Here is a 142,518-nt window from a genome sequence, read left to right on the forward strand (position 1 = left end):
GTTTGTTATGTCCTAAAACTAAATGACTACAAACATCTCACATTTCTCACTGACCTTAATATAAACACATCAGTCAGAAAAGAAGCACAATTTTGTGGCCAACTGGCTGGTGATACCCAGATGCACAGGCCTGAGCAAGCCTGTTCACCTCGACTGCATGGCAGTGTGCCTATCAGCAGGGTGCATCCTGTGAGTGTCCATGGGGGGCTGCAGGCATGAGTCATTCCCCTCTGTGAGCTGTGTTCTGTTCAGGGGCACACAGGGACAACGTGTACATAGAGCTCCTCTCATGGCATGCAGGAGACAGGTGTGGGTGGTCTGTGTCATTATGTCATTGGTGACACATTTACAATGCACTGGCCTGTCATGACCTTAAATGCATTGTTATGACTTTAAGTCTGGGTGCTGCAGGCTGAGTCACTGGAGAAATAACCAGCTCACACATTCATGACGTGCACTCTGGGTACGCCAGGAAGAAGAAAGCACTACCTTCCCCACTCGCTCTTCATTCATGAAGGCCAAGGCAGGTCTCTGTAGGTCAGGAATCTAACATAGGCACACGCACAGCACACGCGCAGCACACACAGACTCACTACAGTCTTTAAGGGCCACAGGGGAAAAGAAAGCATTTGCCTTGACAACTTACAACAAGATCTTTTCCAGGGAGATCTAGAATTATCTATGGGGTTAAGCTGGACTAACAGCCCCATCCCCCTCATGGTGAAGAACCAGCACTTGACAGCCATGGCAGGAGGGAGCCAGGAGGGACAATGGGCTGGCCATACAAGCCCCAGAGATGTCCCTCAGTGGAGGGGCACTTTCCACATCGTAACCTGAGGGGCTCTGCAGAGACAAGAGACCTTACAAAGAGAAGCAAGCAAGGGCCTCCCTTCATCTGAATACCACCGAGCAGCTAATGGCTGAGCCTGGCTGTTCTGGATCCTGAGACACCAAAAGAAAGCTCGTTACTAATATAGTGATCCTCTTCAGAAGAACAGAGGAGACGTCGTCACAGCAAGTGCAGTTTATCAATTGTGACATGCAGAAGCCACAGTCCTTACTCTAACTAAATTCAAATAGGACATTTATAGGATCGGAAGTTCCTTGGAATTTCCTCAACTCATTTGAAAGCTGTTGACTCAGAGAACCTCACAGGCATAAAATCTCTGAACAGTAATCTTCCTTTGCCTGAGAATCTACCTATTTGGAAGGGGATTTGGAGATGGAGCGCACCCAGGGGCTGCGGGTGGAGGCGTTGCAGTGTGGAATTCATACCACCAGAGGGCGCTAGGCGACTGTGGGAAGCTCAGGTGGCAGCCGCTGGGGCCAGGATGACCAGGAAAGAACAGTTGCGCTTATTTTCACAAGCACCCTGATTGCTAGAGATGCTGAACATTTTTTTTTCATATATTTGTTGTCCAATTGTTTTTCTTCTTTTAAGAAATGTCTGTTTCGTTCTTTTGCCCATTTACTGATCGGGTTATTTGATTTTTGTTGTTGTTGTTGCTGCTGTCAGGCTTGTTTAGTTCTTCATGTATTCTAGATATCAATGCCCTATCCGAGGAGCAGGTGGCAAAGATCTTCTCCCATAATGTTGGCTCTCTCTTCAAGCTCTTACTTGATTCTTTTTCTGTTTGAAAGCTTTTTAATTTGATGCCTTCCCACTTACTGATTTCTAATTTTATTCCTTGTACTTTTGGAATCTTGTTAAGGAAGTCAATTCCTGCGCCAACCTGATGCAGTATTGGGCCTAAGTTTTCTTCTAGCAGGTACAGATTTTCTAGTCTAATTCTGAGGTCTTTGATCCGCTTTGAGTTGACTTTTGTGCAGGGTCAGAGGTAGAAGTCAACTTCCATTCTTCTTCTTGTGGATTTCCAGTTTTCCCAGCACCTTTTGTTTAAGGCTATCTTTTCTCCAGTGTCTGACATCAGGTGATTGTATTTATGTGGGCTTTTCTCTGCGTCACAGCACCTCTGGAGTCACATGTACAACACAGCAGGGAGGGATGAGAGACACGGTGTGACCAGCCTGGACACTGGCAGTCATGATCGGTCAGCTTTGCAGAGGAGCCCACAGCAGGAGGGATGCTCAGTACAGAGAGAAGCTTGTGTATAGAATAAAAATTCTGACCACACACAAAAAACAAAAAACTTGTGACCCTCTTTGTTCTTCCCAAAACAGGACCCCAGCAGAACCTGCGACTTTCTCCCTTCCTTTCTGTAACAAAGGAGCCCATTCTTCCCAGACCCAGTGAGGTGCGGAACAGGAGTAGAAGGTCAAATGTCAAGTCATTTTTTTTCTTGAATAAGAAGTTAAAGAATACCAATAAAGATATAAGAACCCCCAAATAATAAATTAGTTTTCACAGTGCAATATCTTAATTTGTGTAGAGAAACAGAATGCATTTCATCTCAAATAAAATGTGGCCACAACCTTGAGACATTGAAGAGTAATTAATATGTTTCTTCAAAAAAACCCATCAAAAATCTGATCTGTACTTTTTGAGTGTGAATATTACCACAAAAACTTGGCATAATATGTTTAAAACAAATCAGAAGCAAAATAATTAATTATGCCTCTATCACCTCTTTCAAGAGTCTGGAACCTTAAGATATTCGGATGCGGCAACAGGGGCACCTAATAGTAGAGCACTTGCCTACCAGGCATGAGACCCTGGGTTCCATCCCCAGTAGGACTGGCAAATAATTAATAAATAAAATAATAAATAAATAAACCCACAATGATTAGGTTACTGGATATTTTTAAACCTTCACCCAAATTTGACATTTTTAGGTGAAATCTTCCCAAGTCAAACATGGCAGACCAATGGCATCTCCCTCCTCTCCCAAGAACCACGCCATGTGGTCTGGCTATCAGCAGGTGGGAGAGTGGCAAGCAGGGCTGGAAGGTGGCTTGTAACTAATGCTGCAGAGGAAGGGGCCTCCCTGGCACAGGGATGCAAGGGCCAGCAGTGCAGGAGCACTTGAACCCAAGTGGGCATTCCTGCCTGCCTCACCTGTCCCCATTAGCCACCCCAGCCTGCCGTGGAGTTCCACACTCACAGTCAAGTCCCCTCCTCCCCTGAGGAGGAAAGCCCTGCTCCACAGGAGCGAGCCATCCAGGACAAATACATCACTCACTGTATCTGGGAATCAACCCCCAGACAGAACCTTGAGAGAAGCTTTGAACTCACAGGCAGACTCTCTCCTCTATTACTATATCACTGCCAACTCAGTCACCAAGAGGACGCCAAATGTTCAAGAGAACAAGGCTAAGATGGACCCACTGGGAGAACCAACAGCCTCAGAAATAAGCATGCTTTGCATGACAGTTCACTTGTGGACACAAGTGCACCATTTTGATATGTTTTAATTGCTAGGATGAAGTATTCTGAGAGCCAAAGATCAGCAATGGATTCAAAATCAGCAGGTCCACATGTTCAAGAGTTTTTGAAAAATGAAAAAAAACAGAATTGACTCAAAATCTGGTAGCAACCAAGGAAGAAGCAAGCAGTGGGAGATTTTGTAATTATATAACAATGGCAGGCCATTCTGCATTCATCACAGTAGCAAAATATTGGGTTTTATTTTAATAGCAAGACATTGTGCATTTATTGGGCTTTAGGGGGTTGCCAGACACATCGAGATTCCTTATTTTGTTTGATTTTTAAGCAATTCTATAATTATAAATCTGAAAAATAAAATTGTTAAGAAATCTAAGACCTGGATGTGAGGGCAATCTGGCTGCAACATCTGTCACCCCATTGATCGCCAGGGTTGATTCGGCTGATCTGGCTGGCTAGGCGGGTGTCCCCTTCCTCCCTCACCGCTCCATGTGCGTCCCTCCCGAAGCTGCGCTGCGTGCTCGGTCGAAGAGGACAACCTTCCCGATAGAGGACCATTCTTGGGTCAAGGGTATACGAGCAGCTGCGCTCCCCTGCTGGAACCTCCAAACAAGCTCTCAAGAAATCTAAGACCAATAAGTGAAACTACTTGCTTGAACTCTACTTTGGATGCCTGGTGGAGAAAGAGCCAGGACCACATCACCTGGACCCAGAGCTCAGCTTCAGTTACTCCAGAGCCAAGGGGACACAGCCACGGGGGTCCTGAGGCAGAGGCAGCAGGAAGAGAGTGGCTGAAAGGGTGGCAGGTAGGTAGAGGTGAAGGAGGCAACAGCGTAAATACAAGGTTTATCCACGTGGGGAGAAGTCCTGGAGCCATGGAACTGCAGAACACCACATAGACAATCTCCAGCGGGCCCGAGGAACATCTCAGCACTGATTCCAAGAAAGAAAAACTTGAAATCTTCCAGATGTGAAGGAAAGTCATGAAGGTGAGGCCTGAAGACCATGCGGGTTCATGCTCAGAAGCCGAAATTAGTTTACACCACACATAGCCACATACCTCACACACAGCCAGGGAAAGGCCTGCTTCTGAGGACGCTTCTGGAGACCAGTAAGTGGACCACACACACACACACACACACACACACACACACACAGACTCTCCACACTCTCACATGAACACACACCCACATGCACACTTGCACACACATTCACACTCTCACATAAACATACACTCACATGCACATATATGCATGTAATAACTTGTGCATGCCTTCACACTGTCTCACATGACACACTCATACACTCATACACACATACACACATACCCTTGAATGAATGTGCACACACTCATACACACATGCATGTGCGCTCACACAAGCCAAGGGTATACAGGTAGCCTGGCACTGGTGGTGTGTGCCTGGCTTCTGCTGGGGCCTTAATGTCTTGCCTGGGGCTGCATGCCACTGCATGCTAGCGACCCAGTGCTGCTGAGCCCAGCCAAGCCCTATAGGACGCCTATGGCCCGTGCACAAATGATCTCTGTTTTAGTCAGCTTCTCCCCTCTTGGGACTAAAGGATCTGACCAGAACAACTATAGAAAAGGAAGAGTTTATTTGAGGGCTCACAGTTTCAGAGGTCTTAGTCTGTGGAAGGCCAGCTCCATTTCTCAGGGCTCGAGATGAGGCTGAATGTTACGGAGGAGTGTGTGGCAGAGGGAAGCAGCTCACAATCCAGTGATCAGGAAGCAGAGAGACTCCACTCTCCAGATGCAAATATATACCCAAAGCCACTCCCTAATTCCCACCTCCTCCAGCCACACCCCACCACTTCAGTCACCACTCAGTTAATCTCATCAGGGGATTGAGTCGCTGATTTGGCCAAGACTTTTACGATCCAATCATTTCTTCCCTGAACTTTCTTGCATTGTCTCACATATGAGCTTTTGGGGGACACTTCACATCCAAACCATAATAATTTCCCTTTCCTTTCTGCGTGTAGCTCCAGGAAGTGAGAGAACAGCTTCAGGAGAGAAAGAAAGAAAGTGTGCAGTGCGCAGATGGAGTAGGTGCCTGGGAATGGCTTCCCTACACTTGTCCCTGAATGCCCGAATATTAATGTCTTGAGGACAGAGTAATGGCTCCCCTCAGCAAGCTCAGAGACAGTGAGCATGGCCTCCTGTCTGTGCATCCCCCTGAGGCGGGTGCTAAGCCCACTGAGAACCTCCTGCTTAGACTGTGCCCCTCGTGTCAGAGAGGACATGGGTCCTTGCACAGTGCCCTCCAGCAGCTGCCAGGCTGGACTCACACTGGCAGAGGATTTTCCATGCCTGGCGCCTCCTGCATCCAAACATATTAAGGTCTCCTGGCAGTGAAGGGGGAATCGCCCCTGAGGTGGGATCTGCTTCAGCATGTAGAGCTCTGCTGTTTTTTTCTCTGGACCTGGTGCTTGTCACCATGCTTCCCCGGGCACCCTTCAGAGCTGTGCTCAGACATCCCACCATTGTCCCACTGTTGTGAGTTCTTCACTGAATGGGACAAAGACCCCTTGATCTTTAAGATGATCTGCTTGGGAAATGTGTAAAAATAAAACAAGTTGAAATTCTAGCAGAGTGTCCAGGGCAGGTTGGGTTATCAAAGTCTGTGGTTCCGAATATATGTGCACTTATCAAGTCCCAGCTGGTAAGAATGAGGTGGAGGCTCCCTGACTCCTCTGAAGACCAGATCAGCACCCTCAGCCTCTGGCTGCCTGTTGCTCCCATGGGTAAAAGTAAGAGATTCAGAAAGAACGTCTGGAGCCCATGCTCCAGACAAAAGGTCCACGCCAAGGCCGAGGAGTGGAGCCACCAGCTTCGATTCTGGCTGAGTTTAGATGCACAAGCAGGGCCTTGTTGACACCGAGCCCTAGCAGATGCCCTGGCCACCTTCCAGGGCAGCACAGCTTTGCAAGTTCTCCGAACTGTCCTGAGGCAGCCCGAGGCGAGGCTGCAGCCTGTGTGCCGGCATCGCTGCCCTGGGAGCCGAGTGCCGGCTCTGGCACGATCGTTGCTCTCAGAACTGTGTTTAGGTTTTACAGACTTTGGCGAGATCTTGTTATATAAGCTCTATGTACTGAAAGCTCTTATTTAAAGATTTTTAAATGTTGAGTAAAGTGTTCTCTGGTCAGTTTGTAATACATATAATAATCCTGTCATGTAATTTATTTTCTTTAAAAACAAGCCTCTTATACAAATTGCCTGTGGGACTTTTATTAAGAATTTAAGGTCATTTGGGGCTTAGAGTCATGTGAATAGCTTCTCCAGAACACTGGGGTCTTGGGGGTGCACATTTTGTCGAACCACAGTGGAGTTGGGACTCACGGCTGTTGGGCCAGCAAGCCTCTGGCCTGACTTTGTGAGGGCCAGCACGCCCCTTGCTGGGCCATCAGCTGTGAGCACACAGGGGTGGAGAACACAGATGTGTCTTCACCTTGATGTTGGAGCTGATGGAGGCCTCGGACACCCCAGTGAAGGAGAGGGCTCAGACTCTCCTGCAGGGTTCTGGTTCAGGGAGGAGGATGGGGGAGAAGTTGTGTCCTTCCAGTGCCCTCAGCTTGCCCATGTTTGGAAAAAGAATCTCACGGCGGAGGCTGGACTCCCTGTGCAAAGTGGACAGAGGAAAGACCTGAGGAGCCCTCACCAGGCCCCAGACCCCAGGAGCCTGAACGTCAGTCTCCTTTTAGTAGAATAAACATCACAGTATCCATCCCTCATATGCTGTGTGGCACTGTGCCCAGAAGGAAGCTCAATGTCCAATGCACGTCTGCTCAGGCCCAGCAGGGCCACAGCGGGCTGACCCTAAGGGTCACACACTGCTCCACAAAGCTGAGGGGAACACACCACGGGAATCAGGAGCTCTAGATGCAGAAGCAGGCAGGTCAGGGTGGGTCTTGTGGCCCAGGGGGCTGCGCCTGTCAGCAAGTGCCAGTGCCCTCTGTCCAAATCATCTAGCACCGTGTTGTCCTTGCTGCCTGGTCACCTGCAGGAGTGCTGCTTATAGAATCAGAGTGCATGGAACAAACCAGGAAGCGCAGAGTAATATACAACAAAATGGTGAGGAAGAAGCCCAGGCCCTGCTCAGAGTGACCCCATGGTATACAGAACAGCAGTTCCAGGCTGAGTCTACTCTGAGTGACCCCATGGTGTGTAGAACAGCAGTTCCCAGGCTGTGTCTGCCCTAGTGACCCCATGGTGTGTAGAACAGCAGTTCCCAGGCTGTGCCTGCCCTAGTGACTCCATGGTGTGCAGAACAGCAGTTCTCAGGGTGTGCCTGCCCTAGTGACTCCATGGTGTGTAGAACAGCAGTCCTCAGGCTGTGCCTGCCCTGGTGACTCCATGGTGTGTAGAACAGCAGTCCTCAGGCTGTGCCTGCCCTGGTGACTCCATGGTGTGTAGAACAGCAGTCCTCAGGCTGTGCCTGCCCTGGTGACTCCATGGTGTGTAGAACAGCAGTTCCCAGGCTATGCCTGCCCTGGTGACTCCATGGTGTGTAGAACAGCAGTCCTCAGGCTGTGCCTGCCCTGGTGACTCCATGGTGTGTAGAACAGCAGTTCTCAGGGTGTGCCTGCCCTGGTGACTCCATGGTGTGTAGAACAGCAGTCCTCAGGCTGTGCCTGCCCTGGTGACTCCATGGTGTGTAGAACAGCAGCTCTCAGGCTGTGCCTGCCCTAGTGACTCCATGGTGTGTAGAACAGCAGTTCCCAGGCTGTGCCTGCCCTGGTGACTCCATGGTGTGTAGAACAGCAGTCCTCAGGGTGTGCCTGCCCTAGTGACTCCATGGTGTGAACAGCAGCTCCCAGCCTGTGCCTGCCCTAGTGACTCCATGGTGTGCAGAACAGCAGTCCTCAGGCTGTGCCTGCCCTGGTGACTCCATGGTGTGTAGAACAGCAGTCCTCAGGCTGTGCTTGCCCTGGTGACTCCATGGTGTGTAGGACAGCAGTCCTCAGGCTGTGCCTGCCCTGAGTGACTCCATGGTGTGTAGAACAACAGTCCTCAGGCTGTGCCTGCCCTAGTGACTCCATGGTGTGTAGAACAGCAGTCCTCAGGCTGCACCTGCCCTAGTGACTCCATGGTGTGTAGAACAGTAGCTCTCAGGCTGTGCCTGTCCTAGTGACTCCATGGTGTATAGAACAGCAGTCCTCAGGCTGTGCCTGCCCTGGTGACTCCATGGTGTGTAGAACAGTAGCTCTCAGGCTGTGCCTGCCCTAGTGACTCCATGGTATGTAGAACAGTAGCTCTCAGGCTGTGCCTGTCCTAGTGACTCCATGGTGTATAGAACAGCAGTCCTCAGGCTGTGCCTGCCCTGGTGACTCCATGGTGTGTAGAACAGTAGCTCTCAGGCTGTGCCTGTCCTAGTGACTCCATGGTGTGCAGAACAGCAGTCCTCAGGCTGTGCCTGACCTGAGTGACTCCATGGTGTGTAGAACAGCAGTTCCCAGGCTGTGCCTGCCCTGGTGACTCCATGGTGTGTAGAACAGCAGTCCTCAGGCTGTGCCTACCCTGAGTGACTCCATGGTGTGTGGAACAGCAGTCCTCAGGCTGTGCCTGCCCTGGTGACTCCATGGTGTGTAGAACAGCAGTCCTCAGGCTGTGCCTGCCCTGGTGACTCCATGGTGTGTAGAACAGCAGTCCTCAGGCTGTGCCTACTCTGAGTGACTCCATGGTGTGCTCAGTCTGTGCCTGCCCTGAGTAACCCCATGGTGTGTAGAACAGCAGTTCCCAAGCTGTGCCTGCCTTGGTGACTCCATGATATGAAGAAGAATAGTTCCCAGGCTATCCTGCCCTGAGTGATTCCATGATATGAAGAAGAGCAGTTCCTAGGTTGTGTCTATTCTGAATGTCTCCATGGTCCGTAGCTCTCAGGCTGTACGTGCTCTGAGTGACTCTATCATATATAGAACAACAGTTTTCAAACTATGCCTAAATCTGAGTTATTCCATTTTATTAAACAAAAATTTGCCACAAGCTATTCCATTTTGAGTACATGTGCCAAGGTGGGATGATTCCACACCTGTTTATATAATTAAACAACCACCATCTGCCTAGCACCACCATAAGGCACAAATTGATAAAAAAAAAAAAAAAAAAAAAAAAAAAAAAACTTAAACCCATGAATTTATCAAATTAAATTAAGAAGTATCTGGACATGTGGACATCCCAAATCATACAGGAACAGCAGACACCACAGCTGATCAACCTTACCAGATGCAACCCCCTCACCTAACAGCCACACAAGGAGGAGCCTTCCCAGACTGGACATGGTGGGACCCTGACCTCATCAGTTACCTGGTGTTTCATCTCAAGGTGTGCCCAGGGAAACTGACACAGTGAAGAATCTCCAGATTCCTGGCCCATCGGGCTTCAGCAGAGAGGTTTCTCCTGCCCATGAACACCAAGCACAGCCACTCTAAGCTGACATCTGAAGCTGAAACTGGACCATCTAGACTCTCTGCAGAGCTGACCACCTACAGCCACTCTGACTCTGCTCGTCTCTCCCTCTGCCTGAGCTCTTGGCTCAGCATCCTGTGACCATGTGGTTGTTTCAGTCCTTCCCGAGTCTTTCTGTGATTCATTTATAGATGATACATAAAGTGTGGGTGTGACTTGAGAATTAGAGATACTGGACATTGAAATTGGATTAAAGAACCTGTAATTGCCCACTTTACAACTACCAGGTTTTGGCAAGTATTTGGAAAACTGCCACCACTGGAAGTTGTGCAGCTCATGAATTCCCTGTTATTCAGTGAGTTCTGTGTTCATGTGGACAGACGTGAATGTGTTTGGTCTGTTAGTGGCACAGCTCACACTCTCAACACAGTGAGTCCTGGGCAGGATGGGGCTGTGGTGAGCCCCCACCCTCACGCAGACACGGGCTGCTCTGCAAATACATCAAGCTGTTCAATCTGGGGAAGCGGCAGGGAAGCCCAAGCTGCAGAGCATCAGCTTCTCTTGCACACTGGCAGGAAAGTGTGAGGGATGATGCACACTTTGTGCAAGTCATTCCACTCTTCCAAAGACTCCTGGGCCCTGTCAAGGAAGGGGAGCCACAATGTACCCCAGGTCTGCCAGGACTGGGCCTCAGCATGGAGATGAGCATTCCAATTAATAACACAGGAATAGAAATGTGCCTTCATCACAAGTATTTAAATTATTATTAGTTTTTGTTGTTTTTCATAACATAAAAGCTCAAATCATCTAATTCTGCAGGATGTGTTGTGGCAAAAAAAAAAAAAAAATGTTATTTGGCTTTTATTGTGAGCCCTGTGGGGAGTGGGCAGACTGGGCCTTGGAACTGCCAGGTACTTCAGTTGTGGCTGGGGCAGAACCCTGGAGTCCAGGCTTCTGAGAGACTCTCCTTGCACACTGCACCACAACTACTTCCAGTGGAGTGTCATGAGAGAGCTGGATTGTCTTCCCTGGAGAAGACATAATTCTCTGGGCATAAGTTGGGTTCTTTCTATGATGGCCGACTGAGCATCCGAGAGCCTGGGGCCAAACTCAGACAGATCTGCCAGGTCCTCAGAGGGGCCATAGTCCCCATGCAGCTGTATGGCAGGCTGGTGCAGGACCCTGATTCCCAGAGCACAGGAAAGTGTCCAATACACTAATCACTTGGGGTGATTTGTCATGTTTCCTTAGGGAAAAACACACCCCTCCACTCTAAATTCTTACTTTTAAGAAATGTCCATTTAGGGTTCTGGGGATAAAGACACCTGTGTCCCCAGCTGTCTCTCCAATGGCTCAAAAGAAGTGGAACTGGAAAAAAAAAGGACTGGAAGAGGGGAAAGGGTGGAAGAGAGTTACAGGCACAATGGCTCACACCTGAAAACCCAGAAGCTTGGGAGGCTGAGGCAGGAGGATTACAAGTTCAAGGCCAGCCTTAGCAATTTTAATAAGGCCCTAAACAACTTAGTGAGACCTTGTCTCAAAATAAAAATATAAATGATCTGGGGATGTGACTCAGTGGTTAAGCACCCCTGGATTCAATCCCTGGTACCCCTCCCCCTAAAAAAATGGAAAATGAAAATTACCCAGATGGTAAAAGAAAAAAAGCCAGTTAAACTGGGAGTGAGCTACAACAGGGAGACTGGAGATCAGCAATGTGTGTGCACAAGAGAGCCAGGGCCTCCACTCCTGGAGTGGAGGGAGTAGTTTGTCCCATGGAGTCACAGGCCGACTGACCAAGACACGGGGTCCTGGAAATACTGAGGCATCTTCTATTCCAGACCCGCAAGGTGCATTGAGAAAGAAACCCAATTTCATAAAATTGTGAAATAAAATTAATCTAAGACAGAAGCCACGGGTATTATTTTGTGAATAGTTACTAGTTTGGGTTTGGGAATCTGAAAGAGCCTTGGGAACCTGTGGTGGGGGCTGTTCCACCTGCTGTGAACGGCCGCAGCCACAGCCACAACCACACCAGCTGCACAGCGCAGGTGTCCACCCAGGTCAACCAACAGTGGATCCAAAATGCTGTGAAGACCTGCGTCTGCACTGAGTGTGCATGTGTGTTTCTTGCCATTGTCCCTGACAGTGCAGGGTGACCACTGTCTCCATGATACCTATGCAATGCCAGGTGTTGTGGGCAAGCAAGAGACAGCAGTGTGCAGTACCCACAGAGGTCACATGTGACACTGGCCACTTCACACAGGGACCTGAGCAGCAAGGGCTGGGAGGTGCCCTGGGCAGTCACTGTGGCTTCTGAGGGATGGCTGAAACCCAAGGCCAGCATCCCATGATGCTCACTGGGGATATTTGCTTCTACTGGTGTTGAACAAATCTGTACAACTTGTTTAAAGAAACAATTTGGTCAGGTATGTGTGTGTGTGTGTGTGTGTGTATGTGTACAAAGCTTTATGATAGTCTGACAGTATTTAGAGACTTCTCTTGGCAAGTGGGATGCTACAGGAAGACTCTAAGCACAAAGATACGTATGTCAGTGTCTCATGTAGTAGCAAAAAATGGAAATAAGTCATTTGCACATTAATTAAAAAATGGTTCAGCACAAGGAGGAATTTGTAATATTACTTGATAATATTTATGAAGATTTTTAAATGTGGGGGAAAGATAGCTTTAAAACGTTACTTAAAGATTATAATATACAGCATAATCTCACATTTTAATTCATAAGACTTGAAGGAAGTGCCATTTTTCTTTATGCTCACATGTATTTCCAAATCAACTGGAAAGTACTGTGGTCCTATACATAGGAAGATTATGCAGTGATGTTTGACACTCCATCGTCTTTCTGATGAATTAATATGGCTTTCCTGATACTTTCTTTAATAATTAAGGCAATTAACAAGACACGTCAGTTGTGCTAAAATAATTGGTGAATTATAAGTTTATAGTTTCCTAAAGTAGGCACCAGGGAAAAAGAGTTTTATGGTCATTTTAAAACAACATGTGTTCATGCCAAAATCCAAGAGCAATTACATGAAGTTTATTTTTTTTAAGAATATTTATAAGTGGTCTACAGAGAGATGTTTTATTTTTATATTCTTAGAGTACAGTACACATGTCAAATATAATGGAAATAACAGTAAGCTAGCTGTTTTGCAAATAAATTGTATCTGCATGTGGGCTTCATGTCACTACCTTGTAAGATATTAAAGCAAAAACAAAAGTTTAAATTTCTCTAAAATATCCACATTTCCCCTTGGAGTCATTTGTATCACAAGAGTTAACTACTGTGGAATCTTATGGAATTAGGAGCTCTCTTTCTCTTGACTATCCCACAAATACTCACAAGGCATAAAACCCACCTTCACTCCAGTGCACAGTATTTTGGTGCTGAGAAAGAAAAAGCCTTAAGAAACCCAGGTGGTCAACATCATGGACAGTACCTGCAAGGATTCCTGAGTAGCATCCCCAGGTTCCTGTGCAACACTGCAGGTCATGGCTTCTGCCCAGGCGATTTGCCTAGAGAGGGTGACCTCTGGAGCAGTGGCTGAGGGCGGAGCACAGCCGGGCCTCACACTGACCTTCCAGTTGGATACGTGGGAGCCGTGGAGAAGCCTGAGCCAGGTGGGTCTCAAAGATGACCTTTCTTTTTTGTGCGACTTCTCCTACTCCCATCAGACCCCAGATCCCACGCCTATGTGCCACTTACGGGGGAAAATCACCAAATCTTCACTGACCCAGTTACCTGCATGAATCCACAGCACAGATATCTGCAGAGCACGAAGAATCACATCACAAGATGGCAGGGTCTTGAGCAGGTGACTGACCAAAGAAGACACAAAAGGGCCACCAAGCACACGACAGTGCTGGGCCTCACTAACAGTGGACACACGCAGGGCGGAGCCACAAGTCTACCACCTCACACAGCAGACTAGCTACCAGGACAGAAAAGCCAGCAGGAGGCTGCAGTGAACAGGCCCCTCAACAGTTTGGCAGGAGGGTCAGGGGTGCAGGGCCCCAGGGGGAACAGGCTGCAGAAAGCCGTGTTTTGCACGTTTGTTTTCACCACAGCCAAGTGGAAGCAATCCCAGAGGAAAGGTGAACAGGAAAAGAAACTGCTATTCACAGGAATATTACCCAGCTTTGAAAGGAAGGAAGCCCTGCTGCCCACCACAACACATGTGGTGAGCTGCAGGGGCGTCAAGCCGAATGAAGTAAGCAGCCACGAAGGAATCCACCGTGGGAGGTCATTCATACAGAGTGTCTCAAGAAGTCAAAGTCGCAGAAGCAGAAGCAGAAACCAGTGGATGCAGGGGGCTGGGAGCAGGGAGGAGGGAATTAGTATTGATGGGCATCAAGTTCTAGCTCTGTGTGCAACAATGCCAAAATCCTTAGCACTGGTGACATGGTTGTAACTACAGTCAAAAATCAGATTAAAATAAAATGAAAGTGTCAACAGCACATATGTGTGCCTAACCTTAGGGCATGAGTTCCAAGACTAGCAGGAGCTTTCTGATGTTGGTTTGAACAAATCTCAGCGAAACCCAGGGTTCTCTGATTCCTGACTTGGACCCATGTCAGTCTTCTTTCTGTTCTGTCTGCACCTGTTTCTATCAGCCTCCTCCCCAGTCCCCTTCCCATTCCTGGTCACCCTGTAAACCTGCATCACTGCAGCAGCTGTTCTCCCAGAAACAGGGTGGACAGGCTTGAGGGTGCCAGGTCTAGCTGCAGCCAGCACACTTAAGGTTGATAAAACATCAGGGAACTAATATGGGGAGAATTTGAGTGTCATTGCAACTGTAATGGAGGAAAAGCACACATGGCCTTGCTTCTTCAACAAGGGCATTAGCCAGAAAAGAAGACATCCACAGAACAACCGTCCATTCCCTGCAATGCTTTCCCTAATTCCTGGGAAGAACCCAGGCATCTTCCAGGTAGAGATTTTTTTGTGCTGGTGACTGCTGGGGCACTGGTGACATGGTTGTAATTACACCAGTGGCTCCAGCAGTTTGAACACCTCTGAGAGGCTAACAGCCTCTTGCTCACACCACGGAGCAACCTGGAGATGTGTATTTCCAGGGGCAGTCACTGTGGGTGTCTGTTCATCCAGAGGGCTGGACTTTGCTCTTGTGCCTTAGGAAGTCCTGGGGTTTTCTACTCACTCCTGGGCACTCAGGAGGGGAGGCCACAGGCCTCCTTGTAAGCGATACTCAGATGACTCTGCACCTCCTGCGCCTTCCAGCATGGTGGGCACCAGTGTGTTCAGCCCCCACACAGTCAGTGCCCTGCAGAAGTCCCTGTCACCCTGGGGCTCTCCCCGGCACATGTGCCAGCAGAGGTGCGTGGAGAGCTGGCCTGGGGTGTGCACACAGAGCCTGAGCCCTCCCGGAGCCCCAGCAGCCTCTCTCATTTCACCAGTGCTCAGGGCACTGAGGGCATGCTGATGCTCAGTCACGTCCTCCTTCCCAGATCTTACTTTCCTTCCAGAAACATCTGACTCTCGGTGTTTTCTAGTTCTGGAGGAAAGAGAGAGAGAGAGACAGTTATTTCAGAGTTTTTTTGTTTTTTTTTAACTTTCTAGTTTCAGTGGCCTCCACCCTCTGTGGCCTGTGCTTGTGCCCATAGCCAATAAGGGACCTTGAGCCCAAGATGAAGGTCAGTTTACAGCAAGGTCACCAAGCCTCAAGACACTGCTCGCCAGCTGTGCTGAGCAACAGTGCACCTTCAAGGACTGGGAGGGGGCTGCAGGGCTGCAGCTGTGTGAGAACGGTTCCACACCCGGTTCTACACCCGGGCCTCCCAGCTCCAGGCCCTGGTTCCGTGTCCTGTGGGCCTCCCTCAGGCAGTGCCCCTCTCCACACTAGGTCCCTCTTGGAGGTGCCCTGCTGCTCCGGTCCTCATTTCCCCTGCCTGAAGAACGACCCTATGAAGCCTGGTGTCCAAACAGATCCCGGAAAGTGCCCTCCGCCTTTACTCCACTCTGGCCTCAGTGGGTCTGGCTGACCCTCCCCTGTAACTGACTCTCTGGGTCCATTTCACTAAACTTCAGTGTGCCCCAGCCTTTCTGCTCCACATGTCCAGAGCTGGCCCCAGGATTCCATCTCCTCCTCTCTCTGGGTGCTGCAGTTCCTGGGCACACACCTGTCCCCAGAGGCTTGCAGACCCTCTCTGCTTCTGAGCTACCCCAGGGCGTCCACAGTGCTGGAGAGGCCCCACAACCAGAGGAGCACTGCAGCAGTCCCAGAGGAGGCTCCCAACCTGGGGAGCGGCCCTGCCCTTCTTTCCCTAGCAGCTTAGCTCCCCCTCCCTCGGGATGGTACAGATCTCTGGGGTGATCTCTCCCCAGAAGATCTTCATTCTTCCACCAAGAACCCTGTAAAAATCCCACTCTCCTCCCTTCTTCTCTCCTTCCTCCCTCCTCCCGCCCACCTCTTCCCTCCCTCCTTCCTTCCATCTCTATTCCCTCCTCCCTTTCTTCTTCCCTCCTTCCTGTGCTAGGCACTGAACCCTGGGCCTCTGGTATGTGAGGTGAGTTCCTTCACTAAGTTGCACCAGTTCTGCTTTTGGCATGTGCACAGGTCCCATATCCTGTGTGGAGATCTGCCTTAGTCTGCAGGAGGGCACCTGGCCAGAGGGAACATCAGTGTTTGGTTAGCTGGGGGGAGGGAGAGGTGTTATGGCAAAAGTGAGAATTCTTCCAGATTTTCAGACCTCTCAAGGTCAGGCTAGAAAGGGCACTTGCGTTGTGGGGAGGGGCCCAGGAGAGAAAGAACCAGGTGAGAAGTAGGTGGGCAGTGGGTGGGTAGTGAGCACATAGATGGTGGGGCAGAGAAGCACAGCAGGGGGCAGGATGGAGAGATCAGTGAGCCCCAGGCTTCAGGAGATGTCCATATCTCACCTTCACAACAGCAATGGCTATTTTTTCTCCATGTTTTCACGTAGCCTGAAATTAGTTATATGTAGTAGAATGAGCTCATTCACCTTCCTTCCAAGTCCTTAGCTTCTACCATGGACACCAACTCTTTATCACATGTGGGTCCTGCTGGGCTGGCACAGTGAGTCAGGGATTCTGAGCTCACTCTTTCCCCAGACTGGTCCCCTGCATTCCCACAGTTTAAAGTCTATTTTAGGTTGTATAGTTTCCCACGTTCTTTGTTTCTTTTAGATAACGTGCATGTAATTATGAAAATATATTTGGACCAAGGCTGCGTTTCTGGAGGTTGGTGCAGGGCAGAACGGCCGAGGTCTGGAGTGGGTGGCATGCCACCTCTGTCAGTACATATTCTGTGGGAACAGGGCAAAGTGATTCTTTTAGAATAATGAGGGGAGATGTGCAAAGCTGCCAGTGGTGGCTGGTTCTGTCCTCAAATGTGCACCCATGCATACTTGCCTTGTGCACTGAGACTTCTCCCAAAGGATTAAGCAGCATGAGCTCTCCTGGTGCAGCAGTGTGGAGGCCTAGAGGACAGCCACCCCCCCTGCCCACCAAAGTACACAGTCCCAAGGAGAGACAGAGAGTAGGGTTAGTATCTTTAAAGCAAAGCTGAGTTGGCACACAAGTGAGGGATGCAGAGATAAAAAAAAAAAAAAAAGAAAAGAAAAAAAAAACAGGAAAGATGATGCCTAAGCCCATTAAATGTTGCTATTGTTGGAGGTGAGGTGTCCCCCAAGTCCCTTATTAATGCAGAAATGCTATGGTTGGAAGTGAGGTGTCCTCCAAGATCCCCTGTTAATGCAGAGATACTCTGGTTGGAGATGAGGTATCCTCCACGGTCGGTCCCTTGTTAATAAAGGGATGCTATGGTTGGAGGTGAGGTGTTTCCCAAGCTCCCATATTAATGCAGAGGTGCTCAGACATGAGTGATTGGTTTGTGGACCTGTAACCATCCTTGTGTGGATGCACTGACCAGGTGGTGACCACGCACAGGGCAGGAGCATGTGCATGGATACACTTTCCCTGTGATCCTGTCGTCTCCCCTCTGCTTCCTGACCCAGCCATCTCCTGAAGAGCTGTCTTCCCTGGACTCTTCTACCATAATGTGCTGCCTCACCTGGGGCACAGAGCAGTGGAGTTGTCTATTTATGAACTGAGGTCTCTGAAATCATGAAACCTCAGTAAACTTTTTTTCTCTAAGTGGTTCTTGTTTAGCATTTTGGTGATAGCAACACAGAAGTTGACTAGAACAGATGTAGATGTGCTCTGCCTGGAAGGCTGCACTAGACTTGAAACGTAGGAGAGAAAGACTAGTAGGAGAGCCCCCAATGAAGCTGGGGCTCAGCATGGGAATACACAAGAAACCAAGTCCATGCAATGAGAAATAAAGGAAGTTGTCCTGAGAGCTATGCTCTGAATCACATTTTCATCCCTAGGCCCCAGATGCCTCTGAGATGTTCCAAGATGAAGCATTTCTGGGCTGCTGAGCCCCCAGGAGATGGGCAGAAATGACTATTCCCTGGATTTCTGAAACTTTAAGCCAAGACACAAATACAGGGCCTGGGAAATTTATTCATTTCCCATAAAAAAGTCAGGAGCAAATAAGCCTGTTCCATGAGCAGGAGAAAACAAAGGAAGAGCAGAGATTCAGACTGAATGGGCTCCGGGACTGAGGTGTTTGACACCCTACCGGTGGAGGAGAACCTGAGAGCACAGCAGGAACAGAGACCCCGGGGAAGCCCCTGAGAAGAGACAGGAAGCACATGTACAAATGAAGAAAGTCATACTGCAGCTGGGATTTAAGCTGTGATGAAGTGTTCCACAGCGTGTTCCACACTCGGGAATGAATTAGAAAGCTAGAAAGATCTCTAAAAATTATCCAAAACACAGTCCAGTAAGACAAAGAGAAAACAGTGAAGTGTGAGAAATGGGAGGTCCACTGAGCTGTGGCTGAGGGTCAGAGGTCCTAGGAGATGAAAGACAGAGGAGTGGCCACACTGACCGAAGCTTGCTTATACTGTTTTCAGGACGGCAGAAGAGGCACCTCTGGGTCCAGGAAGCCCACAGCCATGGGAGCTCTCACTGCCGAACGCTGGTCTACGTGAGATCTCTGTCAGCCATCCCCAAGAGCATGCTATGCAGACTCCTGCAGTCTGAGTGTGGCATCCTCTCTCACTGCCACAGACATAAGGTCACTTTCTCTGACCATGGGACCACATGCACCTTGTGGCTCATCCCTGCCATCCAAACATCAGCTATGCAACTTTTATGTAGTCAGTCTTCTCTCTGCTTGCTTTCAGGGTCTGTCTTTGGTGATCTGTGCTTCATTGTTCATTTCCTTTTGTGGTACCTTAGTCCTTCTATAGGCTTCCTGTGTGTCTGTGGACTGGGGAGGTGCCTCACCCCTGCAGGATAGCATGTCCAACTGATGGCCCCTCTTATCAAGCTTTCCCTCTCCCTCTCCTGCTGGAACAGTAAACAGACTGTACATGGTCAGTCCAATGTTTATACCTCTAAGCATCTCTTTCATATTTGCCATCTTTATTCATATGCAATAATTTATTGAATTATACATTTTAGTTAAATGATATTTTCCTCATCTAAGTCTGACCTGATGTTGAACCAACACTTCAATTTAGAGTTTGATTATTATGATAGTATTCACTATGCTATCTCTAATTTCTTGCTCTTTTCTCACATTTTAATCCTCTTAAACTTCTTTCGACTTATTGAGCATGCCGAGTCTACTCTGCATCTCTGTGCTCCTATGTCTGAGGAATGTGCAGCCTGATTCTGATTTCTACTCCTTCTTGGCTCCTACCAGGAAGCCTTGCTTACTGCAGTGCCCAGTGTGGGATGCTTCAGGATCCCATTTGCAGCAATATCTTCAAGAGAAATTGTGGGTCTGCTTCTCCCCCACCCTTGAGGCCTCACTCACAGTGGAGCACTCTGAAATCAATCATTCTGGGGCATGGTGGTGCAGACCTGGAACCCTAGCTACCAGGAGGCTGAGGCCACAGGATTGCAAGTTGGAGGTCAGCATGGGCAACTTAGCAAGACCGTGGCTCAAAATAAAAAGTAAAAACTTCTGGGGATTTTGTTTAGTGGTAAACTGCTCCTGAATTCAACCCCCAGTACCACAAAAATAAATAGATATATAAAATCAACTTAGTTTGAAATCCCTTTTGGACTCACAAGCAGCAGCACTGTGACATAAAAGGGCGTGTGCAATGGCTGGTTGAGCCTCACTGTCAGAGAAGGGTTCCCTCATTAAATTGAACACACATCCAGAAAGAACCTCAAGGTGGGCACAGACCCCCACCCCCCAACAGGCTGCATCGCATGCTGTTGGCTGCTTGGCCAACTGTAGCTGCTCAGAAGCACAGCAGGGCTTCTTATCCTCTAGCACCTGGCTTTGGCAACAATTTGGAAACAGAATATCCTCTGGGTTTCCCACTTTATTTTTTGACTGTGAGAATTTCTTATTTTCTTGAGACCATATAATTCATTTTAAATGATTTTTGAAATCAGTTTTACTCTTATTTACCTCTGCTTTTTAGCAAGAGGATCAGGAGGGCTGCGTGCACCCACAGTGCAGAGACAAAGTGAGCCCTGGAGGGCTCAACCATGCAGGCTGCAAGCTGATCTTGCCTGAGCACCGGGGCCTGTCTCAGGCTTGCGTCCTCTCCAAGGACCTAGGCTTACTGTGCTGGCTGCACCCATTTCCCTGCAGGCCCCCTCCTCTCCTCACCAGGGACCCCAGGCAATTCTAGGCCTTCTCTCTCTGTCCTCATGGAATACTCATGCCTCATCCACTCTCGTGGCTTCAAACAGCGCATGAATACGACAAGTTCCAATTTTTTTTTTAAAGAGAGAGAGAGAGAGAGAGAGAGAGAGAGAGAGAATTTTTCTTAATATTTATTTTTTAGTTCTTGGCGGACACAACATCTTTGTTTGTATGTGGTGCTGAGGATTGAACCCGGGCCGCACGCATGGCAGGCGAGCGCGCTACCACTTGAGCCACATCCCCAGCCCCAACAAGTTCCAAATTTGAATCTTAAGCCTCCAAACTCCAGCTCTTATATCAAAATGCCTGTCCCACATTAGTCTTCACACCAGAACCTCCTAGTGGACAGTCCAAAGTTACATTTTTGATGTGCAGTTCTGTAGCTTGGCCTCCCTCCCTCTCCCCCTCACTGGATGGCAAATATCCGCAGACAACAGCCTTGTTATGGCCTGTCTCCCTCGCTCTCCCACCACGAACACAGTATTTTGTTTACATTCATAGTAGGCTCAGAACTCAACCGATTCTCACCAACTCCATCCTTCCATTCTTACAGTTCATTTTCAAAGATGCAACCAGGAAAATCCTCCTTAAAGATAAATCAGGTGACAGCACAACTCTGCTCAAAACCTCAATGGTCATCTTACTCCAGTAAAACTCAAGATCCTCCCATGGCCTCAAAGGTGGCCCACATGCTGCCTCCCCTGACCTACCCTCCACACAGGGGCTTCTGTCCGATTCTGGATTTGAGTTGATTCCAAGCCAGGATGCGTGTCACCGAGGACTCTGTCAGAGCAGCAGACCCCCCTGGAGCAACACCTTCTTCCCATAATTTAAGTTTCTCCATGAAATTTGATGTGCTGCAATTGTGCTATTATATTTGCTTATGTTATTACCTTTTCCCAGAAATCTTAAGCTTTATGGATGAATTTGTCTCCTTTGTTCAATTTTATATTCCTAGTACTGAAAATAATGCTTCACACAAAGTACATTATATTAATATATTAATGATGAGGGTAGATGGATGGGTGCAGATGGACTGTGGGTGGATGATGAATGGGTGGATGGATGGTGGATGAATAGTCGTTGGATAGATGGGTGGGTGGATGGTAGGTGGGTAGATAGATGAATGATGCAGGGTAGATGAATGATGAGGGGTAGATGGATGGGTACAGAGATGGTTGGTGGGTGGGTGGATGATGTGAGTGGGTGGTAGGTGGATAGTGGGTAGACGAATGGTAGGTGGGTGGATGGTGGATGGGTAGATGGATGGTAGGTGAATAGTGGATGGATGGATGGGTGGGTAGATGGTGGGTGGACAAATAGATGAATGATGGGTGAGTAGATGAATGATGGGGGTAGATAAATGATGGGTAGATGGATGGGTGCAGAGATGGCTAGTGGGTGGCTGAATGGGTGAATGGATGGTAGGTGGGGGGCAGAGTGTGGGTGGGTAGATGGTGGGTGTATGGATGCATGGATAGGTGAGTGGGTAGACAAATGAATGATGGGTGGGTAGGTGAATTATGGGTGGTAGATGGATGAGTACAGAGATGGATGGTGGGTGGCTGATGGGTGGATTGATGGTGGGTGGGTGGGTGGATGAGGAAAATGCCACATGCCAGCTCTAGATCAGTGGTTCAGGACTATAAAATGTACCTTGATTCCTAGGGCCACCAGCGACTGGTATCCCTGGTTTTCTCATCTCTGAACTTCTTCTCTGTCTCCCTACTTACTATTATTTAAGAAGAGGAAATTCTGATAAGCTTAGTGCAGTGTTTTCTTGTCTGCACCTTGCTGCTATTTCAGTAGCAAAATTGCTTAAACATGGATTTTCACCATTTTAGGAGGAGCCTTCCATCAGAAGTGTGCCTGCGAAGGTGAGCAAGACCCAGCAGCACAAGGTGAGGAAGGGTGAGACAGGTGGGATAACAGCCATGCCTTCCCACCCTGGGTGCACACCAGCCGCAGGAGGCCATACAGGCACCCTTGTGTCTCCCTACACACCATCTTCTGGCATGAGATGTGACATTTGATATTAGAGCCCATTGATGAAATCAGTGCTTACATTGTCTTCAATTTGTTTTTTATGTTGTTCTTATTTTCTAACAGGCATTTTTCTCTTTCCTGAATCTCCTCAGCAGAATAGCCAAGTTTTCATGGCCTCTTCCAAAGCTCAACCCTAGAGCATTTTGCAGATTGCTGGGCTGTGGGGACAGAAAGCTGAACTCTTTCCCTAAAAGCTGAAAGCCCCACCCCCAGAGCCCTGACTTCCTCCCAGCAACCCCTAGCCCATCTGACCCTCTGACCCTGTGCATGCAGGGACCACCAGTGGGTGTTTACATCCTCTGCTGGAAGGCAGCTCTATTCAGGCAGACTCCGAGGCAGGGCTGGCTCAGCCTGCAGCTGCACTGCCTTAGAGAATTGCCCACAGTGGGACACTTGGTCATCCATGACCCCCAGGTGACCCCTAAGCACTGAGGAGGCAGTCTGGGGTTCTATCTATGGCCTCTGCTTCCTCCTGTGTGAAGGCAGGTAGCCTCTGAGTAGAGGGCAAGGCATTGCTGGTCTGGTGGTCTTCAAGGCTGCACAGGGACCTGGAAGGCTGCAGGCCTGCTGGAGGGAGCATGTGTGTCTTCAGAGTACAGCCTCTGGCCTGCCCTGTGGTGAGGCAGATCTGGTAAAGGGGCTGCTGAGCCTGACCACTGCCTTCCTCCCCCACTGAAGCCTGTGGGGTCCCCACTGTGGCCCCAGGACCACAGGCCTGCCTCCTCCCTCACAAGGGCACAGTGCGGGAGACCTGGCTCACTGGGGCTCACACAGATTCCTATTTATCTTTAATAACTGTTCTCGTTCATAAATGTGCCCATCATTTACACTGCTTAGACCTCAGTTTTAACCAGCTATCAGTTTGAAACTACGCTTTCTTTTCTTTCCCTCCCATCTTCTCCATTTTTTAAATAAAATGAAAGTGCACTGACTTACAGTTTTGTACTTTGGTTTTTAAATTCAGCAAAATATAACATCTTTTCAAACTAGAAATTACTCTTCATCTTTAACAGGTCAGCTTTACTGTGGCCATCCTGTGTGAGAACTGTGCCAGGACACCTGGCAGCTCTAGCACCTCTGATCTGAGACTGATCACTGGTCGGCTACAGCTATCAGCTAATTGTCAGCAGAAACAGGGTTTACGTTTGAACTGTCCAAACTAAAGCCAGTAGTTTCCAAAGTGAGGCAGGTTATTTGTTACATACAAATGGGTAACAAATATCTTTGGCACTAAAGTGGGTAATCTGTGCAATTCCTAGAGAGCTTTGCATCTTTCAGAGTTCTCATAAGTTCTTCAAGTACTGAACACAAAATCAAACAAGCTTTCTTGAGATTGCAGAGAAAACTTTAAAACTTTAAAAACTTTAAAAGCATGGGTTCACATACTGATGCTACCAGTAGATTTACCCCCAGGATGTGTTCCTTCCTGCTTGTTTTTTTCCTCTTTCAGAAATCTGTTGTGCTTTCCCTCCATCAGGACAGCTTCATTCAGTTTGCCTTGAATAAAAAGGTGCTCCAAAAGTACCTGTGGACCAATGACCCGGGTCACCCCTGGGTATCTCCATTTGATCAGTGACAGAGGGAAACTCTCACAGAGCAGTCACCCGTTCTGAAGCCTGGAGGGCCACCCTCTGTGGCCCAGGGAGGTCTCAGAGCCTTCCAGCCAGGTTTGGGACCAGTGGGCTGTAAGCCTCCCCTTCAGGGAGGACAGTCTGCCTCATCCCAGGTCAAGAAAGAGAAGCTCAGAGCAGATCCCAGCAGGACTGCAGGCTTAGTGCAATCCGGTTGCAGGGAGGTATTCTGAACTTCATGTTGAGGGGAAGCAGACCTTTCTGCAGCTAGTGAGCTGCTCAGCGCCACACACAGGCAGCAAACTGTGGAGCAAAGGAAAGAGCTTCTTAGTTCAGCCTGACTTGTCCCTAGGGGCCACACAAGCTCACTTGGAAAAACTGCCTAAGCCATTATATCAGTTAGGGCTCTTTCTGATGCAAAGAAAGGTAGTACTTGCTAATTTATTGGTCTCATATGCTCAGCAGTATTCAAGGTGCTTTGGTCAGTCACCAAAGGTGGGGAAACCAAGGCACGGAGCAGCTAGGTCACAGTTCTTCAGGTCACAGTTGTGAAGGCAGCTCATGCTTGCAATCTTCACCCCCATGCTGTGCACTGGGCACAGGACAGGTATTTACTGACTGCCATACCCATGCTCTGCCTGGGGCAGATACTTACTGCACCACTCAAGAAGCCTCGGTCCTGCCCAGAAGCAGAAGGCTCCCCTTTCTGAGTGTTAGAGGGCTAACTGCTGAGAGCCATAGCCAAGTAGGAATGACGCATGGCATTTTGGGGTTGAAAGATGACCCTGCTCAGGGATTAGGGTGGCTCCAGGTTTAGGGCGGATCCTACTGGGATTAGGGTGTATCCTGCTGCCTCAGGCACCCGCTCCTTGAGTTCCCGTTGAGTTCTCATGGGGTTCTGAGAGAATTGGTACGCAGAGCCCGGTGGAGGGAGTGTATTTTTCCCAGAACGTGGGTGTAGAGTGTGGGTGAGAGTTAGGGAATAAAGAGTTGCTGTTTGAATCTACAAGGCTTTGTGGTGGCTCGGTTATTTTGTGCCCAGCCAGACTGCGGCATTTGGCGGCCCGTGCAGGGAACGTCTGAAACTTGGAGGTAAGTGAAATTGCTTGCCCCTGAGGGAAGGCTAGAGAATGGGTGACCATTTCAAAAAACAATGTGTTCTTGTTTTGATTTATTTTGTTTTTATTTCAAGTTGCTTATTCCTAGAACTTTCTCAGGCAAACTGGGGAAAATGGTTGACTCAAGGTTTGAAGTTGTTCGCCCCCGAGGAAGAGAAATTGTTAGAGGAAGGAGGCACCCCAGTAAGACCAAGAACAGTTAGGACATATGTTGATACAATACAAAAATGTAGCCCATGGCTTTTTAAAGACGAGTTATTAAGTAAATCAATGGGACCATCATGGTATCCTGTAGAAGGATTTTTCTTCAACAAGAAAGAGATGGTTAGTTCTGTTTACTACATTTGTCTAAGATCTTGGTTTTTACAGACATCTGATTAATTTACAAAGCTAAAGTGTTGAAACATCAACCACTAAATATAAATCAAGTACTCTTTACTTATTAAGTTCCATAAGGTAATATATTTAAACATTATGTGTGTTTTCATAAATTGGTAAATGGAAAAAAGTTTAATATTGCTTTGTTTCTGTGTCTTTGCTAAAACAAGGTTACTAAGAGTTAAGATTCTATCATGTGTAATTTATATACAAAGAGTATAAGAAGTTTCAGTTGGGTTTCAATTATAGTATTATAGTACCATAAAAAACATGAAAGTATTTCATCTTATTAAAGTGGAGTAATTTGTCTAAATTCAGAAATTTTATAAGGGTTATTTCAGAATGTGAATTTATAAAAAGGGTTAATGGCTAGAAAAGAGATATAAAAAGATTCAAGATGTGGAAATATATTTTAATATGGAAGGTTGAAGAAAAAAATGTTTCTAGATGAGATAATCTTTGTGTGGTAAAGTAAAAAGTTGTAAAATGTCTAAGTAAGTTACAAAAGGCTTTAAAAGGTTAAATTGAAGGTGGTTAAGATGCCTTCATGGCGGAGGAAAGATTGCATCATTCGAAGCCTAGTTAATCTTAAAAACGTTCCTTAAAAAAAAAAAACCATGAAAATGGAAAGATAATAGGATAAAAGCAATTTGGATAAAGAAGATTAAAAATTTAAAGTGGAAAACTTTAAAGATAAAAGTACAGAAAGGTTAAAAAAAGATAGAGAAGATGTAGGAAGATAAAAAAGTTGTAGGAAGACAAGAATTTTAAACCTACAAAATAGGAAGAAAAAAAACTAGGAGGAAAAAAAGCAACTAAAAATATGCAAACCTTAGAAGATAGAAACAAGACAAAAAATGGTTAAAAATGTCAAATGAAGGTATTTCAGATAAAAAATACAAAAAGCTAAGACAACTATTAGATACAGACATTCAAGATAGAAAAAGGTAGAAGAGAGAAGTTTAAAGTCAAATATTGGATAAAATAAAAGAACAAGGAGATTATTAGTAATTTTTTTTCAAAAAGCTTATCAACTTTAATTTATGGTGGTGCAGAAATTAGAAGTCTCAGATGAGGGTGTTAAAATTTATAGACAAGAGCCAACTTAGAAAACATTAAACTAGAAGGAAATTGGTTTAAAACCACATCAAAAAATTAAAAGGACTAAAGTAATTGTAAAAACTAAGGCAAAATTCTTTTGGAAGACTTGAATTTAAAAGGATATTTAAATTTCCAAAGGATGCATATAGGATATTTTGGAACATCATCCCTGAAGAAAAATCAGTTAATGTTTTACTTAACAGGAATCCCATACGATCCACAGGGACAAGGCATAGTTGAAAGAGCTCATCAAACTATTAAAATGTATTTATTAAAGCAAAAAGAGGGAATTGGAAAGGGGTATATATCCCCCAAAGATAAACTTAAAATAACGCTTTTTACTCTAAACTTTTTAAATTTGGATTCACCAGGGCTTAGTGCTGCGGAAAGGCATATGTATCCAAAAAATGTACATAAGCCTAAGGTACTTTGGAAGGATATTCTAACAGGACAATGGAAAGGTCCTGACCCAGTGATTGTCTGGAGTCGGGGTTCTGTTTGTGTGTTTCCACAGGGAGAACAGCAGCCGATTTGGATTCCAGAGAGACTAACCAAAGAAATTTCTACAGACCAAAAAGAAGATGATTTGACTCAAATCCATAACAGCTGATATCCAGAGCTCCAGCTTGGCTATTCTTACATCTGCGACAGTGGTTAACCAGGATGCTTTTTTCAATATCTATTTTATTATTGCCTTTCCCCACATCATAAAGTTCTATTTTATTTTTTGAGCTCATACAGACCTAGGTTAATGTTTTTCTGAGCAGTTTTATTTTTTGACTGTGGAGTTTTTAAACATTGCAATGGAGATTTCACCTGTGTAAAGCTACAAGGCCTTTACTATTGTCTTATGTGTTGTATGTTTGTGTGCACACTTGTGTTTTGTGTTGTATGTCTGTATGTGCGTATGTCCATATATCATATATGAGGAGTGCTCATGAAAAATGGATCCGAATTTTTTTTTATATCATGTGATTTTAATGGTTTAATTTAAATTGGGTAAACAGCTGTTGAGGATTGTTTTAATATGTGTACAAATAAGGAGTTTAACAAATCTGTTTACTTTCACCTTTCCTTTTCATTATATTTAATAATTCTGTTCAGGATAATGTAAATTGTTCAGAAAATTGTTTTCTTAGTACCTGTTGGAATGTTACATAATTTCTTTTTAGCATCATTGCCAGAATTCCTATCTTCATCCCAGTGCCGGTGAAGACAAAGATAAAACCAAACTACAGCTTCTATGATAGCTATCACAGTAAACTGTATAAACTGATGCATCAATGAATAATAACTCAACAAGTAATGCTCAATCAAGGAGTCGATTTACTTTGGGAGGAAATGGACATATTGACAGATTCCTCTGCTTTGAACTGCTTGCAGAACTTTCCTGGACTATGTATCACTTGTATGCATTGTGAACTATCTGTTGGTGCAGCGAATTGTGGTAGTGCTGGCGTATCTTTGCTGATGGTGTCACCGGTGATACAATTTTTCAAAGGAGCCCTCAATTGTCTTGGTGTCGTGGCATTTCTGTATCCTCCTCCCTTCTGCTAGTGATGGTCTAAAATTTGGGGGCCAACAGAGGTGAGGCAAAGAACCTCACCCCCCACTGGCACCAAGGACAAATTTGGGGGCCAACAGAGGTGAGGCAAAGAACCTCACCCCCCACTGGCACCAAGGACAAATTTTGGGGCCAACAGAGGTGAGGCAAAGAACCTCACCCCCCACTGGCACCAAGGCCAAATTTGGGGGCCAACAGAGGTGAGGCAAAGAACCTTACCCCCCCACTGGTGCATAGGCCTATCCACAAGTATGGCTGTATGCTGGACCGGTAGTCAGTGACGGGTATGATCCAATTGCAGTGGTACCAACCTAAGACAGGAGGCTGACGCCTAGAGGTCAGCTCATCCGATGACGGGTAAGGACCATATGTTGAATTGGACAACCTAACAGGCACGGTCCCTAAGCCACATTGCTTGTTGTTTAATTAATCAGAAGAGGGGAGATGCTGAGAGCCATAGCCAAGTAGGAATGACGCATGGCATTTTGGGGTTGAAAGGTGACCCTGCTCAGGGATTAGGGTGGCTCTGGGCTTGGGGTGGATCCTGCTGGAATAGGGCGGCTCCAGGATTAGGATGGATCCTGCTGGAATAGGGTGGCTCCAGGTTTAGGGCGGATCCTGCTGGGATTAGGGCATATCCTGCTGCCTCAGGTGCCCGCTCCTTGAGTTCCCGTTGAGTTCTCTCGGGGTTCTGAGAGAATTGGTACGCAGAGCCCGGTGGAGGGAGTGTATTTTCCCCAGAACGTGGGTGTAGAGTGTGGGTGAGAGTTAGGGAATAAAGAGTTGCTATTTGAATCTACAAGGCTTTGTGGTGGCTCGGTTATTTTGTGCCCAGCCAGACTGCGGCAGCTAACTATCCTTGCCCAAAAGAAAAGTTAACAAGAGAAGCATAACAAATTGATTCAATTGTTCTACACAGGAGTCCTCAGAATAAAGACTCAAAGACCCACCCAAAACCCCAGTTTCATGCTCAGGTTCAGTGAAGAGTGGACAACCGTGCAGAAAGGTGACTGCACAAAAGGTTGCTCTCTGATAGTGGGAGCTGAGGGAACACAGCCAGCCCATCTCCTCAGGTTCTGTTTGGCTTCTGATGCAGCATCCCTTCTCCAGATCCAGGGCAGGAATGGGGACTCGTGATCTATCACTTTCTGATATAAAAACAATTTCTTTATGGCCAGTTCCAAGACAGAAAGTCAGAGAACAGGTAAAGATCAGAGTAACACTTTGAGGCTTAATGGCTGGATTTGGAGGAAAATGGTTTTAGTTTCTATGACCTGCCTCAGGGAAGAAATTCTAGTCTCTGTGCCTGCGGAGAGTGGGAAGCAGGAGGATGGGAGTCAGCAGAGTGCTTCTGAGGCCTTCATCTGGGCTGTTGCTTTCTGAGCCGCAACACCACCCATGATCCCCATGATTCCTGGGAATGACCACAGTCATCCCCCATTGCAACCAGTTTCCTGCAAAAACACTTCAGTGGGGATTGACAGTTGACAACTTTGTACCTGGTATACCAGACCTCTCCATCTTTCCAGTGCTTGTGAAAAGCAGCCTTTCCAAGTGGGCAGCCCCTCTCCCTTGGGGCCAGCATTGTGTCTGGGGCAAACATGGGTGAGCATGTGGCCCAGGTGTCCACAGGAAAGAACAGGTGCCTCTGCTTTGGCCACGCAGCCCCAAGGGGGGCTGCTGCTCTTCATTTTCACCAGCTCGTTTAACCCTCCAAACTGCAGTCAACCCTGATCAAACTTGACCGAGGCTCAGAAGTTCATTGATTGACCCAGTGTTCACGTGACTTGAGCACTGCTATCAGTCCACATGCAGCACTGAGTGCTCCAGGAAGTCACCACCTGCTCTGAGACAGTTTTGCTAAAGCTGTCTGGCTAGACTAGATGTTTGCTGATGTCTGAGAGTGAATACAAAAGAACATGACCACACAGACGGCAGAGTGTTCAATGTTCAGTGGTGCACACAATGAAATCAGCACAAAGAGTTTGAGGTCTCTCAGGTCAGCTGTTATTTTATAGAAAGAAATATCTTGTGTTTTGGATTAACATTTTTTAGGAAAGAAGTATTTTAAAACCTATATTGAACACTGCTTAACTGGACAGTAGACCCTGTCATTTACATGTATATATGTAATTGTAATTACACACACACACACACACACACACACACACACATATATGTAATTGTAATTATCAAGGGAGAAAATAACAAAACTTTAATTCATGGTTACATAGTTGGCTGGAAAAATGCCAGTTTGGCCACGAAGATTTCCTTCCCACCAATCAAAATGTGAATCAGTTTTTGATGTAACTATGATTTTGTCTCCAGCTTGGAAATTCAAGTCTCCCGGCTGCTGTCCTTCAAAAGAATACAGCGCTGTCACTTCTATTGGCTGATTTGAACCGCCTGAAATAAGAAAAGGCATTCTGATCATTCTTGCTTTTGAGGGGGAAGTAGCATGTGCAGGTGGGACAGAAGATAATCACTTGAGGGTTAGGGTCTGTGGACTGGCACACAGTCTGTGGAAGATGCGCACCATGAAACTTGAGTTTTTTTCTTTTGAAAAGAGCAAGTGTGTGGCAGTAACATTTCCCAAATTCACATACAAGTCACAACTACACACTATTACATATATAATGAAATGTTCAGCAAATGTATACGGCTATAATTGTTTGAATTTTGACCCATAAAATAACATTATTCATACTTTGCCCATTTTAAAGGAATAGTCATTGCCATGGTCTGAATGTTCCCCCAAATTCCTATGTTTAAGTCCTGCCCCGCCAGATGGTGATCATGAATGGGATCACTGCCTCATAATGGGCTCCTGCCAGCAACAGGGCATGGTGAGGAGTGTGCCTGAGAGCTGGGGTGGAGCTGGCACCACACATGTCTCTACACACCTTGGTCTTGGATTCCCCTGAAGAACTACGAGGAGGGAGACTGTCCAGGGTGGCCTTCTGGGGTGCTGTGACAGCCAAGGGGCCTGCTGGGAGGGTCCCCGCTGGGGTGCTCTGTGGCCACCCAGTGGGGGCCTGCCGGGAGGGCAGTCCAGTGTCCATCAAGAGGCGAATGGATAAAGAGAATGTGGTGTATGTATACCATGGAGTTTGGTTCAGCCATAAAGAAGAATGACATTGTGTTGGTTGTGGGGAGTAGAAGGACCTGGAGAGCAGCACCGTTTTAAGTGAAGCAAGCCAGATTCAGAATGCCAAGTGTCACATGTTTTCTCTCCTATGTGGAAGCTAGAAGGAAATAGGGGAAAAAGGTACCTCATGAGAACAGAAGGAGAGCAGGAGGGCCATGGAAGGGGCTGGGAGGGAGGAGGGAGGAGGGAGGAGGGAGGAGAGGAGAGGTCCTGAGGGTAGCATTGATGAAGTCACTTCATGTTTGTGTGCAGATGAATCACATGAAACCCAGGCCCACCAGGATAGAGAGTCTGCCACTGTGCCTGCATGATAACAATTCTGGGTACCTGATTCCTTGACGCTGCATTTACAAGAAATGGCTAATTCCTCACCGGCATTAGTTCTGTGGTGTATGGCTTTGTGACCTTATTTACCTTAGTTATTATAGATTAATAGGGCTCTTTAGACCTCGGTGACCATTTGTGAGCCACTCACTTTTATAAGTAACTGCTTAATTCTTTCAAGGAAAATTTCTAAAGATTATTTTAAGTAAGTCAGGTTGAAGGGTTATTTTTTTACTATGGAAAAGCTTAATAAGTTTTATTAAATAGTTCCCCCAAACAGCAAAATATTTGAAAGGAAAACAATTCTTAAAAATATAAAACTCATGGGGCCCAAACTTTCAAGAGACTGCAATAGTGATTGTTGGAATGCAAAATTACCAAATGTGCACTCTTCTCACTAGGCACCCAAAGCCCTCTGTGGGCAGCAGCTGGCCCTGTGCAGGTGTGACTGCAGGTGGTGGGCAGTGGTGCTCAAGAGCTCAGGTACCCTCATCTTCTCAGATCAGAAGCCAGTGAGAGCACACAAGCACTATGTTTTACAAGAAGCACTTTTGAAACGAATATGGACATCCTATAAACCACAGGAATAAAATATGCTCTCAAGATTTTCCCCAGTCTACCAGATTGATTAGAAAGTTTGATTATAAGATGGATATGAGTCACTCTTTTTAAAATTATATATATACATACATTTTATATATATAGTTGTAGATGAAAACAATATCTTTATTTTCTTTATTTATTTTTATGTAGGGCTGGGGATCGAACCCAGTGCCTCACATATGCTAGGCAAGCATTCTATCACTGAGCTACAATCTCAGCCCATGAGTCACTCTTAATAATTTTTTCTTACTTACCAACTGTCTCATGATAGCTGGAAAGCTCAGGATACAGTTTATATTCATTTCTGTTACCTGCAAAAATGGGGGGAGGATTTAGAAAGGTAATTAGTGTGTACTGTATCATAAAGCACACAGAAAGGCCAAATCCTGCTCTTGTCCCTCCGTCACCTTAAGATTCTGTACACAGAAGGAAAACAATATTCAGTCGTGCTGTAAGTCAAAAGGTATACCTGAACAAACCCACCAGATACACCAAGTTCAGGAACCCGGTACCTATGACACAAAATATCTGTTTCCAGAAGCAGCCATGAAAAAGCTAAGTGAACAAGACTATCAGCCCAAGCCAGGAACTTCTGAACATCCCCCCTGACTTACCCTAGCACTCACTTCAACCTTCAAATCATATTTCAACCTTGATGCCATTTGTCTCAAAATGTTATAGTAATGTGTTAAATTGTATTTTTATGTAGCATTTCCTACAACAGAAATCAGTATGTAAATTTACTTTTTAAATTTAAGCAAGCACAGCTTCTATTAAATAAATTCTTATAATAGATTGAGTCATCGTTATAATCACTATTTATAGATGACTGATCAAAATTTAAGCATATTCTGAACTCTGTTAGCTTACTAAACATAAAAGTAAAACTGTATTTGAAAAGCAACTGAATAGATGAATGAGGCTTTAAGATTCATTCATTTGCACAGGGTCACTTCTTCTCATTGTTGGAATGACATCGGCTCAACATCCATTCATGGTTTAGTGCACTTTTCTATAGATATAGGTGCTCAGAGAGGTTCTTTTTGTTTTTGAAGATGGGCCTCACTATGTTGTCCTCCTGGGCTCTATGATCCTCTTGCCTCAGCCTCCCAGGTGCTTCGGACCACAGGTGCCACCCACCCCACCCCCGCCCCCGCCCCAATAGGAAAAGAGGAAAAGTGGTTTTTATAAAAACTAGAGAAGACTAGAAGGAGGGAATTTATAGCAATGTAACTGAATTATTTTATAGCCCTTCTTAGAAGCCAAAAAATAATTTAAAAAGCTCACATTTATCATTCATCAAAACAACATATTTGTAAGATAATGAAACATTATATAACTTTTGTTTAGGTGATGAATAGCTTTTTGATTTTTTAAAAAATAATCACTGTATAATGAGACTATGAACTACTATTTTCATTATAAAAGTAGATGAATTTCAGTGAGGTTCTTCCTCAGTCTTGTTGAATATAAAGAAACAGAGATCACTCCCTGGAGGCTCTGTGTCCCTAGAGCCATTCGCTCAGGACACTGGGGTCACACCCATGTTTCAAACTGGCCTGCTTTTAGGGCTGCAGGCAATTTCACCTGGTGAGAATCAGCATGCTTGAGAGTTTGCTTTTCCTCTTCACATACAGAAAACAGGGCAGAAGATGCAGACGGAGCCTGTACACAATGCTCAGTGGCTGGCTTGGAGGAGGAATCCCAGGACCTGGGATCTGGAAACTGCCCTGAGAGATGCCTGAGCCCACAGGTCCTGGATGGCATCTCTGTGAACCCTGAGGACGGGAGGAGCTCAGGCAGTAAGACACAGTTGCAAATGCTGGTGGGCAGGACAGATACTCCAAGGGATGTGCTTTAAGAAACTGACTAGAAATAATTTGGGGTGAATGACCAAATTTCAGACCAGCAAAATGTGTGCCCCTTGTGATTTCCTGCACCCTGGTCTGGAAATGGAAAAGTGTATTCCAGTCACAGGAAGGGCACAGATCCAGGAAGGCCCACTGGGAGACACGGCACCGCAGCCAGGCAGAAGGGACCCAGGTCTCCAGGTGATTAATTACAGTACTGTGGCATGAACATGAGTTCATAGTATGATTTCAACTAGAACTGAAAGATGGCAGAGGAGGAAATGCTTGGTAAACGATCTTAACATACAGGAAGAACAAGTATCCAGGAATCAGAAATAAAAATAGCACAAGGAATCCTGGAGAATGCAATTGTTTATCTGACATAGGAAGACCTTTGTAACCATGATTAAAACACATAAATTCATAAAAACACATAAATTCATAAAAACTAGATGGTTAGGCAAATTTTTACATAAAAATTAAAGCTCTCAATTAGTAAAACATGAAAAATAAAATAAAAAACACATAATAAATGTAAAAAAACTGCCACCCAATGACAAAGCCACTAAAACATAGATCATTTTCAAAAATTGAGAAGGCAACAAACATTCCATTAGGAAAAAAGGAACCAAGGAAATAAAAAGACTGCTCATTCAAGAGAAATTCTAAACACTGGCAATTTGAGATGGGTGACTTCGCAATGATGGGGATGAAAACTTCCAGTCTTGACGTTCAAAGACTTGAGAATGCTCCAGAGCCAAAAGCTGTGGGAAGGGATGTGAACATTTTGAAGGTAATGTTATTCTGGGTGGCGGGTGTGTATATGGTGGTGAATGCGTGGGGGAGAGCGAGGTAGGGGGAGAGAGTGGGAAGAATGCAGGTGGGCAGCATGTGGGGCGAGCACCCATATATCCTGGGGATGTCTGGGAAGGGGAATGTGTCTGGTAGAATGCTCATAGTGGAGCGAGTTTCAGGTGGACTGTGTGTGTGACAGGGAAGGTATATGAGCGTGATCAGGTGTGGTTGTGGTGAGGGAGCTGAATTGAAAACTGGAGAAAATAGATGTGAAACAGGACTGAGGAATCTGAGAAGGAGCTTTCTACTCTCTGAAGAGCTTCAGTACATTTTCTAATCCTATTCCCTTAGTAAAAAAGTTACACAATCATATGCAATCTCTCCTTCTATATGGAAATCCACTAACAGCAGAATCTTTGAGTTGTGCTCCAAAACACTGCAGCATAGTGCCTCTTATATAATAATTGTCCACTACATGAAAGAGCACCAACTTTAGTATATTTCTATTTACAGCTAACTTGTATATATGAAAAACAGAAGTCTCAGAGTTACTATCATACTGATAGATAGTAAAGACCCAAATTGGGTGTTTTATAAACTTCACCTAGTTTAACAAGCACCTGAGAATGTCCTGAGATCCCAGGAATAGGTGGTAAAAATAATACTCAGAAACATAGGTGTGAGGGCTGGGGTTGTGTGTGGCTCAGCGGTAGAGTGCTTGCCTAGCATGTGCGAGACACTGGGTTCGATTCTCAGCACCACATATAAATAAGTAAATAAATAAAAGTCCATCAACAACTAAAAAACTTTTTACAAAGAAAAGAAACATAGGTGTGAGAACATACCCCAGAATAGGTTTATGTGTTCAAACTGGTAAACCTCAGTGTGACAAAGTACAGGTGGGTGGGCTCCTGTGCTTGGATCAGTAGCATAGCCATTTCAGAAGACAAAGTAAATGGTAATACTTCAAAGATATATCTCTTCATAGCTTTAAGAAAGCATCTCATGAGTGAGAACAGAAGTTTTCAAAATCACATGGCTGAGAACTCAGGATACAGAAGAGACCCATCATTTTCTTTTTTCTTAATATGCCATTACTTCTTGGATTTGAAAAGTATAACAATATTGCTTGAAGTCTTAACAAACTACTTATTAATTACTTAATTATAATGTACTTAAATTGCAACAAGAGTATGTACTTTGAGAGCTGGAGCTCGGCTGGGCTGCTGCAGATGACCCCTGTGGTCTCGAGGACGGCTTTGAAGGTAATTCCTTAGCCTGCGAGGAATGACAATATGACATAATTCTTCCGTCCAGTTCACACTTAGCAACATAGGATGCTTTTGCGTCTAACGAGTCTAAGTGCAACGTTTGCCCCATGCACTTACTGAGGTGGCACACTAGGAGCTGACAGGGACCTCTGGCACTGGGAACGCCGAGTAGGCCTGGGTGGGAGGGGGGCTGGGCGTGACTGGGCAGCCCAGGGGAGGGCAGTGACCTAACGCACTGTGCGGCAAGGGCCAGGCTGTACAAAAGGCTGTCGTGGGACGTGGTGAAACACCCACAGAGTTTGGGGATGTGGGCTTGGCACGGGGTTAGTGTGGCCGTCCTCCCCTACAGGAAGTCTGGCCCTGAGATGGCACATCAGGGTCACGTGACACCTTCACACTCACTGCCACGCAACTGAAGTCACATGGGAAGTGGAGGGGTCGTGGGGCCTGACACCAGGGACAGAAGACAGAGGGCTCTACGGAGGGGATTCCTGGGACGTGAGGAGACCAAGGGCGAAAACTCAGAACCTTGTGTAGCTCCCTGGCTGCTCTCCTGGCGTTGGTGCGCTGCGCCTCACTCTCATACTTCTGGGTGAAGGAATCAAGAATCTCATAAAGATCTTCGGCTTGTGCAGGTCGTGGCACGTTTCCAAATAAGATGTCACAGGCTCGAATGTCCTGGCAGTAGAATCTGAGAAGAACAGGCCATTAAGAAAGTTGTTTCCTCAGGCACAGGAATGTCTCTTCTGTAGCCATGCGCTGTGGCTCCCGTGGGCCGGCGCCGGCCTCCCCAGCCGTCCTGTCCCGCTCTGCAGTCCCCTCAGATTGCCTCCAGAGGCAACTGCCCTGAGTATTCTGACGCGCACCCTTCCTCCACAGGCACAGAGAGCACACAGACACATTCTTATGCATCTACCACACACATCTACATGGAAAGGGTTACAGAAATAACAAAATCGTGCAGTTTTATAGGTTTTTCCCTTTAAGTTAGTTTCTTCAAAAATGGTACCTATACACATGGCTGTGTGATTTCTTCAAAATGTTTAAAATTTTCATTTTGTTAAAATTAAATAAAGATTTGTCTTATATGTTTGGAAGTCCTGCAGTTCATTAAGGAGTATATTTGTCTTAGTAGAACTTTAGTGGAAATGTCAGCCAAAGACCTGGAATCAGAAGTTGATGAAGCATTCTTAAGTCCTATTTCTCAGACCACTAAATCCAGCAATGAGAACTCTGGTTCCACAACATAAATGGCCCTCTGTCCTCACTCTCCCCAGCAACACTGCTTTCGAGTGGCTCCCAGACGTTTAATGTGAGGTGTGCTACTAAGTTCTCTTGTCCCCCGTGGTGGTAGGTCTGTTCCTGGCCCTGGGGAAGCTCTGCCAAGCAGCACTGCCTGGGTCACAGGCAGGCGGTCTGGGCCTTCCTGAGGTTCTGGAAGTAGCCTGCCCTCAGTCTCAGCCACAATCCTAACTGGACTAAAGTGGGGCAACATCTAGGAGCGGCTGGGAAAACTCTCCAGAGGTCAGTTAGAGAGCAGCCTTCACCCATAAGTACTTCCAAATGCTTTTTAAAAACCAAACTGTATTTCTAATTAATATTGGTCTCCATTTGATAAGGAGGGAAGGCAAAGGCAGAGTGTAATAGCAGAACATCCCTCACAGTGAGGCCCATTTCATCTGACCTGCAAGTTTAACGCGAAGCCCTCCCTGGACCTTTATAAACATGTTGAAGTGGGGTCTCTGGCCAGCAGAGTGCTATGTGGCAACCAGTGAGTGCTCACCGTCTTTAGGGTGGTAGTGAAAAGATAACATGCTGCAACCTTCCTTGATGGGACAAAGGACAAGCATGCCTAGGAGACTTTTGGAGGCAGAAGGTATATGTAAACAATGATAGTGTTGAAAAGCGATGCAATTTTCTTCTGTTTTTTTTTTTCTTCTAAGTTTTCTATAAGTATATATTACTTTTATCTTGTATGTTTCAATATTAAATATATGTTTAGAGTCACATCTCATTATATTTAAGAAAACATACATAGATACTCTGTAAACTAAAGAGCTGTATCAGTTTTGAACTATCATCTTCTTGTCACCTTCTAAGTCATTTACAATCTGCAGCATGAACTTACTTCCGGTTAGTTTCTTTCCTTTCAATTAGACAGCTCCCTTCTAGAGAGATGCCTGCGAAGAGTCCCCTGGACTTGCAGTATGTGAAGACAGCTGCAGAGCTCCTCAGGGCCACATTTCCTTCCAGGTTCCTGAAAAGCATGGAGGCCTGAGATGACAGAGAGCACTGTTCAAGCATGTGAGGAACTCCCCCTGCACTCACTCCAGGGGGTCTGGCAGGGTCACTTCCTGATGGCTGTAAGATAGCTTTGAGGTGCCTATAGGGAAAGCAAGGTCACCAGAACAGACAGAGGGTGCCTGACTGAAGCCCTGCTCTGCAGAGGATGCATGGAAAGCTGACATCTTTTAGACATGGAAACAGCTCCAGAGAGCTGAAGAACTGGGTGCAGTATGCACACCTGTAAGCCCAGTGGCTTCTGAGGCTGAGACAGGAGGACTGCAATTTCAAGGCCAGTCTCAACAACTTAGTAAGGTGAGACTTTGCCTCAAAATAATAATAATAATAATAATAATAATAATAATAACAATAATAATAATAATAATACATTGAAAAAAAGGAGAGTGCTGAAGAGCTTGATTTCAACTAACATCATATCACTTTCATTAAAATACATGCCTTTTGATGATTTTTCTGTGTGACTTTCTTAAATGTGAAATTTTCCTACACTGCTTAATTAACCCAAGAAGAGCACTTCATCAACAGAGAAGGAAAATATGCAACTTCAGTGTTGTGAATATCCCCCACTTCAGCACTCAGGACTCAGAAAGAGGCTTCCTCTTCTGGCCCTGCCATCCTTTACCACCCACCGACCTTCCTCAGAGCTCATGGTGGGTGTTATTCTGTGTTCTGTGCTGGATGTTTCGTGTCTTTCTTTTTTTTTGCATTGGCTTTTTGCATCTCTGGCAGATGCAGAAATCATAAGTTTGTCTATTTTAATTAAAATTTCATCTCAATGCAAAAAAAAAAAAAAGGAGTTTTTAAGTCTTTACCGCCTTTGATATCTATTCTAAAACCACTTTATAAACCTTACCTTCCCAAGGGCCCAACAGCCACAGTACAGTTCCCTCCAAGCGTTAGATTCCCACCTTTCGCAAAAGCTTCAACAGCTCTATCATAGTTCAGAATTATCACCAGATCCGATACCTAAAAGGTAAAACTAATTTATTTTAAAAGTTACAACTAAATATCATTTAAAATAAGGTCGATTAAAACTCAAACAAATCCTAATGTAATGTAGTAAAATTTCGTGCAAATAGAGAACAGGAAGCCAATGTTCTGAGCTAAGATACCAAGAGTGCACAGGTAGCACCCCAACCCCTTAGGCCCTAAGCTCTAGATCTGTGCTCCAGGGGCACCTGGCTCTATTCCTTGCTCCAGCCACCACCCAGGTGTAGGAGGCTACAAGCTGCCACTCCTGTTGCCAGGACCGTCCAGTGGGGCAGGAGGGAGGTATCTACATGCTCTGTGATATCCTCCACTACTCTCTCCAGGAGAGCCAGATGGAATGGTATGTGTATGAAGTGTGTCCCAAGAGCTCATGTTTGAGCTGGTGCAGGAGTGCTCAGAAGTGAGATGATTAGATCTTGAGAACTCTCTCCTAATGAGCACACCGATTCACAGCTGGATTAACTGGTAACTGTAGGGAGGCTAGTTGGGGCTCGAGGAGGTAGGTCACTGGCATATCTTTGGGGTTTATATTTGTTCCTGGTGAGTGGAGCTCTCCTCTCTGCTTCCTGGTGGTCATGTTCTGAGCTGTTTTCTTCCCATGATATCCTTCCTCACATGAGCCCAGAGCTATGAAGTTGGTGTTTATGGACTGAGATCTCTGAAACAGTGAGCCCAAATAAAGTTTTCTTCCTTTAATTGTTTTTGTCAGGTTTTTTGTCACAGTAGTGAAAAAGCTGACTAAAATACAAACCCAGGAACCTAGGAAGCTACAGTGGCAGATCCAGGCAGCACCCACATAGTGCTCTGGGGGAAGCTGCCTGCACACCCCCAGGGAAGTGCAGCCAGGCACTTGGCCATGGATGTTCACAGTGCAGGAGTAACCTGGTTTCCATTAGCAATGCCCACTACTGGGAGTTTGTTTTCCTCTAAGTAGAAGGAAAACCTGGGATAAGAGCCAGCTGACTGCTCACTGCAGGTCCTGCTATGTCAGAGCCCAAGGTTAGAAAAGTTAATACCCCCTTAAAGCTTCTCACAGGGCCAGGCAGCAACCCAATGGCCTTGTGCACCAGGCAGCTGGAGGCAGTGTGATCATGGGAGGACTACTGAGCCACTTGAATCCCTGGTTTCCTCTATATAACATGGGCATAATCACAGTAGCTGCATCTGTAAGGCCTTTTGAGGATGAGTGGGAATCATGGTGAAGCCTGGAGTAGTCCCCACATCTCAAAAAGCGCAGAGGCCAAGCCAACCTTGACAGATGCTTTGACTTGCCCATTCTTTACTCTCTGAATGCTGACCTACGGAAAGATCATGTTATTACCAAAGGAGATTGTACTTGAAAGGACCAGATGGAGTTCCTGGTACAAGAGGCTGCTGACCCATATGAAAGGCTTCCCTGTGGCACCTGCCGAGCACTACTTTCACTTCACATACAGGCGATCTCTAAGAAATGGGGTTGAATGACTTGGAGCGACTTGCATTCTCTCTCAAAGCTAAACCCTTTGGCAGTGATCACAGCCTGTGCCTCACAGGCACTTGCAGATGACAAGATGGCCTGGGTCTTGCGCTGTGTTCAGCATCCACACCTGGAACATGTACACCTGCCCAGGACCTTGCAGCTGCTCTAGTTGTCCTGTCCTGCTCGGGATGTCTCAGTTAAGCATGGAAAAGCTCTAAGAGGTAGTTAAGGAAAAACACCCATCTCTAATCTTCTATCCGTCTCTGTTCGGTTCCTTTGAAATGGGAGTAAAATGATCCCGTGTTCTTTCGTAATACCACTAATGAAGCAGAGAACCAGGTCACAGCTCCACAGATAGCTTGAGCAGCACGTGAGTACCAGCAGCCCCAGGCTTATTTCTGGGGAGAGAAATAAGCACAGAATGAGGAGCATTCTGGTTCCTGCAGGGGCACCGGCAGGGGGAACACTGCCATAGGGTGAGAAGCCATGAGAAAATTTAATAGGTGCTTCCTTGGTATTAATCAATAAGATGCCCGTTTGTCAATTAAACAAATCTGTAACTCTAAGGACTAAACATAACCACCACCAGCAGGAAAACCTGGAGGGATGTCTTCTGAAGCCAACTCCTCTCTGCAGCTGCGGCTCGGAAGCCTGCTGGGGACTAGCACCACCTCTCTCTGCCCCTGCTGCCATTTCCAGCTGAGAGTCTGGCTTGTATGTGAATTGGGGCTGCCAACTTGGGCACCAGATAAGGCCTGGGGTTTCTGTGGGAAGCTTCCTGCCCACCTGCACAGCTAAGCTGCCCTCCCCTCCCCACTCTTTGAGCTCTTCTTGGACAGGTGAGAGCTCCGGTGTGGGCCCCAAGATTGCCCTGCTCCCAGCATGTGGCCAGTTTTACTGCAGAACAAACCTGGGACCTCTCCCAACACATTCCACTCCTTACACAACAGGTCCTTCACACACTGGCCTCTAACAACATCACTTTTCAGCTAGAGCCCAGCGGCCTTCCTCCTTAGGAAGGCAGAAGATAAGCTCTCCTTGGAAGAAGTTGAATCGTTTCTTCAAACTCCAGTGAAAGCAAGATTTCCCAGAGTTACTAATGCAATGTGAACTCTGAATTTGGTACAAAGACAACTGGATAGATTCCTATCCAGTACTATCCAGCAGTCCCCCCATAACAGGTCCCACAACGGGCCTCTCTGGGCCTCTCTGACGTTGTTTCCTTCACTTCTCTCAACCATCTCTCTTTACCAATCTCTCCTACCAAAAGAACTTTCCCCACCCAAACTACCCCTTATTCCAGATGTAGGCAGCCATTTATTCATTTAGAGGGCTACTCAGTACACTCAATATCCAAAGGAACAGGGAGTCAGTACCCAACTCCCACCTTGCAGAATCTGAAGTCCAAACATGTCGACTGTGCCTGTGGCTCTGGCAAAGTGCAGGGTTCCTGGTGTGTACAGGCCAGGATGAAGCTGTGGGTGGTGAAGGTTCCACAGTTACTGCTCAGGAGCATCAGGCAAGCTGCCTTTGCTGAAGCCACACCCTGTCCATAGCCCTAGTTGTCAGTTATACACTCGGACAGCAAGGCGTGAAAAGAACCACATTAAGATTTCAGTCTTTCTCCACTAGGACTCTCTCAGCATCAAGCCCTGGTGCTCTCAGGGTTGGTTCAGGAAGATGCAATACTTGCCCAGTGTTCTAGGGCTAAAAGAAGAGCTAAAACGGAACTTCTTAGGTGGACTCTCTACCCTGTCTATGGTACATCTGCCAATCAAATGCCCTCTGAAGATGGAGGGTCTTGGAGCAGCGGGAAGTTGGCTCAACACACACTTAAAGGGGGAATGCTTCCAGAGCAGTGCAAAGAGTCTCTGCAAACCAACAATAACTTGAAAAATAATTAGAAAAAGCACTTCCCATCTGTGGAAACTGCCCACAGGCAAGCAAAGTCAACAAAGTGATACACACTCAGGAACTGGGTAGAACTCGTGACTGCAGGTAAGCCAGACCAAGGAGGATGGGCCCTGCTACTCCTGGGTAGGCTTCTGCTGCTGGTGACACTGGTGCTACATACGCAGCCCAGGTTCCGCTGTTGGGCCACCCTACAGGATAGTGGCACAACGACACAGCCCCTGGCCCCAGCTTGTTGTTGCAGGAGCTGCAGTCCAGGTCAGTGTCTGCAGCCCCTCCTCAGACCCTCTACCTGTTATGGTTGGATGTGAGGTGTCCACCAAAAGCTCACGTGTGAGACAATTCAAGAAGCATCAGAGGAAAAATGATTGGGTTGTGAGAGTCTTAACCTAATCAGTGAACTAACCCCCTGATAGGACTAACTGAGTGGAACTGAAATGGTGGGGTGTGGCTGGAGGAGGTAGGAATTGGGGACATGGATTTGGGGTATATATTTGTATCTGGCAAGTGGAGACCTTTCTCTCTGCTTTCTGATCATCAAGTGAGCTGCTTCCCTCTGCTACACTCTTCTGCCATGATGCCTTGTCTCACCTTGATCCCCAAGGAATGGAGCTAACTGTCTATGTACTGTGACCTCTGAAACTGTAAGTCCCCAAATAAGCTTTTCTTCCTCTACAGTTGTGCTGGTCAGGTCCTTTACGTGGCAGTGGAAGAGCTAACCAAAACACAACCTGTGTGGCAGAAGCCTACCCAGGAGTCGCAGGGCCCATCCTCCTTGGTCTGGCTCACCTGCAGTCACGAGGTCTACCCAGAAGACAAAAGGCTGTGACTGCCCAGAGATGCTTGAGTCACGCTAGTGAAGCAGGCCACTGTCCCAGCCTCCAGCTCTGGAGGAATGGCATGGAGATTTTGGCCAGAGAGAAGTGCAGACTTCAATCACAGTTCCAAAGTTCCCTGGGGAAGCAAGCTGAGCTGAAGCAGAGTGGGCAAAGCTCAGGGTGCTGTGGCAAGACAAGGTTTCTGAAGACACAGCAAGAAGCAGCTGGAGCTCCATGAGAACAGTGGAGCAATATGTTGAGGATGAAGCCATCAGCAAGCTAACACCTGAGGGACATCAACCGTCAGTCAGATAGCTCCACAGAGACCAAGGAAGAGCCCTGCTGTCTGGCACCCACGCCTGCACCTTTCCAGGAGCAGCTGACGGATGCACTGAGACAGCCCAGCAGAATCACTAACTGAACAAGTCCTCAGAATCAGCTGCGCTCACTCTTACTGTAAAGAGACTGACAGGGGCCGGACATCCTGAGGTGACCAAGCGACTTCCAGGCAGATCCTTATCATAGAGTGTACACAGGACTAGGATGGCCACAGACAAGAACTAGGTAAGCACCAGATAACACAACCCCAAATGCCATCCCATGTGTGGCTCCTTGACAAAGTGTCATTAAGTGACAAGGATGTGTGACCCAAATCATGGGTTTTCAATAAAAATTATGAGACAAGCAAAGAAGCAGGAGAACATGACCCAAACACAAGAAAAGAGAAAAGCAAACATGAGTAACTGCCTTTCCCATTTAGCAGACAGAAATTGTTCAAATTATGTTCAGAGAATTATATGATTAAGAGGCAAACTCTGGAAAAGGAGAACATTGCCTCAAAGATAGAGCACTTCATCATTGCTCAACTGGTGCAGACAGAGGCCACGTGAAGAGCAAGGAGAAGTCCTGGGATTGGAAGAAGGTGACAGACATGAAGAATCCCCTAGAGGGGTCAACCACAGAGCTGAGCAGGCAAAACAGAGTCAGCGATATAAGGACAGATCCATAGAGAACCTTAAGACTAAGAGAAGAAGGATGAGCAGATGCCATCACCATCAGGTACAAGGTGCCAATGGGGATGTCAGCACCATAGGGAAGAAACAGAGGATACTCTCCAAGAGGCCATGACTGGAAACATCCCCAGCTGATGATAGGAGCAGACAGTGATCCCAAGCAGAACAGCGAGCCCTGAGCAGGCTGGATGTGTGGAGATCCACCCCCACACACAACTGCAAAGTGCTGGAACATGGAGAAAAATCTCAAAGGCAGCAAGAGAAGGAGGACTCACCATGTGCAAGGAACCTCAGCAAGATGCATGCAGGTTTTCCACCAGGGACAGCGGAGACTGGGAAGCCCTAAGATGGCAGATCAGAGTCCTGAAGGGAAGACTGTCAGCCCAGAATCCAATACCAGCAAAATCGCCTCTGGAAATGGAGGTGAAACTAAGACGTCCCTAGACCAAAGGAAAAAGAACTGGGGGATTCTGTTGCTAGTAGACCCATTTTACAAGTGCTGCCAGTGACAGCTCCTTAGGTTGAAGCTAGGGGCCCTAGATGGCAATCAAAACCATATAAAGCAGAGCACTGACAAAGACAAGCATGGAAACAGGAGCAGGAGTGCACATGCCTCTCTCCTTGGTCCCTGACCTGAGTATAATGCACAGTTTGAAATGCCTCCTGTGAACTGTGTTGCTATGCCTGCAACTGAGAAATGCAATGTATCTGCCACCAGCATATCAAAGGAGTGGGCAGGGGCAGGGCTGAGTTGCAGAATGGACACCACACCTTTTGTCCCCTGGAATCCACAGGAGCAGCCATGCAGGACCACAGGTGGCAAGTTAGAAGGCCCATAGTGGGATCAGAAAATAAGCACCTGCTCTCAATTCTTCACTTGATTTCTTTAAAAACATGACATATTATAACTGCCAACTGTAAAATGTATAATTGGGCTTATAATTATAGATGTAATAACACATTCATAGCAAAAAAAAGGAGAAAAGGGAATATGACTAAATAAAACAACAATTCTGTGTCTTACCGAATAATGCTAACATAAATTTGAAATTGTTTTTACTAAGATGTGTTGTAAACTCTACAGCAACCACTAAAAATATGACTCAAAAATAATAAAAAATCAGAAGAAAGATACAACTTTAGATAGAGAAAACATGTAATGTCAGACACCCATCAAATCATACTGATAATACCAGTACACATAAATGGATTAAACCACCCAACTGAAAGGCAGAGACTCAGGCTACAGTAAAAAAAAAAAAAAAAAAAAAAAATCCAACCACATGCTGCTATACACACTTCAGATCCAAAACTCCTGGCAGACAGCATAAGGGCAGCCTCAGGGAAGTGGCAGGCTGTGCTCTTTCTAGCCTCCTTGCCCATTCTGACCCAAGCAGTCAGAAATGCTGGGCTGGGGCTGGTCTGAGACCAGAAGGTGAATGCTGTCACATCTGTACTGAAAGCTACACATCCTTCCTGCTGATGCTGGAGAGTGACTGACAGCTCTAGCATCACTTCCCCTTATCCTCTCCAAGGGTTGGGCTCAGAGCAGCAGTCTGACCACATTCAGAAAGCTTAAAGTAAGTTTCCAAATGTTGGGAATGCTTTTTATTATCTCTACTGAAATTGATACCTTAAAAAAGCTAGTAATTATCGTTTATGCCTGTTGTTTAAGTAAAATTTCAGAGTTGATTCCCATTCTATCATGAGGATAAGCTTTGCAATCAAAAGTTCTATATATGACAAGCTGAGTAACAATACAACCATTCCAAGTGCTTTTCGTGTGTAAACCCATTTATTCACTCATCAGTTTAAAGCCAGAGGAAGGCTATTTTCACCTGTTTCACAGAGGGAAAAATCAGGCCAAATCATGAAAGACAGCTCAGGAAGAACTGACTGAAATGTGAAAAGAAATGATTTCAGCACATCAGGAGATCTGATTTACCAAAAACTTAGCAGTAAAGCAACAGATGAAACTCTAACAGCGTGGAGGAGTCGACGCCACACCTTTGTTGTTGTTGTTGTTGTTGTTGAGCAGACAGACTTGTAAACAGGGAGACCCCAGTGTGTGACTCCTAGTCATTTGATAATCTCCATAATTATGAGGAGATAAGTCATACACAGAAATAACATGTGCTAGCATGCACTTCCAGAATTTGAAGGAAACCGTGTTTAACCACAGATGGTGACGCCCTGTGTGGAGCCCGCCCACCTAGGGAGTAAGCAGTTTTGCAGTCAGTGACCCACAACTGCCAATGCCAACAACCATTTGTCAGATCCTCCTTCCAGGGAAAGGAACAAAAGCTTCCTGGGGGAGTCAGAAGAAGGTGGTTGTGGTCAGGGTCTGTACACACAGGTATGCCTCAGGTGAGATCTCTAGCACAGAAAAAAAAAAAAAAAAGAAAAAAGAAAGAAAAGAAAAGAACAAAAGGGAGGCAGGGGAGGGGGAGCAGAATGAGAATAAGGGGGAACCATTCCCCAAGGCATTAGACTAGAAGCCAAGGGAAACCTATGGCTTTCACATGTTGAGACTCAAGGGCCTCAGGGACACACACGCTACCCACTCACCTCGATTCCTATTTCAAATCCCCCGCCAAGCCCAGCTATCCCAATGGCTGAAGGTGCAGACCACGCTGATAAAACAAAAACAAAAGCATACGGTGACATTAAACACCCCTGACATATGAATGACTGTGGAAATATAATAAAATGTAAAAGATGGCTTTTTAAAGTTACTTAGGTATTTCTCTATGCATTTAAAAATATTCTTTAAAAAGCATATGCAGTCTTCTAAAAGCTGAAGATACTTCAAAGGTGTTAGATGCTTACTATGGGTTTGAGATTCACAGACTCACGTCCTCAAGCTCCCTGCCAACATGCATAACTCCAAATTATTGTGCTGTCTGCTACCTTCAGCTGCCAACATTTGTATCACTGAACCTCAACTCTAGTCTTTGGATACAATTTCATCATAGACAAAAGGTATCAGAGGATTCAAGAGTTTATTTTCACTCCTGGGGTGAACTAATACTGAATTCTTTTCATTGTCAATTCTCAGGGCAGGCTCTTGTTCCTAGTAGAGCACAAGTTATAGACAACAAGTTCAAGATCTTTAGAATTCTAACAAGGGAAGTTTCTTTACATTTGGAAACCAAGTGCAATAATTCCATGTGCCATGATATGGTATATTTTAGGATTTTTGTGTATTTTCCTCAATATAAAAAGTTACGTTAAGCGAGTCCAGAAAGTTGGTGGGGGTGGGAAAGCATGAGAAAGGCCTTCTCAGGCTCATTCTCTGCCTCAGCAGGCTGATTAAGGAAGTCAGTCTGATAATGCCAAAGCTACTTTTCACTTATGCTGGAGCTGCCCTGGCTCACAGGCCCCTGGGAGGAAAACTCATTCTGTCTCGCTGCAGTTTTTAAATCCCCCCCCCCCCGACCCCACCTGGTATGCAGCCACTGCTCAGGATGGAGAGAAACTGAGGTTCTGGATGGTAGAAAGGTGAGTTGGAGCTAATAGGTCCCCGGGGCTGGGTGTGGGTGGGTCCTGCACCAGCTCAGCCCAGGGGGGCCTTCCAGCTGGAAGAACTTCCTGCAGATACCAGTCCCACCTGGCAGGTGATCCTCAGAGAAGCTACATTGCTCAGCTTTACTGTTGAAAAGTCTTCCCATGAACAGTGGGCAATGCTTTTTGTTTTCAATTTTTGAAGATTAGGCTTTTTAAGATTATTTTGACGTTTGTGAAAATAAACTTTTTAATTAACAATTAAACAGTTTTGATCTACATGTTTCTTTGAACTTTCACATGAAGGGTCTGAAGAGGAAAGATGCTTGATGGATACGATACAGTGGCTTGCAGACTAGGTCTTGTGGTGCAGCCCCAAATCACAGCCACACATAGAGCTGTGATGCTGAGCCACACTTCAAGAGAGCCTCAGTTTCCCAGGGGGCGGTGTGGAGGAAACAGTGAATCCAACCATCTGAAATTTAAAGAATGTGTGTTCCATGAACACTCCTATTTATTGTAAGTGTAAATTACTATGTTATAAAATATCTATTAGCAGAGCAGTGTGTTCCTATATGATGGACAGCAAATGTCAAAGCACAGTAGAGGCACTTTGGTGGTCACAACACCTGCATATGTTATAAACACTGCTACAAGTGTTGGTTCTTGGGATTCATGGCAAATACACTTTGACTTCATCTCTGAGAGGTAAAGTAGATTTCACCCCAGAAAGTAATAGCCAGTTAGACTGCCTGGGTAGGTTCTCCCCTGGTGGTTCTTCAAACACTGCAGATATTACCGTGTCTCACAGAACCACAGGTGCTTGCAAATGGTCCTTGTTTCCACAGCAACTTCAAAAAAAATGAGAGAACAATACCAATAAAGATGGGGAAGAGCATTCACAGTCAGTGACAGACAGCAGACACTGCCCCGTTATGGGCTGTGTGGAAGACCCACAGAACGAGTATGAAGCAGGCCTGCCCTTGAGTCCTATCCATCATCTCCCAGGCTTCCTTCCCAACAGGCAGGATGTCATGTCCAGCTCCTGCCATGCCCTCCATGGAAGCATCCTTATGGAAAGAAGACAAAAAGGAATTGAGGTACTGTACAAAGGTTGACTTACTTCCGTCTGGAAGGCGGGCCAGGACGATCCCACTGCCTCCCCTGGCAGTCACCAGGAACCCAGCTTTGATCACAGACAGAATGGCAAGGCCTTTGGCTTTGGCAATCACATGGGCTACAAGAAGAAAAGCAAACAGAAAACCAAAGCGTGAGCAAAGGCAGTGTGGGGCAGAACTTACCCTAACACAATGTAGAAAAGTTCACCTTTTGTTGATGTGAAAACTGTGATTCAAGAATACCAGTCAAGTGATTTTGCTCCTTTAAGAAGTTGTTTAGCATTATAAATGATCTGCTATAGTATTCAATTGTACTACTACTTTACTAGTACACTGAAACTATAAGTCAATTTCTAACATACTGGTTTATTCACATTTCAGAGAATTCTGTATAAATGAGGGTGACTAATGTTGGAATCCACTGAACACAGAACCTCAGTGTTCTGAGAATCTACACAATGGCACAGCTTCCAAACCAATGATGAGGCCCAAAGATACCCATGAAATAGCTCCAAAGCTCCTGGAGTCATTATATATCACCTCTGCTTTGAAGCAGCAAATACAACAGTATACTCTTTAATGAACAGAGTTCATATGCCAACTATGTCTTTCCAGATTGTCCATCCAAATCCAGGAACATCAAGTGCCAGCACAGGGAACTTCTGAATAATGAGCCTTTTAGCTTTTCATTTACAGCCTGGGATGTACAGTAAGACGGAATTGTGCTGTACAACATCCAGGGGCATGAACCACACTGGCATCTTAGGCTGGGAAACACTGTCCACCCAAGCTCACGTGTGTGGACCTCTGGGCCAAGAGGCTTCCTGTCCCCTGCTGCAGCACACTGCTGGGGCACTTGGGGTTTCCTGCTTGAATTTCCTATAAGCCCAAAATTAGTGTTTTTTCCCACATGCCTGTGTGTGTGGCTCCCTGAGGACCTTCTGGGAAACGCAGGTCCCTGAGGCCTGGGAGACACCTCATGAATGCCGGGGGGGCCCAGCAGCTCAGCCATTTGCACCTAGCAAGCAGCAGAGCTCCATTCGCTCCAACTTTTCAGGGTGGGAGAACCAGCCAGGCTAAAGTAAGAAGAAACGATATTACTATTAATGTTATTATACCAACAAGTATTTTAAAGCTCCTTGAAAGCTGTTAAATAACTTCAGAAAGTCTAAGAAAAAACTATTCAACACATGACACAGTCATGTACTGGCATTAATAATTAGTCTGCCACAGACCCAAACCAACTACCTGTGGAGCTTCTCCATAGGAGAGGAGTATTCCATGCAACACCTTGGAAGTAACTGATGACCCACAGATAGGAGCTCCAAGCACTCACCTGAGCACACAACAGTCTCATGAATATGTTATAAATACACATTTTGCTGGCCCCACTGCTCAGAGTCTGGTCCAGTGGGTCGGAACAGGGTTCAGGGCCTGAGTTTTAATGACAAAGGCATAGTGATACACAGCTGTGTTGGAAATTATTGATAAATGTCTCTGTACACCACTATAGAATCTGATATCTCAAATGGAAGAGAAAAGCACAAAATTAAAACTTGTTTTTGAGGTTGTTAACTTTCTTACTAGCTAGTAAGTTTGCAAGATTTGCTTATGCAGCACTTAGAGCGGGACAAGTATAGGAGAACCAAGAAGGCTCCGTGAAGGCTCTGGCCCAGCATATCCTTTGTAGCTGGGGGAAGACCCTGCCCCTGGCTCAGGCCGCTGCTGTCTTGCCCAGGAGACCCAGGACACCGCAGGGATCATCCCTGAGAAAAAACGGTGGCCTAAATGTTTACTAGTCTCTGTGGGATCAGCAGAGCGATGCTGGAGGAATGCTGAGGAATGCAGAAGGGCAATGTAGAAAAACACATTCAGAGATTCACCCACCAGGAATGATCTTATCAGGTCCATTTCTAGAAGTTATTTCCGTGAATTCTCTTAGGATTCTAGCAGCCTTCTTTGCTTCTGATTTCAGATTGGAAGGTATAGGGTTATTCACTGAAAACAATTTTTTAAAAACATATTTTAATGAAAGAAATCTACATTAAGCTTTAACAAATCATATCCCCCCAAGGAAATGGCTTGGTGTTCTTCAATTATTGACTACTTTGTCTTTTTTCCTAAGACATCAAATCTACTCTGATTAGAAAATCCTAAGCTCTCAAAATCTCAGAAATCATAACATTGTGGGATTCTAAGGATGAGAGAATCTGGTCCACCGTCCCACTTTGGGTCTCCTTCACATCATCAATGCACCTTATGACTATCAAAAAGATTCAGAATTTAAAAATTAGGAAAAGGTGCATTTCACAACTAGTGGTGTCCTAGTAAAGTGTAAAGTTAACATATTTGGCCATTCTCATCAGAACACTGAACAGGCTGTCTGCAGACTTTCCCAGAGCTGAATCCTGGGGGCCTGGGAACTGGCTCCGCTGCGCTCACCTAGGCCTCCCTGGGCTGTGGGCACACACGTGCCCCTGGGTGTGCTTCTCTAACAGCACTCGTGGCCCTGGGGTTCTGCAGTGTGGGAGGTGGCCCCTCACTTGTCACTGGACCACAGGTCACAGGAGCCCATGAAGTCCAGCAGCTCTGATGTGCACCACGTGAGTGTGGCAGCTAGGATCCCTCACTTAACTGTCTACAAGGTGCACACCTGGCAAGGTGAAGGCACCCCTGCACATCTTGTCTCTGGTACAACTTGCATGCCAAAGGACGCTCAGACAGACAGGACGATCCAATGGCCCAGGGAAAGAGTCCTTTGATCCAGCAAAACACTGGTATTTCTCCTGACGTAATATGATGTGTTTGGGCATCTGGCGTGCTTACTGTATGCAGTACATTTTAAAACTGGAAACTGAGCTGGGTCATATTGGAGCTTCGTTCTGTTGAGAAGTCAGTTTGGTTTTCTGGGTCAACACAGGAGCATCAACAAGACTCCAGCAGTGCAGCGTCACGTCTGTGGATCATCAGTGAGACTAGTTTGGGAAGAGGAATTACTTTGAGGGGGAGGGTACCAGCGACTGAACTTAGGGGCACTCAACCACTCAGTCACATCCCGGTCCTACTTTGAATTTTATTTAGAGACAGGGTCTCACTGAGTTGCTTAGTGCCTCACATTTGCTGAGGCTGGCTTTGAACTCATGCTCCTCCTGCCTCAGCCTTCCAAGCTGCTACAATTACAGGTGTGCCCCATGGCATCTGGCTTAGAGGAATGTTTTCAGAGTTTGTGCAAGCAGGATAAAATGCATATGGTGTGATGTGTCCTTTTCCCCCTTCGGCATCATGCCACCCGTATGTAGTGGCACCTTTCACTTTCTCCCAACTTTTACTTCAGAATGGCTGATACACTGGCTATTGCTGCAGGTTCTTCCAATTACCTCTGAGATGCATCCTCAAGAATGGAATTCACCTATGTTTTCAGGGCAGCATAAGTGTATCACACTTCTCTCCTACAGCCAAATCCTTCCTGAGTTTTGCAGTCAGACAGCCTCTCCCAGCCACAGGTAAGAGCCACTCCAATCTCTGTCACATATGGCAGTTTTTGTCTGTACTCAGATGGAGTGGAGCGCGTCTCCTTCTCCACTGCTGATCTCACTCACTGCAGGATTGACGCTACCTGTGATGTCATCATGTGGATCAGAAGTTCACCCTCCTCCTGGTCAGAGGGCACCTGACCTGTGGGAACTTTTCCTCCTGCCCTCCCTTTGCCGGGGCCTTCCCAATTTTGGGCTATTCCAAATGAAACTGGTAGATATTCCCATGAAAGTTTGTGCACAGATGTTGTGTTTCTCTTGGACAAATTCCTAGACACAGGATCCCTGTTTATAGGGCAAGCACATGCTAGCTGCCAAGGTGGCTTTCCGAGATCCTCTCACATGCCTACTAGAAATTTGGGAGAGTTCTAGAACTCTACATCCTCACCAAGCCTTGGCATGGCCAGTCTTGTAAATGAGTTATTTCCATGAATTTCACTGTGCATTGTTTTTATTTCCCACAATTGATGGTGTTGAACACTTCCTTATGCTTATTTTTGTATCTTGTAGCAAGTGCTAAAATATTTGCTCATTTTAAAAAGTGGATTGTTTTCTATTTTATTTAGTTGTAAAAGATCTTTGCATCATGGATTTTGTGTATTCCAGCTTCTTTGCCCTGGCGAGAGCTCAGTGTGCACTTCCTGGGTCCTCACAGTGAGCAGTCAAGGCCACCTCTCCATTGCTGTTGAGTGCTTTCATACTTCATGTCCACCCACAGGGGATACAGTCCTGTGACACAGTTTCTTACTGACTTCTACACTAAGGGGACTCACCTTTCTCTGGAGTCTGTTTCCCATCTATCTTTTGTGATGGTCTTCTCCACTTTTTTCTTTAATTAAGTCAAATCTATCTTTTAAGTACCACAAGTTTCTTTTAACTAAACATACTAATTCTCAGATTCACATGGAAAGATAAAGAAGCAAGAGGAGCTGGGGAAAACTGTACAAGGAGAACAGTGAGGGCCAGCTCCACCCAAAGCTGGAGCATATGAAGAGGTCTCATCTCAGTGCCCTGCAGGGGACACAAGCCCAGGCAGAACCAGCTTCACCAGGCAGAAAACCCAGAAGTGACCCAGATACATGCAAGAACATGTATGACAAAGACAGAGCCTCAGTCAATGTCAAAGTGACAGGAGACAAAGGTCTTTGGGGAAAAAACCTGAAGTTATGGTCCAAGTACATCATAAAGCTAAAAGTCCAAAAAATGTGAGGAGAGATGCCCCTGCTGCTAATCTCACCAATGCTCAGTCCCCTTCCCAGGTGCACCTGGAAGGTTCCTGCACTACACATGCAGGCCATTACTGCCTTAGCTGTCACAGACACCTGCGCTGGGTAGTCATCATCTTGGCACACACTCTTAAGTTAGAACTGCTAAGGAAAATGTCCAACAATCTCAAGGTGCTCTACCACCGAGCCACATGCCCATTCCTTAAAGTTTTATGTTGTCCATATGCTTTCCAAAAATACTGGCCATGTTTAGAGCTGCTGGGCATTGCCATCAAAGTGTCTTCTGCTTAGAGCAGGCATGTTGGGAGGGTAGCAATAGGATGAGGCATCTGTATTTGAAATCATCGAAATTATCTGAACATCAAGGCACACCACACAACAAGGCATTCTGAGATAACCAGTCCTCTGTATTAAGATGAAATAAAACCAGTTCACAATGTCACGACTTACAAACAAAAAAATGCCAAAATAAAAAAAAGTATCTTTTTAAAGGAACTCCACAAACAAGGTATAAAAACAAAGAACTACAGATAAAAAGCTAAAAAGATTTGCCCACAGACACTTCAAAGATGAAAATGTAAGCCACAAACTGGAAGACACTCTTACACACACACGCTACACAGATCTAGGATCTGGACATAGAGAGACTTCTGAGACTCAATGAGAGACAGACAGCATGGAAGCTGGGCAAGGCATCTAGGCAGCTTATTTGCAGGAGAGGAAGACTCTGTGGTCAGTAAGTGGATGAAACCTGATCAGATGGACCAGGAAGCAGGAGAAAGCAAAGTGAGGTGGCTGAGCCTCCATTTCTCACCCATCAGAGAGAAAAGCTACAGGTCTGCTAGGAAGTGAGTGCAGGGGCAGTTGGCCATGGTGAGAGAGCCAGCCTCCAGGACAGGAGACCTGAGCTCCTGAGGCAGTGCCTCTAACAGGGCATATCTGAGGGAGCTTGCATGGGGGAGGGCAGTCCCAGATACAGGTCTACCTGGACCCTGAAAATGAGACCTACTTGTAGAATGGACCTTGATCACCTGAGTGGGATCACAGGAGACAGATGGTGCAGAGAGAACTGGAGAGGGCTGCTTGCTTGCAGGGAGCTCCAGGAGTCACTAGCAGCAGGAAGCAGGAGGATGCTTCCTGCAGCCTTCCGTGGGTCCTGGAAGACCTGTCCTGTTTAGGTGGTGACCTTGAGATAGGGAAAGCCTGAAACGCTTGATGCCACAGCTTTTACCTGCAATGGTGAAAATGAGGGTAACACACACACAGGAAGATGCTCAGAAGCACCCAAGTGTCATTGGACAGGGGGCAAGGAGGTCCCTCCAAGGCGGTAGCATGACCTCAACCCAGTCCAGGTAGGTTCCTGATTTACGCCCCTAAAAATTCCAGGACCTGATGAAAACAATCACAAGCCAATATTCAAGGACAGCAGAGGTGTACACATTCAAGGACAGGGTGCAGTGCCCTCACCTCCCAGAGATGAGAGGACAGAGGGGCCAAGTGGAGCTCTGACTACATACAGGATTATCCTGGGAAGAAAAGTGCAGGTTCCCAGGAGAGCTTCTAGAAGTCAAGTTCCAGAACAACCACCTGACGCCTGGGTTCAGAATTTCTCCCTGGTTAAGCAGTCCAGCCATAAGCCAGCCTTAGTCACATTTGAAGTCTGAATGCAGACTTCAAATCAGTTTAAATCAACTGTTAAGGTTGATCTGGTTCTGTCCCTCTCCCAGAATCCATACAGCACAGGAGGAGTCTTAAGGAAGCCATTCAAAACCCACATCTATTTGCTGGTGCCCACTAACATTTTCCTCTTATTAATGCTCTTGTTATGCAGTCTGGATTCAGAAAGTCTTAAGAAACTAAGAAGGAGGAAAACTCCAGGTAAACACTTGGGCCTACAGAGCACAACTGATGGAGGCAGATTTCAGTCGTGATTTGAGGTAACTTACTAGAGATGGAAAACTGTTTATTTGGTATTCCACAAATGACTAAGAAAAAAAAAATACAGGAAAGGGCATTTCCAGTTTCCACCTATACTTGTTCAGCACACAGACTTTGAACTCTCTGGTATGTACATACTGACTTCCTGACATTTTGATTGTAGGAGGGAAGGTATCAAGCTGTGGTGAATCAGCAAGACAAGCAAGCATATGAGTAGAAAACTGCTGAGGTTGACGGATCTGTTCACCAGGTGCATGCTCTGGCTGCGACACACCTGTTTCCTGACTTGGCTCATAAGGAAGGCAAGGACATACAGCCTTGGTTTTCACAGAATGAGGGTTCCACCAGAGGGTTTGCCATGCTGGTTGAAGGCAGTGCAGCTGTGTGTTCATCCACGTTTCCTGCCATAGGATGGGCCATCCCCAGAGATGGTAGTGTGTGCGTTCCACACCAGGATGGTCAAGAAAGCTGTGTCTACCACTTGCTGGATGAGGAAGGAAGGGTTGAGACCTCAACCACTACTGCAAGACCAGCCCACCCACAACACCCGACTTGAGGGAGAGGGGATTCCTGCTGCACTGAGCAGTGGGAACCAGAGGCTTATTTATTATGCAGCTAACCATACCCTAATACCATTGAAGAATATTCCTGATCTCTCCATGGTATTTGCTGGAGAATTATTTTGAACTTCAATTTTCTGCTATGGGACTAGATTTGACTGGTCTTTATCTACATTCTAGTCACTCAGAAAATGGAAAAATGGGTAGAATACATAAACAATTAACCTATATGTCAATGTTTTTATCTCCAATTACTCAGTACTCACAATACATTTTTTTTGGAAGTTCTTCTGGAAAAAAAAAAAAGTATAACCATGGTTTTCCTTTTCATTAAATGCGAAATGTATGGTATGTTACCTTGGATCTACCAAGTTCTTCTATTAACATACACACCTGTAAACAGCTCAACACAGTACGTTTTACCCTGCACTCCCTCTCTGGAATCCTACTCTTCTGCCTGGCCCTTCATGGCACTTGGGTGTAACTTGAGGGGGATATTTTCATAGGGGATCTGGGAACATAACCATGCATAAGAGCATTTGGTAGAGGTGGAGGGAGAAACTGGGCACTGTGGAGGCAAGTTGAATTCAGAGGAGCCCCAGACTTTAAGTCACATGGACCAGGAAAATCCTGTTCTGTTAAGGACCATTTAAGTCAGATTTTCTGATAAGTGTAACTAAAGCACAGCAAATTATACATAAATTGTATCCACAAGGACTTTTTACTTTGAAATCTCTCAACTGAACTGTATTAGACCAGTCAAACAAGAAAATTTTTACAATCAACGGTTGCTGTGCAATGTCCTGCTGCGGGGAAGGTCAGGCCAGTGCTGTGACCTTGGCAGGAGAGCTCTGTGATCAGATGGGCCCAGGAGTTGCTGTCCATGCAGTGCTTCCCCACAGGCCACACAGCTATGGATGGACAGGCTGCTGACAAGCTCAGCCACAGTGAGGACTCCTGGCATGTCTGAACTTCAGAAAATACTATGGGTTCTATCAAACTTCTAATAAAATCACTTTGCCTGATCCTAATTATGCACAGTGAATTTCTGTCATAACTAAAATACATAAATGAAAAATTAAGATATAAAACCTCACTTTCTGTCCTCAGTTTTTAACCTACTTTCCCTTCTTCTCTGCTATGAGGAATAGAGTACATCTGACCAGGAGGTTGATTTTATTCTCTCACACTGCCAGAGTCAGGATGCATCTGAACAGTCATGAAGTCTGAAGCTTTTGAATTCCAAAGTCAAGCAAATTGTCTACTAATGCCTGAGTTTTCTCCTAAGGGTTGCCACCAAACCTCAAGCCAAGAAACTCTTAGATGTGCAGCATTCTATAAAAAAGCAATTAAAATGTTTGAAATTTTCTGTACAAAGACTTTTTTTTTTAATTTAATAGGAATTTATGAAGTGCTGGGAAGAAATTTTTACTGTGAAAACCTCAACAGCCTAAATGAGCTTAAGATATATAAATAATTTTACATGTTGACCAGAGGTCAATAACTCAGGACTATGGCCCCTGGGGGCCAATAGCAATATCTGAATCCTAGTTGTAATAAACTGCTACTGGGTGAGAAAGCTGGCCACCAATTCCAACCTAGACCTCTTCCCAGGGTCAGGAACAACAGCCAGCAACCAAAGGGTTCTCCCCCCGACCATCAACCAGAGTCGGGGATCCCAAACTTTCATTCCATCAGTAAGCATCAATTTGGGGATTTTCTTCAACAGACCCTAAATTATGAAGGGAAACCTATAGGAAAAGTGAGCTTATAAATGGTTTTCTAAATTTCCATTAATTATATACTAATCAAATTATTAAATTTATAATTTACATGAATTGAGAGTTAACTTGCTAAACTGATAAAACTGCGAAACCAAGATCAAAGAAACTAGAATGTGTCTAAGGATATACAGAATTTAGAACAAACTGATTAAATCTTAGCCAAAATAAACTTTATCTGTGTAATCTCCCAAGAGGCTTTTAAAATGTTGCCTCTCTCAGTAAATCCAACTCTGAACACTGCTGCCTGACAATTACTGCCTTTGTGTCTTAGAAGCATGCCTATCTTTCTGGGGCCTTGGTTAAACTACTTTCTTTGTCTTAAAGGAGACAAAGCTTGTCAGTTCTAGAAATCAGAATCTGCATCCCTGGTCAGATTACCAACCTCTTTAATTCAAACTTCCAGCCAACCAACGACGTGAACACCAGATCTTCCTGTGCCCTGTGCCTCTTTCTCATCCCTCTGACTGAAGGCTGTGGATGGAGGACAAGAGCCAGGAATGATGGGTGGGAAAATGCTTGGCTTTCACCAGCTCCACTTCTCCTTAGCTTAGGCAAGACCTTGAAGGACCAGACAGGTCATTCTTGTCTGACTGTCTTGTATAAAAAATGGACTCTTTCCAGAGAAAATAAAAATATTCAACATGCTTAAGTCTTAAATGGCAGAGAAGTATGTCTTGTCATGATACCATCTGAAAATAAGCTGGTGAGCACAAGGGAGTCAGGACTAGCCCTCAGTGTTCACATCACACAATAGTTCCCTTTGACCCCTATCAACTTTATTGTTAAACACCAAAAGCTTATTTCTGAATATTGGGATATCTCCTGAAAATAAAGTTTTCCTAAAGAGAATAAAGGTACCAAAGCACTTAAAAATTACTTTTAATCTTAAAAAACAACTAGTATTGACTTGTTTTACAGAAATTTTGCTTAAACTGAACAGTAATAAACCTATAACCAATTGTTAATTTAAATAGGATGACAGGATGGAGATCATTCCCCTTATTATTTTAACCTCCAACATAGCAATTTGGAAGCAATCAGACTGCTCAGGTATTTCAATAATAGGCCAGCACAGCAGGCTAAACAGCACCTTAAACCAGAGACCTACTATTCTCTGAATGGTGTGTGCAAACTTTCTGACTAACTCATGTTTAATCCAAACACTTCCTCATATCTTAATAAAACACCGAGGTGAACAAGAATGCAGGACGGGCACACCCTGTAAGAAGAGCCAAGCCAAGCCTTCTCTGCTGGGGCGGAAACCTCTGGCCTTTGTGCCATTATTTAGTTTGGCTGCAGCAAGGCAGCGGCAACAATGGAATATCTGCTGGAGTGAAAATGATCTCCAGTCAACAGTGAAATCCTGTTTCCTCAAGGTTATCAACCAACTCAGAGTAGTGCCATAATTTAAAAAAGAAAAGCCATCACCATAGGGAGATGCCCCCGCGGCGCCAGGCTCAGCGCTGGGGACTTCCCCACCTCAGTGAGGCGCACCTGTTCCTGGTCCCAGGGCCAGGTGAGCCTAGCACTCGCCCCTGCCTCCCGCAGAACCCCGCAACAGGACCGTCCGGGGTTTGGCAGGAAGGAGCTCCGGCCCGGTCGAGCGCACCGGAAGCCTTTCACAGAAACAGGTCAGGAGGAGAAAACCGGTAACTGACGAGACATCGAGAAACAACAGTGCATTTCTGTCGTCAAAATTCGGAAAGTGACAAGAGTCTTCCTACGAACTGGAGTGAACGTAGCTAAATCTGAATGAAAACCGCGGTGGCCGAGAGTGGCGGCAACCGTTGACCCCAGCCTGGGGGGACTCGCGGGACCACCGGTGTGAACTACTCGACCTGGTCTTTCACCAGCGACGACCGCGGCCGGCAAGGCCTTCTTACAAGTGCCAGGGGGTCGCCACCAACCAAGGTCCCGTGCCCGCCCCAGGGGCGGCCCGTCTGCGCCCAGACACCGTACTCACTCATGCCGGAGCCCTCCGCGGCGCGCCCCTCGAGCTCCGCACACCTGCCCAGGAAGAGGAAGGGCGGCCACCTCGCGGCTCCGCCTCCCGGGGCGGGACGGCGCCAGAGAGGGGCACACCTGACACGCGCCAGGAGCCAGCGTGGGCCGCCCCACCTTTGCCCAGAGCCTAAACATTTTCGCGGGGCACAACAATACAGCTGCGCTCGACCTCCTCACCCCACGGAGTTTCGGAGACACTCCATTATTTTAAAGAGGGAAAACCCCACCGACGCGGGCTGAGCCTCTCGGACACAGCTCAGATGGCTGCCCGGCGGACGCTCCTCCACCAGGACCGAGGGCGGCCCGGAGGATGCCGGAGGCCTCACTCTCCGCAGGGCCCTGCTTACCCCTCCGCCAGCCGCCCGCCAGCGGGTATCTCGGCGCCCCGGCAGCGCGCTCAGGTGAGCAGCCCGGCGGCGCTAGACACTGCAGGAGACTGTCCAATCAGGCTTCGCCTACCCGTCCCCGCCCCGACGGGAGGTGCAGCGAGAGGCGGCTCACCACGGCCCCGCCCCTCCAGCTCGGCCCCTGCCCAAGGTTGGGAGGCCCTCACCCTACCAAGCCCCAACCCTTGATTCCGGCTCTTCCCCTCCAGAAAGGGACTCTTCCGCTAGGCCCCACCCGCGCCCGGGAGGCAGACCGCCCCACCTGCGGCCCCTCTGGAGCGCCGGGCGGCGGACTGCGCAGGCGCGCGGCCCCGGGCTCGCGGTCCAGGGCTTGCGACGCGCATGCGCTGCGTCAGGACGTACGCCGACGCGGCCGCTGGGCGCGAGTGTCTGCGTTTGAAGATGGCGGAGAATGGTCCTAAGTCCGTGCTGTTCGTGTGTTTGGGTAAGGGTTTTCCTTCCTGGAGCGGCGGGTTGTGCCGTGTGGCTCTGGGCTGCGTCGCTAACCATGAACAGTGGGCCGGAGGGGCCTGGCGGGTGGCCGAGCCCGGTACCCTCGCTTCTGATCCCCTGATCCTGTGTCCTCTCACGTGCCGTCTGCCTCCCAGCCGAGTCCTGGCTCTGTAGCAGGCTTTCTAAGCCGGATGCTTTTCATTGCACCTGCTAGAATCTTTGGTTGTCCTCCATTGTGCCCAGGTGGACCCAAAGCTGCAAGTGTTCTCTGTGGGGCTTTGCACCAGTAACTACACTGGTTCGCTTGCTGGTGCCCTTGGCTTTCACTCACAGTGGATCTCAACTAATGAGAGGTGCATCCCTATCATTCCAAGTTCTGGGTTCTTCAGGTTCAGTCTGTCTCTAACTTTGGTGTCCAGCCTGTCAGTGTACCAGTTTCACATGAAAGTGAAGTTTTACAATTTATTACTCCAAGTACCTTCCAGATCAGAATTGTTCTCATTCCTAGAGTATCAGCACGTAGTCTCCCTTACTTGAAATATAATTCACTTTCATATTAGTTTGCAGTATTCTTCCTTGGTGCCTCCACACTAAGGGGGATAGTCCCAAATTATGCTTTCTACCTGGTGTTTTCTACCTGGTTTGCTTTGCTTCTGCTCCTCTTTAGGATAGAATTCTGTCAGGTCCATCCCCCTGGCTTCCCTTACATTTTCCCACCTAATATGGGAGGGCTTGACTTTCCAGCACCATTGCTACTCACACTGGAAACACTACTGTGCCTCGACTGATGAGTCTTTTACTGGACACTATGTTGTATTTTGTATGGAACCCCTTATAGTTTTGTGAAGTCAAACCTAAATTCTACCTTCTTTGGTTTCTCAGACTGTTAGTTGCTTCCTTTGATTCCTTATAGAGATATTGTATTCCACAAATAATTATTTGACAGCCTTTTGAGATCCCAGGCAGAGCTAACATTCTTGTGGGCAATAACTGTGGCTTTTTTTCTTTTTTCCCCCCCAGTTTCAGGACAATACAGTATAACATTTTCTATGGGGGGAGGTAAAAAGCTCCATTACACATTGATAGTGAACACCATTTGATTTTTAAGGAAATCAACGAATTAAACAGTAGTTTATTTCAAGTTGGGTACCTATGGTGTCCCCTTGCCAGGCTAATCTTTCCTTAATATTATTGCTTTTTATGGGCGTGATGTACAACGGTAACTGAAAATGGGGAGGTATATGCTCACATGCATTTGTCTTCGATATAGTTCAGCAATTTTTTTAGTGCTTCCTATGTGCTAGGCACTGGGGATGCATAGAGTAGTGACCCACAGACAGGCCCCATGCTTTTTGGAGCTCACGCTATCTCATCATCAGTCAGGCATTGTGAATGGACTCGTTCTTTGATATGAGATGTTAAGAAAAATAAAACAGGAACATTCAGGTGTGTGGTCAGAAAGCCTTCACCTGAAGGTGAGCTCTGAGCAGAGACTTGAAGGAGTCAGGAGACATGCCCATCTTGGGCCCACAGGACACCTGGTGTGGTTTCTAGGTGAGAGTGCTAGCCATATTCCAGAACAGGGAAGCCACAGTGGCTGGGCTTGGAGACCTGGTGTTCTTCTCAGCCAGGAGTCCTCTTGTGTGTGAGACACAGTACATCACTTGAGTGACTATTTACTTGGCTCCACGGATACCTAAGTAGTGCCATTCTAGATGCATGGGAAGTTTATTCCTTACGTGTATCAGATGCTTTAGAGCAGGCTCTGTAAACTCTGTAAAGTGCCACGGTGAATACTTCAGCTTCATGGGCCCTGCCAGATAGCACATAGATGAAGCTTGGCTGTGTAGTAGAACTGTTCATAGATACCAGTGTTGGAACCCTACATGTAAATTTTCACATATCACAAAATTTTCTGTTTTGCATTTTTTTTTTCATCTGTTCAAGTTTGTAAAAATCATTCTTAGCCTATGAGCCCTCATCCTTAGTCCCTGTGTTGATGGGGAGATCATGGGCGGCTCTGTGAGGAGATGATCTCTGTGAATGAGACAAACGTTGAGAACTTTCTAGCAGACGTGGGAGGGACAAGACTAGTTCCAGCTGTAGTGCTGAGATAGCCTGGAGGAGGAGCTGAACTGGGAGGAGGACACCCCTGTGGGTGGCCAGAGACTGTGCTGGCATTACAGTTTCCAGAACTTGTCCTAGAGGCAGCACCTGGGATTCTGTGCTTTAGTGATAACTTTTCTGTGCTGCATTTTCTGGTTTATTTTTATTTATTTATATTTTGGTGTTGATGGGGTAACCCAAAGCCTCACAATGTTAGGCAAGTGCTCTACCACTGAGCAATACCTCCAGCCGTACATTTGTTTAATAACATTAGCACAGTGATAGGTGATGTCAACTTTTGAAATCTAGAGGGCAAGTTACTAGCATTTCGATTTCTTTTCTGTTGATATTGTAGACAGTATGACTTCACTTCTGGTCTCTTAGTTTTTATTAATTATAGTCTTTACATGTCTCCTTTAAATAGAGCTATCAGGGGAAAACATAAGTGTGGATGGGTATGTTTTAAGTCATTAAATAGTCTAAGTTTTTGTATTGTGGGAAAATTAATCTGTTATTTTACAGTTAATGAAAATTATGAGTAAAGGGGTGGTCCCAGTCTTTTTATTGTGTCATTAGATGCTGAGATACTGGGCATCTGTTATCATTTGTAGAGTTTGAAAATAACAACAGTTGTCCTAGTTTGGTGAGAGGGTTTGCTATTAAAGTATTGCCAGGTCGGTGGTAACAAGGGACGTGATACCACACCCTGAGGAAGCTTTTCAGAAATTAAATAATGCTGATGGCAATACTTGTCTTAAAAATCAAACCAGAATTTGGAGTGTGGAAGGGAAGAGCTTCACAGCACAGACTAGCACATGGATGCTATCCACGATGAACTCCGTCTTCTCTCCTTCCTTGCCTTACAGAAAAGCTTTTTAACTACTATGCACAACCACGTGTGTGGAAGAGCACGAGTCTTATAAAAGAGAGGCTGACGGTTTTGTCCTCAGGGTGGTGAGCCGGCCCATGGACCAGGGGGCATCTGTGTGTTTCACCACACTTTGGAAGATTCCAATTCAACATGTTTAATAGAAGCCAGAGTGAAGTGTGTCCTCTAGCTTCGTCTCTTCTGAGATTTCTGTTTCCTCCCTTCATTTTCTATTAGCACCTCCTTAAATCAGTTACTAATGTCAGGGCTCACACAATACCCCACAATATGGTACTTTGTCTTGATGAGTAGTTTTGAAAAAAGTCTCTCTGATCATCTCTTGCTTTTCTGTGTCTTGCTTCCTGAAGTGAAGCAAGTCATGGAAACCAGAATTTCTGTAAGACAGGTTATTGAGAAGAGAATTCTTTTCCCCAAAGAAGCCTTCAGACCTAGAGTCTCTCTCCCTTCTCACTTGAAGACATTCCTTCCAGTGAGTCCTGTCCCAGACCTGGGAGGAAAGAGTGCTGCATCAGAGACCAGGAAGGGCCTGAACAGATGGCATGACTGAGTTCCCTGTCTCTTACCATTAGATAGTAGCCCTTTGTTCAGTCATTCTTCTGTACAGCTGTCAGTCTTCATCTAACCTAAGCATAAAACTAGACAGTTTCCACAGTCTTGCTATTGTGAATTGTGCTGCTATGAACATCGATGTAGCAGTGTCCCTGTAGTATGCTCTTTTTAGGTCTTTAGGGAATAGACCGAGAAGGGGAATAGCTGGGTCAAATGGTGGTTCCATTCCCAGCTTTCCAAGAAATCTCCATACTGCTTTCCAAATTGGTCGCCACAATTTGCAGTCCCACCAGCAATGTACAAGTGTACCCTTTCCCCCACATCCTCGCCAGCACTTGTTGTTGTTTGACTTCCTAATGGCTGCCAATTTTACTGGAGTGAGATGGTATCTTAGGGTGGTTTTGATTTGCATTTCTCTGACTGCTAGAGATGGTGAGCATTTTTTCATGTACTTGTTTATTGATTGTATGTCCTCCTCTGAGAAGTGTCTGTTCAGGTCCTTGGCCCATTTGTTGATTGGGTTATTTGTTTTCTTATTGTTTAATTTTTTGAGTTCTTTGTATACTCTGGATATTAGGGCTCTATCTGACGTATGAGGAGTAAAGATTTGTTGCCAGGATGTAGGCTCCCTATTTACCTCTCTTATTGTTTCTTTTGCTGAGAAAAAACTTTTTAGTTTGAGTAAGTCCCATTTGTTGATTCTAGTTATTAACTCTTGTGCTATGGGTGTCCTATTGAGGAATTTGGAGCCCGACCCCACAGTATGTAGATCATAGCCAACTTTTTCTTCTATCAGACGCCATGTCTCTGATTTGATATCAAGCTCCTTGATCCATTTTGAGTTAACTTTTGTGCATGGCGAGAGAAAGGGATTCAGTTTCATTTTGTTGCATATGGATTTCCAGGTTTCCCAGCACCATTTGTTGAAGATGCTATCCTTCCTCCATTGCATGCTTTTAGCCCCTTTATCAAATATAAGATAGTTGTAATATTGTGGATTGGTTTCTGTGTCCTCTATTCTGTACCATTGGTCTACCCGCCTGTTTTGGTACCAGTACCATGCTGTTTTTGTTATTGCTCTGTAGTATAGTTTGAAGTATGGTGTCGCTATACCGCCTGATTCACACTTCCTGCTTAGAGTTGTTTTTGCTATTCTGGGTCTTTTATTTTTCCATATGAATTTCATGATTGCTTTATCTATTTCTACAAGAAATGCCGTTGGGATTTTGATTGGCATTGCATTAAACCTATAGAGAACTTTTGGTAACTTATGGTAATATCGCCATTTTGATGATGTTAGTTCTGCCTATCCATGAACAGGGTATATTTTTCCATCTTCTAAGATCTTCTTCTATTTCTCTCTTTAGGGTTCTGTAGTTTTCATTGTATAAGTCTTTCACCTCTTTTGTTAGGTTGATTCCCAAGTATTTTATTTTTGGGGGGGATATTGTGAATGGAGTGGTTGTCCTCATTTCGATTTCAGAGAATTTGTCGCTGATATACAGGAATGCCTTTGATTTATGCGTGTTGATTTTATATCCTGCCACTTTGCTGAATTCGTTTATTAGCTCTAATAGTTTCTTTGTAGACCCTTTTGGGTTTGCTAGGTATAGAATCATGTCATCTGCAAATAGTGATAATTTAAGTTCTTCTTTTCCTATTTTTATGCCTTTAATTTGTTTCGTCTAATTGCTCTGGCCAGTGTTTCAAGAACCAACCTAGAATCAACCTAGGAACCAACCTAGAAGCCCTTCAGTAGATGAATGGATAAAAAAAATGTGGCATTTATACACAATGGAGTATTACTCTGCATTAAAAAATGACAAAATCATAAAATTTGCAGGGAAATGGATGGCATTAGAGCAGATTATGCTAAGTGAAGCTAGCCAATCCCTAAAAAACAAATGCCAAATGTCTTCTTTGATATGAGGAGAGTAACTAAGAACAGAGTAGGGACGAAGAGCATGAGAAGAAGATTAACATTAAACAGGGATGAGAGGTGGGAGGGAAAGGGAGAGAGAAGGGAAATTGCATGGAAATGGAAGGAGACCCTCAGGGTTTTACAAAATTACATACAAGAGGAAGTGAGGGAAAAGGGAAAAAAAGGGCGGGGGAGAAATGAATTACAGTAGATGGGGTAGAGAGAGAAGAGGGGAGGGGAGGGGGGATAGTAAAGGATAGGAAAGGCAGCAGAATACAACAGACACTAGTATGGCAATAGGTAAATCAGAGGATGTGTAACCCATGTGATTCTGCAATCTGTATATGGGGTAAAAATGGGAGTTCATAACCCACTTGAATCAAAGTGTGAAATATGATATATCAAGAACTATGTAATATTTTGAACAACCAACAATAAAAATTAAAAAAAAAAAACTAGACAGTTTCCCCTTTGGGTCTTCCTTTTAAAGGCTCCATTGTCACATAAAACTTTAAATCAATCTGTTATGCTTTTCTCTTTTTTGACCTATGTTATAGAAGTGCAGGCTGCAGTCTTTAGGATAAGTGAGGAAAGGAGTCACACCTTCCTGCCTCACTGTCTTTCCTGTGCTTTCTCATATTCACCTCATAGATGGTCTTTTTGCCTTCAGTCCTGTGGTTGTCCAGCATTTTCTTAACCCTGCCAACTGCTTTTCTAACTTGTAGGAATAGTCTGTTGTCTTAAATATCTCTGTCTGCAGGCCCTGTCTCAGTGCTTGGCTGGCAGCCACTGCTTCCTGTACCTAAAGTACCATAGTCACGTCTTCTAATCCTGCAGCCCTGACTTAAATGTCTCTCCTGCCCTACTTATGGGACTCTCTTCCCATAAACATCAGCTGTCTAGTTTTCTTATGTCTCTTCTGTGCTTTATAGCATTTTTATTTTCTGTGCTTTGGTAGTATAATCCTTGTTTATTAGCATAACTTTTATATTTTTGTTATACTGTGTCTCCTCTAAATTGTGACTTTGTACATGATCTGTTTGGAGTTGAGAGCTGCTGCCTTTTGTCATTTTCTCCGTGCAGTTAAGGAATTTATTCCTTGTCCTGGCTCCTGGGTGGTAACCTGTAATCATCTTGGGATTTTCTGTGAGTGGTAGTGTCTGTTACTACTCATAGTGGCCCCACATTTTATGCTGAACTCAGAGTCATGTGCTCTCTGAACCACATGTGTCAGGGGTGGGCCTGGAGGTTCAGTCTGTCATCCCTACATAATTAAACCCCAATAACAATTCTGAGCACCGTGCTCAGGCAAGCATCCTAGATTGGCCGTATTAGCACTCTTTATTAATGTACTGGCACTTATCATGGGCAGGCGGGTAAGGGTTTCTGAAGAGATGGAAGCTTCCTGTTTAGAACCATTCTAGAATAGCCCTAAGTATTTCTTCCTCTGGCTGGTTCTAATCTGTATTCTCTTATAATGAAGCTGTCATCATTGTAGCACTTCCTGAGTTTCATGATCTTCCTAGAGAATCATTACACCTAAGGGGGCCCCAGACTTTGTAGCCAGCTAGCCTGGAGTGAGGATGACCCAGGCGTCCCTAACCTGGCTGCTGATGTCAGTTGAATGGCTGGGAGTGTTGCACCCTAAACCTCAAGCTAGCTAACTTCTGATGGCACAGTCCTTTTGGCACAGGGCTTTGCAGCAATCGCTGAGTAAAAGTTTGTGTTCACTCACTGTTTATGACTTAATACAGTTGTTTATTTGCATATTTTATGAAACATTTTTATGTTATCTATATTTGAAAATACGTTCTTTCAATTTTGTTGTATTTTGTTTTAAATTAAGCTGATTACAACCTACTTCATTGATTTCTTAACCTATTTCGGGTCATTAGTTGCAACCTGTAAAACTAATATTGGTTAAAATTGCTTTCTGTTGTTTTTGTATCTGGGCAGTTAGTGTCAGATCACTGAACCAGGTGATCAGCATTCTCTGCCAGGGTTCCTCTGCACTGCAGTTTTGTTTTTTGTTCTTCTGTAGAGAAGATGCAGATACCTCCCACCTGGCATATGGGTCTTTGCATCGCAACTAACACACTCTTTATGTCCTCTCCCTTCTTTTTAAGGTAACATTTGCCGGTCACCCATCGCAGAAGCAGTTTTCAGAAAACTTGTAACTGATCAAAACGATTTAGACAACGTAAGTACTGTTCAATACATTAAAGAGGCCAACCTGAACACCTCTGGGCAAGAAAGTGCCGAAAACATTCTCTTTCTTCTCATGCAGTGGAGGATAGACAGTGCAGCCACATCTACCTATGAAGTGGGGAACCCCCCTGACTACCGTGGGCAGAGTTGCATGAGGAAGCATGGCATCCCCATGAACCACGTTGCCCGGCAGGTACCGTACTAGAACTTGATTGTGTTCTGTGTTACAGTGGACCATTGACAGCGGTGCTGTTTCCAACTGGAACGTGGGCCGGGCCCCGGACCCGAGAGCCGTGAACTGCCTAAGAAATCATGGCATTAGCACAGCCCATAAGGCAAGACAGGTAGAAGAGATCTTGTTTAATTTCTGCACAGAGATGGAGAGGCCTGTGTGTTCACAGCTGTGTGTATTTGGGGTGACCAACCTGCTACGTGTGGAGTTCTGAAAAACTTGCATGACCTTGGGATTGCTTACTAAAATGCACATAAAATTACGTCAGTCACTGAGAGTAGTGGCTGCTAGATGGCTGCCAGCTAGAGCTGTGGTCTCCGTTCTCTTTCCACCTCTTGAGTTTTAGTTAGACATTTAAGGCCTTTGTGACTGTTTGCTTACATTACCAAGTTTGTTGCTAGAACACAGTCACGTAGTATATACAAAAGCATATTTTAACTATAAGTACCTTAAACAAATATAAGGTAATACTGATATTATTATGGGTCCCTAATTAAGGATGTCATGCCGGTCATGCTGGACTTAAGTTTGAAGTCTACTGAGGTTTAACAAACTTCAAATGAAGGTAGCTTTGTATTTATATTATAAATCAGAAAATACAGTTGTGTTTCTGAGAGTTCTTTATTTAAGCTTGTTATTTTCACTGGGCAGAAGATGAAACATTTTATATCATGTGTTCATTGTGATCTTTCCAGGCTTTTGCATACTTTGCCAGGTTCTACTTGTATTTTTTAAGGTTATATATTTATTTTAATAGTCCTTCAGCATTATGAGCAGTCTGTTTTCAGATCAGATGTCTTTTCATGCACTAAGTATACAACAAAAGTGGATGTTGATGGGTTATTTCAAATACACATGCCCTAAAAAGCAAAGCTGAAAACTTTAGGAGCAGTTTTGATTACCAGCTTTGGAACTAGCATTTCTGGAGTCTAATTCTGCTTTTCTTCCTGTTGCTCTCAGGGATGTTTTGTGGCTGGCTGTGGTGATGCATGCCTGTAAGCAGTGTCACACCAGGTCTTTTGTGTTCACATGTTCCTTACCAGTTGTCACAGTTTGTGTAGTGACTGTTCCAGTACGCTTCTTATTTCCCTTGTACTTTCAACCTAGGTGTAATAGATGATACATTTTTACAGTTCTCACTTCTTTTCAACTCAATCAGGCTCTGGAGAAGTATGCTCTCAGTCCATTTGGTTGCATGGAGATTTCTCTTTGTTATACAAGCTTTCCTCTTTTCAGTAAACTTGTCATTGACAAATGCACAGAGTGAGTGTAGCCCTAAAGCCCTTTGGAAACCAGTGCCCATTCCTGCAAAGGTCACTCCCAAAATATTGCCTGCCTTTCAGCCTTGTAGAAGTAGGGTCTTGGGCCTCTGCATTCTTGTGCCAGCTATTTCTGTTGTGCTGCTGCTGGTTCCAAAAGCTCTTCCTCGTCCTTGCTGGATGCTGTGTGTTCCACAGCTTGTTTGCCCCTGTGCCCTGCTGGGTGTGGGCTATTGCTAGTTTGGGCTGCACAGGTGGTGGAGGGTGGTGAGCACACAGCTGAGCCCAGCCTGGTATTCCACATGTCAGGGAATCCAGACTCAGAGCACACTGAGATGTTCCCACTTCTATTCTTTGAAACAGTTTGAAGAAGATTGATGTTATTTCTGCTTAAAACTACTTTGCTTTTTCTCTGGCTAAGTTTTCCTTTGGTATTTAGATTCAGCAGTTTTGTTGTAGGAGGCCAAAGTGTTCTTCCTTACCTGTGGAAAATTCCGGGATGTTATCGTTTTATATTTTACTTCTCCTGTTTCTCTTTTCTTCTGAGAGTCAGTTTATATTGAACATAAATTTCTTATGATCTTTTCTCCATTTTCCATCCTTTTTACTTTTCTTCATTCTGAGATTTCCTACTGACCTGTTTTCTGATATACTAACGCTTCTGTATTTTAAAGTCTGTGGAATTGTTCATTCTGAGTTCTTAGTGACTTTTGCTTTATTGACGGACTGCGTTTATTTGTTTTTTATTTAAATAGATTAATTCTCTGAAATCCTTTTCCAAATGCACATTTGTTTATTTTGTTTGTTTTTTGTTGTAAGGTATTGGGGCTTGAACCTGGGTCTTTGTACATGTGAGGTAAATGTTCTGCCACTGAGCTACATCTCCCAGCCCATCTGAGTTACTTCAAACAGTTTGAATTCAAGCCTAGATCATTTGTGACCCTGCTGTCTTTGTTTCTTCTGTTTGTATGCTTGCTAACTTCCCATTAAATTCTGAACGTGGTATGTGGTGCATGGTAGAACCTGTGGGTAATTGTGTTTTGCCCCATATCGTTGGCTGTTGCAGGGAAGAAGGTAGGTGGTCACCTCAGTATGATCCGGTGGAGCTGACTTGAGGCTGGCAACAGCCTTTATTCAGGAGACTTAATCCACCTTTGAGCTTCCCAGTCTTTCCTCTGGGAGTATCAGGCACAGAGTTGGCAGAATGTCTCCAACGTGGCAGCTTCTACAGTAGAGTGCTCATTTCTTACTGAGTCTGTGCAGCCTCCAGGTGCCCTCTGGAGCTTCTTGCCCTGGGTTGGTGGAAGACTTGTCAAATTCTTAGAAAAAAAGCATGTGCCAGGCCCTCGTCTTCCAGGACCTGTGTTCCTCCGGGGATGGCTGTCCCACCACCCCTAATTTCAGTTTTCTCCTCAGCCTCTGAACTTCTGACAGCTCAGCGGTGCCCTGCTTTCCTTGGTCTCTTACCTCTTAAGCAGATTCTTGCAACCCAGTTCTTAATGGAGAGCTGTCATGTGCCTTGAAGAACATCTGGCAGCACCCTGCCTGGCATCAGCGCCCCATGTCATGAACATCTGGCATTGCTCACTGTCCCCTCTTATGAGAACCCCAGACCCCTGGCTAAAATACAGTTTTTTAAGTGTGGTCCAGTGGCCATCAGTCTCCTTTGAAGATGTGTTAAAAGATTCATACTGAGCAGTGGGCCTGAATAGACAGGTGTGAAATGATTGTTGACTGGACCTCCAATTCTGCATTGTAGCTGACCACTGAGAAGCTGTCTATCACATTTCAGTTTTTGTAGTGACCTGTAGGGTTGCTGAAACACTCCTTTAAACTGCATGTTTGGGTGGGGTTGAATTTACTTCATGTAGTGCAACTCCAGCAGCATTTTGCAACAGAATGCAATGCAGATAGACATAGGAAGATCCATCCTAACCAGTGGCACTCTTTTAACCAAGAGCTGGTTTGGAGAGTATAGTTGTTTTTCATTAAAAATAAAAAAGTTTTAAATTGTAACAATTAATTTATTTAAAAATTATTAGTAATGGTGACAAATATTGGTAGATATAACCCCTGTAAACAAGTTGCTTTAAGGCAAGGCTGAATAGTTTCTGAGAATTCCTAGACTCTTCTGCTGACCATGAGCTACGATCAGTGTTGGTGCGTTAGCAGGTGAGACTCTGCTGTCTTGTGTGAGCAGCCTGTGAGATCAACCAGCTTGTTGAGTGCCATCTGGTGGCATTGCTGCCACAGCTGCAGAGTTGAGCACATTCAGGAGTTCTTGGGGCCACAAAACCAAGTGGTTGCAGGAGCACTCATGACTTCAAGAGCCGTCTGGGTGGGTGAGGGTCTTCTAGTTGTTTTTGGTAGTAGAGTTAATTTGACCCAAGCCATACATGTCTGTCTGCAAACAGAAATCCTCTTCTAGACATTTCCTGTGAAGCATTAAGTTATAGCTGTTGCTGTTATTTCTCAGTTATTTTAACATCTAAAAATCATGTGTGACTTCACTTAGCAAGTTGCTAAGCATTTCTTTTTTTAGGGCAAATTAATTACAATCCAAATTGTTCATCCAAAATTAACAATTTTTAAACAGTAAATCTTTGGACATTTCTCACATGTGATTTGAAAAAATAATGTAGTGTGCTTAGTATAATTTTTGTTCTAATATCTTAAAGTAGATAAATTATTTTTTTAATAGGTTAATTAGTTAGCGTCTTGGGAGTATTAATACAATCCAGTCCTTTGTAATTATTGATCTGCTACACTAAAAATTGATGGAAGTGCATATGAAGTCATTTTTAACAGAATAATGAAGAATAAGCATATTTATTGTTCTTTTGCTGTATTCATTATCTATTAGATTATTACTATTCCTTCAACCAGGTTTTCATTGTCTCCTATATTAAATGACATTTTAGAGGATTTTTTTTCAATAAGGAAGATTATTATTGAAGTTATATTCTAGGGTTTATTTTCACTTTTATTCTGCAGCATGTTGATGATCTTTTGTTGTTTTATTTTCTTAATAATCACAATTTATAAAATAAGCTTTCACTTGCATCATAAGTGGTTTACATTTGTAATTGATGATGTTGGGTTAGACTCAGGAGATCCTGAGTGATAGTCTGCTTGTCAGGGTAAAGTCCACAATTCGATTGCTTTTGGTGAACCTCCTCTGACCTCCCTGCTGGAAATTTATCCTCCTCCCTCTCCCAGAACCCCGTCCTTGGTGTTTTCTGAGTTATCTATGCCTCCTGCCTGGTTGGGTGGTTTCACGAGGACAAGGCCTGTGGCTTCAGCTGGGATCTGTAACGGGGCCTGGGACAGTCAGTGCCCATGAATGAGAAACAGTGATGGAGGGTTGTGTGCCCACAGACTGCATCTGGTTTCTAGGGGACGAAGCTGACTGTTTAGTGATCACCACAAGGAGTCTTAGGAGATAAAATTTTCTTGTAAGCGTTAATACAATTTGGGAAGTAGATTAACTGTGTTTTAACTTAAAAGTGTCCTGAATTGTTTAATTGCATTGTTAATTAGCAAGTTTAAGAAACATAGTGTTTGGTTCTGTTTTATTTTTTCTTCTCTATTTTTGAGAGGTATAAATATAAATAACTATATTTTGACTTCTTGCTCAATTTTAGGTGACCAAAGAAGATTTGGCCACATTCGACTATATATTGTGTATGGATGAAAGCAACCTGAGGTAATCATTTTTTTTTTTTTTTTTTTTTTGAGGGGAGATACCAGGGATTGAATCTGTTTTCAAAACGTAATCGTATCCCATTCTCAGTGTGGTAATAGGCCAAGTAGTTTGCTGTCCAAAGTGACTTTTATTATGTTACAGTTTCTTGTACACAGTGCTGTTACAATGTGCATAATTATTTACTTAAATAACATAAATGGAAATTCAGAGAATAAGCTGGTATTTCTCCTGGGTCTCTTTACAAAGAGAAACAGACAGGAAAATCCGTTTGGCATGATGGAGCTGGACAGTAGGGCTGGGGTCTGTGATTGTAGGAGATGTGTTGATTCCTATGATTGGTTTCCTTACTGCAGCAATTCACGAGCTAGGAGTGTTTGTTCCTCCATTAAATGAGACTGGAAAGGCAGAAGACCTTTTACTGGATTTAAGATTGAGCTAAAACTAATGGGCTGAGGTATTATATAGCAGCGACTATAAAACCTCAAGCTTACATGCCTGTAGGTCCCAGCACTTCTGCAGGAAGTTTCTGTTGTTGTCAGAGAGGAAACTGAGGAATGGCGAGCTTCAGTTACTACCTCAGGTGCACAGCAAAGGTGGTGGATGTGGGAGGCCTAGGCTGCAGCCTCCACCACCACAGCTTCCTCGCACATTATCATGCCCTCATCTTGTCCACCCCCAACCCCCTGGTGTTTATTATTGCTGCTGTCAGTGTAACCATAAGCATTTATTGACTTGCATCACTACTTATTTAAAAATATTCCATGTTTTTGATGAAGAAATATTATCTGTGCTTTTAATTACTTATAGGAATGAACCAGTAACCATCGTAACAATTTTGCTTATGTTTTTGTATTAATTAGGCCCTTCATTAAAATTCAGATTTTTTTTTTTTTTCATTTTTATTGTTCAGTTGTTAATTTGTTTTGTCCTTACTTATAGGTATTATAGAAGGTATCCTATCAGGAGACTAGATACTCTTGATTGTTGTTGAGTGTACAGTGTTCCCTGTGGGATGTCAGTCGGGTCAGTTCTGGGTGAAGCTCCCCTGGTGCTCTGGCCTTTGTGTCCCAGCCTAATTTCACTTCTTCTTGGATCTTCTGTTGCCCTGCAGCCTGGATCAGATTGTCCACTGACTGTGAGGCCCTGCAGGTCCAGGGACTGCGCCTGATTCAGCTCTGAGACTTCGGACAGGGATGTTCTTGTCTGTCCCGCTCCTAGACTCATCATAGGGGCTCAGTTGGAATCTGTCAGCTGTGTAGAAGAATGATAAAAATGTAGCAGTGTGAAAGTTAGAAGTGAAGACACCAGGAGAGTGGTGTGGGCATAAGTAGTGAGGCAAGAGCCATGGACATGCATGTTTGGCCACCACGGGAAGAAACTGTGGCTCTTGGAGTTCCCTCGTGTCACCTTGTTTCTCTCTGAAATATCTTTCTGACTTGATGGTTTCAGTGTATTTCACCAGAGAACACGGAGCTGCTGTCTGATGGTGAGGTGTACTTCTTGTGTGCAGGAAGTAGTGGGACGTGCTGTTGCTGCTCACTCCCTGCCCAGGAGACAGAGCTGTGGCACACAGCTGCACAGAGGGCTTGTGTCCCAGTGCAGGATTTGGTTTCACTGAAAATCAGGTCACTTTTGCTGGATTTTGATATGGGTATTTCATAAACCCCTAGCAGATGTCCCTGTTTAACTTGAAACCATAGGTCAGAAAACTAAGTTCATGTTTCGATTTTGCAGAGATTTGAATAGAAAAAGTAATCAAGTTAAAAACTGCAAAGCTAAAATTGAACTGCTTGGAAGCTATGATCCACAGAAACAACTCATTATTGAAGATCCCTATTACGTAAGTACAGTGCCCATGGTAGGGCCAATGTAAAGATCTGCAAGTCCAGGCCTGCCGTGTTAAGTGACAGGCTGAGGTTCCCTCAAGGACACTTTGGGTGCTGGTATTGCCAGCTGTCCTCCTTCCTGTCTTCCAGGGGAACGATGCTGACTTTGAAGTGGTGTACCAGCAGTGTCTCAGGTGCTGCAAAGCCTTCCTGGAGAAGGCCCACTAGGACCACCTGCCTGCTACCAGCTGGGGACGCTCCCTATCCACGTTCTGTATCCTCATCCTGTGCTCCGGTGTACTGCCACTCCTTTGCCCCAGGCCCCGCCTGCCCCTTCAGCTGACTGTTTTCTCTGACCTGACCTGACAGATCATTGTAGGTGGAAACCAGCTGTGTCTACAGAAGAATCAATAAAAATGTTGGACTCAAAGACAGTTTGTAGGGTGCAGTGAGAGTTCTTAGACTAGTGGAGCCTTCGCTTTGCCCTGATTATGCTAGTGGAGTGAGCAGAGAGAAAAACAGCCCCAACCACTAAGTACAAACACCCGAAGGCACAGGTTAGTCTCTGTGCCCAGTAAGGTTGGATGGCTGGGTCTCCCTGCAGTGATTGTGTGTGGCTGGCCAGTGGCTCCAGGGCACCTGTGCTCATCTGTGTATCCAGAGTCACAGTGACCCTGTCCATAGCGGCTCTCCATGGCTGCAGCAGGTATTTCAGCTCACACACACACAGTGCACATGATAGGAGACAGACCGATGGGATTGATCTTTAGCACCTTAGTATTTGTTGGGTTTTGTCTGATTTATTTCACAAAGTCAGCTTATTTGCTCTCATTTGAGCCACTTTATATCCAAAAATTTAATTATATCTGGAAAGGACACTTGTATGCTATGTATCCTATGGTTGGTTGAGGAGTATATTTGTTTTATATGCACAAGTAACTCAAATGTAAATTGGCTTAGGTATGAAAAAATAATTTAAGCAGTCAGTTATGTTGGTGACCTTAAGTATTGATATGTTAATAAATGTTTCATGAGTATTTAAAAGCTATAGGCAAATACAGGTAATTTCACTATAATCTCAAATTCACATGGATATGTCAGAAAAGATTGTTTTCAAAATAAACTTGGGAGTTATAAAAATGCAACAGATAAATCTGATGTCTCGCCTGCTTTTTTATTTACCAATGAGGAACGACTGAGAAACCGTCTGTCTTGTCACTTTCAGATGGTCTGTGGTGTGTATGTGCATATTTACCCTTGGTACTGGGAAGTAAAATGATGAAAATAATAAGCTGTTCCACTTACACTGGCATCTAGGTATGGAAGACATCGGGGCCCTGGGATGGAGGCACTCTCAACTCTCCTTGTGGAGGTGGTGCCTGGGCTGGCCTGCCACTCAGCGGGTGAGTGGCAGTTTTGCTTTATCCTCTCCTGGTCCTGCATTCAAAGCTGGTGACCTCTAACCTGTAGAGGACTTTTAGTCAAAAAATCAGTCCTTGTTGAAAGGCTGAGTGGAACACCAACCTAAGAACAGGGAGAGTTGGGGGACGGACACCCTGAGTGAGGGTCCTGGTAGAATTACTGTGTCTACAGAAAACTCCAGAGATTAGGTTAGGGATATAATGGTGTCCCCAAGCTAAAGAACTGGAAAGAAAAGGTCAAATGATCAGCTACAGTAGGGAAGTAGGATTGAGTAAGCAGTCAGGGCTGTTCCCTGTCATTAATTGCTTTGTAATCCCATTGTCAGGAGTATTTCTTAATCCTTTCCATCCCTGTAAATTAAAAAAATGCTGTAGTTCTCTCTGATATGCATCTTAAATGCAGACTCTCGAACTGTAGAATGATGCTGTGTCCCTACAGCTGCCCTAGGTGTCATCTGCTCACATTGTGGCCAGGGACTCTCTGCTTTGTGAGTTCAATGTAACTTTTTAAGGAGATCCCAGGTCTTTTCAAGATATATCTAACCCTGACTGTTCACAAGTCTTAAAGTTCCTTTACCTGGGAAACAGTGGATACAACTTATTTGGAGTACTTAACTAGCAAAGAGACCAAGCTACCTCAGGAGATTATGTCATTGATGCATAGTAACCTCTGCTATTAGAAAGTGCTAATTGCCCTTTACAGGGATCCTTAGCTGTTGAGTTCCATTCACTTATGTCTTTTAAGTTTTATGGACTTCTGCCAGTGTATGGATCTCTTGACAGGTGAGTAAGCCACAAATGCCCAGTGATGAACCCAAGAGAAGTAAAGGACCACTCCAAAAACTGTTCATTATAACAATATTTGTTCATTTATTATTTATTTACAATATTTACATATTGCACAATAGCAGGAGTGCTGTTTTTCATTTACCATATAAGAACAAACGGAACTGGCCTGGATATATTCACAAATTTATACTCCACTGTCTTCAAAACATGACTGAAGTTTTTATTTACCTCTTTTTTTTTTAATTTTTCATGCAGGTCCAAATAATATTCTGGGAATTTAATTGTAAAAGTAATACAAAATATCGAATCATACTATATGCTCTATGAAAATATAGTTTAAGATTCTGCCTATGTTTCTAAAGTAATTTTTTTATGATTTCTTTTTCATCTAATCTGGAAAATGAAATAGTCTCTCATAACACTGCACATCAAATGTGAAGTGTTCTCTTGTTTTTTAAGATATAGTGGCAAGGATCTCTGTCAGGTACACTGATTTACTGAATACATATCTGAAACAGTGTCAACAGCTTACAAAATGCAAAGGAATTTTGGAAGAGTCTGTCTGTAAAAATAAACCTCTGTCCACATGGAGTGGGTGTGGAGAGCTGTCCGGCTGGTCTCCAAGGCACTGCTCAGGGTCCTGCTGTGTGGCTCCTTCCAGCTGAAAACAAATGCATCTGGTGTCATGTGGCTGCACACACTTTGTTATCAGTGCTAGAGGACCTGTGGCTTTAGCTGTTTAAGAGCACACTTAGAAACATGGAGTCTCTATGTGTGTGCATATAGCTGTGCATTCCAAAAAGCAGTCTCATTTATTCTGGAAAATAACTCAGTTTTGCAGTTACCATATGCCCACTGCACCAAAGGATGAAAACCATCCACTCATGGGAACTCTGATTAGCATTAGCACAAAAATGTTGAGCTGCCTGGCCCTCTGTGTGTGGTCACAGCCTCAGGCTCATTCCATGGGGTCTGCAGCTGGTGGCTACTCTGCGAGATGGCTGGCCAGCTTTCTATCTCTGTTACAGGTGAACAAAAGGAGTGCTGTGGTTTCTGGTACTCCTAGAATAATGATTACCCTTCATTCTTTTTTTAACATTTATTTTTTAGTTGTAGTTGGACACAATACCTTTATTTTATTTTATGCATTTTTATGTGGTGCTGAGGATCGAACCCAGGGCCTCCCATGTGCTAGGTGAGTGCTCTAACGCTGAGCCACAACCTCAGCCCCTACCCATCATTTTTAAAAGTGGGGGACACCTGCAAGTTTAAGAGGCTGTAGCCTGTAGGATAAAGCAGATATTTACATATACTGCTCAGAACTACACTTTTTTGAACATATCCCTGAACTCAGGCATTTCATCCAACTACCTGTAAAGGAATGTTTGATGTAGGGAATGTAGTTTCTCTTTGGTCTGAGGTCAGTGAGCTCCAGAGAAGGGGCCCAAAGTTTGACCCTTGCTCATGGCCAATAGAGAGACCTGCCCTCCTGGACTCTGGGCAGGTGCTGAGAGTGGGATCTTACCCTGCAGCCTGTGTGTGGGGATGGAGAAGAGGCCACTGGGCACCGCAGAGGGACATGGCATGGCCACTTGGCAGAACATTTGCTTAGGGTTCCCAGCCTATCATCCCCACCATGGGTGTCATGGGACATGTGCTCTGCCTCTGAGGGTCTCACTGATGGTCCAAGCCAAGCTGTGAAGCACAGAGAAACTGACCTGTGTCTACACTGGTGACCCAGCCAGTTAGGAGTTAGCTATTACAATTTAAGACTTTTGGAAGAATTTAATCTTTAAAACATAAAAGTCATGACAACATCACAGTAGAAATCCCACTGTTTTAAATTTACCCATTTCCTGGCCAAAATGAACCTGGCTACATTTGTGACAACCGTGACTGCAGCAAGCAGGTGGCCCTGGGCCTGGAAGCATGCAAGCACATGCCTTCATCCTACAACTGGCAGTGCACATGTGGAAGTGACCAAGGGACAGCAGGCCATGCCAGGGCCTTGTGGCTCAGCACACAGGATGCCTTCCCCTGGCTACTTTCCTGATCTTATCCCTCTGCAGGCCAGAGCTGAGCCACACAAGCCCAGTGTCCCTGATGGTCTGCCAAATGTCCACCTGTGGTCTGCCAAGAAGATAGCAACCTGTAGCTGGAGTTCTGTAGATGGGCAAGGGCACCTTTGCCCTCCCCACTTGTAAGTGAATGGCAACTTCCAAGGGTGTGTGGCTAACCTCTAAACAGTGACGGCAGGCTAAAGGCCCTGTCTTCCCCACACCTTCCCATGGGAGACTTGTAGGCTATATGTCTGTTCTTGGCTTGAAAGAAAGTAGGCTATATGTCTGTTCTTGGCTTGAAAGAGTATTCTGCCTGCCTGCCACAAGGCAGCTGATGGGCTTAGGATGTGGAGGGAAGTAGGAAGCTGCACTTTCTGACTTTGACTGGCTTCAGAACACCTCTACCAAATAGCGAGCCAGGGAACCTCTGCAACCCTCTGCACCCATACACCCTGTCCTCAGTGCTGCTCTTCTTTCCAGGGGTACTTGCTCCTGATGGGGATAAGAGGATGTGAAGATGGTGAGGATAGCGCCATGAAGCCCCCGGGAACCAGCTCAGCACACAGCAGAATCCAAATCGGCCTCTGCTGCTTTTGCACACTAGGCATGTGTGAAAGCACCACACTCATACACTGCTGAGACGAGCTGGTGCACCATGCTACTTACTACCTACAGCCACCTACTGCTGGTGCAGGATTAGTGATGGTCCTGAGGCATCTGTCAGGAAAGTAAAGCTGTACCTCCTAGCCATTGCTGGCTTCCTGGACAATAGCTGATACTATTTGTTACACAGCACACCTTGAGAGGCCAATGTAAAATTAAACTCTTGAGAATTCATTTACATGTCTGCCACTACAGCTTATGAAAACCATTGATGAGAACATTTAAAGAGGATGACTATTCTATTGAAGCCTCTTGGTACAAAAAGATTACCAACCTTTACCAGATACAGCATAAAATTCACATGGACACCTAGTCACATATGGACAGGCCCCTACTTGGGATGGTTTGACTCACAATGTCTTAACTTTACCCTGGTGTAACAACGAAGGTACAGATCGTACTTCAGATTTTGATTTCTGATTTTTTCCTGGGCTGATGTGTCCTACAATTTCCTTGGGAGGCAGCAGCAGCCTCTAGCCACATCCTCCAGCCAGCACACTGTCTAGGTTACGGGTACTAAATGCGTGTTTGACTGATGATGGATTTGCTGGGACGTAGCCCATTGTAAACTGAGTAGCACTGGTACTCACTTTTCAGTGGCAGTGAATGAATGAAAGCCTGAAAGGAAATGGGCATGGTTCTAAGTGAGTGCCCTAGTTCAGGCACACATCTACACAAAGTCAGCCACCAGCCTGCTCCTTGCTGTTTAAGTTCCGGCTGGACGACTGAGGGCTGCTTGGACCGCCAGTAGGGGGCACCTGCTCCTCATGGTTAGCCTTCTGAGCTATTCTGGGTGTTAAGTTCTCTCAGGAAGGCTAACTCCGCTGCCAAAGGATGAGTGTTCTAACTCTGAGCTCCTCATGTCCCCAACCAGATTCTGACCCTCAGGGAGTGGCCAACACAGCTGTGGGGAGCTTACCTTATCCTTCCATGCACATTGGGCTGACGGCCAGCCGAGTGAGAAGCCTGGCACATCTTTTATAGTCTACAGCAAAAATAGACCACAGACCCTTTCAGTTATCTGAACAACATTAAAAGAAACAGTAGGTTTTTCAATTTTTGGAAGTATATAAACTGGTACAGTCATTTAAAAAAACATCTTGAATTTCCTGGAAACGACACAGACTCTGTCTCTACATTCATGGCTTCTAAGTTGTTGACTTAATGATTTATGGTTCTTCAAGGATGTAGCATCACAGGCAGATGTCAGAGCTCATGGAAATGCCTGTAGTGTTGCTTACAAGAACACAGAATCTTAGGATGCCCTTGCGTGACTAAACTTTTAGGTCATGTGTAAACTGAGCTGACCATGCTGCAAAAAGTTGTGTGTTAATGTCCTAAAGAAAGTGGGTCACATTAGCGGAACACAGACCTGGATTGGACAGCAAAAAAACCCAATAAGCTAATTTTTCTTTTTCTTTTTCTTTTTCTTTTTTTTTTTTTTTGAGGAGGAGGGGTGCTGGAGATAGAATTAAATGAGTTTCTGAGTGCAGACTGGTGTTCCCCATTACTCTACTCCACCAGGTGTTACCTCAGAGGACCCATGGAAAGGTTCTGTGACCACAGCCATAGGGAATTTCCTCAGGATAGATTCTGTGGAAAGCTACAGTTGTTTATAAATTACTAACACTTCTTTCTCAGAAGCAACAAAACCCAACTTAAAAAGGGAAGTGCTCATACTGAATTAAGAATCTGAATGAATGGGTAAATTGACAATAATAGGTATGCACAGTATGTCAGACAAGGAACTTACTCCACCTCTAAATACAAGTACACCTTCTAAATATTTAGAGTTCATACTCTTTGTGTTCCAAGCAGGGAAACTATCCATCTACCCACTGGCAGCTGGTCACCTCAAGGAGGGTCTAATTGGCAAACTGTAAATACTTCCATTTGTAATTTGTCTAGAGATCCCAGTTGGTGCCCATGCTGTTTAATCCAGATGTGTCTAATCTTGCCCCTCAGACCCTAATGCACAGAGCTCATCTAGGGATCTAGTTAAATGTCGATTCCATTCCTTAGGTCTGGGAGGGATTTTGTTCTGCATTCTAGCAGGCTCCCACGGACCACAGAGTAAGAAGGTTCTGAGACCCCTTTCACTTCCAGCATGTCAGGATTCCAGGGATATGCTTTTATGCAGCCTAAAGCAACCTAGAAGTGGTCGACTTAGCTCTCCAGCTCTTTGTAGGCTGAGAAGAGGAGAAGGCAGCCACACATCTAAGTGCACACACATCTTGCCTTCCACCTTTGGGGACTCAGGGTGAACCGTGACTAGGAGTTTTGGTATTTTGCAACCAAATGGAGGTGGCCAACATTGGCATAACATGGCATCCTGGAAAAGACACTGCAGAGAGTGACACACGATACTTGAATCCTGCCTTGCTGACTCCTATTGACTGAAAATGAGCAATTTAAAATTGTCTCCATCTGTAAATGAAAGGATTACCAGTTTCTTTAGGGTCACTTCCACATGTAAAATTCATGGTCCTACTCTTATAAGATAATACTGAACTTAAAATATATGCACATTAAACAATAAAAAGCTTCTTTGGCCCCAGGAAGCATGTGAGTGATTTTGAAACAAAAAGAAAGCAGGGCTGGAGTGGGAATAAAGGTGCTCCAGTCAATGTGCCATGAGCTGAGATGGAGCTGTGTGGTGCTCAAGAAATGCTCCCTGTGAACCTAGGAACTTTACTTACAGTGAAAGATGCTAGACAAGCTACCTGACTGGCTGAGACCCACAGGTGTGATATGAATAGCCCTAGCAAAGTTCTTGGTGTATGACACAGCTCTTAAACAATGCACATTACCACCAGGGCAGCTATGCTGCCCCACAAGGAAAACAACCTCTTGTGACCTGGCTCTGTTTGGAAGGCAGGACAGATGCCTAGTCTCTGGCAGGCTGCTGGCCTTGGTGGTCTCTGAAAGCAGTCTTCGTGGTTTTTCTCCTGTCAGCCTTGAATGAAGTGGAAGTTGTCCCAATTAAAAAATAGCTTTATGAAGAGCACAAAGAGCCACTTTTGGGGAAATAAAATGTTTTGTTATGGCCAAACAGCTGGAAGCATGCCAAGGAGAAAGGAAAGAAGCCCTAGGGAACAGCCATGACTGAGAACTGGACATGAGAGCAAATGACATTTCTCTGCTAGAAAATAAGGCAGTCCCAAGTGCAGAATTCTGAAACAACTGAAAGATTCTTGGGTGATGAGGTTATCACTAATGTAAAAAAAGGTCACAGCCCTGGACAAGATCAAGAATGTGACCTGAAGGTTCCAGGCCAACTTAAATGTAAACCCCAGGCCTCTGCACAGGCAGCTGGTACTTTAAAGACTCATGCTTCACCTGTCTGATTGTCACATTTAAGCAGAACAAATATACACACCACACCAGAATTCATAAACAAAATGAGAAAGTGAATCAAAGCATTCAGCCTACTCCAAGCATGGACTAATTCCAGTGAATTATTAATTCCAGAGACTACGAAAATTTTGTTTAGTGTGGCACTGCCTGATGCAGAGGTTAGCTATCTCTTCCGATCTCTGGGGATGGTGGCCCAACTCTTAGCTAGTGAAGACTCGGCCCCAGTGCATTTCAGAAGGCAGGCTGCTCACTTACATGCCGGGATGGTGCAGTCTCGGGTGTTGTGGTAAAGTCTGTGGAAGTGCTTACTGCACTTAGGACTGAAATAAAGAGGACCTGGAACAGGAAGAAGAAGGCCATGAAGACACAGAGAACAGAGGAGCAGGGAGGGCAGTGTGGGGGGGGGGGGCTCACCTGTGAGATGCTTCAGAAACTTGTCCTTCATCCTCAGGTCTCGAGGGACAATTTCTGTAGGGGGAGAAAATGTTACACTGGCTGAAGAAACCATGTTTAATGTGATCCCCAGTTAAAGTTGAGAAACCCACGAATGTGAATTAGCCACAGCATCATGCATGGGAGCCCCCTGGATCCTCACATACAATGGAATGAAGACTACATCAGGGGACATGTTTTTCTTCAAATAGTGTTACCTACTCAAAAAGTTCCAGTGATATCTGTCTACTCTCTATGACTAGGATAGAAACAGGGGCCACAGAGCTGCAGGATGAAGAAGACTTCTTGTTTCTTAAATGGTTAGCTGCTAGGAACAAATCACTTTTAGACACTTCATTTTAAATCAAATCCCATGACATTTCAAAGTGCTAGAAAGAAAACTTGACCCTTCAAACAAAAGCTGAGTGATAGAACATTACATTTTTCTGGACATATATTTAGAAAAAAGGGTTTAATGCCTAAACCACCTGCCAGGAAGGTGTGAATGGAAGGGCACAATGGCCTGGCCTGTAAGATAGCTAGGACTTCCCAGGAGAAGGCTCCCAAGCCAGCTCCACACCCCTGCTCTGCACTGGCACCTGCTTCCAGCACTGTTGCCCTGCCATTCTTTGATTCCAGCCTTTGCTTTCTAACAGTCCTCTGGTCACTCTCTGTCCCCTGATGTGGGTTAGGAACTTTGCTGCGATGTACGTGATGCTGCACTTCGGAAGCATGCTTTGCTCTTGCACAGGGACAGATGCACTGGAGCCTTCTTCGGGCCAGGGGGGAACTAGTGTCAGTCTTCATTTACTCCTCACCTGAGTCAATCCAGATAAACTGACCTTATCATATTTGACCTAATTGTGTCATGAAAGCATTAAAAGCTTGCATGCTTTCCTGGGAAATTCCCTGTGGGGCAGCTGCTCTGAGAAGGCCAATGCATAGGGGAAAGCTCTGGACCATTTCTTCTCAGCTGAAATTCTGTGCTTAGAATACTACACTTCCAAAATAACAGACGCCAGTTCGGGGCACATTCCTGACCTAGGCAACAGCTCCACATCTTATAAGCAAACTAGGGGCAATTATCTGCAAGCCTCAGGCACAGAATTCCCATTTCCTTTAAAAAAAAAAAAATACCCCTTGGTTTTTAAAAAAAATCAACTTGATTTATCTTTTAAAATGTGCTTCTCATTTCCATTTCCAAGCAAATATGAATCGAGTGTGTCAGACATGGAAGCTAGACCCCAGTTCACACTGCTCCTCTGTGCACACTGCCTGCCCAGAGCACTCACTGTCCCTCAGATCCACACAGCCAGGACCCTCTCCTCTCTCTGCTCCCTAGGGTCCACACTGGCGGGACACTTACCCACTCTCTGCTCCTCTGAGTCTGTCCCATAGTCTGAGGCCTCCCTGCGGCCCAGGGCAAAGTCCGGTTCGCTGAGGACCTGCAGCCTCTTGGACTCCCCAGAGTGGTATTTCTTCAGCTCCTGGACCAGCTCCACCAGGAGCCGCAGCAACGTCTGCCGGTCCGTGGGTCCCTGGGGCTGCACGCGCCCCCGGCCGGGCCCTGCTGCGCCCAGCACCAGCAGCAGCCCCAGGAGCAGGGGCCGCCCGGGCGCGCGCATCGTCCCGGGTCGCAGGGCTGTGGGGCCGCGAGGACCGAGGGAGAGCGTGGGAGGCAGGGTCTGTGGATCACCGGGACCGGTGCAGGGGGCGGCCGCGGTGACGCCGGCGCCTCGGGGCCGCGCGCCCTCAACTTTCCGCGCACGCGGTGACCGCAAGGGCCCGGCGTCCACACAACTTTCTTCAGCCTCCGGGCGCCTCGCCACCTCCGCGAGGAAGCCGCCGCCCGCAGCCGCAGCCCGGCCTCGGGTCCGCCGGCGTCCCACGCCCCAGGGACCGCGCCCGGGAGCCCTCAGCCACGCGAGGCCCGGCCCGCACCTGCCCGCGTCGCCCGCCACCACCTGCGCCCGGCTGTGTGCCCTGCGCCCAGCGTCCCCGCGTCGTGGGCGTCTGTCCCGCGTCCACCCGCGTCGTCCGCCCGGCCGCGACGCTACTCCATGGCCCGCGGCGCCCGAGCGCAGGGACGCGAACCGCCGCTCCGAGGGGATCGCGGTCGCCTGGTGCCCGCGCCGAGCCCTTGGGCGGCCGCGCTTCTTATCCCCCCGGCCGCCGACGTCAGGCGGGTCCCCAGGGCCGAGCGCGGCTTTCATCAGGGCCGCGCGGATCTCCGTCAGACCCCCCCGGCCCGCTCGCCCCCGCCCCCGCCCCTCCCCGTCTCCCCGCCCCTTCCTCCAGTCTCCGGCGTCCTCTCCCCGGCTCCGCGCTCCCGCCCCCCGGTCCCCTCTCCGCAGCCTGCTTCCCCGCTCCGTCACTCGTGACAGGATGGGAAGAAACGCCTTTACCAGGAACTCGGTCTGTTTTTGTCTAAATGCAGATCTGGGCTCTGGAAAGGAGATGCTGCCTGCCTCGCCATTTCATAAGTCGATTAGCGTCCGTCCGGTGGGAAGGAATCTGCTGGCGAGGCCAGAGCCGCTTTCGGGACCCGAGCCGTCTTCACCGCCCGAGTCGGTCCCCGGCTGAAGAAGGCGACGCTCGGGTCCCCGTGGGCCGCCCTGAACGGCAGGACCCCGCGCCCTTCTCGGGCCTCGGAGCGGGGCCCTCCGCCTGCGCCCCGAATCTGGACCCTCGGCCGCGGGTCGTTTGCTCCTGGACACTTCCTCCAGGGCTTCGTCTTTAGGAAAGTTTGATTCTTTGGATGTAGCCAAGCACTTTTGTGAGGGTTCGGTTCCATAGTTTACTTGATTTTTTTTTTCTTGTAAAATGTATTATCAATCAATTGCGCACTTTCCCATTTTATTGGTGCTTTCTGGGCAAGAGCTGGACGTCTTCCAAGTCGGCGATCTGATCTGATTGGGAAAGGTGTTCTAACACAGTCCCAGAAAGGGAGAGAGTGGGCGAGGATTAAAAGCCTCCACCATTAACCGGCAGCTGCACGGGCGGTGGCACGAAGATGCTGCCAAGGTGCAGGTGCGCTCGCGCGCGCAGACCCGCGCCTCCACAGGAGGCTAAAGTCACTGTCCCCCAGCGATCGCGGAGGATGGCTCAGTTCTGTCTATCATCAGCGTGCTCTCTTCCCTAGGTCTGTTGGGGGAGAAAAAAATGTGTCAGGGTAGAGGTGGGGTAGAGGTGGGAGATACTAAAGCGGGACCCTTGGGCATGTCTATATCAGCGTGCTCTCTAAAAACAAATGGTTTGACTTCCCAGGAAGGCTCTTGTTTTGTTTGGGGTTTGCAAGCAAAATTACTAACATGCTAACGTTTCTGCTGAAATACACTCAGGAAAAAGTAAAGTTTCACTAAGCATATGAAATGAGATATTTTTCCTTTTTCCCTTTCCCCTTTTCATGAATAGGGAGAAATTTAAGTTCTCTAAGTTCCTCTAGCAAGAGCGACGCCTGCCGCCCAATGCTTTCTGGTACTGGCTGGGTGAGCGGTCAGGGTAGCCTGGCGGCTTCGGGGTGTGCACACAGCTGGTGAGCAAGGTAGTGGGAGCTGATGAAGCTTCTGTCTGTCGTTGCTGCTGTTGCTCCAGCCTAAGCATGGGTTATTTTAGACTTACCTAAATAGTATTTTTAAATAGCATTTCACAGAATGAAAAACTACACTTTTATAAAGGACATCAGTGGGATCTACTTCCCACAAATACTACTAACAAGGAAGTTTCGACAAGCGTTACCCTTCTTCTTTTGCACTTTTTAATGGGACAAGTGGATTCCTTGAATGGCTGCTTCCTGCTGCCCACTGTGTGAATGCTGCTTCAGCCTCACTCACTAACTAGTTACCTACACAGCACAGAGCCAGCACCTGGTTGGAATTTGAATCCATGAAACCTGACAGTTAAGGGTTAGAAACTCCAGGTGTCCTTTCATTCCCTTGTGTCAAGTTCTGTGTTAAAGTCACTCCCAGTGCCCCAGTGCGGCTCATGTTATATACACAGATTTGTAGAGTTTAAATAGAAGACTATACTGGTTTACTAGTCTTTCCTAGACTTTTCAATTTGCAGTGTTGCTGGGATGAACTCTGTGAAGTTCTCCAGCTTCCAGAAATATGTGTCTTGTGCTCAATGTAAGCGCAGTCTGATCTGCTGAACTCCCTGCTTTGAGGCCTGAGAAGGCAGGTATGCACCAGCTCACGGAGTTGTGAGGAAGTTGTGTCATAAGTCACTTGGTCTCTCCACTTCTTTTTGTGTAAAACAGGGAGGCTGGAGTTGTCCCTAGTGTAAAACTACATGATCTTCTGATTGTTACAAAAATACGTGAAAAAATGCAGTGTTTCCTGCAAAAATCTCAAGGTAATTCACTTGAAGTCATCATTATGAGCTTATCAATCTATTTTCAGGCACGAAGAGGTAATGCATTTATATTAAATAATATAATTCTTCCCTTTAGTAACTGAACAAATGTCTACTGTCAAGGATCCAAAAAGCTGGAAAATTAGCAACAAACTGTTTTGAAATTATTGGAAAAAATTGTTTGCTGGAATTGAGTTAGTTGTTGTGAGCACCTCAACCTTTATTCAAGATGTTCAGCTCATGAGAGGAACATCATTTGCTCAGTTTTAAGCAGTGTAAGGAAAGCTGCAGCACCCCAGCCACAATCATTCTTGTCTTGTCAAAAGAGGTATTAATTTAATTTTAGATGAATATTAACTCTCTACAAAGACTTCTGACAAAGGTATGTATTAACAGGTTTTAAACTATTATATCACTCATTTAACAACCTAATATCTCATTAGAAAGAAAACAATCACCTTTCATAAAAGATAGTCTCATGTGCTATAATGAATATTGCTTCATGTTTAGCCTTTACTGGTCAGTAGCTATCAGTCTGCTAGGAATGACCAAAGCTTTTAGGAAGCCAAGATTGCTCATAGGACGGTCTCCCAGAGAAGGTGCAGGAGCAGAGCCTCACAAGTAGCAGGTTTGCCTGTGTCCATGAGGGGCCTCCTGCCTGATTCTTTCCCTCCTATGCTAAGGACACCCAGGTCGTGGGCCTCTCACATTCTTTGGTTTAACTTTTGCTTCTGCACCACCACATGATGCAGCTCAGAAGAGGCATGAGTTACACATTTTGCAGGAAGGGCTGGAATACCAGTCGGCATGACGGACTTTATTCAGATTTTTCCTCCTGTAGCAGCGATGAAAAGGACTTTCACATGGACTTCTGTTTAAGTTACAAGTTCCAGCTGGAGACGTCTTGAGACGTTGGTGCTTTGGACTTTTGGAAGTCCCAGTCTGGCATGTTTTTGTTTGTTGGTTATTGATACCAGGGATTGAACCCAGGGGTTCTTGACCACCTCAGCTACATCTCCAGCTTTTTTTTTTTTTTTTTTAATTTGAAGACAGGGTCTCACTAAATTTTTGAGGCTGGCCTCAAACTTGCTATCCCCATGCCTCAGGCTCCCAAGCCACTGGAATTACAGGTATGAGCCCCCACACCTGACCCTGGCATGTCTTGATGGCCACAGTGAGAATAAATTTGAACATACACACCCATTCTCAATAGTTAAAAAAAAAGACCCTCCCCACTTAGTAAAAGGGCTGTCGACTGCCAAACTGGTTCATGGGAATATCTGAACAAAGTAGAATCTTCATGTAGGCAGGTGTGACCCGCAAATACTGCATTCCTAATGTTTCTGCAGGAGATGAAATGACAGAAACTGAGGCCCAGGTGTGGCTCTGCCCTTTGGCCTGGCTGTCTCATTTCAGGGTCCTCCCTTTCTGGGACCTGGACATGCGCCTGATTGGAAGTGAGGAGGACTGAGTGGCGTTTGGGGAGAGGGGCAGGCATGACATCTGCAGCCCCCTCTGGCTGGCTTTGCTCACAGCCTGCGCTTGCCTCATTGGGTTTGCTTTCCTGGCATCTCCAACTTCCTGAGGTCTAATTACACTCTCACAGCTCCACATACCACCCTCGCAGGGACTGATTGCAGGCTGACCCTGCTGTACACTCTCTGGCTCCTAGGTTTCCCTGTGAGATCTTGTGGAAGCGTCCATGGCCTCAGAACTCCGGCATTCTGCACATCTGCAAACCAAGCATCAAGTGGATGGTGCCAAGGTCTTCAGCCAGGAGGGCTGGACCTGGGCCCACTCAGGACAGTGCAGCTGTCCTCAAGTGCCTGTATGGCAGTACATGGGGAAGCCAGATTCCTAGGCACATGTTTTTGTAGGGGCAGCATACTCTGGGCTCTCTTCTCAAAACACTCTGTCCTGGAAATAATTCTGCATTTTTACATCTCTGAGCTGTGGTGGTGGGGTCTGGCCTCCTCCTGAGATGCACTTGGGCATCTTTCCTCTTGTCCTGGTGCGAAGCACTTGGCCTATTGTTCTTGGCAGTAATGACAAACCCTCCTTGGCCATACCTGTAAAACTCCTTTTCTCCCCAGACTGTGTTTTTTTTCCCCAAATATTTCTTCTCTGCTTTTCTTTCTATCATTGTAATTTTGGCTAAAAGTAGCCAGTAATACCCATGCCACAGTCCAAGTGCTGTGCTGCCCTAAAATATCCTCTGCCAGACAAACTAATTCATAACCTTTAAGCCTGACCTCCTACAAAGTCCCAGGTCAGAGAAAAAAATGCAACCAGATTCTTTGCCAAGGCCTAACAAGGGTGGCCTCTAGTCCAGTCTCCAATTTCCTTTCCATCAGAAACCTTGGCAGTATCACCTTTGCTGTCCACATGGCTACTGGTACTGGTCTTCAAAGACTCCACCAGATCGGCTTGTTAGGCTCCACTATGGCATTCCAAGTTTTCCCAGATTCCAAAGTCCTGTCCACATCAGAGCTGCAGGCGCAGCAATCACCCACTTCTTGGTACCAATTTTCTAGGCATCCTTTAACTCAGTCAAGCTGATGCCAAAATCAGTCATCACAGAGACCTATGCTGTGAAAACCAGTGTGGACATCTCTTTAGAAGGATCTTAGCACTCAGGAAGGATCTGACTGTCAATCTACTGTCAGTCACATGATGATGCCTTCCTGGAGCTACCTTGGAAGACCTTACAGAAAGGGGCATTTGAAATGCCCTAGTCGATGGGTGGGAATTGCTTATGTTGGTCTAGGTACTTTGCATGCTGGACAGAGAGAAGTGAATGGGCAAGCTCCCAAGGGGGACTGGGACCTGGGAGTCCAGCTGCAATGATAGGCTGAGGGGGGCACAGCTGGGCAGCTCTCCAGAGTACAGTGTGGATGAGGGGAGAAGCCCAGAGCCACTACTTCCCACCCCTTGCCCCAGATGGGTGGCATTTCCTCTGGAGCCCCTTTCTGCACATCTGTCAGGGAAACAACATACTGCTGTTTGTTGGAAACATACCTACTGCTCTTGGGACAATGAACTGGTTTTGTGAACATTGAGATTTATTAAGTTCATAGTGCAGTGTGCAAAAGTTTTACAAGCCAGCTAATTGACAGTAACAATGGCCAAGTCTTTTGGTATGTGCTGTCTCATGGTGTATCTCTCCCTTCCCCTGATGTCATTTCTAACAATGCATCTTGAAAGACAGCATCTTTCAAATCCTATGGGGTGTCTGGGGCATCAGAATCTGTGACGTGCTTGCAGCTGCATTGAAACTATAGTTAGCAAGTGAACTGAAATATCCTGAATTAGTAAGTTTTCATGTGACCAGTCAGCAATCAGGATGGTGACTGAGGGCTCAGATCAGTCAATGGGGACTCAGAACAGTGAGCAAGGGTCCAGGCCAGTGATTGCAGGTCTAGGCCAGTGGGTAAGGGCTCAGAGTAGTGGCTGAGGGTCCAGCTCAGCGACCCAGGGTCCAGGCCAGTGGGTGAAGGCTCAGAGTAGTGGCTCATCCAGAAGGTCACTGATCTCATCATAAGGCTCCACTCCAAAGGCCCTGCCTCCTAATACCTTCAGGTTGAGGATTAAGTTTCAATATGTACATTTGGGGGAGACATAAACATTCAGACCATAGTAGCACCCGTCAATAGGGGCAGATTTCTGATCCTGGTAGAACTCAGGCTTTAAACAGACACGAGACAAAAGCAAATCTATACCTCCCCTGGAGGGCAAATCCACACTGAAGATCTCACTCCTATATCCCATTGCCAACACTTGAACTCTCAGGTGCTCATGACATTGGTGAGTATTTCTGCCCTGAAATTAGTTGTATGTTAAAGAACACTAGACAGAACATGATGCATGTGTGTGGAGGCTTGGTTACGGAGAAGGAGGAGAGAAAACCTGTGTAAAGAGTATGGAAGTACAAAAGATTATGGCATGTTTGGAAACTCCAGCTTCCAGAGTCCCTTTCTAGAGCAGAGTGTGATGGAGGAAATGAGTGAGAAGAGGCCATTCTAAATGCTACTCTAAGTTCTTTGAACCTTACACATGGTGAGCTTTGAGCAGGGGATTGACATAGTCAGATTTGTTCTTTGGGGCTAGATGAAGAGAAAGGACCAAAAGGACTATGGAAAGTGGCAATTTTGTCAGTGAGGGATCTTCACCCATCCATCCATTCACCTACTCATCTGTCTATCCTCCACCATCTGTCCATCCATCCACTATCTACCCATCCATCCATCGATCCATCCATCTACAATTCACCTATTCATCCATCCACTCATCCATCATTCACTCACCCATGCATCCATCCTCCATCATTAATCTATCCATTCACCTACCAACCCATCAATTTTCCATAATTTATCCACCCATCCATCTACAATCCACCCATCAATCCATTCACCAACCCATCTATCCATCCTCCACCATTCAACCATTCATCCATGCAATCATTCATCTTCTAAACATCCATCTATCCATTCATTCACCCATTCATCCATCCTCCATTATGCATTCATCCACTCATCCATCCATCATCTACCCATCCGATCCTTCTTTCTATCACTGAACAGAGAAAGTGATACATGAGTTTCTGTAGATATAAGAGGGAGCACAAAACCAGGTGTGGCAATGAGATGGAAAGCAGAGAAAAATCTGTGCTTCCTGGGAAGATCATCTGTCTCTATATCGTTTCATCCTGACAATGGCATTCCTAGAGATGAACACTTCTTGAGGTTCACTTAAAAGTGTAGTGGGAAAAAGGAATGAAAATTTGAAGTAGCAACTGTTTATAACCACCATGAAGCAAGCCATTCACTCATTCAGCAAATACTGGTCCTGGACCACCTGGAAAGCAAAGTCCCAGCAGGTCAGCCACACTGCAGTGAGCCAACATGGTTCCCATGACTTGGCCTTTCAAATATGGAACTTAGGCCTATTTAGAAAAATAAATAGAAAATTTACTAACAAGAAATGTAATACAAAAGTAAGCTTTATAAAAGCAGAGCACCCTGATTCAGCTTTTTCTGGGTACTGAGGATGACAGTCCTTCAGTCAGGACATTTCCTGCTACATAAATGGATGGCTGTCCAGGTGGTCGGTACTGGGCTTCTCAGAGGGGACCAGTGCTGAGAACCAGGTGTGTTCCCAACTATGCACAGATGGACAGGCACTGGGATTGGCACAGCTCTGGGCATTGTACGGATCTCTGAACCCTGGAAAGACCCCATGTCCACCAGCTCTGTGCCTTTGCCTTCAAGAAGCCATTGCTATGAGCATGCTCCTTGTTCTCTTTCATGTTAACAGTCTTCTGTTGGCTGTTGTCAGTGTTGGAGCAAATCTCCTTAGAGTCTTCAGGTGTGTTTGAGTCTGTAATCCATGCACCTCTCTGCCACAAGCTCTAGAAGCTCACATTTTTATGTGGAAGATACTTTCTTTAATCCATCCTCGGCATAATTCAGACTTTCTTAGACATATCTCTGAGGTTTTTCTTTGTTCCTGTATGCCTGGATTGAGGGTGAAATTCCAGAGGAAGTAACGAGTCAGCTTCTGAATACAGGGAGAAGCTTGAGTCAGGGCACTCAGCGGGGACAATGGGGTCTGCCCTGCACTTTGGCTGCACCCAAGATCAGTCCCTTCAGCTCCTGTCCTCATGTGCCCAGAGGAGGTGCACCTATTCCTTGTAGACACAGGGTCTTTTAAAGAGGATTTAATGTTCTTTATAAACTCCAAAGCAGGCAGCATTATTCTGCATGCTGTTCATGACTTTGACCGAACGCACCTGGCCTTCCTCTCTGTGCTGCATTTTGGGCACTGTTCCTAGATGGCAGTCTTGAAGTGAGAGAGAGACCTGCCCCAAGGGCTGAAGGTGCCCCCTTCAAGTCAGTGGTGCTGGGCAGTGAGTGGCTGTGTCTGTGGTGTCCAGTGTGTAGGGCCCGCTTCTCCCAGGACCAGGTCGGCTGGGTGCCCTGGCTTCCGCTGCCATGTGGTCAAGACTCTGCAAAGTGCATCCAGTGTGTTTTGGATCATTCCCCTCCTCATGTGCAGGTTGAAGAGCCACTGTGTTTTTTCATCACAGCTTGAGGTGTCAGTCTCTGATGTTCCTATGGCCTTGTAAGCTTTACCTTCAATTGAATACTGTCTGCACTGACACGTGAGGTCATGCCCTGTCACTGGCTGAGCTGAGGGCCCCCCTTAGAGGATCTGTAGGTGTTCAGAAGAGGTCCATTTGGAACCCTCCCTGTTGTCCTGTCTGTGGACAGGTGACCGTAGTCACAGGTCATTACCAAGTCCAAACCGTGGTTCTTTTCATGGGTCCTTGGGAGCTTGCAGGAGCCTGTCAGCTTGCTTTCTGAACTGAGAGGCTGGGTCTGGGGTTGGCCACAGGCTCCCTCCGCAGCTCCCCTGATTACTGATCAGTGCTGTGAAGCTGAATGTTTTAGGTATCTGTCTTGCTGATGTACGGTGTTGTTTTTATTTCAAATGCACTTCAGAAAATCATCAGGCAAGGGATAATAATGGTCAGTTCTAACAGTTCTGTGTTTAAAGTTTGAACAGTATCTTGCACAAGTGAGGTTTGACAGATGGCAATGGGTAATTATTGTTTCCCCATGTAGAAATATTTGAATTTGAGAAGGGATCCAATCTTTATAAGGGAAATTTTATTGTAAAGTCTGTATCTTTCATAACTATATACTAAGACCAAATAGCCTTGCACATTTTGATAATTGACCCTTAAATCATATTTATGTTTCAAAACAACAATGGTGTGCAGGGAAAAAGGTAAGTGCCACCTGCAAGTTTCAGAACCTTGGGGGCTGGCTTTGTTATACAGGCCCTGGCTGGGACCCCAGTAACTGTGATGCTCCTGGGTGTGCAGGTGGGCTGGGAGACACCTGCCCACTCCTGCCCCTGTGCAGGCTGGTTGGTGAGGTGTTGGCAGTGGGCAGGTTAGAGAAGATGTTTTGGCTGAAAGTGGTTGACAGTTCTTCCTGCCTATGATTGTGTGTTTGCCCAGACTTTGGTGAATATTCCTAACGACTGATTCCATGTACATACCACAATATGAAAAAATCCCGTTTTTATTGTCAGCAGGTTGAAATCATAGAGTGATAGAAAACAGTGAAAGCAAATTTATGTCAACTTCAAGTCATAGCTTTCATTGGGCCCAGGTTTTCTCTGATATGTACAAGAAGTGAAAGCCTCTACAGCTTTGACTTTTATTTGAACTCTTTTGATTAGCAGATTTGTGAAAGAACAGTCCTGAATGTAGAGGATGGTAATTACAACTTCCTCCATTTCTTAAAACGTGTTCAGTATTGAGAAACTGCTATATGTCAATGTCTACAACATACAAGAACAATCAGATGCAAAATGAGACATGGAACCTACAACGCTGCTGCCCCACATTCTTAGCAATTCCCTCTGCAGAAGGCATAACTCCCTGCAAGCCATCTTGCTGAGCTGGCCCAAGGGTGTGCTTCTGATTACTTACATACGTATATCCCGAGGATATTGGTGAAACTTAAGTCGAAATGAATCTTAAATGTGCTAATAAGGTTTGTTATTTGAAGAACCTGTGTGTAATTTATTTTTAAAGCAAATAAGGACTTCATAAGGAAAATCACTATCCATTATTGTTACTTTTTTTTTTGGTCAGTCTAAATTTATGTCACTATGTAGAAATGGATTTTTAAAATAATATGTGAATGCTTTAGAATCATTTTGATTATTTCTGTCCATTTATTTTACCATAATTATTTTAATATTAAATTTAAGGCTTTCTGGCTGCAGAGAACAGAGGTGCTGCGGAAGTGGCTTCTCCGGGCCTCAGTGGCACCAGGCCCTGAGCTTGAGGACAGCTGCGAGCACACGCCACCCCCCTGCCATTCAGGAAAAGTGCGTCCCCTCCTCACCACCGTCACCGCTGTCTCTGAGACGGCCTGGGGTCCAGCAGAGGCTGCCCCCCACTGTGCAGGCGCCCTCTCCTGGGTGTGGACACAGTGGTCAGCTCAGGCCAGGAGCTTGCCCAGATCTCGTCCTGTGCTGTGAGTGCCTAGAGGCCACCAAGGAGGTGCTGCTGGGATGTGCTCAGGGGCACAGTGCACCCCTCCACCTCCCTCAGAGGATCGGGGCTGCCTCTCCGCAAGTTCTCCGGCACTGGGAGTCCACACAGAAGGTGAGAGGCACTGACCCAGGCCACTGTGAAGAGGCCAGACTGCTTGAAAACCGCTGCTTTGTGGGTGTGAAGAGAAGAAGCCCTTGTTCCACCACCTTTCCTCTCTCCTCACCCATGTCCAATGCAGCTACTCTTCTGTCTTGCTTCCGGCTGTCCTGTTACCCGTCACAAATCCACATGCACATTGATGAAGCCATTGTCCTTGTGCTCTCCAAGCCACCTCCTCTCTCACTTTCTGCTTCTGGGATCATGTTTTCCTTCTGAGGGCTGACAATGAATGCATCACATCCAAATCCACAAATAAGCCTCCGTCTCAGGCTAGTCAATACAAAGGCTGAAAATGAGCAACTGAGCAGTGACTCAGAAACGGCTCACAACGGCACGTAAAGTACACACCGTGGCCAGGTGGCAAGAGCTACTGGGGCCCACACTGGGGGCTACCCCCGCCGCCATGGCTCTCCAGCAGCAGTGGCATCATATCCGCAGAGGGCACTGACTCTTCTCAACTGCAGACTTGATGGTGCCCATCCCGGTTCCTCCTCCACCAGGCATGTTGGTCCTGCTGATGGGCAGTCTCAGGCTTGTGGCCTGGAGGAACCACACATGGTCCTCATGGGAGCACTTCCCATGGCCTGAGCCCTGGGCTCTGGGCAGGAGGAGCATGTGGGTGGGGCTGTGTGCACAGATGCTAGCTGGTCAGTCAGGGACAGCAACACTCTGCTTGGTCATTGGAATAGAGTGACTGGGAATGGGCCTAGGAAGCCCCAGGGCGACTGCAACAACCATGGAAGTCCCCTCCACTCCAGGGAGAGGCAGTGCAGAGAGATGGCCTCTGGTGGAAAGGCAGTTTCTCCGTGGCTCTCCAGCAGAGGAAAGGGACACAGCAGCATGCATCCCTCTTTCCACTCAGGAGCTCCCTTGAGCCTGGACACAGGGGGCAGAAAGGGAGAGGCCACCAGCCAATCAAGCTGAAGGCAGCAGGCATAGCTAGCTCCTCCTCTTCTCACTTATGGAAACCCAGCCAAGAGCAGGAGCCTTGGCCAGCTTCACCCATTCAGCGTTCAAGCAAAAGCCACCTGGAGACCATGAGGACAAAAGACAAAAGCTAAGTCCAGGACTCTAGAAGCAGAAAGTATGGGCCTTGAGGACACATGGCCCCTGCTTCAGGGTTGGTTGCCTGCCTTGCACGGCTCACCTGAGAGAGGCAGTTCTCTGGTTGGTCAAGCCACAATAAGCAGGTTTCTTTGTACCTATTACCAAACTTGACCCCAGTCCATTCCTTTAACCTGTCAGTGAACCAGCCCGTTGCCCACCAGTTGTGACCCAGGGCTGCCTGCAAGCCTGGCTCTAGGCTCTACCTGTGCAGATGAACTCTTTCATCTCTTGTGTTTGTCTGGGAGCAGAGCCGGCTCCATCTTATAGGCAGTGGGATGTTTTCCTGCTTAATAGTGTCTGTGTGAAAGTCTTCATTTGTTTCTCTTGCTGACCTGTTAGTTGACATGATTAGGACTGCTGCTCTGGGGCTGAGCTAGGGTCTGGGCTAGTGACCAAGCCTTGGCAGGAGTCTCAACAGTCTGGCATGAGGTGCTGACCTCACCTCATCTAGGAAACTGCTTTCAGCCAACAGGGCCTGCCTATTGTCACACTTGGGAAAATGATGAGTTTCATTGCCTAAAAACATGTTTAAAGTATTTACCTGTTCTCAGTCCTCAGAGAGTTCAAACCCTGAAGCCACAGTGGCAGAGCTGAGGCACAGACTGGCTCTGGAGGACCCTGTGCTCCCACCTGCCTTCTGGTTTCTCATGCACACAACGTGCGGGGTGCCTACTTTATAAGGAGGGCAAAGGCAGATGGCTACAGGGGTGACCTCCTTTGAAACAGGTCAGGGTTGGGGGCCAGAGGAGAGCTGATGCATCTGAGGAAACACCCTGGGTGCTGATGGACATGTGATATGGTGAGTTTGCAGATCATGGCAACACATCTGTACTCTCTTAAATGTATTGCATATTCTCTGTCAGTTTGTTTCTTAGCCCAGTTTGTGCAAATGCTTCTGTCCAATAAGAATCAGACTTCCTGAGGGAGGAAACACACTACAGGTGAGAGCTGTGTCACAGACTGTCAGAATACTTTGACTCAGCAAGTACACAGAGCTGGTGCTCCAAAAGGCCCTAGCTTGCTGGCGTTGCTATGGCAACCACCCCACCCACTCACGCTACTGTTAAAGGAAATTTTGTTCCAGCTGGAATCTGGCCGCTCTGCTGACCAGGAGGCTTTGCTCTGTGCACTCTGTAGCCAGCCCTGCTTTCTGCTCCATATTTCCCCTTCTGGTTCTGCCCCCTTGTTTTACAGCATCTGTGCTGTGTCAATGGCTAACTTTGCCAAGGAGCATCTGAGAGAGCACAGAACATCTCTTGTATTCCGTGGAATGATACCCGGAGCATAGAGAGCATGCTGCAGCTAGAGGGCCACATCACTGGCTTTCCACAGGACAGGTCAGGTGCCCACTTCTCCTTCGGGGTTGGGAAACCATCCCTGGAAGCCTCCTTCTCCCCTTCCCTACTCCAGAACAGATGGGTGCAGACAGTTCCAATCTTCCCCAACCCTCTCTCTTCCCAGCCTACATCTCATACTTTTTAACAGAGCTAAACTCACCTATCTTGCCTGAGGATTTCTGCTCAATGTCCTTTGCTCATCCAGAGATGGGTGCTTCTTCTCAGTGAGCTCGCTGAGAGCCTGATGGGAAGCCAGTGATGCGTGAGGCTGGCCACTTAGCAGAGGAGCACACCTCTGTGATGTGTGAAGTCTCCCTCCTCCAGAGGCTGACCATCTCTTTTTAAATAGTAAAATGGAAGCACATCAACTACCCTAAAACTGCCTTGCTGTCCTCTGTGGGCTTGATGTGGGATTGAACCCTTGTAGGTCACTTCTCAGGGGCCAGGACAGGGCATCTGAAGGCATTATGCTCCCAGCAACACATGAGCCCCCACAAAGATAAGGAGCCAATGTTAGTCTTCAGGATGATGCACAAGACGCATGGCAGCACAAGGTCAGCTCAAGCAGGAGAGACGTCAGACCCCTACCAGACGTTCAGAGTCCCACCTAGCCAAGTCCCCCTGTTGAGTCTGCAGGACTCTTGGGACTGCATGAGTGTGTTTGCCTCTGCTAGGGTGGGCACACCCTGATGTGTGCAGGCTGGGAGGAATGTGGGGCTGCACAGCAGGTAGAATCTCCTTGCAAGAGAAGATTTTGCTGGTGCAGGGGCAGCTCTCTCCAAATCGCTACCTGTGTTGTGCTGGAGGTGCTGCTTGGGTTTCTCACTTGTTCCTAAGTTCATTCACTTAATACTCACTTGGTATTTCCCCCTTGGGTTTAATGGAAAGGATGTTTCTGAAGTGAGGAGAAGAGAAAGAAGGAACAACAATTTGTTATTATTTTCTTGCACATAAAAATGAGGACATCCAGTAATTTCTATAGTGAATCTTATGAATTTCTACAATAAGAGGCTCATGCAGGGGAGACCTGCATAGTAGTGGCTTCTAGGCAGTACTGCCCCACTCAGCACCCAGGGCAGGCACCTGGGTTTTGGTCCGTGCAGAGCATAGTCCAGTACCCCATGATGCTCCATAGGGCTGTGCTGCTGGGTTGGCAGGGTGCAGCAGGCCTGGGTGCATGCTGAGCTGCCTCTGGTGAGCTTCACATCAAAGTCGCCAGGTTCCTTGCCACCATGAGCACCACGAGACCTGGGAAGACCTGCCTCAGCAGACTTCTCTGACAGCCGAAGGGTCACACCTAGCAGACACCGACAGGGTTCATGAGTCAGTGAGTCAGTGCCTCACTGTCCATCCAGAGTGCAGGTCCTGGGGAAAAGACCAGAACTGCTCACTCAGGGGCGCAGGCTCCACCCCACAGAGAAAACTGCTGGACAGGGGGCGATGGTCCTCCCAAAGGCCAGTCAGATGGAAACAGCTGCTGTTCCCAGGAGCAAGGTTTTTCATGGGGCCACCAGCAAGTTCAAAAGGACTCTTACATCTGCAGGAAGGACCAGACAGCGTTGCTCATATTAATGGTGTACCAGGCTTAGCACCAGTACCTGGGCGTGTGCCCGTAATGTTATCTAGTAGAGCTCAAATGAAATCTTTTATTTACCAGTAAAGAAGTATTACAGGACAGCAATGGGGATGGGTCCCTTCCTTCTGCCTCACCTGGGTCTGAGAGTGTCACAGGACATGTGGGTGGACTGAAAAAGTTGTGGCTGCTCCTAACCCATTCATCAGGGTCAGCATGGCTGGAACCACTGAAGAAAGCTCAGTTTAAATACCCAAATGAGGAGAATGCACGCTCAGCTGAGTCAAATCAGCAAGAACGCACTGGGACATGAGCCCAGGGTGGGAGCGAAGTTGGAAACCAGGGTTCCTCAGCAGGGCTCTTTACGGGTCATGCTGGACACAGGCTGGCCTTTGCCCCCAGACAGCACCTGCACTGTGGCCCCTGTTCTTACCATGAAATCAGGGATCCCTTAGGCTCCTGTGTGTCCCACACACAGGAGTGTGGTGATGGTGACTCTCTGCTCACCTGAGAAAGTGCTTGTGCCCTGTGGTCAGAGCTGTGACCCCTATGAGCCAGTCCAGGATGGAGTCTCGTAAGTGTGTTCACTGTGACAGAACAAAGCCAAAGCTCTTTCCTGCTGGCTGCGGCAGGGTTCTGTGGCAGCTCAGACTCACATCTCTGGGCCCCCACCTGTGCTGGCCAGGCCACCTGATGTCTGCCTAAGGGACTAAAGGAACAGGCAGGAAGTGGGAGTGCTCTGGCCACTCCCGTGTGCTCAGGGTTCAAGCTCCTGCAGTCCCTGCTGTCTCTGTTGTTGATGATCCGCCCCCGCCCCACCTAGAATCTCAGCAGCCTCTGGACGTCTCCACTGAGTTTTGGTCCTAAGTGAGAACTGCTGTGAAGAGGTCGCTGAGCCAGAGGGAGGTCACCCCACACCCTCCTCAGCTCCTCAGGAGGCTTGACTGTCATTGGCAAAAAGTTTTCCTATTTTTGTGAAGCAAAGTTTTTGGCGTGTTACCCTCTAGGATTCAAGTTTCTCACTGCCCCACAACTTGCTGGCTTTGTTTCACAGAGGTAAACCTTCAAGCTTGCTAATGCAAAACTCAGATTCAAATCAAGGTTGTAATAGTGATAAGAAGATGAAAAAAGACTGAGAAACCTGATTTACGTTGCCTTCAGAGCAGAGCAACAGCCAAAATCTGTCAGCCAAAAGGTGGAGGCTGTTTCAGGAAGCAGAATGAGCCAACTCTGGCTCCTGCCCACCTGTAGAAGGCGAGCTAGCAGCTATACCACAGAGCCGGGGCGCGTGTGCTGCTCAACATGCCCCAAGTGTAAATCACGGCTAGTGTCTGTGGCGATGGAGGGGACGGGCTGCTGAGGATCTGGCTCCCTTATAAGTCCATGTTTAATGAACGCTGATTAGACAAGCCTCATGCCACAGCATTCTGCTCATAATGCAAGACATCTGTCGAGCATGTACAAGGGCCAGGAAGCCTGCGGCTCACAGGAGTTTTCTTTCCTCGACACCAAAGCATTAGAACAAGCCTCTGGGCCCTCATGTCCAAAGGGAAACTTGTATTTTTCGTCGAGAAGGATGTTCTCAGCTTTCATTCTTCCTCCCTACTCGTGTTCCTTCTTCTGGTACCAAATAAAGGCAGACTCAGTGATCAGTTTTGCATGGCAGCCTCTTGGCCACTGGCTTGGCCTCTGGCCAGATCACTTATGCACCACCAGCACTAGAGCTTTTCATCTTCTGTGGTGGCTTAGCAAGTGACAGGGAAAGCACCAGATATAAACAGCGGCACCAGGGCCTTGGGCGGGCTGGAGCGAGGCCAGCACCCCCCCCCCCCCCACTGCTTGACATGATGGACCCTGCTCTGTGGGGCCTTCGCCCTCCCTCTGCCCTGGACACATGCAGCTCATGAGAGGGCGAGTAAAACATGGGCGTCACTCTGCATGGGACCCGGCACCCAGGACCCTGGCAAGGTAGTTTGCAGAGGGCCCTGGGTTGGGCTGAGCTTTAGTCAAAGGCAGAGGAGGCAGTTCCCCCACCAGGTTCAGAAGCTCCCACCCAAAGAAGGAGGAGAGCACAGGGGAAACTCAGCACTTTGCATTGGTGAGGCCAGGGCACAGTGTCCAGGATGATCCTGTGGGACTTATGAATCAGCTGAACAGAGACTGGGAAGCTGACTCGGCTCTGTGGCTTCTTGGGAGGTGCACCAGGGGCTGCTGGGAGGTGTGCCACACTGCTTTGCACCTTCTGAATCCCATCCATGGGATTCTAAAATGTTTATTTATTTATTAATAAAAGAAAGAAGAAAGATTTGCAAACTCTGGGATAACAGGAACCCCAACTCTTTTTCATGAATGGGTGTTTACAGTGTATAATCATACAAAATGAGGACACAGGAACAGAAACCAGTTCCCAGTTCCTGTCTCTGTGCTTAGCCAGGGGTGCTGCATCTGTGTCCTGGGCCACAGGGTCTCTGTGTCATTGAATGGTGTAGAGCTGAGCCTACCCTCCTGATCCCTCTCTTCAGCTCCAGTGCTTTCACAGTGAGGTTCCACTCTGAGGTTCTTGCTTTGGTCACAGCCAAACTTAGCCCACTGGTCACATGTGCAAGAATGAATTCCACCTGCTTTTGTAGGCACCGTCTCAGAAAAGGATCTGGGAAGAGGTGCTATGGAAGTCACCATTTTTGGAAGGTCAGATTATGTGAGGTCAAGTTGCAACGGACAGTTGAGACTGTGCCTCTCCTAAATGATACCCTCTCTTAAATCTGTCCTTGTGGAAGACTGCACATTGCTAAAAAAGGCCAGGGAAAGGCCAAACGTGACTATGAGGAGGAAGGAGAGGGAAACTGTATGAAAGATAAAACACTTGCATGTCTAAGCCCTGAGATCGGATTCTCCTCCAATCTCCCGGAAGAATATAGGCAGAATGCTCTGTCCTGCAGTGCCGATGTGAGCATGGCCTCACACCCAGCAGCAGAATTGTCTGTAGCAGCTGCCCACTGAGCCCTTACGGATGGTGATCGGTCTTGCATGTCCTCACAGCTCTGGCTGCCAGCCCATTACTAGACACACAGCTTACAGATTCTGGGTAATTTACTACTAGGCACCTCACTGAGGCTCCACGCAACCTGGGAATTACATGGATGGCAGTTTCAGGCCAGGATGTGGGTGGTGAAGCACATACATGAGGCAGAACCACTTTTTATAGAGAATCTTTAAATAAATAAGGTAAAAAAGAAAAGTGTCATTCAAATTGACACATGCCAGTATGTGTTCCACTGCTTTGGGGAAAGTGCTCTGTCCATGGAGATGCCTGACCCATTTGTGTGGTTGGGGTGGGTTTGGCTTACAGCAGTCACAGAAGTGGTGCAGTGAAGTTGTGGAGAAAGCCTGGTTTTTCAGTGGCCAAGTGGGGAGGGCAAATCACCTTCTCTCTGTAGATCTTGAATTTTACATCTGTGAAGTGGAGAAGTGTACGATTCCTACTGGCCTTGCGGACCACAGGGAAAGTCCACCATGAGGCTGCCTCATTCTCACACTTCTCGCTTCTGAGGTCTGGCCCAATAGGGGTGATTTTTATGTCCCACATAGAATAAAGCCATGGGTGGCAAAGGGTGTTCTTGGGAGGATGGGGTGGGAGAGGCTGCAGGATGACAGAGGTTGCCAGGGACCCAGCCTCATGTGCTCGCCAGTCCCAGGGTCCTCACCCCTGAGAGGGCAAAGTGTGGATGAAGTCACAAATGCAAAGGGATCACCAAGGAGTCTGGAGAGGTGTCTGCCTCCAACTCAACCCAGCCTGGCACTACTCGTCCAGGCTGAAAACTGTGTCAGAAAGGAAACTTTAAGGTGTACTGAGCACCTGAGATAATGCTACTTTTTCGATGATACTGCAATGATTGTCTGAGTGATGAGATCATTATGAAGCTGCCCATCGTCATCGTGCAGCAAGCAAGGAGTGGTGGTGTAAGAAGCAGCCTGTGAACACAGGCCACCACCAGACCATCCCCAAAGCTGCACAGCACACAGCCAGGTGTGGTTCTCACGCTCCGAAACTTTTGCAGCCTGGCACTTGGGGAGAGCTTACAGGCCCCTGGTGCCCCAGCATGGGAGTCCCTGGGGACTCTGCAGGGGAGGAATCTGGCCTCAGGACTTGCGGAAGCACAGGTGTTGCCTGCACAGACTCCTATCAGTAGGGCTGACAGGAAGGAGCCTCTGAATCCAGAGCTTAGTGGGGGTTGTATAAAGCAGGTGTGGTGCCATCCTTGGGGTTCCCCAGGGCCCACGTTTGGTCTGTGAATTCTCTCTGGATCTTAAAAGGAAGGGGAGAAGAGAGATGTGTCGAGAGCAGAGTGAGCAACACACTGAGAAGGTGCAGATGCAGGACGGCGCCTGCTCCGCTGAAACCAGCGCATGTGCTGTCTTGGTGAGTCTTGGTGTTCCTGTGTGTGTTTATCAGCCGGGTGTGGTTCTCACGCTCTGCAACTTTTACAGCTTGGAACTTGGTACCTAGAGCAAGCTTCTAAAAGTGATAAAAACAGACTCCACGTGTCTCAGGAAGACTGTGACACCTGCGTCCTGCCTGTGAGCCTGCAGACTCCACAGGGTAACACCACCGTGAGAACCCCCTGAAATATCTGGGGTGCTTGGGTGTCTACAGGGTGTATGTGGAAGTCTCATTCTGGTCACCCACCTGACTGGAGTCACAGGGTCACACCCAGAGGCCAATGTGAGCAGGGAAGTGGGGGAGAGAGCTCTGTGCAGAGCTGGTTGGCAGGCAGGGTGCTCCCAGCTCTGACGACTCCCTCGTGGCTTGCATCCTACAGCTCCATGTCTCCAGATGTACCAAGTCCATGGTTTGCAGATTCAGACTTAGAAGCCAGAAATATTATTTTTCACAAACTTGGGGTGCCTTTGGCTGAAGCTGGGACCCTCATTGTTCCTGAGAGAGCCAAGAGAAACAGGGTGTGTCCCAAAAGAGGGTGGGTGTGTGGGCTGGGGCATGGCTAGCCACCTCTGCAGGTCTGCTTGAGTCCTCATGGAGGTGCGGCTCAGAAGGGTCCTGGGGCCCAGTTTCAGCTCTCATGACTCCAAAGCAAACCATGTCTGTTTGTTTTTGTTTAATTTTCCAAGTTTTATATAGCAGTCCCATAAATAAAACATTGTGCTTTGAGAGTGAGAGGGCATAAAAACAAATATAGCTTAGCAAATAGCAGTACCTAATATTCTAGTCTCCAGAGTTGTTCTTCAGGAACCCTGCATTTTACACTAAAAATGATTCTCAGATGCAAAAGTGATGCCAAAATAAGCGTTTGACTTTAAAAAAAAAATTATTCATGAAATGTGAGTGATATCTTGTGCAAACTTTCTCTTACATGGTGATCAGCAAATGGCAGGTGCCCCCCAGTGTGCACGGTGTGCCATCTGTGCCATAGCAGAGATCTCATCGGGCTGGCTGTGATGGGGGAGCTGGAGGATCCACTATTCCTCACGACACCTGTTGATGCTCTGTGATCCTGGGGTTGGTCCTGACTTGTTGTGTCTTGATGTTTGTAGTTTAGTGATCAAGGACTTTTTTAATGGGTTCTGTTCTTTCCTTAGGATATTTTCAGGCTCTGCAAGAACAACTTTAGGGCAAACATATGAAAACATGCAGACATTTCTCTGCATTTTGATTTGGTTTTCTACAGCAGCATCATAGCCCCTACCTATGTGATGATTCAGTAATAGACACGGGAGAAAATTTTGGTTGTCTACAAAGAGATGCTTGGTGACTCTATTGCAGATTTATCTGTTTTTGAAAGAAGGGGAAAGATTGAGACTGGATAAATGCATTAGAGGGAAATAAGGGAAGCTAATGGCCAGAATGAAGGTTTGGGGAGTTACCTGGGTCATCTACAAAGGCACATCATTCCCTGAGGGCAAGCAGAGGCTCTGAAGTCAAGAACTCAAACATGATCATCCTCTGGAGTGAAACGTAGCAAAACATTTAGTGAGAGGTGGGCTTAGCAGATTCTAAACAGACACATAGTCTGGGGAAAGTACCAGCAAGGAGATATTTGAATTTGAATTAAAGTAGAGGTGGGCAAGCAGAGGAAGAGAAGGTCAGGCAATCTGTCAATTAAGCAGCAGCCTGTGAGACCTATTGGGCAGTTCAGGCCCTGCAAGAGAGGGCCTTGAGGCTTATAGTGAACAGCAGTGTTCTCAGTGCAGAGCTGGGTGGGTGAGTCAGGCGAGGCTCTGGCCTGGGGCACTCAGCTGGTCTCTCAATCACTGTTGGATAGCTGCAGGTCCAGCTGGTGGGGACCAAGGGGGCCTCACTGAGAGTGGAGTGACAGCCCGGCCTCATTGGCATGGAGCCTTTAGGCAATCCAGTCACATCCAGGAACAGGTAAACAGGTAAGGTTCAAAGGGGCCATGCATTTCAAACAAAACACATTGTCAGACAAGGTGAAACAGGCTTGCCATGTGCTGTCTCCAAGAGATTTCCTGAACTATAATTCAATGTCTGTTGAAAGTAAAAGGATAAAAAGAACACACCAGAAAATCGGCTAAGAAGGTGATGTGTGGCGACAGTGTACCAGACAGTGTAGACCAGAGGCCGGGTCATTACCACAACCTGAGAGGGGCCTGGTCACCTTTAGGCCCAGAGTGTTGAAAGCTTGGTCCCCGGGCAGCAGTCTTCAGGGTGATGGGGCAGGAGAGGTCTGTTTTTGTCAAGGGATCATCCATTGAGGGTTCACAGCTGACTGGACCTGGGAGGGGTGGAGGCAAGAGGAGGTGTGCCCTGTCCAGGGGCAGGCTGGAGGCCTGTCTTGGAAGGACAGGAGTGTCCTCTCTCTGCTTCCTGGCCTCCACAAGGGAGCAGCTGTGCTCAGCCATAGCCACCATGATGCTGTCTGGCCTTAGGCCCACAGCAGGGGCCACGCCATGATGGACTAAAGCCTCCAAACCCAGGAGCCACAGTGAGCCTTTCCTCCTTTAAGCTGATTTCCTCAGGTGTGTTGTTACAGAGACAGAAAGCTGGCGCCATATTCCACAATAGTAAGGGCCAAAGGAAAAGATGATTCTCAACAACGATGCAGTTAAATCCACAGCCTCATCATAAACGGGTAAACATGGTGCAATGAAAGGAAGAATTGACAAAGCCAAAATTGCAGAGGATATTTTTAACATTCTTTCCTCAGTAATTGTGGAACTAAATGAAAAAGTCTAACACAATTCCTAAACACTTGGATTTGAACAATACACTCTTGAACAACTCATGGGTAAAGGATGGAAACACTGGGAAGTTAGAACTTATTTTTGCTCCATGAAAATAAACACAACAATACTAATGTTTAGGGAAATTTACAGCTTCAAATGCTGACATCAAAGAACATGAACTTAAACTTGTTCTGTATTTTCACCTAAGAATCTAGAAACCAACCCCAAATTAATAGAAAGAAGGAATAGTAAAAGACTGAAATAAGCAAAATATTTTAAAAAACCAAAAACAAAGATAATTTAAAAAGCTATTTTTTAAGAAGAATAATAAACTTTAAGAATCCTTACATATTATCAGTATGAGAAAAGAAAAAGAGGATTTCAATGTAATTTTTATATAATTCAGAAATATTATAAAGAAACATCATGAACAAAGTTAACCCAATAAATTTGATGACTTAGAGGAAGTGGAGAAGTTCTTTGGCAAGATAAGCTTACCAAAATTGACAGAAAGAAAGTGAGGCACTTACTAGCCCACGCCAATGGCTTTGCGCTTCTCTACTGTGTCTGAAGCTCCTCAGAGCACCTCACCACCGCGGCACGTGGAGCCTGGAGCATGGACCTAGGAGTGTGGTGGGAGGAAGGCAGAAAACAAAGGCTTTCAGAGTACAGCCCCCCTCACAGCACAGCAAGGGCACGTCAAGAAAGGAGCACAGCACGGCTCTCAGCAGGAGCTCAAGAATCTCACTGGACAACAGGAGGGGAGCAAACCGCGGCTGGGGTGACAGGTGCCAGGAAAGCAAGGTCAGTCAACATCCGAAAAGCATCAGTGTAAGCCTGGCAGCAGACGAAGGAGCAGGTGCCTAGGATCATTTCAGTAAGCACAGAGAATATCTGACAGATTAACACTCATTCACAATTTAAACCTGTTAGCGAGTACAAAGGTACAAAGGAACTTCCTTGGTGGGGCAGCAGTGTCCTGAGGACCACACACAAAGCCGGGGCAGAGTGACAGTGCTCTGACTGAGGCCAGCGTCACGCTGGAGCTGATGGAAAGGAAGAAACACAGGGCCCTGCTCACAGTGGCAGGCTGTACAGAAAAGTCCAAGGGATAATCAGGACCACTGCTGTGGGAACCGCGGGAGTGCAGCAAGGCCACAAGTACAAAATAAAAAGATTAATTATATTTCTGCAAAGCAGTGTGATCAAGTGTAAAGTGAAATGATTTCATAAATCAAGAAGAGATGTATCTCTTCTTGTTCTATAGAATAGTGCCATCTTTTTACAAAAGTGGTCTAGAAAGAATCAGAGAAGTTGAAGAACTGATGGAGATATGTACTTTCTTTTTAATTCTTAATTTTATTAAGAATCCAAATATTCCCAAATTTTTAGAATCAATACAACTAACCAAAATCTCAAAGGCTACTTTTGAAAATACCAAGAAATTCTAAAATATTTGCAGAAATGCAAAGGACCCAGAATTGCTAGAGAACTTTTGACAAAGACAAAGTTGAAGCCCCCCTACCTGGTCTCATACTTGCCCTAGGACCCGCACAAAGGTGGTGGGAGATGGCCACCTGGGAGCTCTGAGAGGCTGGCAGGACACAGCTGGGCGGCTTCCCCTGGGTGCTGCCTCACCTGGGTGCTGCCTCTGTAGGAGACATGGGGACACCACCTGTGCCCAGACCCCAAGGGTCAGGACAAGCCGGAGTCACAACCAGGGCAGAGATGGGGCCAGAGGAACCCGGGGGCAGATCCTGGCCTGGGCAGGAGTGGACAGAGCCATTGACCAGGAACATGTCTATGCTTTCCTCTCCCTCAGGTGTGTCCTCGCCTCTCTCAGGTGTGTCCTCCCCTCCCTCAGGTGTGTCCTCCCCTCTCTCAGGTGTGTCCTGTCCTCACTCAGGTGTGCCCTCCCCTCCCTCAGGTGTGTCCTCCCCTCTCTCAGGTGTGTCCTTCCCTCTCTCAGGTGTGCCCATCTCCTCAGGTGTGTCCTCCCCTCCCTCAGGTGTGTCCTCCCCTCTCTCAGGTGTGTCTTCCCCTCTCTCAGGTGTGTCCTCCCCTCCCTCAGGTGTGCCCATCTCCTCCCTCAGGTGTGCCCATCTCCTCACTCAGGTGTGTCCTCCCCTCTCTCAGGTGTGTCCTTCCCTCCCTCAGGTGTGCCCATCTCCTCCCTCAGGTGTGCCCTGTCCTCAATCAGGTGTGTCCTCCCCTCTCTCAGGTGTGTCCTCCCCTCTCTCAGGTGTGTCCTGTCCTCAATCAGGTGTGTCCTCCCCTCCCTCAGGTGTGTCCTCCCCTCCCTCAGGTGTGTCCTCCCCTCCCTCAGGTGTGTCCTCCCCTCCCTCAGGTGTGCCCATCTCCTCAGGTGTGTCCTCCCCTCCCTCAGGTGTGTCCTCCCCTCTCTCAGGTGTGTCCTTCCCTCTCTCAAGTGTGTCCTCCCCTCTCTCAGGTGTGTCCTCCCCTCCCTCAGGTGTGTCCTCCCCTCCCTCAGGTGTGCCCATCTCCTCTCTCAGGTGTGCCCATCTCATCAGGTGTGTCCTCCCCTCTCTCAGGTGTGTCCTCCCCTCTCTCAGGTGTGTCCTCGCCTCACTCAGGTGTGTCCTCCCCTCTCTCAGGTGTGTCCATCTCCTCAGGTGTGTCCTCCCCTCTCTCAGGTGTGCCCATCTCCTCAGGTGTGTCCTCCCCTCTCTCAGGTGTGCCCATCCCCTCTCTCAGGTGTGTCCTCCCCTCTCTCAGGTGTGCCCATCTCCTCACTCAGGTGTGTCCTCCCCTCTCTCAGGTGTGTCCTCCCCTCCCTCAGGTGTGTCCTCCCCTCCCTCAGGTGTGTCCTCCCCTCCCTCAGGTGTGCCCTCCCCTCTCTCAGGTGTGCCCATCTCCTCAGGTGTGTCCTCCCCTCTCTCAGGTGTGTACTCCCCTCCCTCAGGTGTGTCCTCCCCTCACTCAGGTGTGTCCTCCCCTCCCTCAGGTGTGTCCTCCCCTCTCTCAGGTGTGTCCTTCCCTCTCTCAGGTGTGTCCTCCCCTCTCTCAGGTGTGTCCTCCCCTCACTCAGGTGTGCCCTCCCCTCTCTCAGGTGTGCCCATCTCCTCAGGTGTGTCCTCCCCTCCCTCAGGTGTGTCCTCCCCTCTCTCAGGTGTGTCCTTCCCTCTCTCAGGTGTGTCCTCCCCTCACTCAGGTGTGTCCTCCCCTCCCTCAGGTGTGTTCTCCCCTCTCTCAGGTGTGTCCTTCCCTCTCTCAGGTGTGTCCTCCCCTCACTCAGGTGTGTCCTCCCCTCACTCAGGTGTGTCCTCCCCTCTCTCAGGTGTGTCCTCCCCTCCCTCAGGTGTGTCCTCCCCTCCCTCAGGTGTGCCCTCCCCTCTCTCAGGTGTGCCCATCTCCTCAGGTGTGTCCTCCCCTCTCTCAGGTGTGTCCTCCCCTCTCTCAGGTGTGTCCTCCCCTCTCTCAGGTGTGTCCTCCCCTCCCTCAGGTGTGCCCTCCCCTCTCTCAGGTGTGCCCATCTCCTCAGGTGTGTCCTCCCCTCTCTCAGGTGTGTCCTCCCCTCTCTCAGGTGTGTCCTCCCCTAACTCAGGTGTGTCCTCCCCTCACTCAGGTGTGTCCTCCCCTCTCTCAGGTGTGTCCTCCCCTCCCTCAGGTGTGTCCTCCCCTCCCTCAGGTGTGCCCTCCCCTCTCTCAGGTGTGCCCATCTCCTCAGGTGTGTCCTCCCCTCTCTCAGGTGTGTCCTCCCCTCCCTCAGGTGTGCCCTCCCCTCTCTCAGGTGTGCCCATCTCCTCAGGTGTGTCCTCCCCTCTCTCAGGTGTGTCCTCCCCTCTCTCAGGTGTGTCCTCCCCTCTCTCAGGTGTGCCCATCTCCTCAGGTGTGTCCTCCCCTCTCTCAGGTGTGTCCTCCCCTCTCTCGGGTGTGTCCTCCCCTCTCTCAGGTGTGTCCTCCCCTCCCTCAGGTGTGTCCTCCCCTCTCTCAGGTGTGCCCATCTCCTCAGGTGTGTCCTCCCCTCTCTCAGGTGTGTCCTCCCCTCTCTCAGGTGTGTCCTCCCCTCACTCAGGTGTGTCCTCCCCTCTCTCAGGTGTGTCCTCCCCTCCCTCAGGTGTGTCCTCCCCTCCCTCAGGTGTGCCCTCCCCTCTCTCAGGTGTGCCCATCTCCTCAGGTGTGTCCTCCCCTCTCTCAGGTGTGTCCTCCCCTCTCTCAGGTGTGTCCTCCCCTCCCTCAGGTGTGTCCTCCCCTCCCTCAGGTGTGCCCATCTCCTCTCTCAGGTGTGCCCATCTCCTCAGGTGTGTCCTCCCCTCTCTCAGGTGTGTCCTCCCCTCTCTCAGGTGTGCCCATCTCCTCAGGTGTGTCCTCCCCTCTCTCAGGTGTGTCCTCCCCTCCCTCAGGTGTGCCCATCTCCTCACTCAGGTGTGTCCTCCCCTCTCTCAGGTGTGTCCTCCCCTCCCTCAGGTGTGCCCATCTCCTCTCTCAGGTGTGCCCATCTCCTCAGGTGTGTCCTCCCCTCCCTCAGGTGTGTCCTCCCCTCCCTCAGGTGTGTTCTCCCCTCCCTCAGGTGTGCCCTCCCCTCTCTCAGGTGTGCCCATCTCCTCAGGTGTGTCCTCCCCTCCCTCAGGTGTGTCCTCCCCTCCCTCAGGTGTGTCCTCCCCTCCCTCAGGTGTGTCCTCCCCTCACTCAGGTGTGTCCTCCCCTCTCTCAGGTGTGTCCTTCCCTCTCTCAGGTGTGTCCTCCCCTCAGGTGTGTCCTCCCCTCACTCAGGTGTGCCCTCCCCTCTCTCAGGTGTGCCCATCTCCTCAGGTGTGTCCTCCCCTCCCTCAGGTGTGTCCTCCCCTCCCTCAGGTGTGCCCTCCCCTCCCTCAGGTGTGCCCTCCCCTCTCTCAGGTGTGTCCTCCCCTCCCTCAGGTGTGTCCTCCCCTCACTCAGGTGTGTCCTCCCCTCCCTCAGGTGTGTCCTCCCCTCTCTCAGGTGTGTCCTCCCCTCCCTCAGGTGTGTCCTCCCCTCCCTCAGGTGTGCCCTCCCCTCTCTCAGGTGTGTCCTCCCCTCCCTCAGGTGTGTTCTCCCCTCTCTCAGGTGTGTCCTCCCCTCACTCAGGTGTGTCCTCCCCTCACTCAGGTGTGTCCTCCCCTCTCTCAGGTGTGTCCTCCCCTCCCTCAGGTGTGTCCTCCCCTCCCTCAGGTGTGCCCTCCCCTCTCTCAGGTGTGCCCATCTCCTCAGGTGTGTCCTCCCCTCTCTCAGGTGTGTCCTCCCCTCTCTCAGGTGTGTCCTCCCCTCCCTCAGGTGTGTCCTCCCCTCCCTCAGGTGTGCCCATCTCCTCTCTCAGGTGTGCCCATCTCCTCAGGTGTGTCCTCCCCTCTCTCAGGTGTGTCCTCCCCTCACTCAGGTGTGTCCTCCCCTCTCTCAGGTGTGTCCTCCCCTCCCTCAGGTGTGTCCTCGCCTCCCTCAGGTGTGCCCATCTCCTCACTCAGGTGTGTCCTCCCCTCTCTCAGGTGTGTCCTCCCCTCCCTCAGGTGTGCCCATCTCCTCTCTCAGGTGTGCCCATCTCCTCAGGTGTGTCCTCCCCTCTCTCAGGTGTGTCCTCCCCTCTCTCAGGTGTGTCCTCCCCTCCCTCAGGTGTGCCCATCTTCTCTCTCAGGTGTGTCCTCCCCTCACTCAGGTGTGTCCTCCCCTCCCTCAGGTGTGCCCATCTCCTCTCTCAGGTGTGTCCTCCCCTCCCTCAGGTGTGCCCTCCCCTCTCTCAGGTGTGCCCATCTCCTCAGGTGTGTCCTCCCCTCCCTCAGGTATGTCCTCCCCTCCCTCAGGTGTGTCCTCCCCTCCCTCAGGTGTGTCCTCCCCTCCCTCAGGTGTGTCCTCCCCTCTCTCAGGTGTGCCCATCTCCTCAGGTGTGTCCTCCCCTCTCTCGGGTGTGTCCTCCCCTCTCTCAGGTGTGTCCTCCCCTCCCTCAGGTGTGTCCTCCCCTCCCTCAGGTGTGTCCTCCCCTCTCTCAGGTGTGTCCTCCCCTCCCTCAGGTGTGTCCTCCCCTCCCTCAGGTGTGTCCTCCCCTCCCTCAGGTGTGTCCTTCCCTCTCTCAGGTGTGCCCATCTCCTCAGGTGTGTCCTCCCCTCTCTCGGGTGTGTCCTCCCCTCTCTCAGGTGTGTCCTCCCCTCCCTCAGGTGTGTCCTCCCCTCTCTCAGGTGTGTCCTCCCCTCCCTCAGGTGTGTCCTCCCCTCCCTCAGGTGTGTCCTCCCCTCCCTCAGGTGTGTCCTTCCCTCTCTCAGGTGTGCCCATCTCCTCAGGTGTGTCCTCCCCTCTCTCGGGTGTGTCCTCCCCTCCCTCAGGTGTGTCCTCCCCTCTCTCAGGTGTGTCCTCCCCTCCCTCAGGTGTGTCCTCCCCTCCCTCAGGTGTGTCCTTCCCTCTCTCAGGTGTGCCCATCTCCTCAGGTGTGTCCTCCCCTCTCTCGGGTGTGTCCTCCCCTCTCTCAGGTGTGTCCTCCCCTCTCTCAGGTGTGTCCTCCCCTCTCTCAGGTTTGCCCATCTCCTCTCTCAGGTGTGCCCATCTCCTCACTCAGGTGTGTCCTCCCCTCTCTCAGGTGTGCCCTCCCCTTCCTCAGGTGTGTCCTCCCCTCTCTCAGGTGTGCCCATCTCCTCACTCAGGTGTGCCCTCCCCTCCTTCAGGTGTGTCCTCCCCTCTCTCAGGTGTGTCCTCCCCTCTCTCAGGTGTGTCCTCCCCTCCCTCAGGTGTGTCCTCCCCTCTCTCAGGTGTGTCCTTCTTTCCCTCAGGTGTGTCCTCCCCTCTCTCAGGTGTGCCCATCTCCTCTCTCAGGTGTGCCCATCTCCTCAGGTGTGCCCATCTCCTGCCCATCTCCTCAGGTGTGCCCATCTCCTCTCTCAGGTGTGCCCATCTCCTCACTCAGGTGTGCCCTCCCCTCCCTCAGATGTGTCCTCCCCTCTCTCAGGGGTGCCTTTCTCTTTCTTTTGACAGCCCAGAACCTTCTCTTCTTGGTGGTGTCCTTGTTTTTTCATTCACAATCTGTAGTAAGTGTCTTTTCATTTTAAAATTTAACAAAGAAGGAAAAGTTTTAAAAGTGCCTCTTCGCAGTGAAAGGACTGTACAAGGCAGAAGAAGCCTCACGTGTTTAGGGATGGGCCTGCTGTGGGTGCGTGAGCTGTGGCCTCTGGCGCCTCAGCGGGTGCCTGTGCTAACTGCAGGCCAGCTCTCCAGTTCTCTCCCACCCAGAGCAGGGGCAGGCATGCTCTTTGCCGGCCCTGCTAAATGAGTGCCACAGAGCATGGGGCTTTTGCTGCACTGATAGACATTGCAGGATTAATTCTCTTGAATGTTCCACCTGGATGTGAGTCAAGATCTGCAGTGCGCATATTGAAATTTACATAAAATTAGGCAGTTTCTCATTTTATTTTCCTTGATGCAAACTGGGCATCTCAATCTTCCTGTAGTACCCCCTGCAGTAGGGTGTGTTCTCAGGTGTGAACTCTGGGTGAGCTGGTGTGAGACTTGGGGAAGCTGCACATGGACCCTCAGCAAGGAGGGAGCTGGCTTCCCTGGAGCTCTTCCCAGCTAGGCTCTCTCCCCTCTAAAGAGGTAGGACTTGTAGTTTTTGCTTTTTTGTCTGGTCCTGGGAGCCACAGCATAGGCTACTCTGGGGCAGAGAACCTTGGAGTTTCGACCTAGCTGTAAATGGAAGCCTAGCCCTGGAAGTGACTGTAGACGGAGCCGCCTGATCCTTAGGGAGCCAGCCTGTCATTACAAATGAGGAGGTAGGCAGCGTGTTTCCACATCTTGGAGCTCAGAGCCCTTATTAGCAGCTGAAGCAAAGCCTGTTCCTACCTCTGAAGCCAACTGGATCCAGGCAGGGAGAAGGCAGTATCACAGAATGGGTGTGCCCACACACAGCCACAGGCTGCATGTAGATGTGTCAGTCAGGAAGGCTGCCTGCCCTGGGTGGTCCCACAAGCGGAATTGCCCAGGACCATGTCACCATCTCAGGGCTCCCCAGCACAGAGGCAGGGTTTGTGGCACTGGCCAATGACAAGCTTGCCCAGCCACACTGGGCTCAGCGCTCCTCCCATCACGTAGTCATTGAGTAAGTTTCCCGTCAATCAGGTGTCAGGGTGTCTCTTTCAACTGGTATAGACCAGCAGAAACTCTTGGAAGAATTATGGAAATTTATGATAGGAAAGTTAAGAACGAAACTCACAACAAAAATAATTCAAAGTTGAAGACTTTATAAGCAAAGGAAAAAAAATCATTGATATCCCAAGGGAGACTGGAATGGGCGCACAGCCATCAAGTGTGCCATGTTACTGGACAGGAACATCTGCATGAGCACAGTGAACTCAGGGAAGTTAAAAACTCATGTAACTGCCAGGTGAGACTCAGGAATTAAGAGTTGGAAAAGTTGTCGAAGAAGTCTTTTGGAATTTAGTGCTAAAAGACAGAGTTAGAAAATGTGAGAGGAAAGTTACAAAACTTAGACCTCCCGTACTGGAGATCCCTTTTGTTAGCACACGAGAGTTTCAGAACGCGAGAACAGAGGGCCCAGAGGCACTCTCCAGCCCTGCCTTCCTCCAGGGTCTCTGTCTCAAGCTTTGCCTGTGCTGGACGAATCCTGCAGAAGGAATGGGATGCCATGTGACCTGCCACATCTGGCTTCTGTCACTTGGCACCGTGCTCTTGGGGTTCATCCACGTCATAGCATGTTCCAGTGTGTGCGCCCCGAGGCCACATGTTCCCTGGGGAATGTACTTGGGTTCCTCTTCTTCATACTCCATCAACACTTGCTCTTTTTGTGTTTTCTTGATTAAAGCCATTCTTGTGGGCATGAACTGAACTCTCAGTGAGGTTCAGATTTGCATTTCCCTAAACACCTTCTGATGTGTAGTTGGCCATCTGTGTATCTTCTTTGGAGAAATGCCTATCCAAGTCTTTTCATGTTTAGGTCAGGCCATTTGTTTTGTGGTTTAGTTGTAGGAGTTTTTTTGATATGCTTCAGATATTAAACCTTTATCAGATACACAATTTGCAAGTGTTTTCACCCATTCTATAGATTGTCAGCACATTCTTGATAAAGCCCTTTGATGTTCAAAAGCTTTTAATTTTCATGAAGTCAAATTTATCTTTTTAAAAATTTTGCTGCTTGTCACTTCTGTGTCAAATCTAAGACTCCATTGCCAAATCTAAATCAGGGAAGATTTGCCTCTGTTCCTTTTCTGGGAGTGTTATGGCTTGAGTCCTAGGTGGGATCCAGTTTTATTCCCTGTGTCCATCCGCTTGCTCTGGAGCCTCCTGTTGGAGAGGTGGTTCCTTCCTCCCTCATGTCTTGGTCTTAGATGCTGGCCTTTGGTTCTGGACTCCAGGCTCCTTCCCAGTGACTTACGTCTGTTTCTGTTGTCAGCACTGGGGATTGAGCGCAGGCTTGTGCATGCCAGGCAAGTGCTCTACCACCGAGCCACATGCCAAGTCCTGTGTCCATTTTCGCAGCACTTCCACTTTTGATTACTGTAAATTTGTAGTCAGTTTTGAAATAGGGAACTCTGAGTCCTCCATCTTTGATTCAGCAGTTTAGGGCTCTTTACTGTTCCATAAGAATTGAAAAGCAGCTCATTTTTGCAAAAAAAAAAAAAAAAAAGAAAGAAAAGAAAAGAAAAAAAATGAAATTTTGATAGGATTTGCATTGAATCTGCAAACCACTTGAGACGTACTGCCATATCAACAATACCAAGTCTCCCTGTCCATGGATATGGGATATTTTTTTATTTATTTAGATATTCTTTAATTTCTTCACATAATGATACTTTGAGCACACAAGTCTCTCAGTTCATTTGTTAAATTTGTCTCACAGTATTTTGTCATTCTGGCGATGTTATAAATGGAGTTGCTTTCTTAATTTCTTCTTTGGATCATTGATGGCTGGTGTGCAGAAGCACAACTGATTTATATGTTGATTTTTTTGGGGGGGAGGTACCAGGTATTGAACCCAGGAGTGCTTGACCACTGAGCCACCTCCACAGCCCTTTTAAAAATATTTTGAGGTAGGGTCTTGCTAAATTGCTTAGGGTCTTGCTAAGTTACTGAGGCTGGCTTTGAACTCACAATCCTCCTGCCTCAGCCTCCTGAGCCACTGGGAATGCCTGGCTCTGTGTTGATCTGATCTGTACCTTGCAACCATGCTGGGCCTCTCAGCTCCCATGGGTTTTCATGTGGTGGGTGTGTGTTCTGCGTATAGACATGTCATCTTCAAAATACAGTTTCACTTCCTCCTTTCCAACTTGGATATGGGACTCACCTCCTCCTCTTCTTCTTCCTCCTCCTTACCTAATTTCTCTGATGAGAATTGTAGCACAGTATTGAACAATGGCATGAAGCTGTCCATTCTTGTCTTGCTATAGCTTTGGAAGGAAGCTTTGTCTCTCACCCCTAAGTTTGCTAGCAGTATGTTTTCCTGCAGCCCTGATCATGCTAAAGGAGTCCCTTCCATTCCTAGCTTTAAGGATGCATTTTATCACCACAGGGTATCGAATTTTATACTACTTCTGCATCTATTGAGATAATCTTCGTGTGCTTCATTTCGTCTAAGTAGTATGTCACAGTGACTGGTGTTCTAATGTCAAATTATCTGCATGTTCTTGAAGTAAATCACACAAAGTCTAATTCTTCTTTTGCCATCATTTAAAAAATATTTTATTTGCCTTCATTAGTTATACATGACAGTAGAATGCATTTATGCAGTTTGATATATTATACATAGATGGGATATAATTTCTCATTTTTCTGAGTGTACATGTTGCAGAATCATATAGGTCATGTAGTAACATATATATATATACATATATATATATATATATATATATATATATATATATATATATATATACATATACATTAATGATGTCTGTTTCATTCTTCTATCTTTCCTATTTCCACATTCCCCCTCCCCTCCCATCACTTCCCTCTACCTAATCCAAGGTAACACTATTCTTCCCTACTACCCCATGCCTTATTGTGAATTAGCATCTATAAATTAAGGAAAACATTTGGCTTTTGGTTTTGTGGGACTGGCTTATTTCACTTAGCATGATATTCTCCAACTCCAACCATTTGCTGGCAAATGCTATAATTTTACTCTTCTTTAAAGCTGAGAAATATTCCATTGAATATACATACCACATTTTCTTTATCCATTCATCTATTGAGGGACACCTAGGTTGGTTCCATAGTCTAGCTATTGTGAATTGAGCTGCGATAAACATTGATGTGACTGCATCACTATAGGATGCTTATTTTAAGTCCTTTGGGTATAAACCAAGGAGTAGGATAACTGGGTCAAGTGGTGGTTCCATTCCCAGTTTCCTGAGGAATCTCCATACTGCTTTCCATAGTGGTTGCACCAGTTTGTATGAGTGAACCTTTTCCCCCATATCCTCACCAACATTTATTGTTGCCTGTATTCTTGATGACTGCCATTCTGACAGGAGTGAGATAAAATCTTAGAGTAGTTTTGATTTGCATTTATCTAGTTGCTAGAGATGTTGAATATTTTTTCATATATTAGTTGATCGATCGATTGTATTTCTTCTTTTGTGAAGTGTCTGTTCAGTTCCTTAGCCCATTTATTGATTGGGTTATTTGCTATTTTGGTGTTAAACTTTTTGAGCTCTTTATATGTCCTAGAGATTAATGCTTTATCGGAGATGTATGTGGTAAAGATTTTCTTCCAATCTGTAGGCTCTCTCCTCACTTTATTGTTTCCTTTGCTGAGAAGATTTTTAATTTGAATTCATCCCACTTATAGATTCTTGATTTTACTTCTTGTGTTTTAGGAGTCTTATTAAGGAAGTCAGATCCTAGGTTGATGTGGTGAAGATTTGGGCCTATTTTTTTTTTTTCTATTAGGTTCAGGGTCTCTGTTCTAAAGCCTAAGTCTTTGATCTACTTTGAGTTGATTTTTGTGCAGGGGGAGAGATAGAGACTTAATTTCATTTTGCTACATATGAATGTTCAGTTTTGCCAGCACCATTTGTCGGATAGGCCATCTTTTCTCCAGTGAATGTTTTTGGCACCTTTGTCTAGTATGACATAACCATATTTATGTGGATTTGTCTCTGTGTCCTCTATTCTGTACTACTGGTCTACAAATCTATTTGGTGCCAATACCATGCCATTACTATAGCTCTATAATGTAGTTGAAGGTCTGGTATTGTGATGCCTCCTGCTTCACTTTTCTTGCTAAGGATTGCTCCAGCTATTCTGGGTCTCTTATTTTTCCAAATAAATTTTATAATTGTTTTTCTATGTCTATGAAGAATGTCATTGGGATTTTAATAGAAATTGCATTAAATCTGTACAACACTTTTGGCCATTTTGACAATATTAATTCTGCCTATCCAGGAGCATGGGAGATCTTTCCATCTTATGGGGTTTTCTTCAATTGCTTTCTTTAGTGTTCTGTAGTTTTCATTGTAGAGGTCTTTCACCTCTTTTGATAGATTGATTCCCAGGTATTTTTTTGAGGCTATTGTGAATGGAGTAGCTTTTCTAATTTCTCTTTCATTTGATTCATCACTGATGTATCAGAATGCATTTGATTTGTGGGTGTTGACTTTCTATTCTGCTACTTTGCTGAATTCATTTATTAGTTCTAAAAGTTTTCTGGTTGAATTTTTTAGATCTTCTAGATATAGAATCATGTCACCAGCAAATAGTGATAGTTTGAGTTCTTCTTTGCCTATTTGTATTCCTTTAATATCTTTCTTCTGTCTAATTGCTCTGGTTAGAGTTTCAAGGATGGTGTTGAATAGAAGTGGTGAAAGAGGACATCCTTGTCTTGTTTCAGTTTTTAGAGGGAATGCTTTCAATTTTTTCTCTTCTTAGAATGATGCTGGCCTTGGGTTGAATATATAGCTTTTAAAATGTTGAGGTATGCTCCTAATATCCCTAGTTTTTGTAGTGTTTTGAACATGAAGGTGTGCTGTATGTTGTCAAATGCTTTTTCTGCATCTATTGAGATGATCATATTAGTCTTGTTTTTAAGGTTAGTAATATGATGAATTACATTTATTGATTTCTTTATATTGAACCAACTCTGCATCCCTGGGATGAATCCCAATTGATGGTGGCGCACTATCTTTTTAATATATTTTGTATGCCATTTGCCAGAATTTTATTGAGAATTTTATATCTATGTTCATCAGAGATATTGGTTTTTTTCTTAATATGTCTTTGTCTGGTTTTGTGATATTAGCCTGTTAGAATGAGTTTGGAAAGATTCTCTCCTTTTCTATTTCATGGAATACTTTAAGGAGTATTGGTGTTAATTCTTCTTTGAAAGAATTAAAATTCTTTAGTGCTGAGAATTAATCTAGTCCTGGGATTTTCTTGGTTGGTTGGCTTTTGATGGGGTTTTCTATTTCATTGCTTGAAATTGATCTGTTTAAATAATGTATGAGCTCCTCATTCAGCTTGGGTAGGTCAGGTGTCTCTAGAAATTTGTTGATGTCTTTGATATTTTCTATTTTATTAGAGTATAAATTTTCAGAATAGTTTCTAATTATCTTCTGTATTTCAGATGTGTTCATTGTGATGTTTCTTTCTTCATCTTGTATTTTAGAGTTTTCTCTTTTTTTTTCCTCTTTGTTAGTATGGACAAGGGTTTATCTATTTAATTTATTTTTTCAAATAAATAAAACTTTTTATTTTTTAAATTTTTTCAATGATTTCTTTTGTTTTGATTTCATTAATTTCAGCTCTGATTTTAATTATTGCCTGACTTCTATTGCTTTTGGTGTTTGTTTTTCTTTTTCTGGGGCTTTGAGATGTAGTGTTAGGTCATTTATTTGTTGACTTTTTATTCTTTTAATGAATATACTCAATGCAATGAACTTTCCTCTTAATACTGCCTTCATAGTGTCCCAGAGATTTTGACATATTGTATCAGTGTTCTAATTTACCTCCAAGAATTTTTTTTATTTCATCCTTGATTTCTTCTACCAACCATTCATCATTTAATTGTGTATTATGTAGTCTCCATTTGTTACAGTAGCTTCTTTTTTTTATTTTATCATTGATTTCTAATTTTATTACATTGTGGTCTGATAGAATGCAGGATATCATCTCTGCTTTTTTGTATTTACTAAGAGTTGCTTTGTGGCATAAGGTATGGTCTATTTTAGAGAAGGAGCCATGTGCTGCTGAGAAGAAAGTATATTTGCTCATTGATGGGTGAAATATTTTATATATGTCTGTTAAGTCTAAATTATTGATTGTATTATTTAGTTCTACAGTTTCCTATTTAGTTTTTGTTTGGGAGATCTGTCCAGTAGTGAGAGAGGTGTGTTAAAAGTTCACCCAGTATCATTGCATTGTGGTGTATTTGACTCTTGAAATTGAGAAGGGTTTGTTTGATGTACATAGATGCTCCATTGTTTGGGGCATACATATTTATAATTGTTGTGTCCTTCTTATATATACTTCCCTTGAGAATCATGAAATGTCCTTCTTTGTCCCTTCTGATTAATTTTGGTTTGAAGTCTTCTTTATCTGAAATGAGAATGGAAACTCCTGCTTGTGTATGCAATCCCTATGAGTGATAAGATTGTCCCCTCCTTTCACCTTCAGCCTGCGGATGTCTTTGCCTGTGAGGTGAGTCTCTTAAAGACAGCATATTGTTGGGTCTTGCTTTTTAATCCAGTCTGCCAGTCTACGTCTTTTGATCGATGAGTTTAGGCCATTAATATTCAAGGCTATTATTGAGATATGATTTGAATTCCCTATCATTTTGATTTATTTCTGGTTTTTGATTTGTCCTAGTTTCTCATTTGGTTGAATATTACTTAAGTGTAGATGTTCCCTTTGTTGGTTTTCACTTTTTTTTTTCACTTCGTCCTCATGGAATATTTGTTGAGAATGTTCTGTAGTGCTGGCTTTCTAGTTGTGAATTCTTTTAATTTTTGTTTATCATGGAATGTTTTAATTTCATCTTCAAATCTGAAACGATTTTGCTGGATATAAAATTCTTGGTCTGTTTTCTTTCAGGGCTTGAAATATGTTATTTCAGGACCTCCTAGCTTTCAGGGTCTGGGCTGAGAATTCAGTTGAGATCTGAATTGGTTTCCCCCATATGTCATTTGATTTTTTTCTCTCACAGCCTTTAAGATTTTAATCTTTATTCTTCGTGTTAGTCATTCTTATTATAATGTGTCTTGGTGTGGGTTTGCTGTAATTTTGTACATTCCGGGTCCTGTAAGTCTCTTGTACTTGATTTTCCATTCATTCTTTAGACTTGGGAAATTTTCTGCTATTATATCATTGGAAAGACTGTGCATTCCTTTGGTTTTCATCTCTGCTCCTTCATCTATTCCAATAGCTCTTAAATTTGGTGTTTTCATGTTATCCCATAATTCTTGGATGTTCTGTTCATGGTCAGCTATACTTCAAGATTATATATTTTGTCTTCATTTTCTGATGTTCTGTTTTACAAGTGGTCTGGACTGTTGATGATGCTTTCTATTGAATTTATAATTTGATTTACTGATTCCTTCATTTCGAGAATTTCTGCTTTTTTTTTTCATGATCTCTAACTCTTTATTGAAGTGGTTTTCCACTTCCTGAATTTTTTCTTTGATTTCACTCCTTATCTCTCCTTTACTTCACATATCAATTTAACTATATACAATCTGAACTTCTTCCTGGAAATTTCTTCTACTCTGTTATCAGTGGATTCTGTTGTTGAAGCATCTTGTTTATGGGAGGTACTTTATTTCTTTGTTTTTTCATGTTCTTAGTGTGTTTTCCCATCTAAAAGTATGTATTTAAGAAGGATAAATTCTACCCTGTAGACCTATAGTGCCCCTGAAGGTTTCCAGCGCTTCACCTTTACTGGTGAGACCAATATCAACATACCCAGTATACACAATATATAGCCTTAAACCCAATAGCTCCCACTAAGGGGTTTATTGCTTTCTCACATTAAACCAAAATGTTCAATAACTACCTATAGTACAAACAGAATATTTGTTAATACAATTTAGAATTTCAAATGGTGGATGAGAGAACAGAGATAGTGTAGTATGCAACATTCATGAGGGAAAAAGAGAAAAGCTAGAAGTAAAAATTCACTGGAAGAGTGGAAGATGAGTCAACAGAGATTGGCAGTTGGTTGGAGAAAAGTTGGAAAGAAAATAAACAAGACAGAGGAAGAATACAAAGAAAGAGAAAAAAATTAAAGACATAAGAATATAACAAAAATGCAAAACACCATTTATATATCGTTGTCCTCCACTGGCACATAAAAACATTGATGCATAAAAAAATCCTGTTCCAAATATTTTAGAGATATTAGTGAATCAAAAAATAAAATAAAGTAAATTTTGCTCGAAAGTCAAACTATCTCTGTCAGTGTTCAACAGTTTCTCAGCCTTGTCTCTGATATGTCTTGGGATCATCAAACCCAGATCAGCCCTCACAAACCCAATCGCTATCCCTCAATCTGGGCTTCAGATACCTCAGGCTCAGCCATGCTGCAGACCCCAGATCTCGGTGCTGCTTCTACTTGCAGGGATACACTCATGCCAAGAAGCAACCCCAAGATGCAGCATCAAGACAAGGGCCACCAGCACTCTCAGCAGGAAGACCCCAGGCTTCTCCAAACCCACAGGCACCCCACACTCAACTTTCAGGTCCCAGATGGAGTTTCCAGACAAAGGCTCTTGTGGAGCTCAACCTGCTGACACCCAGGCCCTGGCTGGTGTCCCAAAATGGGTGCAGCAACATGCAACCAAAACTGGAGTCTCCCCTGAAGCAGTCCTCTAGGCTGTGGTAGCAGCAAGTGGCACTGGTTGTTGGCAGCAGGCAGCTGATCCACAGTGGTGGCCACTGCAGTGGTAGCTGCAACTGCAGCTGTGGGGCATGGAGGTAGGGTCACCAGGCGAACTCAGGGGTTAACAGCAGTGTCCGCTGCGGTTGCCCCCGGGCAGGGGTTTCTTCTGTGGAGCAGCACAAGGCAACCCAAGTCTGACAGCAGTGGAAGCAGGCAGCGGCAGCGGCAGTAGTGGTACAGGCGGCAGTTGATTGACAGGAGACTTCCTTTTCAGCCCCAGCGACCACAGAGGTAGTGTGGGAATTTGCGTCTGTAACAGAGGCCATGCCCAGAGAAGTGACCTCCGGGCACTGCAGCAGCGTCTGCCCAAAGTCTAATTCTTTATGTTGGATAAACCTTTTAATGTGCCATTGGGTTCAATGTGATAAAGGGAGATACTGGTTTTAGGAATGTTGATGTGCTTGCTGTGTCCCTGAGATTGAACTTTATCTCATGGACTCAGATCAGGCCCCAGAACTGGAGTTTCTTGGATGAGCATTGGTTGCACACTTGCTGGCTGGGTTTTCACGGAAGTGGGAATTACTTACCTTGGGGTAAGCAGGCATTGTGCTTCTGGTCACTTTCAGTTCCATTTGGATTACTGACCCTGTTTGGTCAGCGACCTACATGTGCACACACACAAGCCTCAAGGGGGAGAAGATCAGAGTGTGCGTCACGGTGGGTGGCCCTTCTGTGGACCCATGGACACAGGGAACCAGGCTGATCACAGCTGACTTGGCGTTGAGCGGTGGCTCTCCAGTTAGATCTTCCTAAGAGTTACTTATCATGCTTTTGCAGTTTCTCCTGTCACTCAGGTCACAAAAGCAGTGGTTGCCAATGGTTATGTCTTGTTCGTAATATAGAGACTCTTAAAACGTTGTGGCAGGTGCATATAAATTTACGTGCTCCTGAGGATCTCACAGGTAAAATTCTTATTTCACATTTTTCAAAGTTATCTTTTCCAGTAAAGATGAAAACCCAAGATAATTTTTAAAGTCCTTTCCTTTCATGTAATTATCTGTGAACATCTGTTTTATGACAGTACATACAGCTCTTGCTTTTAAAATAACATGACAATTAAAATTAAGTGGAGGCCCATGAAGCTGTCCCTTCTTTGCCACAGGGAACTGCGGCTCCCAGGGCCTGCCCTCCCGCGAGCAACTTGGCTGGGTTCTTTCTTCCTCGGCTGGCTCCTGCCTCCTCTGGTTTGGTCTTTGCCCCTCACTTCTTGCTTGTTGCCCCTCAACTCCTTTTGTTTCTCTCCCACATGTAGCTTTCAGCAGTGACTGAGTCTCACTGTCGCCCAAGTGGCCTGTTTCACATCTGCCTTTGGCCATATCACCACAAGTTTGAAGCACTCTGGGGGCAGATCCAAGTATGGCTTCAAGCACTTTCTCCTTCACAGAACCTGGCTCCTCGGTGACTGCAGAGTGGGAGGGTCGCTGGATGGGGACTTACGGCTGTCTATATTTCACTGTGAGGTGGAACTCACTGCTCTGGCTGCTGGGGGCTGGTGTGGGGTCGAGGGGTGAGGCTCCCCCACACACCCAAGAGGACCCTCAGGAGGAAGACGCTCCAACAGCCCTGGTTTTTCCGCGGGACATCAGACCGCTGCTGCCCATCTTGCTAGCATGTTCCCTTGCTAGCATGTGGTGGAGACAGGCTGGCGGAAACAAAAGTGAGTTATGTACCTTGACCTTCAGGAGCCACTCGATGTCTAGGATATCTCCCTTGTGCTTTCTCAAGTTGTTCTTAGAACAGAGAATTCACAGGAGTGATCGAGTCCAAGCCGCAGAGGCCAGGGGGCAGACTGAGAGCTGGGAGGCCCCGTGCTGGGCTGGGCTACCCTCTGCCCTCGGCTCCCACTCGGCTCCCTGATGGCCAGGCGTGACCTCCTCATTATTTTGACAGGTGCAATTTACCAAAGCCATAAAAACACACCACCCCTGTGTCCTGAAACAGACCTGAGCTCGTTCATAAAATGTGCTCTGGAAAGTGGAAGCTGTATTTTAGAATTAAGCATTCAGACTGTGCCGCCCACATCTAGCTAGGAGGATTCTGTTTCCAATACTGCCTGAAGGAGAGAAGTTACCTGATTAGTCAAGGATATAATTGCAACATTTTTTAAAAATAGACTTTATTTGGATTTTGTCAGGTGGATTTTGGATGGAGCCAGGGAAAAGGATAAAAGGGTACCAGCTGAGTTGCCCACCGGCCCTAGCAACTGGCCATTTCTGAAGGGTCTGAATAGATGAAGACACAGGGAGGTGAATGGTAGCGTATGCTTCCTCCTTGTCCTGTTGATTCAGAAGTGATTCGGACTTTTGCTTCAACATCGATGTTGTGAGTGAGGAAATGGGTTTATCTGCAGGGACTGCAGGACACAGCCGGCGACATCCTGCCCTTGGAAACCCAGACACGCACGACATCCTGCCCTTGGAAACCCAGACACGCACCAGCTTACTTAAAATCCATCCTTCACATAAAATAATGTGTTAAATGCGAGACTTTAGAAATACTACTTTTAGTAATTATTTGAAACTTGGTTGGAATTTTAAAAATTATTTAGTTTTTAATTGCTCTGGTGTACAGGATGCTGTTGATATTTGTGCAAGCTCTGGGCGCAATTGGGCTGGTTTGCAGCCATCATCACTCCTGCCCTTCTTCTGAGAACTCGGGGTGACACTGCTCAGCCAGTGTGGGGGCGACAGTGTTGCAACTAGGCCCCCCCACTGGGGGAGACCTGGTCTGCCTCTCCTATCCATTGGCTTTCTGAGACCAGCGGCTTTGCCCTTCCCTGTCTGGTGCCATCCTCCCGTCCTCTGCCTGTGAGGGGACTCAGGCTCCATGAAGTGAGCTCACGCAGCCTTGTCCTCCGAGCCTGTCCTTTCTCACATATGGTTAAGAACCTCAGGGTGCTGACCCACTCCCAGGCCAGGGTGTCGGGCTCCCAGGCCCTGGCTCTTCACCAGCACTGCTAGTCTTGTGTCTGTGATAACAGCTGTCTTGACCATGGGAGGTGACATCTCTGTGGTCTTTTCTTTTCTTTTTTTTTTAATATGATTTTTAGTTGTGGATGGGCCTTTTATTTATTTATTTATTTATGGTGCTGAGAATCAAACCCAGTGCCTCACATATGCTAGGCAGGTGCTCTACCCGTGAGCTACAAACATAGCCCCTCTGTGATCTTAATTTTCAGTTTCCTGATTAGTGGTGCAGAGTGACTTTTTGGTTGCTGATTGGACATCTGCACATCTTGTTTTGAGGAATTTCTACTGAGGTTCATTGCTGCTTTCCTATTGGATTGTTTGTTTCATGGCTATTGAATTCTGAGTTCCCTAGTGGCATTCTGAAACTGAAATGCCAGTTCCCAGTGGCATTCTGCTGAAGTAAGGAAGCCTGATCTTTGGAAGAGTAACTGATGCCTTAGGTTTTTGGTAAGTTGTATATTTTAGAGTTCAAGACAATGTGATAACCAAACATTAAAGCATTACTAATTTGTAATTAGTAATTAGCTTTATATCATGGAAACAATTTTAAAATGAATAATGGTGTATTAAAATGTTTTTTTTACATTCATAAGAGAAAATATTAATTTTCATAATATACAGACATATAATAAGAAAAATACAAATAAGAAAAGTACAAATGAATCACCAAAAATTTCAAAAACAAAATAAGTGGACTCTTAGAAATAAGAAAAATATGTAAGATTTATAGAAATTAAATAATTCCAAGTCAAATTTTGATGTCATCAAATGAACAAGGCTTGGCAAGACCCAGTGCTGGAGGAGGCGGGAAATGTCTCTCCCACTGTGGGTGGGGAGGCCAGGGGCATCTTCAGAGGACATGAGAGAAGCACTGAGCAGTCTCACCCATGCCCAGCCTTGGACCCCTAAGCCCATTTTCAGGAAAATGTTAGTAGCCAACAGTGATGATGCACACATCTCCACGTGTCTGCGTGCTCACAAAGTCGCTCAGTCTATCAGTCTTATGGTGAAAACTGCAAAGTCCCTAGTTGCCAGACATGGGGGGAAAGTAGAAACAAGTTGGCGTCCCTTGAGATGAGATGTGCAACTAACAAAAACATTAGGGAGACCGTTTAAAGCCTCATACAACTGCTCATCAAGTTGCTGGTAAGAATCAAAGAAAACTGTGGAGCGAATTTCCATGACCTCAGAGGGTCTCTGCAGGAAGTGGGTATGGTCCTGGTTTAAGGCTGGGCTCTGCAGTGAAGAGCCCATAGGTGAGTCCAGTCCCACCCTAGTGGGCATGGTCCTGGTTTAGGGCTGGACCCTCAAGTGGAGAGTTCAGAATCCAACTAGAAAAGTGATAGTAAAACTGGGGCTAAGATGGTGTGGTTGTTAAAGGTACTGCAGTCAACAAAGAGAGTCTAAGAATTGTACCCAGAAACTATAGGGAACATGGCTCGAGAGCATCTCAGGAATTGGCAAGAGCACACCCTTCTTAGGCTCAAGGGTATAACAATGAAAATCCCTTTGAGAAGAGACTCTAGGCAGCACCCCACTGGCACAGGGAGCCTAGCTAGTTTCCACCATGCCCAGCTACTCAGGCACTCAGGGGCACCACAGTCATGATCTCAGGAGGCTGGGCTGCTGCTTGAGATGGTGGCAGACCTTGGCATCGATTACATGCTCTGATTTGGTGGGACTGCAGGAGGCTGAAGTTAAGGAGTCACAGAGACATCCAACAAAATTTCAAAGAAAAGTCTGGGAAGCCAGCAAAATGTAACAGAGCCCGAGCCCCAGGGGGCTGCTCTGTAGAGGGTGATGCATGAAGATGTGAGAAAAAGCAGAGAGGGCAGAGGAGCCCCCCAAGATTAACAGATGCCAGTAACATGGGACATCTGCCAAGGACAGCTGCAGTGACCAAGCAGAGACTAGCAACGAGGGCGGCCATGTGTGCTGCAAACAGCAAGGCCATAGAGTGGAGCTACACAGCCCTTTAGGCCATTTCCTGTTCTCCACAAATGTCTGCTTCATGCCCAGGACGTTCTGCCCTGTGGTCTGATGCCATGTGACGGCATCAGAATATCATGATGCCATGTGCCCCGGATGCTGGATGTAGACCCACAGGACTTGTTTGGCTAGCTGTAATCTGGTCTTGCTTTGGCCCCATCCCTTCTTTCTATGTCCCTATTTCTCTTCTGTGTAATGGAAATGTTTACACTGCCATTATAGATTGGATATATGTGACTTGATTTTGGTTTTCATGGGGCTCACACTGCAAGTGTGCCTTAAGTCTCAGATGAAATCTTGGACTTGGTCTTTTGGGCAGTGCTGGAACTACGTAGGATCCCAGCTATAGGGACTCTTGAAAATTGATAAAATGTACTTTTCATTGTGCAATGGACATGAGCTTTTGGGGGTCAGGGATAAAAGTTATGGTTTAGATGTCATGGTGACCCCAAAACTCATGTGTGGAATAACCCAAGAGTTTTTAGAGGTGAAATGATTAGATTATAAGGGTGTAACATCACCAGTGGATTAATCCATTGAGATGTAACTGTAGGCAGATAGGGGGTGCTTGGAGGAGACAGTCACTGTTGCTGTGCCTTTGGGGTTTATAGTTTGTCCCTGGCAAGCAGAGCTCTCCCTCTCTGCTTCCTGATGCCCATTTCCTGAGTTGCTTCCCTCTGCCACACCCTCTGCCAGGGCGCTCTACCTCACCTGGGCATCAACCAGCCATGGACTGAAGCTCTGAAACTGCGGCCAAAGCAGACTTTTCCTCTTCTGAATTGTTCTTGTTGGGCATTCTGGCCACAGGGATAAAAAGCTGACTGAAACAATGATGTATGTGATGGACTGCACTTGGTCCCAGTGTGCCTTTTGAAGCCAGTCTTAGCATTTTGGTTTTCAGAGCTGCCACCAAATTATGCATTTAACTCCATTTACAATATTCTAAAGCTTTTCAGGCTTTCATCTCTCTACTTTTCAAAATTACTCCCACAGACTCCAAAAGCCTCCAAAGCTTCTGAATCACATGGTTAGGTTAGTAGTAACAACACCCATGGCGGGCTCCATTTTCTGTTTGGGTCAACTTTTGGTCTTTGTGACCAAAATACCTGACAATAACAACTTACAAAGGAAAAGTTTATTTGTGGCACAGATTCAGAGGTTCAATCCACTGTGGGCCAATTCCTAGCTCTAGGCCTGAGGCAAGGCAGGATACCATGCAGAAGGGCATGGTGGAGGAGAGAAGCTCAGGATATGGCCACCAGGAAGCAGACAGCCCACTCACCAGGGATAACACATAAATCCCAGAGGCACACCCCAGTGACTTCTTGCAGCCACACCTACCTGCCTGCAGTTTCCCTGTGGCTAATCCATGTCAGTGGACTAATCCACCGGCTGGGCCACCTCTCATGATCTAATCATTTACACTGAAAGTTCTTGCATCGCCTCACACATGAGCGTTTGGGGACACCTCACATTTAAACCACAGCAGTCATCTCTCGCATTGGACACATGGTGAACGGGAGTGTTCTTGATGTATGGCTCTGCTTTTGCAGGCAGTTCTTTGGCCTTATCTATATTGAAGTGATTCATTTGATCTGCAGCACGGGGGACTGGCACTTCCCTTTGCATAGTTTAGGACTGTGAATAGAAACATGCTGAACTGCTCCTCTGTGGGAGAAGGCTCACCCCTGGCTGGGTGGAGCCCCTTGCGGAGTGTTCCCTCCCAGACACCGGGGCCTTGCTCAAAACCTGAAGTTCAACATTGGGAGGAAAGTGGTGTTTTGGTGCTGCTAGGCAATGCCTGCCCCTGGTGGGGCAACAAGCCTCATGACGTCCTCTCCTTAGATGGCATGGAACCACGGCTGCTTCCCCACACAGAACAGCTGGCTTACACCATTTCCTTATGCTTCTGGCCTGTTGTTGGGCCACTGGTGATCCCTGTAAAGCCCGTTTTCTGTTCTGCACAAATGTCTGCTTCATTCCCAGGATGTTCTGCCCTGTGGTCTGATGCCGTGTGACGGTGTCCAGTGTCCCTGTGTGCAGCACTGTGTGCAGCTCCCTGCCCTGATCCCTCTGCGGAGCTGTGCTCATGATGAACCCCTTCCCCAGAGTCAGCTTGCCGCCACTGGCTCCTCCCAACCACTCTGATCAACGATCACTTCTACCCACAGCTGTGACCCGACTGCACGTCTGCCAGGGTGGAACATGGCATCCTGGCTGCTGTGGAGTGCACAGATGTCAGAGTGATAGGGACAGAGGGTGACGCTCTCTGGCCCTTCATCCTTGCTTCTAGCCTGGAGGCTTTGGAGCACAGCGTTTGGCTCCTGTGCTGGGGAGGGTTCCCAGGTGAAGCAGAGCTGGGCCTCTCCTTGAACCCTGTTGGCAGAAGCGGCTGGAACAGCTCATCCCTCCCTGGCTGCAGCCCCTCCTCAATGGTGGCTGCATGAGGAGGGTCCCTGGGGGCACCGGGAGGAGTCCAGGCCAGTCTGGCTACCCGTCTCCTCCCAGTACAGTCCTAAGGACAACTTAGAGAGGGGAAGGCAATTGGACTCTGTTAAAATTCTGTTTATATTTAGGACAATGGCCTGACATTACTTGCCAAATGTCTATTTATTTGATTGAACTTAAACCCTTTAAATATTTGCCATGTGGAGATTCTAGTGTGTGTTTGTGGGGGTAGTCATTTTTTTAAATCTTAACGAATAGAGGTAAGATTTTCATAATTGTTTAAATCACCACAAGTTACTTTGTTAAGCTGATTCTCCAAGACTAAATTTTGGAGTTTAGTTTATAATCTAGAAAGACCACAGAATATGTCACTAATTTTAACTAGGGGCATTCCTTTTGGCAAATACATTAGCTTTTCCAGACCTTTAATTAAATCTTAAATGCAGAACGCAGCAATCCATTTACAGGTGTGGCCGGGGAGAAGGTGCTGAGCTGGCGCCTCCTCCGGGCTGCAGGAGCAGATGGCCCAGTGCTTCCTGTGTGCCTTTGTGGGTCTGTGGGAGGGTGAGGGACTCCTTCCAGGCCTGTGCTCACTCCGTGTAGACCTGGGGTTCCCACCACAGGTGACCTCACTCCTGGGGGATGTGTGCACCGTCCAGAGTATCTTGGCTGGAAACACCTGGGGCAGCACTGTCACCCAGTGGGTGGAGATCAGAGGAAGTGGATGCCGTGCAGTGCACAGTGTCCCTCCCGTTTCCAGGACTCCTCCAGCCCCAGACTTCAGCTGTGCAGAGCTGGGGCCCAAGAGCTGTGCTGTTCCAGAGAGGTGTCCCCCATCCCTGGGGACCCTCCTGCCCTGTTTTACGGAGCAACGGATGCCCTTGAATTTGTCCCTGATGCTGGTAGGGAGTCTCCATGCGCCCAGGACCATCCAGCTAGTATTTAAATATGTATGTTTGTCTACAGATGCTCAACATACATACAACAGGAATACATTAGTTTTTCCAAGAAACCATGTGGTATTTGTTCTGAAATCCAAGTACCACTTTGGAGAGTGACAGATCCACAGGTTCACAGGGTGAGGGGAAATGCTTCTTCATGATATCTTCTCAGCGTGGAATTTCACCAAGGTCATCTTCTAAAAAGCAGTTTCCCCAAGGATTTAAAAGACTATGTAATTAACATCATGGACATTTTGAACTGTAATAAATTTCAGGGATCATCCAGAATCCAGGATGCTTGGCCAGACTTTCCTGACATTTCAGATACCTGAGAAGGAGAGGCAAGCAGATTACCTACAGCTCTACATGCAGGTTACCCACAGCTCTACACACACGTTACCTACAGCTCTACATACAGGTAACATACAGCTCTACACAGAGGTAATCTACAGTTCTACATGCAGGTTACCTACAGCTCTACACACAGGTTACCTATAGCTCTACATGCAGGTTACCTACAGCTCTACACAGTAGCTACCTACAGCTCTGAGCTCTACATGCCGGTTACATACAGCTGTACATGCACATTACCTACAGCTCTACACATAGGTTACCTACAGCTCTACACAGGAGCTACCTACAGCTCTACACACAAGTTACTTATAGCTCTACACACTGGCTACCTACAGCTCTACACACTGGTTACCTACAGCTCTACATGCAGGTTACCTATAGCTCTACACACAGGTTACTTATAGCTCTATACACTGGCTACCTACACCTCTACACACCTATAGCTCTACACGCAGGTTACCTATACCTTTACATGTAGGTTACCTACAGCTCTACACAAAGGTAACCTACAGCTCTACACACTGGGTATCTACAGCTCTACACACTGGGTACCTAAGCTCTACACGCAGGTTATCTATAGCTCTACACGCAGGTTACCTATAGCTCTACATGCAGGTTACCTACAGCTCTACACACAGGTAACCTACAGCTCTACACACTGGCTACCTACAGCTCTACACACAGGTTATCTATAGCTCTACATGCAGGTTACCTATAGCTCTATACGCAGGTTACCTATACCTTTACATGCAGGTTACCTACAGCTCTACACACAGGTAACCTACAGCTCTACACACTGGCTACCTACAGCTCTACACACAGGTTATCTATAGCTCTACACGCAGGTTACCTATAGCTCTACATGCAGGTTACCTATACCTTTACATGCAGGTTACCTACAGCTCTACACACTGGGTACCTACAGCTCTACACACTGGCTACCTACAGCTCTACACACTGGCTACCTACAGCTCTACACGCAGGTTACCTATACCTTTACATGCAGGTTACCTACAGCTCTACACACAGGTAACCTACAGCTCTACACACTGGTTTCCTACAGCTCTAATGCAGGTTACCTCCAGCTCTACTCACAGGTTACCTAAAGCTCTACTCACAGGTTACCTAAAGCTCTACACACAGGTTACCTACAGTTCTACACACAGGTTACCTACAGCTCTACACACAGGTTACCTACAGCTCTACACACAGGTAACCTACAGCTCTACACACTGGTTACCTACAGCTCTACACACTGGCTACCTACAGTTCTAAACACAGGTTACCTACAGCTCTACACACTGACTACCTACAGCTCTACACACTGGCTACCTGCAGCTCTATATGTAGGTTAGGTACAGCTCTACACACAGGTTACCTACAGTTCTACACACAGGTTACCTACAACTCTACACACTGGCTACCTAGAGCTCTACATACAGGTTACCTCCAGCTCTACTCACAGGTTACCTACAGCTCTGCACAGTTGCTACCTATAGCTTTACACACAAGTTACTTACAGCTCTACACACTACTAACCTACAGCTCTACATGTAGGTCACCTACAGCTCTACACACTACTTACCTATAGCTCTACATGCTAGTTACCTATAGTTTCGCACATTGCCTTTATTTTTTCCTGTTTGTCCTACTAAAATTCATCTTCAAGATGCCGCACAGGCTGAACATGAAGTTACACTCTCCCTCATGGTGTGCAAAATCAGCTCAAAGTGGGTCAAGTATTTAAACCTGAGAGTGAAGCTCTAACTCTTAAATGAAGGCCCAGAGATAACTTCACGGTATTGATTTGACAATGATTTCTTGGCAATGACATCAAAAGCACAAAAGAAGACCAGACAAATTGGCCTTCATCAAGATTAAGAACTTTTTTTGCCTCAAAAGACAATATCAACAGCAAGATAACACCCATAGAGAGGGAGAAAATATTTGAAAATCAAATACTCTAGAATTATTATAAGGACTATGTAAAAACTCTTACAGATCAACAACAAAAAAAGCAAACAACCTAATTACAGAATAGGCAGAGCACTTGAGTGGACACTTCTCCTGAGACAGAGGATGACCAGTGGCTTCACAGAGAGATTCCCAGGGACATTGATGGAGGAAATTCCATGGAAGCCACAGCGGGTGCCACTTTGCATGCAGCAGGCCACAGACAATTGAAGCCCTGGAGCACTGTGGTAAGGCTGCTGCAGAAGAGTACGAGGGACCTCGAGTTGTGAAGCAGTCACCTGTGACTGAGTGGCTCCTCTTCTGGGTGCCCAGAAAGAACTGCAGGCAGGGACTCAGCAGCTCCATGCACACCCACCAGGGCAGCACCATGAGCAGCCGGGGAAGCTCCCCACACCTTCAGGGATGGATGAGCAATGTCAAGTGGACTGCCAAGACTGCAATCCTGACACCCTGGGAAGAACCTCAAGACAGCTTAGCAAGTGTGCAGGCCAGGCACAGCATGCCACATGGTTGCACGTGTTAGCAGGTGTGCAGAGAGCGGACTCGGAGGCTGTCACTGCTGCGTGGACAGGTCCCTGTCTGGGAAGACATCCTGGGGTGGGTGGCGCTGAGTCAGCAGTTAAGTGTGCTGCCCTGGCCCAGGCCACCCAAAACAGTTAAAATGATAGATTTTATGTAATATGTCTGTATCACAATAAAATGAGAACATTCCCGCAAATGCTAGCATTTTCTAAAGTATTTTCATCATTGCACCCTACATTAAATATTTTCAAAAGCTGCAATATAATGTGATGTTGAACATTTCAATAATTTTCCCTGTATTTGTCTGCCATAAGTTTTGCAGTGCTTATAGAGAACAAAATCCAAAGCTTTAGAGCATTTGCCATTGGTATCGACTGTAGACTGTTTTACACAAATGATTTCACATATTAAAGAGAGAAATGAATACAGCTGAGGCTGGCAGTAGGGAGGAGAGACAACTGAAAGCACTTCACCTCTGCTCCCAGGGAGGCCCAGAGCCTCAGCAGAGCTGAAGGTGTTGGACGAAGTCAGGAGATGGACATGCGGAGTTGTTTCTGTTTTAGCTTCAGGGGTAATAAATTCTTTATCATTTCCATCTTCAGCCCCTGTCCAACCCAGTATCATTCTTTTTGACTGAATGGGTAACTTAACGGAGATCACTGAGCTCCTGCCGCATGCCTGGCACCGGCAGTCGGCAGTGACGGTCTGTGAAGATGTAACCCCTCTGCACAGTGCAGTTCTTATGTCTGCTGGGAGATGCCCTCAGCCTTCCCTCATGGTGACCTCATGGGCAAGTCCCAGAAAGGATGCCTTTTGATGTCAGAGAGACGACAGATATATTCATTTATTTATTTATATTTATTGGTTGATTGATACTGGGGATTGAACTTGGGTGCTCTACCACTGAGCTCCATTCCAGCCCTTTTTATTTTTTTTTATTTTGAGGCAGGGTCTCACTAAGTTTCTCTGGCTGAACTCCAACTTGCAATCCTCCTGACTCAACCTCCCAAGTTCCTGGGATTGTAGGTGTGCCCCCTGGGCCCTGCTGACAGATGTATTTTAAAGGTTCAACATATTGATTTCAAATTTCATTGTCCTAGAATCCTGAGATGTATGTCCCAGAGTCTGGTTTGGCCAGTTGGTTCCTAATTTGCCCAAGTTGGTAATTCTATTTCATGATTTCATATTTTCTCCTTAAGGGATGAGGAGAGACTTCTATAATGACTGGTTACTAACCTTTTCCTCTGCCTCCATCCCCCACTGACATTTGGAGAGCTGATCATTAATCTTCTGGGCATTGCTGGACCAAGCATGTAGGAATAGAGCAAGCAGGAGAGACGCTTGCCACTGAGAGCTAGAAACATGATGTTACCAGTGCAGGGTTTCAACCTCAAACAAGAGGGGCATTAGTGAGAAAATCTGAGTCATCAATCAGCAACTTCCTTGTTTCCCAGACAGCATAGACACAGAAAGATGCTGGGCTGCAGGGAGCATGGCTGGCTGAGGAGGCAAAGCCCACAGCTGTTGAGCTGGCAGAAATGCAGCCCCCAGGGCACAGCTGGAGGTCTTCTGGGTCCCACCTTAGCTCAAAGCAAGCAGCACTGAGCACAGTGTCACACACTGTGCAGGAGCAGGAGCCACCAAGAGACACAGCAGTGGAGGGGCAGCTGGTGGTTATGACGAGGACCACTTGCAGCCACTTTTAACCCTGAAGGGTTCCTTGTCCCAGGGTCGCCCATGTGCCTGCTGAGTAGAGCATGCTGACCTGAAGACAGGGTGATGTGCCGTCTGGTGACATTGCTTGTCCGTGGTTGAACGCAGCTCCTCAGAGCAGGCGGTGATGTAAATGGCTATGTGACACTCATTAGCTCCATTGAATGTTGCAAACACCATGAGAGCCATGATCAATGAGATCGCAATCTGAATTCATCCTAGAGACAAGCCACAAATAGAGAGTCGAAGTGACTGCCTCACGGGGCTTCAGGACTGTCAACCTCTGCTGGCCTTTCAGAAGCCCCGTGAGGCTTAAAGCCCTGTGAGGCTCTGTCTTGAGAAGCTTCCGAAGCCTGAGAACGTGCCAGCTGCCCGGAGCTGAGGTAGGCATAACTGATTTCCTCCCTTGCAGAGAGCACTCGGCCTGGCACCCATCTCCGCTCCACAGGAGGCATGCTCACACTCTGCACTGGGTCTCCCAAGTCCAAACTGCCAGTGTGCTGGTCCCTGGTGTTGGAGTCCTGCACGCTCATTTGTGAGAAACTGGGAACTGCAATAACTGCCCAAGCATAGAGGCAGAGGAAAGAATATAATTTGCCATTTTGAGTGAGACCAGCCCTTCGCTGTGCAGGAGAGAGGCTCTGCATGCACTGGGAGCTTCAGGGGCAGCCGTGGGAGAGTGGCTGGGTGACAGCGACCCGGGGAGAGCTATACCAGGCCCCTCTGCTGTCGAAGCTGGTGGAGTCTCTCTCAGATTGGATGCGGGTGCATGGGAGAGGGATGCAGAACCACCCAAGCCCAACCTGAGCCCCTAGAGCTCTGACACCAGAGAGCCAGGCTGCAGACAGGGAGGGTTCAGCTAGGGCCTGTGACTGTGGATGACTTGGGCCCTCGAGAGGAAAGGAACACAGAATCTTAGGGCAGATCTTGAGGCCAGGTGGCTCTGGGGTCACCAGCTGTGGCCTTGGAGCCAGGCTGCAGTGAGTCTGGGACAGAGGAGCCCAGGGAGGGAGTAGAGTCCAAGCCCAGCACAGCCGACGCAGGGGGTTGGGCAGACCCATGTGAAGAGGAGAGGTTTGAAGAAGAGCATGGGGTCTTGCAACCCTGGGGCTTGGGCAGACCTACGTCATCAGAGATGGACCTCATGGATGGAATAAAACACCTAGCCCTGGCACCACCAGGCAGGTCCCTGGAGCAGGCCTGCCAACAAGGTCGCCTGCTGACGGATGTGCGCATGGGCTGTGGTGCCAGCCCCAAACATTCTAGAAAACGGATTCCCCTTTGTCAAGTAGGCCCATATGACAGTCCCACAGTAGCATCTGAGGCCATCCTGCACACTGTCCCTATCAGGTGGCAGGGCATGGCACCTCAGGAGCCTGCCCTCTGTCCTGCTTTCCTCCTCTTCTACCGCAATCCACAGGCCTCCGGCTCCAGGTCAAGGCCTGTTGAATCTGTCCAGTGTGCTGGGAGAACCCACAAAGGGGGATGTGGGCAGGGCTGGGGCACAGCACCTGTCCCCTACTCCCCTGCACCGGAGCGTCTTCCCTTGACTCTCCCGGGGCCTAAGGTGGCAAGACCTCCTCCCACTTCACTCAGTCTGAGGAAGGAAGACAGAGGCCACTGAGCTACTTCTGCCCGGGCTTAATCTAAGATAGAGAAGCAGGGCCAGGACTTCTGTGCCGCTGACCCAGCTCACAGGAGCAGACAGTTTTAGAAAACCTGCATCTAATCCAGAGCAAGTGAGAAGAGTCTGTGAGGGCCATCACCTTTGTGCACATTATCTTAAAATATTGAGTCTGTTTATTTCTCTGTTCCATCCCCTTCCACGTGTCCTTGCTTGATAAGGCTCTATGTTGCTGTGAGACAGGAAGCATGACTTCATTGCTCCCTACTAGGAGATAGAGGGGTCCACGGAGGTGGATGGGCGAACCCAGCTCCCTGAAGGCAGTCCTGACCTGAAACAGGGTTTGGTACCTCTCCCTAGCGAAACTGACTCAGCCAGAGCAGCTTCTGTGGCCCTGAGGCCTCACTGGCAGAGGCCAAGTGCCTGTGGACAAGTCCGCTAGGACAGCATCAGAAAGGAAGCCACATGGCCAGTGAGCAAGACAACAGGAAACCCTGGCCACCCTGGACCCTCCTGTGGCCCTGGGTTGGATGCTTTCACTCCTGTGGCCAGGACGACAGGAGAGACCTGGTTTCCATCTCCTCCAAGAATCTGAGTTTGCAGACCCATCTAGAGGAGGCACAGAGTGTGGAGTGCGGATTTGTGAGGAGTGTAGTAGCTCAAGGGCTTTCCCAGTTGGGAAAAAAAGCATAGTTAGGGGTTATGATCTTCCTGCTAAGATCTTATTTTTCTTCTAAACCTGTCACTGGTCGTGGGGAGGCAGGGTGTGTGGGGTGAGCTGGGGGTGAAGGGCAGCAGCCCTGTCCAGTCCCACTGCAGATTCCTGTGGGCTCCACTTCCAGTCAGCAGAAGAAAAACAAGCACAGAAAGACAAAGGGAGGTGAATGGCACCTGGAAGTAAAGACTTAAAAGTGTAAAGCTCTTGGGGCTGGAGTCGTAGCTCAGGGTAGAGCACGTGCCTAGCATGTGTGAGGCACTGGGTTTGATTCTCAGCACCACATACAAATAAATGAACAAAATAAAGGTCCATCAATATCTAAAATCTTTTTTAAAAAGTATAAAACTCACAAAATCAAATATTCTAGGAAACAGTTTTATAAAATGGAAAAGTTTTTTTAAAACAGTTTTTTTAAAGACATACATTTTAAAAATTTGGAATTGATAGTAATTTGAAAACTGGGTATTTAGCAATGAATATAAACAATATGAAATTAAAATAATAGAAATTTCTTTTAACTATATATACTACAGTAGTGTCAAAAAGTTAAATACTATCAAATTCATATTTTTGGCACCTAAATTGGCCAACTGTTGGCAATTTACTATGGTTCACCCTGATTACACCCATGGCTTCCAGAGCTCCTCACCCCTGCAGAGATCCACACTTGGTCTCCTGCCAGGAAAAGCACATCAGGGACTTCTCAGGATCTGACAGGTGCCAGGAAAGTCCTGCTTGCTTTCCACCCAGGCCATCCTCCCTGGAGAAGGGCACCCCCTCCTAGCTCTCCTTGCTTCCCTTCCTGCTGTCTTGGGTTCAGACTCTGACCACAGAACACCAGGCTTGGGCACACTGGGGCAGTAGTGCCTTCCCCTGAAGTGCGCCTGCCCAGGCCCTTGTGCTGTGTCCACTCTGATTCCCAGCTGTCTGACTGGCCAGTGCAGGGGCTGGACTTGGTCTTCCCGAATCTTCCGGCACTTCCCTCTTAAACACCTGTCGACTCTTGAGCATACCTTGGACGGCTGTCAGACAGACCAGCTAGGTCACTTCAGATGCCAAGAGCTGACGGAAGGGGCCACTGTCTTCATACATGGTCCCCGCAGCATGCGATGCTTCAACCTGCAGGCTGCATGTGAGAGTGTGGGCCCCAGGTTGCAACAGGGCAGCCTCCTGCCATGATGGTGCTGCACACACACCGAGCTCGGTTTGCAGAGGCTTGCCGAGTGCCGATCGTGTGGCCAGGCATGCGGCATGTGGTGGTGGTGAAGCATTTAGGGTGGGAGAAGAGTCCAGCACAAGAGGTCTTGGGGCCAGCATCTGTGTCTTCCAGTTTGTGGCTACCTTGAAATTTCATGAAATATCTTATAGTTATAACACTTATAAGCTGAAAATGTTACTTTACACCCCAAATCTCTGTTCTGGTACTTTCTCCGGCCTCCATTTTATGTTTTTGTTACATTTACATCTTTACACGTTGTGTATCATTAGGAAGGTAATTTATTTGTATCCCTTTAATTTCTTTCTCCTAATTGCTATGGCTAGAATTGCAAGGATGATGTTGAATACAAATGGTGAAAGAAGGCATCTTTTCTTGTTCCAGTTTTTAGAGTGAATGCTTTAATTTTTTCTCCATTTAGAATGATGTTGGCCTGGAGTTTAGCATATATAACTTTTATGATGTTGAGGTATGTTCCTACTATCCCTACTTTTCCTAGTGTTTTGAACATGAAGGAGTGCTGTATTTTGTCAACTGCTTTTTATGCATCTATCCAGATAATCATATGATTCTCGTCTTTTAAAAAATCTATTTATTTATTCTAATTTGTTATAAATGACAGCAGAATGCATTTCAATTCATAGTACACATATGGAGCACAATTTTTCATATCTATGGTTGTACACAGAGTAGAGTCACATCATTTGTATCTT

General features: G+C 46.6%; 3 protein-coding genes across 9 annotated transcripts; 1 reads left to right on the forward strand and 2 right to left on the reverse strand.

Moving 5' to 3' along the window:
* Window positions 1-30,422: 30,422 nt before the first annotated feature.
* Sh3yl1 (SH3 and SYLF domain containing 1) lies at window positions 30,423-60,737 on the reverse strand. Of its 5 annotated transcripts, none has more exons than XM_076833827.2 (10): window positions 60,394-60,737; window positions 51,277-51,387; window positions 49,395-49,508; window positions 47,336-47,400; window positions 39,430-39,542; window positions 38,401-38,529; window positions 36,801-36,963; window positions 36,201-36,279; window positions 32,611-32,667; window positions 30,423-30,687 (listed from the first exon to the last, which is right to left on the reverse strand). In XM_076833827.2, exons 1-10 carry the CDS (start codon window positions 60,395-60,397, stop codon window positions 30,497-30,499), a joined length of 1,026 nt encoding a protein of 341 aa, XP_076689942.2. In that variant the 5' UTR covers window positions 60,398-60,737; the 3' UTR covers window positions 30,423-30,496. The 5 variants fall into 5 exon arrangements, with proteins under 5 accessions (XP_076689942.2, XP_076689943.1, XP_076689944.1 ...); XM_076833828.1 differs by lacking the exon at window positions 60,394-60,737 and adding an exon at window positions 55,158-58,805; XM_076833829.1 differs by lacking the exon at window positions 60,394-60,737 and adding an exon at window positions 52,216-53,659.
* A 447-nt stretch (window positions 60,738-61,184) lies between these two features.
* Window positions 61,185-77,122, forward strand: Acp1 (acid phosphatase 1). Of its 3 annotated transcripts, none has more exons than XM_076832596.1 (6): window positions 61,185-61,265; window positions 68,865-68,938; window positions 69,026-69,139; window positions 74,082-74,143; window positions 75,878-75,983; window positions 76,120-77,122. In XM_076832596.1, the coding sequence occupies exons 1-6, from the start codon at window positions 61,223-61,225 to the stop codon at window positions 76,195-76,197; spliced, it is 477 nt and encodes a 158-aa protein (XP_076688711.1). In that variant the 5' UTR covers window positions 61,185-61,222; the 3' UTR covers window positions 76,198-77,122. The 3 variants fall into 3 exon arrangements, with proteins under 3 accessions (XP_076688711.1, XP_076688712.1, XP_076688713.1); XM_076832597.1 differs by lacking the exon at window positions 69,026-69,139 and adding an exon at window positions 69,177-69,290; XM_076832598.1 differs by lacking the exons at window positions 68,865-68,938; window positions 69,026-69,139 and adding an exon at window positions 69,177-69,290 and having other exon boundaries at window positions 61,186-61,265.
* Window positions 77,123-78,236: 1,114 nt separating this feature from the next.
* Window positions 78,237-86,825, reverse strand: Alkal2 (ALK and LTK ligand 2). Its single transcript, XM_076833164.1, has 5 exons — window positions 86,058-86,825; window positions 84,674-84,727; window positions 84,515-84,595; window positions 81,822-81,887; window positions 78,237-78,840 (listed from the first exon to the last, which is right to left on the reverse strand). The coding sequence occupies exons 1-4, from the start codon at window positions 86,314-86,316 to the stop codon at window positions 81,823-81,825; spliced, it is 459 nt and encodes a 152-aa protein (XP_076689279.1). The 5' UTR covers window positions 86,317-86,825; the 3' UTR covers window positions 78,237-78,840; window position 81,822.
* Window positions 86,826-142,518: the final 55,693 nt, after the last annotated feature.

The sequence above is a fragment of the Callospermophilus lateralis genome, chromosome 14 (genome assembly GCF_048772815.1).
Source record: "Callospermophilus lateralis isolate mCalLat2 chromosome 14, mCalLat2.hap1, whole genome shotgun sequence".
In the NCBI taxonomy this organism is placed as follows: Eukaryota; Metazoa; Chordata; class Mammalia; order Rodentia; family Sciuridae; genus Callospermophilus; species Callospermophilus lateralis.

Excerpts from the sequence above, each read along its gene's own strand:
- Sh3yl1 (XM_076833827.2), bottom strand. Across the intron at positions 49,509-51,276 it reads ACCTGATAAGATCATTCCTG|CCCATGTGATTGCCAAAGCC; the intron begins GTGGGTGAATCT and ends TTCTTCTTGTAG. Across the intron at positions 38,530-39,429 it reads GCTGTTGGGCCCTTGGGAAG|GAACCTGGAAGGAAATGTGG; the intron begins GTAAGGTTTATA and ends CATGCTTTTCAG.
- Acp1 (XM_076832596.1), top strand. The coding sequence starts at position 61,223 with ATGGCGGAGAATGGTCCTAAGTCCGTGCTGTTCGTGTGTTTGG. Across the intron at positions 61,266-68,864 it reads CGTGCTGTTCGTGTGTTTGG|GTAACATTTGCCGGTCACCC; the intron begins GTAAGGGTTTTC and ends CTTCTTTTTAAG. Across the intron at positions 74,144-75,877 it reads ATGGATGAAAGCAACCTGAG|AGATTTGAATAGAAAAAGTA; the intron begins GTAATCATTTTT and ends TCGATTTTGCAG.
- Alkal2 (XM_076833164.1), bottom strand. The coding sequence starts at position 86,316 with ATGCGCGCGCCCGGGCGGCCCCTGCTCCTGGGGCTGCTGCTGGTGCTG. Across the intron at positions 84,728-86,057 it reads CTCAGAGGAGCAGAGAGTGG|AAATTGTCCCTCGAGACCTG; the intron begins GTAAGTGTCCCG and ends CTCCCCCTACAG. Across the intron at positions 81,888-84,514 it reads AGACTGCACCATCCCGGCAT|ACTATAAAAGATGTGCCAGG; the intron begins GTAAGTGAGCAG and ends TTTTTGCTGTAG.